The following is a 122,887-nucleotide window of genomic DNA, read 5'->3' on the forward strand; positions in this document are numbered from 1 at the left end:
GATGTAGAAGTATAGGAAAAATAATAACACACCAAGATCAACAAATATATTTATCATAGATGTTTTTCTCTACAATTGAGAAGTGACTTTATCTGATAAGAAACATTTTCTCTAGGTGGGCAACAAGTCAAGTAAAGTGCAGGTATTGATCTTTTTCTCTAAATCAATGGGTGGTTCTTGGAACAATGAAAAGTAGCCAAAGGTCAAGAGCACCATTCAGACTTGCATAGGGGAATGTCAGCAAAATGAAATTCTGTCTACCTCACTATACTTCTGGATCAGAATGACAATTAAACACCAATTTGAGTTGTATAGACCCATTGTCCCACAACCCCACAAGTGCCTTCATTTTCTTTCCAACATTCCATTCTTCTATGAAAAAATTGAAACTTAAATGTGAAATAACAAAACAGTAAACATTCATATGCCTATCACATAGACCAAAGAGATGTTAATGCTTTCCTTACTTGCAAATATCATTTTAATGCTTAGGTTTCTGTGTAAACGTGTTCCATGATAAAAAATGGGTTAGATCTCATGATGCTTAGAAATCATCTGTTAAAATTTTTCTCCAACTAAGAATGATTTCTGATATGATTAAATACAGTATCACACCCAGAAATATTAAAATAATAAAAGACAACCTGACATCACCTAAAACCCATGATATATTTCCCAGGTTGAGCATCAAGTGCTTTTCTGGATAGCTTTTGAAAACTACAATTCAATGCTCTTGGCTTGCATCTTACTTGTCTGTCTGTCTGTTTGTTTAAATAAGTGTAGATATTGTGGCACATACGTACACACACATGCACATACACACACATATACACATGTATGGACACCTGTGTATGTGGATGTAGAAGTCAAAGGTCAGCAATGGGCATTTTCATTAAATATTCACCTTCTTATTCTTTAATGAAAGAATTCAACTCTCATTGAACCTGGAGTTCACTAGGTCATATCAATTAGCTAGAGAGCTTTTCGGATCCATGTATGTCAGATCCACACCCTGAGTGCTAGAGCTTTAGATGTGTGCTGCTGAGCAGTTTTATTTTTGTTTGTTTTGTTGTTGTTGTTTGGCCTTTTGTATTTTGGGTTTTTTTTTAGGGTGTAGTTGTTTTTATTAAAGGGTGAGAAGTGCTGGAGATTTGAGGGCAACTCCTTATGCCTGCACAGCCAGAACTGATGTGCCCAACCTCAACATGCACTGAAGCTTTTCATCCTTTGTTAATTTTAAACTAGAACAGTACAAGCCACATACTGCTCTCCCAGCTCCACAACAGAGGCACTGTAAAGTCTTGCACAGCAGCCTTATAAAATTAACACATTCCTGCTTGTTTTCTTATGGCACTTATTAACACTACTTTTACCTCAGGCTTACATATTTATGAAATGGTCTGATTTAAACACAGTTGAGACATTTCAAATAAAGTGCTTTCAGGACATGTATGAAATTGATTGAAGTGTACTCTGTGAATGCGTATAAATAGTGTATCAATTAAAAAAATCTTAAAGGAATTAAAAACAACGAATTAGTCCTCTGAATCATTCCTTATTGTTCCGTTGTGTTTTCTTTCTTTCTGAGTGTTTGATGGGCGCAACTATAGTCATCGCTTGTTTTTTAACTAACAAACAACTCTAAACCTTATTGTCTTGGGTCAGCAGACATGCCTTGCTCACAGGTTTTTGATTTTGCTCAATCTGCTGGACTCTGGGTGAGGCATCTTGATCTCTCTAGCGTGAACACTGTATACATAAGAAATAGCTCAAGGAAGCCTCTTTAAAAAAAAAAAAAAAAAAAAAAAAACTGAGAATAGGTAAGGCAAGGGAAAAGTGAAAGCTTGAGCTAGCTCAGACTGGGGCCAAGAGTCTTTACCTCCACCCACACAGCATCAGAAAAAGGAAATCACAGAGCAGTATTGGGAAGAAGTAAAGTATGCCTTTGGGGAAGAGCAGAAGAGAAAATTCTGTCTTAAATTTGGGCATGACTATAAAACTCATGTAGACTGACAAAACAAGAACCTTTATATGAATGTTCCCTAGTACTTCCATTTACACTGCCAGAGGGAGCAGCAGCCTTCTAAATTCATCTCTGTCATTTTGGATCCCTAAATGAAGATGGACCAAGCAGCCAGAAGCACAGAGTGCAAGCCATAAATAAATGCTCATCCTCTCTAGCTTTGAGGCTGTTTATTGCAACAGAGGTTACCCAGCAACAAAAATAAAAGATGTTACTGTTTCTATTTAATTACTAATTTTCAAAATATGGACATGCTCACAACTGCCACTGTGTCTAAATTGCTCTCCTGCCATTTTCTTTTTCCCAAGAAAAGAAAATGTCTTCTCCTATCACAGAATAGAGGTGACTATGAAAAGGCCAACCATGTTAGTATCTCTAGACAAATCAAAGAGTACTCTTTCCATCCTAATTCATGAAGCAAACTTAAAGACTAGACCAATATACTATGGGCTGCTGTAGTGGGGCAGGGGTGTGACTGCAAGAACTGTAGAAGAGCCCAGAAAGAGAAGATGAAGGGAGAGAGCAGTTCTAATACTTGACTGGAGTCTGGCTGTGACTGTGGTTAGGGGAATGCTGGCTATGTGCATCAAAGTGTTGTGAAGATGCTCAGAGAAGGCAGGAACCCTCATCAGGACATTAAGTATAAGTAGGTACCCAAAGACATGACCCTTACTCAATGGCTTTGTACTCAGCTGTCCCAGGCTGATGATTTGCTTCTTTGTTTTGAGGATTTCTTCAAGTTAGCCTACAAAGTCCTAGCTTTTATCACACCAATTTTATGCATACTTTCTCCTTAATAAAATTCTCTCCTTACTGCTCTCCTCTTTCCTGCCATTCTCTTCTCTTCTCCTAGTACCTTCCACAATGCAGATATATATCACGCCAAGTGCTATCCTGGTTTCACTCCTGTCTCTTAACAACATCACTTCTTCCCTTCCCATAGTCCCCCTTCTGGTTCTGCGATCTCTCCAGCACTTTCATGTACTTATGCATAAATTAAAAACCAGGATCCACATACAGAGAAAATAATCTGTAGCATCTGTATTTCAGAGTCTAGCTTATTTAGCTTAACATAATGCTTCCCAGTTCAATCCCTCTTCCTGTAAATGCTGTGATTTCAGTTTTTCTTTAGAGTTGAATATAGTCCTGTGTGTGTATTACCTCTTTTTTTTTTAAATCACTTCATCCAGTAATGAACATCTAAGCTGATTTCTTTTTGTAGCTCTCGTAAAATAACTCAGAAATAAATAAGGATGTGAGACTTAGCCACTACAAACATGCAAACTTAAACTGTTTTGAGGCCCCATCTCACTTCAGTCAGAATGACTAACATTAAGCAAACAAACAACCACTGATAGCAAAGATTCAGAAATGGAGGAACCTCTGTTGTTGCTTATGGGCCGGTGCGGACGTTATGCAAATTAGTGTGGTGGGGACTCACCCAACTTAAAACGGAATACTACAAACAGCATTTTCACTCCTGAATGTTCATCATTTCATTTATGGGGCAACCACAAGGACGGTCCCATGGTTAGTCTCATTTTACCAATGCAAAGGTGGAAAGTTTTACTCAAAGCCTTAGATAATAAGTAACAGAGATTCAAGCTCAGAGATATTCCGCCTTGAGTTGGGCTCGTCATCAAAGTCCCATCCTTCAGAAGCCAGGGAATTTGGGCCTAGAGAGTTGGATTATTCTAGGCATTTGAGATTCTGGACTGCCTCTCTAAACGAGCTGGTAACATGCTACAGGGGGAATCTCCCAGTCTTCCAATGCCAGTGGAGCCACATCACCCTAAACAACTGTGGAATACTTTCTTATTTAGAAACTGTAGTCTTTTCCAATACTATATTCAGAGAACATGCAGTGGCAACTCAACTAAGTGCAAACTCTACAGGATCACACAGCGAATGAACTGGGAAAATTCTAACCAAATGGGAAAATGAGAGAACTCAATCAGTGAATTCTTTTGGCTCTTATTTTGTTATTATTTATATTCCTTTATTTACTTGCTTTTTTTTTTATGTGACTTTACAACACCCAACCCTCCCAACACCAAGGCTCTCAGTTTTCTTCCTACCTGAACGTCTAAACCTGGAATCTAGGCAAAGAGCTTGGACTTAGGCAGAAACAACTCTCTGGGTCTCCTGTGCCAAGTTTACAAACCAGGTAATGACTGCAGGGTGCTCTGCTTGCAACTCCCACATCCCAAGGGCACTCTGCCAATGCCAAAGCAAGAAATGAAAAAGAAACCAATTTCGTGGAAGCAAAGTAGCATGAACGCTCTCTTCTTCTTGGCTCTCAATTTAAAACCATGTCATTAAAACTTAGGGTCTCTACAATTATACCTTTTCCACATACAGCCTGGGAACTGCAGCCAACTGCCTCCAAACACCTGCCTTGGACTCCTACCAAAAATGAGCTACTCTCGCGCAGCCAAATTAAGCAGGAAGAATGAATTAATAAAGTATCTACCCTTTCTCTGTTCTCTTAGCTCTCTGCTCATTTTATGATCCACTTAAAGATGTGACTCAAAGGAGAGAGGAAAGAATGCAGGGAGAGAAGGTAAGGATTAGGGCAATAACTCAAAGAAAGGAGCTAGAGGATCATAGATGTACTGAATGGAATCACTCACAAGAAATTCTGCAAGCACCAGACACCTCATAGTATTCCATCCATTCCAGCCTCCCACACCACACACTGAACTTCCAATAGCATTCCTACTGAGTGTTAAGTGGGTTAGGTCTGTTTGCTCCTATCTAAACAGTGACTCTATTTCTTTCACTTGTTTGCTTGTTTTGTCTTCAAGACTCCCTTGTTGAAACTGCCATTGACACCAATAACCAGTCAGCTGACAAACAAACAATCGAACAAAGAAAATAACAGATACAGGGGAAATTATATCTCTTGGTTGCTTAGTAGTGTCCTTGACCTTTCAAAGCCTCTCATCTCCTTGACTCATGCCAGTAACATCTAGTCCCAACCACAGCCCAAGAGACTGAACTAAGTAGGCCTTGGAAGAGGGGTTAACTTGCTGGGGCATCATTAGCTTTCCACCTCAGAATAGTTCTAAGAAATTTGCTCAGGACACTATCTCAAAAAAAATAAAAAAATTAAATCAATCTCCCACAGACTGTCATCTCTCAAAATCTTTAGACCCGTACAGCATATCTCACCCAGAGTCAGAACTGTTAAGCTATGTGCAGGATATTAGTGCATTCACGGTGACCTCCCCATCCATGGGCCCCTATATTTAATGGCTGTTTTTCTTCTTTCCCTCCAAGCTTCCCAGGCAGCCAGCTAGTCAACAGTTGATAGGCCCACTACTGGACTGAGACTTGGTTTCAAGACCATCTGTACCTTTTAAGTCTTTAATTAACCTGAAGACTTTAAGGACTTTAAGCCTCATGAAAATGATTTAATCACAGTGTTAGAGTCTAATTTTGGTAGGAAACTTATACATTGGAAACCTATCCAATCCAGTACCCAGGGGGGCTGTGTGTGCCCAAGCAAAGTCAACCCATCAAGGAAATAAAGTCTGTCATTATTCAACTGTTTGTGGCCCTTTCGAATATCCTCCCAAATAAAATCTCAGCTGTGAAACAGCGCATTGTTCTCATTCTCCTGATGAAAAAAACATGAACTTGAACAAACTAGACATTTCCTCAGTGCCAGAAGACTACAACCTGAAGCCAAGACACTGCTGTTAAAGCAGTGCCCTAACACTTAAGGAAAAATTTAGCCCTTCCTTCTGATGTCTATAATTTTCAAAGATATTTTTTGAAAGCTTCTGGTTTTCAAATATCTTCAAGAAGAAAAAAAAATCTGTCATCTTCATCTGTCTTCCAACCTGGTCTTACATGTGAGATTCATTTCTCTTTCCTCTTGTGAGATTTAGGGTCACTCCGTTCGTCTTCGGGTTCCATTCTCTTTTGACCTCGAATGTTGCTGATGGTCATTTATCTTAGAAGAACACTTGATTTTAATCAAAGCTGCATGACTTGTGTGACTGTGTGTGTGTGTGTGTGTGTCCTGACAGCAGAGATGCTGGCCACAGCTCCTGCTGTTTGCTGCTCTCCTCTCCCCACTTGCCAATTTGCAATGCTGGTTCCTCACTCTTTCCCTTGTCTTTACCTGTGAAATAGTGAAAGCATCCTGCTGCTAGGGATGCAGCTCAGGGCCTGTGGCTTGCATTTCCTGTGTGTAGGAGGTGACTCATGATAAGCCACAGGTTGAAACAATTTTTCTTAAACTTGCAGAACTGGTATGTATGAGCCACTAATTCTGCGTTGGAGTAACTTGACTTGTCTATTTTATTTTTGCCACATTCTATACTTAGTTCAAGACCATTTCTATCCCTTGCTCTCAATATGACAGTTCCTTTCTCAATATGACAGTTAAGGACCTCTGACCTCTCATCTTTTCCTTAGGTCATGTTGTCTTCTAGAGATTTCCTAATTATTGACCCCTTTATAATAATTCTCAAATTCTCAAAACTCGCAAAATTAAATATTTTAAAGATTTTTCTCTATGATACTTTGTTCTTCTAAAAGTGAGAATGAGATTATGGAAATAAGGTTGGCAAACTTTAAGCCAAATCCAGCCTGTGGCCTAGTTCTCCCAGGATTCAGCCTGTGGCCCAACTCTTTAAGGATCCAAGCTGAAAATGGTTTTTATGTCTTTTAAAGAACTGAGAAATCAAAACAAAGAATGTCAGGTTGCAGAGGCAGAGGAGAGCAGAAAACCTTTATGGGGAGAATTTGCCAAAATCTCTCCTAGACTCTTCCTTTAGTCCATCTCTGCTGCTAGAAGCTTCTGTAGTATCCATTCTTTTAAACATTCTCCCAAGTTTGTCAAATTAGACAATCTGCCATTCCTGGGTAATGAGTTGAAAACACAACTGAACCTTAAGGGTTAATAAAATGATGTAACCAGAGAATCTGAGAATTTTCTCATGACCTCATTTGCTTCCCATCTATATTCTCCCCCTCTCTCTTTCTCCCTCTCTCCCTCCCCCATTCTCCCTCCCTTACTCTATCCTCAGCTCTGTGCTATTCATTTGTTTATGTGTGTGCATGTGTGTCGGCACATGTATGTACACGCAGGAGCATGTGTAGTATTTGGGGACACAGAGAACAATTCTTCAGACCACAGCCTTTACATTCCCACTGCATTTGTCCATTTGAAATTCAGGACTTTTTTTTGTCCCAAGTGCACAGGAGGAGAGGGGGAAAAACAGGTAGGGTAAGTGGGAAACTGCAGCAGAAGCCTGCAAGAAAAGGTCTGAAAAAAAATGTCTGCCTGAGAGGCTCTCCCAGGTGGACACAATGGGTCCTCTTAATGCAATTATCCTGACTTATGGCAAGTTATTCTGTTTGTTTGTCTGTCTGTTTGTCTGTTTGCTTGCTTGCTTACTTGTTGACAAAAGGGTTCTCTTGTAGCCCTAGCTGTCCTGTAACTCAGTCTGTAGACGAGGCTGGCCTTGAACTCATGGAGATCAGCCTGATTCTGCCTCCTGAGTACTGGGAATAAAGGTGTATGCCAGCTCCGCTCAGCTGAAAACAGCTATTTTAAAAGAAATCAAATGTGTGTCTGTTTTTTTTGTTTTGTTTTGTTTTTTTGTTATGAGACTATTACAACATTAGATCTCAAGGAATCAAAATTTTTCTAAGAATCTTGGGGTGAGGAAAAGGAAAGGCTAAAGCCCTAACGCTAGCCAGAGGAGGAACTTGCCTCCTAGAAACAGGTTTTTACACACATCTGAAGACTTATGTGAACCCCACTGCAGAACAGATTAGGGATCAGACAACAATGAGTGATAGGCAGAACCACACATTGACTAGGACTGCTTACCTTTTTATACCTCTTGCTCGCTATTTAAACCTAAACCTCCTGTCAGTATGGCAAAAATAACATGAGAGATACTGGACTCCCACTGTTTACTTTCCCAAGATGGTCTTACTGAATAAATCTCTTTACTCTGGTTTCCACTATGACTTGTGTCTTTAATTGCTCTATATAGGAAAGATGGGTGATCCTTGGTTGTTGAGCTTGTCAGAGCCCAGACTTTGATTATGAATTGTAAATCCATATTGTATTAGAAACTGCTTTATTGTTACACACACGCATATGCACACTCACGTGCACACACCCTATTTAAGGAAAGGTCTTTGTGTGCAACCCAGGCTCACCTTGAAATCAAGGTGCTCTTCTTTCTGTAGCCTCCTGAATCCTGGTATCACAGACATGAGGTACCATGCCCGGATGATTCTCTTGCATTTGAACAATGCCTCTTCTCGTTTTGTAAGTCCCCTGTTAGCGGTGTGAAGTGTGACTAGAGAGGTAAGAAGCCCGGGAGGCAGTGACAGCTGCCCCCCAGGGAGCAGGGCATTGTCATGCTGGCTTTGTATTCATGCCTGACTGTTTCTCCCTGAGGAATGGCAAAACCTGAGTATGTTGTGAGCTGGTAACAGCACATCTTGTCAAAGCTTCCACTGAAAAATCCTGACCATGATTGGTGTAAATATGCAGTGTGCCAGCGGAGCCGGATAAAAGGAAAATGACAGATAGACTATACACCTGAGTAAGCTTTATAGCCAATACCTACCCAACTGCAGGCATCTACTGCTTATATAGTAGTGAAACCTGTGCTCAACCAGAGAGAGTAGATTTAGGAGACAAATATAAAAAACAATAACAATCATAGTGTCAAGGGATAGAAAAATCCTTGCAAGCCCACAACATTCTTTCTATCAGAATGAAAGAAATCCATGTCCCAATCTTTATGGCTTAATAAACGTTTGCCATTGCTTCTAATCTGAAGCTCAGATAGAATGAAACACTTGTCCATGGCACCGTGATTACAAATGACAGAAAGAGAATAGACAGTCTGGGAGAGATAGAGGGAACAACCACAGACAGCTCCAGGCGGATCTGCATCCTAGAAGCTCTCTAACTGACATCAACCCAACCTCTGAGCCTCAGTTTGTTCACTGCTGACACGGGGGCCATTTTCCAGGGCTCTTGTGAGGACTGGAGGTTCTCATCTGACGTCTAGAAGGAAGGAGGGGAGATGGAAGATAGAAATACTGGTGTTCCTGCTTTAGCAAGTGGGAGAAAGTCTCTGCCTGAGTGCCAGAACATTAGACAAATAACATGCGCATATCCATCTCTGATCTGAACAGACTACAGAAACAGAGAAAGAAAAAAAAAAAAACAGGTGGTCCTCTCAGCCCCTCCTACCATGGATACAGGACTTTCAGGCTACCAAAGCATCTCGATTCTGGGGCTAGAAATTCTGAGCAAAGGGTTTTCCAAATAGTCCCCTCCCCTTCACTGTTCCAGGAATACCAAAACCCTTTGAGCTTAGGAACATCCCCTTCTTTGCTGTTTCTGAGTTTGAATCCATCAATAGAAATGTTTTAGTCTTTCCTAAAGGTTTTGAACATATTCAAGTGGTAAAGAAGTATTTTTAGTCTGAAAATGTGAGTGAGAGAAAGTGGGGGGGGGAGGTGGCAGGGGATACATGCCAAAATTTCTCCAGCCTGGACGTCTCCGTGCTTTTCCATGCTTTCCCTGCACTGTGGACTGCCGCCATCTCAGCACGAGTTTACCTGATAATAGCAATGCCAAAAGTCTCAATATTATCAGTAATGAAGATAGAGCCTACAGTTGGCAGAGTCACTTTGAAAGGCAATAAAGAACCTACTAACAAGAGTTAGGTGGGAATATGACCTATGACCTATAATCCTATGCTCTGAACTAGACACAAGAATACATACAATTTAAAAATAACATAAATCTTTAAAAGGAATTCATTCACAAATTGTGGCATATTCATAACACAGTGCACTACACACCCATGAACATAAAATGAAGGTCATCTGAGAACATAAAGAACTTAAGTAGATTGCAAAAAAAAAAAAAAAAAAAAAAAAAGTTATAGTGAAAGAAACAACCTTAGAGAAGAATGTGTTTCCTGCACATAAAATTTAAAAGCAAATTGAAGCAGAATGTAAATTGGGAAGAACTGCACAGAGATAAAACTGTAAGGAGTGCTAATGGGTGGTTACCCTGGGGACCAAGGCAGAGATGAAAGTAGAGCCCAAAGACTTCAAAAGAAACTGGAAACATTCTCATTTTAAGCTGACTGGTAGGATCAGAAGTATTTATGTCAGTAATTACACTTTTAAATTGTTCTTATGCCCTAACAAACTTTGGTCTATGTACACACTAATTAATTTTATTATTGTCATGTCTGTGTAATGCATATGAGCACTGAAGCTCAGATACCAAGGAACCTGTGGTGGTTAGAGGACAACTTTTAGGAGTCAGGTCAATCCATCCACCGCAGGTTTCAAGGTTTGAACACAAATCCTCACACTTGACTACCAGTCTTTTGACCCATTAAGCTATCTTGTAAGCCTGTCTCTGAATATTTTGTTCCATAACTTAATATATTTAACTTAAATATATGTGTGGTCCCTTGGGTAGCCCCTGCTCTCCCTCCTCAGTAGGACTCAAGGGATCCGACCAGTATCAGCCTCAGCCACCAGAGTCTGAATGTGCATGTATGTCATCCTATGTTCATTCCCATGTTCAAATCCTAACCCTTTGAGAGGGAAACTTCTTGGTGTTTTTAGTAATGAAAATATAAAAATTGCTCTCTTGCTTTTTTGCTCTTGCTGTTACCCCTTTGTTTCTCCTCTCACCTCCCCTCTTCCCTCCTTCCCCCCTTCCTCCCTTCCCCCTTCCCTCCTTCCCCCCTTCCCATGTGCTCATGGCAGGCCTCTATTTCTCTATTCTCTCTCTCTCTCTCTCTCTCTCTCTCTCTCTCTCTCTCTCTCTCTCTCTCTCTCTCTCTCTCTTCCTCTCTCTCTCCTTCTCCCCCTCCCCTCTCCCCCTCTCCCTCCCCTCTCCCCCTCCCCCTTCCCTCTCCCTCTCCCTCTCCCCCTCCCCTCTCCCTCTCCCCCTCCCTCCCTCCCTCCCTCCCTCTCTCTCTCTCTCTCTCTCTCCCTACTACCCTCTTAACTCCTCTCCCCATGCCCAGAATAAACACCATTCTATATTTTTAAAAAAGAAAATATAAAAATTGATGTAAAAGCTTTAAAGGAACGAGGCTTAATTCTGTGGAGCTGAAGTGGGTAGCCTATAGCACAGCAATTTTGGTTCCTCCAGGATCACTACTGGGATCAGAGTACATAGGAAAGAGGCACAGGGGACTTGCTCACTTTCCACTATCTGAAAACACAGCAATACACCTGAAAGCAAGACCCCACTAGACACTAAATCACTGACTTTGAACTTCTCAGCCTCCAGGACTATAAGAAATAAATCCCTGCTTTCCATAAGCAACTCTTCCCACAGTATTATGTTCCAGTAGCTTGAATAGACCAAGACAATGAGAACCATAAATTTTATGAAATGATTTTGGAACATGGAAATGAGCCCTATACATCAAAATGTGCAACCAAACGTAAGTTTTCCTGGTTCCCACCCTGCCACTTTATAGGTTGCTTTTAAAACCTCCCCTTTCCCTCAAAACCTCTTCAAAGTCTTTCTGTAAACTCCAAATTGGTTTTTGTTACCTTACAGAGTCAACTGTTCTTACCAGTTCTTTGCCCTGAAAGCATTGTATGTATAATTTTGAATCTCATCAAAGAACTATCAACTTCCACAACAAAATACTTTCAGGCAGGAAAAAGTAGCACTGAGTGGAAATCTGTGCAAGCCAAACAGGAGGAGAGATGCAACAGAAACTGAGAGAGAAGACTCAGCTTTCTTGGGAATTAAGTAAACAAGCTCCACTGTCCCCGGAAGAATAGATTAAATTACCTGTACTCTCACTCTAAGCTGGAGACATTCCCCTTCTTCGAGGGGAAAACAGGACACCTCAAGTTGGGGAGCCTACACCTTACTTGTCAGCTAATCTACTGGCAAGGTTTCAGCTTCTGCTGTTCCAAAAGGAAACTCCCATCGGTCTTCAGCTCCCCATTTCTTACATTACCAATGACCTGACACCACACATGCCCCCTCTTTTCTTCCAAGCCTCCCACTTCCTCTCTCAGGGATGAAGCTGTCTCACAGGATCTGACAGCTTTGCTTCCCAGGCTCTGGCAGCAGCCCTTCTAGCTGTCCCAGCATCTCCAGCCAGTGCCGTTTTCTGACTTCCGTTTGAATGGTTTTTAAAATGAGGCATCCCTTGGTCTCCTTCTGAGACATTCTTCCTTTCTCACTGTACATGTTTCTGACCCCTTTTAAAACATCAGTCTGCTCTCACCCAGAAGACTGTTTCTTCCAGGATTTCTGGTTTAGAATTCCTTTTAGAGTCCCAGCCCCATCTATGCAGCTGATTTCTAGGTATATCTGCCTGCACTTATAGACACCCCAGATTTAATACGTCTATGGTGGGAGTGGCCTTCTTCACTGAACACCACGAGGAAGCCCCCTTTTTCATAGTATTCCTTCTCATTCCCTCGAGTCAAGAAGCTAAAACTCTTGCCACATGGGCTTTCCTCCTCCCTCAAGTCTCTCAACCAAGTCTTGGCATATCCATTCCCCATCTAAAATGCCCCTCAGACTCACTTCTCCTATCTCCTGCCCAGCTCCATATCAGATGATGCATATCATTAGAATGATCCTCAAAACCTGTCTTCCCTTCAGCCATTCTCCACAGTTCAGGCTGACTATAAACCTGAAAGCATGGTCACCCTCCCTACTGCATGTGAATGTACATGGTCAGAGAAGCACTAAGACACAGGGACAGGAGGAAGGCAACTATGCACACACACACACACACACACACACACACACACACACACACACACACAGAGAGAGAGAGAGAGAGAGAGAGAGAGAGAGAGAGAGAGAGAGAGAGACCACATACACATGCACATATTTTCAGTGACTAGTATGTGCCCTGAGGTTTACAATGAACTCATTGAGAAAGCTCATTGTTCCTTGTCCCCACCTCCAATCTATCAGCGTTAAGCTTATCTCTTCAGTGCCTGGTCTTTGTTCTAACTTCCTGTCACTTATAGAACATTGTTTCCCACTGCTAGTATAATATATTCCCATCATGCACTGGGGTGAGTAAATGATAACTGTCTTCCACACTACAGCAACTCATTCAGGTCCAGAATTCTGCTTGTCTCATGCCTACCTTACCCTAGAGCCTCTCAGACTCTGACCCAACACACACACCTCACAAACACCAGTTGAGTAAATGAATGGTTTGTAGTTTACCCTTACAGGATGATTCAGGATACTTTATGCTGGCAATACTCTAAACCCTGCATGGATCTGCCTGAATTTGTATATTTACAACGATCATAAGAGCTACTGACTGAACTACAGGAAAGAAAATAATTAGGATATGCTAATAAACGAATGAATGATTTAATGAAAATTAGAACTTGAAAACACTTCAGTTACATGACTTAAAGATGTGAGAAAAAAGGTTTTAACAGTGGACTCAGGTTAAGGCAGATGTTGGCCAGATTATAGGTGGTGGTGTTCAGGTCTTGTTTAGGCAGCCATGTTGGTGAGATAAGCTGTGGGTGTAACATCTGCTACATTTCTAGAAGACACAGCAAACTTTCCGAGGCCTCAAACCTAGATAGAAATAACAGGCAACTAAGGAATTCTGAGAGTGGCAGAAATAGTTCTCCCTGGGAATACCCCTGGTATTTCAATAGCAAGTGATCAACCCTGAAATTATATACATATAAGTATATATATATATATATATATATATATATATATATATATATATATATACATATTTCAATGTGTAATATGCATTAAAGAAGAAGATGCCATAAATTTAAATTTGAGGGTGAGCAAAGGAAGTACTTTCGAGGGTCAGAGGAAGAATCAGAGGGATAAAGGAAAGGAGAAATGATGTAATTCTATTTTAATACCAAAATAAATATATAGAAACCTGAAATAAAATGTATTTAAAATTATATATCAGGTGTAGCATCACGTGCCTATAATCCCAGCAACTAGAAAGCTGAAGGTAGGAGGATTTCCATGAGTTCACAGCAAGACTATTCTACACAGAGAAGCCCTGTTTTAATAAAATAAAATAAAATCATATATAGCAGGTTAGTTTATTGAAGGATCAATTTGGACAAGGTGAATTTTGCATTATCGATGGCCTATCAATGTTTAGTCACCAATATTCTTATACTTTTCAGACATTTTTTCCATTTTATCCTCTCCTTTTACAAAACAAAACAAAAAAAGAGGTTTATAAAGTACCAATGCATTTAGACAAGATACATGATTTGACCAAGATCAAGTCAGAAAAGAACACCTTTAATGCTACTGCTCTGATCCACAAACACAAAAACATAAGAAGACATCTAAAGGAAACCAAAAGTCAGAATTCACAGAAAAAAAGTGCTGTAGGCAGAAACACTGACTTTTTCCAAGAAAATAGATTTTAGATTTTTGTCTGGGAGGGAAAACACTAGCAAAAATTCCAGCAGGTGGCGCTCTGAACCAATGAATGAAGAACTGGGCTCAGCTATATTGTCTTTTAAGGAATAAAATCAGTTTCTTTTTGTGACATGTGTATTGTGATGACAGACTCTTGAAATGTGGAGTCTACACCCTCTGTAAAACACACACACACATCCCTGCAGGAAAAACTCAAGTAACACCACTAAGTTATGAAGAGAAACAGGTTGAACATGACAATATTCATGCACAGGTATGTATATTGAATGTGCTTCTATTAGCCAATCTGTCTTCTAATGGGCCCTTTACAGTGACTAGTAAATATTCTACTATGCGGTTGTATTAATCTCTCACTCCAAATAACAGTCTAAATTCTTGTGCTTTCTTCAAACATTGAACATTTAGAACCTGCTCACTTACTAACCGGAGGCACAGGACCCACCTCACCTCCACACAAACCATTAGGTAAAATTTTCTCATATCCCGTGCAAATCCACATGCCCCTGTCCCCTTCCCAGCCAGAGTGCAAGGAGCTGGCCATTCAGTTACCCAAAGTCATGCTTTTACTTCTCTGATGGATGACCCCCCTGCCTTCTCAGAAACCTGGGCTGACAAGTGCTGTTTAACATCTCATCCTTGAACACTCAAACTGTACTTCTCAGTGATTTTAGTCATGGTGATTATCATATGCAATATATTCACGGCCCCCTCACTAAAATACAAATGAAATAGGTTGGCCTGTATGCAGAACAAGTTTGGCATGAACATAGCATTGCTGAAACTCAGTAGTGATAGGCTGGAGTAGGGGCTCAGGGTCAGAGTGCTTGCCTAGCACAGTGGACCGAAGTTCAAACTCCAGCACAGTCACAGTAAATGAATAAATTCAGGTAAATCAATTCAGGGATAGGGAGAGTGGCATTTTGCAATGCTTTCTAGCTAACTTTCTTTATTAAGGACAATGTTCCACAATATACCATCAAAAACAAGCCTTCTCAGACTTCCTACGTTCTTCCAGCTCAACACTTCTGATTTCTAGCAGTCTGACTTTCAGGAGCTTACTGCATGCTTGCCTGGGCTTAATCTCTTCCCCTCCACTTCCTCACATCTCCCTTCAAATCTCATCTTTACCTGCTGCTCGACAGCACCTTAAGATTGCTCATCATGGACCGCCAAGTCACTTTGATGGACATGCTTTCCTTATCAGTCGGTTGACTTCTCAGCAGCACGCAACACTCAGCCATGTCACACTATAGACATTCCCTCCACTGCTTCAGGAACTGTAATATTCTGGTTCCCTACTGCATCTTTCTCTTTCTAATCTTGCTCTAACTCCCCCTCCATTCTGTCATTCCATGCTGCAGCTTCTCGGTTTCCGCTTAAGTTCTTTCTCCATAGAGAAATTCGATGTGTCTCCCTTAACTATCTCAAAAAGATGCCTCTGAGTTAAACTGGTCATTTTCTCCCTCTGATCTCCTTATTTGCCTGTTTGTTAGATTATAAAGTGGCACACAGATTATAAAACTGAACCCTTCTTGTCAACTCCTACCCCTCTCTACCATTTCTGAAGCATTAACAACTCCTACAAAAATACTCTTGCATCTCTTTGTAGCTGTCATTAGTTAACTGAATCCAGCAGAATGTTGCTTTTGCAGCTTCAGATGGGATCATATACTGCCTTCCAGCATCTCTCGTGATAGCCTTTTACCCTGTTCATTCAGTAACAGCTGAGGAATTTGTTCCAATGCACAAAGCTGTTCCTGCTATTCTCTACCTTCTGTCTCTGCAGTCCTCCTGCCCATCCCCCAACACACTTTATCTTTTTAGCATAAATGGAATAATGTCTTGCATGGATCACAGGACCCTGCAGGGTCTTTCTATTGCTTCACTGCCCAACTTCACATCAAATAAAGCCATTTTTGAGTCCTTTACATGGGACATTTTCCCTCCTACCATAAGACCTCAGTATGTGCTATTTCTCTGTCTAGCAAGTTGGTTTCTTTCTTGTTAGCCATGTTACTTCCTGCTTCTCACTAAGATTCACGTCAAGGGGTCCATTCCAGAAAAAGCTTTTGCATAGTCGCTGAAAAATACCCCACCCCCACCACAATCTCTCCATAGAAACCTACACTGACAGTTCACAGTTCAAATTTTTCTTGTATACCTAGAATAACTTCATTGAGATCATCTTTGTACCTAGCTTGGTGACTTGCACATACTGCATACTAAATTAATATTTGTTCGATGAATAAATGAATTGATATTTGTTTGTGTGGACTTGTGGGTTTCTGGTCACTTAAACTGTATCAAGATTCCTTCCCTTTCATCTCAAAATGGGTGCTCAGGAACCCCAAACTCATTTTAATATTACTATAACTGTGCTTGTATAAGTTGTATATTCCAGGAAGCTGTAGGAAACATGCCAGGTATCACCTCTATGCCAAGATTTGAAATCAAATAGTAGCTGTTATACCTCAAAAAGAGAGATAAAAATCAAGGAGAACTCAAATCTCTACTAAATTATCACAAAAGTATAGGACTTCAGAGAAATGCGCTTGACACATGTCCCTTTAGGACCTGCTACCTGAAAGCTGGGAGTGAGCAATTCTCTTTCCCTTAGACGCACATGCACATTTAAGTAAAAAATTAAAAAGCTCTGTTAGAGGATTGTACATAGCTGGAAAAGGGGGAAAAAAACCTTTCATGTTTGCTCAAAATAAATTTAACTGGTTCTAAATTGTCTGCAATTTTAGGTGGTACATTTCCTGAAAAGTGGTCTGGAGAGACAGCCAAAGGAAGACAAGATTATTAGGGGTTGTTAGCGGCTCCCAGCCGGTATGCTGCCGAGAGTCAGACTGAGCTGAATCCACGGCAGGGAATTCTCCAGAAAGGTCCCTGGCCAGTAATGCAGCAACCAACTCCATGTCTCCTGCTAGTTCCCCCGGGCATTTGCTTTTAGCTTAATTCTATGTCTCAAGGTCCCTACTTACCTCCTGTTCACAGACGTACCTGCCCTCCTCCATCACTTTGAAACCATTCCTGATACCCTGAGAAGGCCTTGTATGGCCTTCATAACCAAGCCTAGGAAACCCAGCCTCCAGAGCCAGCACGAGATTGCTGAACTGTTTGTGGTCCCCATTACCCTACACCGGTGGAGAGAAATACAGGGATTTCACAAGGATTACCAGGGAGAGAAAATGTTCTTGGAATAGAACCACTACTTAAAATATGTGAACATTTCTTTATGTCTACCTGGACCCTACTAAGCAAAAGCATTTTGAAGAACCAGACTCTTGATCCTGGCTAAATCCCACAAATCCTCAATACAAGCAGTCTGATGATGGGTTGAAAGAATCACCCGTAAACAAAAGAAAAATAAATCGGTGCGGGCTTTTACAGTGTAATCAAGTGTCTAGAAACACAATGTACTTAATTCTGTCTTTTGTGTGGGTCATTTTTAGGTGATCAAAATGGAAGCTCAGAGAGATCTAATAGGTGTCCCCAGCAAAAAAGCAAACCTTCAGATTCAGACCCGGGTCTGGACTGCTTTTACTGGACTCGTGGTTTTACTCTCTTCAAAGATTCGTCCCAGAAAAATGTCTTCACTGCAGGAAGAAACTTTTTGTTTTGCTTTGTTTTATAGCCTAAGCAACTCTAAAGATGGCATAGAGGAGTTAAAAGTATCCTTTCCCTCTGTATTTTCAGGACTACTGGTGTGGGTGGGGTACAAACACAAGACTGTTTTAGGAAGAAGCGTCTCTTTACAAATACAAGCAAAGTGAACGTTTTTTTCTCCTTGTAGGTGGCATCTATTGGGAGCCACAATGCCTTTGCAGGACTGGGCCCAGCAGCTCTGTAGACCTGCCTGCATATCTGTCTAAGTTTCTCCTCTTTCAACAGCCACAATCAACCTTTCAAACTGTCACTCTGTGCCTTGGCAGAGGCTTACCAGTGTTTCCTGCACACTGTCACTAGCCCACAGGAAAGTCTAACCAACGAAGTTATTTGTCACTATTTAGACTCCAGAATTGCTCCTCAAAAGTGGTTTGAACACTTGGTAGAGTTCATTCCGTTGTTTAAAAAAGGGGAGGAGGATCACTACTAGCCAGAGAGACAAAGGATACCTGGGACTTTTGCTTCATGCCGTGGTCAGGAGCGTCTCCCACAAAGCCTTCCCCTTATCATGGACTTCTCTTGAGTGACCTATTCAAAGCTTTTCGGTTCGTATCTGAGCCTAGAGCCTGACATTTTTATACATAAAAACCTTATTTTCTCTGATTTTGGGTGTGTCTAACACACTGCCCATGTAGCAGAAGTAACCCAGGATAGCTATGAATAGAGCTTAGTGCAAAAACATAAACTTACTTAAATTATTAAGAAAGTTTTTTTGGTGGTTTTTTTTTTTTTTTTTTTTTTTTTTTTGCAATTTTATTTTTGTTCTGGAACTCAGACACATATTTCTAAAGATGACCTTTGTAGAGACAACATCGTGTTATATTGACAAAAGGTTGAGCGTGCCTAGAAACTTACGTTTTCTAAGAACTCACATAGTTGTGTGCTATTAATTTTTGGGGGGGATGTTTTGTTTTGGTAAAAAGCAGTAAGAGAAGATGTTTCTCGGCTTGGGAAATAACAACAGTGCTGAAGACTATGTCTCCCTCTAAGTCAGCCATCGATTTGGCAGAGTTGCTGTGGCTCTGTGCCTGTTGCATTCTCAGGGAAGCTGCAGGGGAGGGGCTACAGTTGTGGTTGACACTTACAGAAACAATGTTATAGATGGATTTTCTACTCATTTCTTGTGCAACAATTATTAGGTCATCCCGTGTGTTTGTTTCAGCTGCCTGAGCAGGAAGTTTATTTTACCACTAAATTGTATTTTGGTTACAGATATGGGAAGGCCATGTTACCTGTGAAGTGTAGTTCAGGATAAAAAGGGGGACATGGGTGACACCAGATTTATCTAAGTAGAGTCCATTCGGCATCATTCAGTTACAGCCCCACTCTTTTTTTTCCCTTACAACGTTATTTAAAAAAAAAAAAAAAAAGAGGGAAACATATACAGATTTTAAAAGGCATTTTGGCATAACATTATATGAATATTTTTGTTAGTACATAATTCTTTTAGAGGTTTGATAGCATGCATTGAAATCCCACTAGTTACCATAAGCATGAAGTACATGTAGGACAGAACGTAACATGGAAACAGTTTTCTTGTTGGGTATAGATTAAGCATAATGATTTGTGAATACAAAAAATTGCCACAAGGCTATTATCTTAGCTCTTGGATTATTAATGATTTAAGGTTCAGGTGTACCCCACTCTGAGAGGGTGCTATACATTTATTTTTTTCCTAATAAGGACTGAGGCTTTCATTTTTTTTTGACCTTTGTTTTTCTTGGGATTCATATACTCTGTGAGTTTCTTCTGGGGTGTTCAGAGCTTTCTGGGGTTAGTATCCAATTATAAGTCACTGCATATTATGTCTGTTCTTTTGTGACTAAGTTATCTCACTCAGGATGATATTCTCTAGATGCATCCATTTTCTTAAGAATTTCATAAAGTCATTGTTTCTGATAGCTTAGTAGTACTCCATTGTGTAAATATACCACAATTTTTGTATCCATTCACCTACTGAAGGACATCTGGGTTCTTTCCAGCTTCTGGCTATTATAAATAGGGCTGCTGGGCTGGAGAGATTGTTCAGTGGTTAAGAGCACTGACTGCTCTTCCAGAGGTCCTGAGTTCAAATCCAAGCAACCACATGGTGGCTCACAACCATCTGCAATGAGATCTGATGCCCTCTTCTGGTGTGTATGAAGACAGCGACAGTGTACTCATATATAATAAATAAATCTTTAAAAAATAAATAAACAAATAAATAGGGCTGCTATGAACATTGTGGTGCATATGTCTTTGTTGTATGTTGGAGCGTCTCCGGGGTATATGCCCAGAAGTAGAATAACTGGGTCTTCATGTAATATTATGTCCAATTTTCTGAGAAATCACCAGACTGATTTCCAGAGTGGTTGTACCAGTTTACAACCCCACCAACAGTCGAGAAGTGTTCCTCTTTCTTCGTATCTTCGTCAGCATCTGCTGTCATCTGAGTTTTTGATCTTAGCCATTCTGACTGGTGTAAGGTGGAATCTCAGGACAACCCCACTCTTAAACTCTGAATTCATCATTCCATCCCACCATACTGACCTTCAGAGTTAATGCTCAAGCTGGACCCTACCTAGGGTGTCTGGGTCCTGAAATCTGACTCTGTCTAATCCATTGTCATTCAGACACTCACTCAGACATCACCTTCTTCAAGAGGTCACCAGAAACAGCGCTCTGTATGTCATTCTCTTCCCATCTCATCCCTAAAACTCCTTCCTTCATAGCACCTGTTTATGCCTCAGATTCCCTGGTAGTGTTTGCCCGTAATTTGTCACATCATAGTAATATGCATCCTATAAGAGAGATGGGGCTGCTATGTTAGATGCAATTGCCAAGAACGATAGGCAATGCCACAAAGTGAGTATTTGATAAATATTGTAAAGAGAATGAATTAATGCATGAATATATTGCCCATGTTCTCGCTCCCTGGGAGCTAAGAGGAATCACTTTCTTGTTCCTGTCTTCATAATTCATAGCCAGTCTAAATCAGCACTAATTCTTTCAAATATATCCATCAAATGCCCAACATATTTCAGGCACTGAGAATACAGTAATAAATAAGACAGATCTATCCACATACTTTGCTATTAATAATCAGCTCCGGCAACTCTAAAACATTTGAGTCCTACAGTGTAGTGACTTTATAAAAAAAAAAAAAAATCTGAAGTAGAAGCCTCTAGGTTCTTTGGAAAGTCTGTTATATCGCATAGTATTTTTCTGGGGCACATAGATAAAAGGATGCTTTGCTTGGCAGACATGGGAAAGATTGTTTTCTTGAAGCAGACATAGGTCAAAGGATGTTTTGATATAGCAAACATGTGGAAGGACCTATGATGAAGGAGAATAAATATGACCCCACAGACAGTAGGGGATAAACATTGGTTTGGTTTGCTCTGCCTCATTATTCTTCCTGAATGACACACATGTATTGGCTCATCTGACATAGCAGTGTTGATCTCCATTAGTGGTAATGCTGCCATTGAGAGAAACTCTCCAAATAACTATTCATGAGGTTCTTGGGTCAGCTTGTCATTTCCTTAGCCTCACCTCAGGCCAGTTGGTGAACCTTGCAGTCTCTTCAGAATTGAGCTTTAGCTGCTGCTATGCACGTGTGTTTTCTGCCTGTGGAGAGAACTGGACTGTCCCTGCTGGTTCCTATGTGGTGTCTGCCTTCCTAGAAGACTGGTCTGCAGCTGCTGAGTTGTAGTTAGTGTTTGCTACAGAACTGAGTGGCTGGCAATGAAGATCAAGCTTGTCACAAAGAACCATTGCTGAGCAGGTCCATTTCTCTTATATACTAATAACTTTTCCACTATCTTTGGTGGCTGGTGGGATAGATGAGAGACCAAATGTTTATTAAAAGTTGCAAAAATCATATGCCTACAAAACCATTACTATTACTGTCACTATTTTGCTTGTGAGTAATATTATTTCACTATTACTGTTATTATTTTTGAAGTGAAATACTTTCAATATTTATAAATTAGGAACCATTCCTCATATAATAAGATGAAAATTGTTACCACATATGGATGAATTTTTAATCAATATATAAAATCTTAATATCCTTCAAGTTCTCAAACCATCACATCCCAGGATGGACACATAACATCAAAGGCTAAATGAGTTTTAAATGCGTGGAAACATCTAGATCCTTTCAACCAAATGGGTAGGAAATGTCTTCATCTAGCTAGCTGAGAAGAAAAGTCCTCTTACTTGAGGCACAGAAAGACCATTGTCTTCAGAAGGACATTCCCAGCTAGGAACATCCTGCAGGCTCTCTTTCATAGGTATTCCAAGTTAGCACCAGTGTTGGGTGAGAGCATGCAGAAGTGATGGATTAGAATCTCACACAGGATCACTCAATGGCAAGACACCTCTTCCACAAGGAATGAGGCGGGGGTGACTTGGAATCAAAACCTTCACAGTTGTACAGAGACACACAGTAGACATTCTCACTAATTTTCATAGTTCTAGGGAATATCACACAACCATTTCTATAAGTAATCAAAATAAAGTTCAGAAGGTAGCTACGCCTTACACCAAGGAGCTCTAATTCCACGGTAGCCATCATCAAGGAAGGCTTAAGTGAGTCTTGGGGCACAGAACTTCACATAAAAAGCTCACCACATCACATCATGACTAAATGTGAACAGACACGAAAGAAGAGCCTACTTGTGTGCACACACCTCCCTGCCTTCCTTCTTAGCTTTGGTCCTGATTACTGCATGACATCCAATTATTAATCTTGTGAAATTTTCACACATGAGAAGCTTAGAGTGAACCCATTTCCTTCTTCTGACATTTGCCAGTGTACATAGAGACAACCTCCTTCCAATGTTTATTGTTACGAACCATTGGTGTGAGATGAGACCAAGAAAGGCAAACGTGATGCTGAGATTGTGGTTGGAAAATGTGACTCATCCCTTGCTTACAGTCTGTCCACTTCCTCAGACTACTTCTATCACACAGGCTAATATTTTCTCATGTCTTTGAGTTCAAAGCCAATGAGAAAGAATATATCAATTTAACAACACATAAATGCTCCATGAAAGACTTTTTTTTTTTTTTTTTTTTTTTTTTTTTTTTTTTTTTTTTTTTGGAGAGGGCTGAATTTCTGCTCTTAACTTTAGACTCTAAAGACCTAATAAGTTACACGTGACTGGCATCCTCTACAATAACTCAGAAAGGTGGGAGTTTGGTTTTGGTTTTGTTTTGATTCTGTGTATTTTGGCTCTGACTACAAAAATCTTCAGTCCCTTTAAAACTCTTCTCCTTTTAAGGATGGTCAGAAGTCTCATTTTCTTGCAAATAAACACATTTCAGAGGGGAAAATCACCTGCCTCTGCCCAGAGTATAAGTCTGTGTTATCAATTCCCCAAGTCTTAATATGGTTTGATTATGTCCAAATATGTGTCCTGCCTCTTCCTGTCCCAACTTTCTCAGAGTACAAGTGAGTGGCTGTGTCCTCTGTTCTCCTTCCCAAAAAGTGCCAGTGGGAGAGATGCTGACTGTCTCCAGCAGACAAAAGAAGGTGTCTTCTCAGATTTCTCAGGATCACCTGAGGTGGAGGTCAGTTCCTGCCAAGGGCAGCTTCATCCGGATGATCACAGATAGCAGCAGCGATGTGCAAGGGGGGGAACCAGGCCAGCCCCAAATAGAAACCCCAGTTACTGGCCAGTCTGGCAAGGTACCCAAGCTGGTTGGATGTAGCCTGTCAGATGAGACCCCAGAAGGTGGCAATAATTAATTAAGGTTGCAAGGGGGGTGAGAAATCAGCTAGTTGGACATTATATAAATGACATTCATATATATATATATATATATATATATATATATATATATATATATATATATATATATGAATCATAGCAAACTTCATCCTGAAGAGCATTTAGTGGATGCCTTTAACCTTCTGGGGATAAGCTCAGCTAACTTGCTTCTGGCAATTAGTGGGTTGTTTTGTAGTTTATTCTGCTGAGCCGAGCATGGTCGCACATCACCTTACTGATGGGTACATGTGTGTGATGAGCCATAGCATCTAAAGTGCTAGGAATGCAAGACAATAGCTGACAAAGACTGTGAGAAATTATCCTCTGTATGAACCCCAGCTGTGCCCTGACCCCAAAAGGTATGCATCATCTTAGAGAACAGCTGTCCATTTCCCCTTTTCATGTGGGTCAGTCTGCCCCTAAGTTTTCTCAGAGAGAAAAAGGTAGGAACCAGAGTAGTAAAAATAACCTGGGGCTAGGCATCTTAATTATTTTGTTTCTATTATCCCATCACAAAAAGAAGAAAGATGTAGCAGACATCTAATCCTCCACCAGAAAGTCATATTCAGCAGGGGAGGAAGAAAGAATGAAGATGGATGGCAGCAAAGGGGAGAAAATGTGCAGGATTCCTGAGGAAACAGCTTCTCTTTCTCTTCGCAGAGCCTCTAGAGATGAATAAATATAATTACCAACCTAGCAGGATAACATTCAAAACAAAAGAGGCACATGCCAGGTGACCATCTCTGCCGGGACTCGAACCCGGAACCTCTGGATTAGAAGTCCAGCGCGCTCGTCCATTGCGCCACAGAGACCTCACCACACACACAGCATCAGCACCAGAACTGAAAAAGCACATACCTTCTGCATCACCGAGCCATCTCAGCATCCTGCTCTCTGAGCGGTGGGGGGGACAGGGACAGCTGGAAAATCTGGAGTGGAGATCCACCAGCCGGCTCTATCAAAGGTTTTTGCAATATTGTGGGTCTTAGGTTCCTCAGAGGATTGGAAGAACGTGACAGTAGTCATTTCCCAAGTCCCAGAATCCCTTAAAGAGCAGGATAGAGCAGGAGCCTTTGCTCTCTATTGCTCTCTGTCCCTAAGGGAGGATAACGGGAAAGTCTCTCTATTCTTATGCTAATGAATCAGGGTACACCCAGCCTGGCGAGAAGGCAGAAGCCATCTCTACCTCCACCCCTATTTCCTCACTATGGTTTCATCCTGGTCCAGATATTCTCAGGCAAAAGGCTAGGGAAAGCTGAGGGATTCAGGAAAAACCCCCGATTCCAGAAACAAAGAATCTGCTGCTATATAAAAACACAAAAAAGCAAAACCTGCGATGAGCAGCATTAGAGAATGTCTGGGGATCCAGGCAGGAGACTGGTTCCTTCCTTGCCCTCAGCTTTCAGAACTGTGTCTGTCAAACCCTTCGGGGAGGTTCGGGAGTCTGACATGATGTTACTTCAGTACCTTCATTAGAACTGAGGATGAATGGAGTCAGAAAAGTATGTGCCTGCAAGAGTGTGCATCCTATGTGGGTCTCTCTCTCTCTCTCTCTCTCTCTCTCTCTCTCTCTCTCTCTCTCTCTCTCTCTCTCTCTCTCTCTCCCCATATCCCCTTGTGTGTGTGCATGTCTATGTGTGTCGGTCAGCATGTCTGTGTGTGTGTGTCTGTGTGTGTGTGTGTGTGTGTATGTATGTCTGTGAATGCACAAACAGGGTAGGAAGAGGAGGAAAAGTGGCAGTTATCTAATGAAATACAGGTGGCCTCCACACAGCCCTCTCTGAATACATTAATCCCTTCCCTGTACCTTCTCTGTTTCCAAGTCTTTCCAGTCTTTTCTCTCTAATTTAAGCAGAGAGGATTTCTCAGCTGCCTGGGCTTGTTTGATGCTTCCTTGTATAATTAAATTGACCAGCCCTGGGTAACCATATGTAAAGACCCAGCTCAGATCCAAGAAAATGTTTTCTATTTTAAAAAGCCTCCTGGAGATGACAATTCCATCACCAGTGCTATTTATGATTCCTACTGGGCCAGTTCCTTTGGATGTCTAATCCAAGCCCTTTCTAGATCATCGTCTGCTTACTTCCCCATATCCAGTGTTCAGGCACATTGACGTGATTAGCCTCTGACTCCCAGTGGCAATGCATTGACTGGAGACTTGACTCTACATTTATCATCCCACTTAACAATCAAAATGTTACACTAAAATCAGAGCCAACTTAGAGCCTCCTGTTCTCCTGTGCCGTGTGTTTCCATAACCCTGGCTCTGAGGCACTGCCTACAGATTCCAGACACAACTAACTATAGGTAACCCCAGCTTGTGAAACCAGAGGATAAGGGCAAGTAAAGGATGCCCATTTTGAGAAAACTCAGGGCCTTCTAATGCTCACCTGCCTTGGTTCTACTGTTCTAGCCCATCCCTGTAGTCTAAACTGGAGAAGAACACAGACAGGAAACTCAGCTGAGCATCAGGTTAAATAAGTCACCCTTCTTCTACCCAAAATTAGTTGTTCCTCCAGCCACACCTGTTTTCCCTGTTGTACCTGGAGAAAGACACTGCAGAGAAGCAAGAATAGGTCTTTCCTCTCATAGGATCCTAAGTAATTTCAAGGATCTTGTCCATAGAGCTGGATACTAGCCAGAGAGTATTTGCTATGTGACCATTAAGGAGTAGTTCAAAAAGCCCATGTATCAGTCAAGGGAAGCCCAAACCTACAGGCCAGTGCCAGACAATGAAGAAAAGGTGAGGCAGGGCAGCTCTCAGGATGCTGCCAGTATAGGTGTCACACACACACACACACACACACACACACACACACACACACACACACATATACACACACACACGCACACACACACACACACACACACCATATACCTACAAGTCTGTTATGCCCCAGTTTTACTCAATCCTTTGCTGAGGTCTTTGATTACATATTTTCTAGGCTCAGTGGTACATCTCTCTCTAGTAACCTTATCTATCATCTGCAATGTTCTCACCTGGTTCTGGGGATGCAGAGAAAAGGTTCTTCTGGCAAATCCCAAAAGAGAAATGACTCTGAAAGATGTACAGGAGGGAAGGAGGAAGCAATCCATTACCCACCAAATAAGGCACCGAGTTCAAATGGAGAAGAACATAACCCTAGAAGTACCAAGATTCAGCTTCAGTAGCAAGCTGTAATGCTTGCTGAGAAAAATCAATGTCTCACAAGGAAACAACTCATGCTGTTGAGAAAGGGAAACTGAGGTCTCACACTGCTGATCCTTCTGCTTTTCTGCACACCACTTGGGTCAGTCTGTTCCCTTTGCAATCTTCCCTTTCTACTTCCCCATGCTGCCGATAGATCTCATTTCAGGAAAAGTAGACACCCCCTGCCCATAAGTCTTTGCAGCACCCCTGGTCTGTATCAACATAAACGTTCTGGACTTGGTTTTTTTGACATCTCTAATTTTGTCTTATCATCCATAAATCAACGTTGCTTGGAGGTCTGAGTAATGTCTCATAACTAGGTTTCAATTTTAAAATAAGAAGAGTCAAATAAAGCTGTAACTTTACAGAGAGCAGAAAGATGAGGTTAAGCCACTCAAGATGATTGACTGCAATGCATATCTTTCTTCTATCAGAACTGATATATATCATCCGTGTTTATGTAAACCCTTAAGAAGATAAGTGCATTCCCTTTCCAATTAAAACAAAAGTGCACTGATTTAATTCTCCAAAGATCTGTGACTCAAACGTTACTCATGCTTCTAATTAGGTGCCTCTCTGTGACCCTACAGATAAACTAGGAATGCTCATACATTACTTCATTCATAAAGTGTTGCTTGGATACACAGAATAAATGCCCCAAAAAATCATTTTCCCTTTGATCCAGAAGTAAATCCCACATCCCATTGTGGTCATACAGCGTTGCTAAAGGTCCCTATCCCAACCAGTCTTGGTTTATATGCTAAGGACTATTAGTGGTATAAGGCAGTGGAATAGGTAGCTATCTAGCTAGCAGAACCCTTGGCTGGTGCTGTAATTTCATCTCAGTTGCTATAACTACCCCATGCTGTACTGTTCATACCATTGTGAGAGCATCTTATAGAAGTGGCTTCTGCCTGCTGTCTTCTCTTGCCTCTAACCACTGACAACCCTGTTTTTCTATCTTACCCAAAGGAGTCAGTCTACTTCATTTCCTCTGTGAACATCTCCCTGGAAAGCTAAAAAAAACAAAACAACAGCAACAACAAAAGCCCACAAACCATAAAAGATATTTTGCAGCATCCAGGCATTGGTATAAGTCCTGCCCTGTGGAACTTAGAACACATGTATGTTCAATTTCTAATTTCCAGATACTTAAAAAGAAAGGCAGACCTGTAATATAACAGCCCCTTCTTTTCCAGACATTTCACACTTGTAGAATTGTCTCATACTTATCTATCTACTCTCTTATGTATCCCTAATGCATTACAACAAAGTGCCTGTGTCCCCAGGCTTTTCCCCGTTCCTCTTAGCCTGTGAACTTGACTGCCAATATCACCTGTGCCTTCTCCATTCACCTATTCTTATCCTCTGGGAATAAATACAAAATCCAGGTAAGAATTAAACCAAAGAAAGAGAAATACAAAGCAAAAACCTCCTTTAGTTGCTGTGTCCGGCTTTCAGAAACCACTCCAGACCAAACTCTGCCCAACTGACTTACAGAGGAGACATTTTTAGAACTTCTTCAGTGTAGCCCAAGAGCCTGTCTATCTTGAAACTGCACTGGATCTCACAAGCCAATGAAACTTGGAAGTGAATGCATGCAACATAGCACATTCTCCAAATGTGGCTGCGGAAGCTAGATAGAGAATCTTCCTCTCTTGGGAGCCTTTCCTCCACTCTGCCAGCCGTCCCCCAGAAGAACATCTGAAGACCATTCTCCATTATATCCCTAAGCATATGAAGTTCGAGGAAACTGCCCATTCTTTAAAATTAGGAAGGCGATGGCTGTAAAATCCACCAGACTTTTCCAGAAATTTAGAAGGAAACTTTCTTCTTCTCCCAGCTCCTCCAAGAAATTAACTAATCCCAGATGTTCATTCTCCAGTTCAACCTCTTTTATAAAGTAGTTGGCCAATAAGGCAAGTACTTCAAACAGGCACACCCCCACCATCCCTAAAGTCTGTCCCTAACAATATTTGCTCTTGGATTGAAGATGAGGACAGAGGCCAGCATTATACTCAAACAATCAACTAGTTCCCAGGGGCTCAGGTTCTTTTGTCATCTTTAAAGTATGAAAGCTCAACACTTAAGTCTCTTCTTCTTAACATCTGCCTTACAACTCTAAGATAGCATTAATGGCAGCAATACCATTATATACCAATACAATAATAAAATTATTCCAAATGACTTGTCTTCTTTTGACATCACAGCAGTTTATGAGAATATTGTCATGGTCCTTTTACAAAAGAAGCGGACTGACACAAGACAACAGCTAGTGTGCCACAGTAGCTCAGAAATTGGTAGCATTATATGTAGCCATGGTAGTAGCTCGACCCATATCCACTCCGAAAGACTCCACAGAAGTCTGGGGAGGCACTTGGCCTGGCCTCGTGCTATTTTGCTCTGGACTAGGACAGAAGAGCAAAGATCTAGAATGGGCTGCAGATGAAATCAACATGTATAGCATTCAGAAGTCAAAAGGTATATCCTTGGGTAAATGAGCTTGGAGTAGTCACTGCTTCAGTGGCTGACTCCCTTCCCAATCACCTTAAGTTAAAACATAGGAAGCAGATGGCTTGGCGAATAGAGCCTCTTACATAAAACATTAAGCTGTTTACATGCTTGCCCCCTGTTTTAGGCTATCGGACTCCTTTAACCTGGACTCATCTTATCAACAAACCTCTCCTGAAACTCCAAGATTGTTTCTACACGAAGAATGTGGGCAATGAGAGAGAAGAACAAATGCACCCAGACTCAGCTGATAAGGGAGGCGGGAAGTAGTGGGACTTTCCCCTGAGATCACATAGGGCACAAATATAGAGAATGACTTTAAGATGATCGAGTCTCTTTCAACCGTATGTAGTTTGTGCCTAGCTTTTGCCATGTGTTATTACTTCTAGACATTTTAGGAAAACCATATCCTTTGAAGAGTAAATTGAAAGTGCTAAGTGGGTGAATATTTGTTCTTTATCTGCTGTGTCTCTGTGGTCTATAATATTTGACACTCTTGCTCCGTGTATAATTACACCGATTGGTAAACTTGGGGCCACAGAAATCACATCACTTATCTGATACTAGAAAAATAAAGTAACCATTGCAGCGGGACTGGGAAAGGACAGACTCAGGGAGGCCAATGTGAATCAGTAGCTTCCTGGATAATGATGGGTTCCTTTGTCTACACAAACAGCCTTCTCTGACACTCAGATCACCTGCTTCCTCTTAAAGAGCCACACAATTAATAATGCCTGCCTTATGGGATCATTATGAAGGACAGGAAAATTCTCAGCAGACTGATGCCTGACAGCCCTGGTTTTTGCAATGAGGTTTCTAAGATAGTGTGTGCTGTCCACTGTCTTTCTCTCATGACTCAACTGACTCCAAGCCAGCTCCAGATAAAGCATCCTTGACAGAGTTACTAATGGCTTCCTAATTGTCAAATTCAATAGTCTTAGTTCACCTGCTTGTAGCACTTCACACTTGTGACCATGGCTTCATTCTTAAAAGTACCCCTCTGGCTTCAGTGATATAAGGTCTCCTTACTGGTGCCTCAATTCTCAGTCCTTTCTCTTCACCCTCCTTCACAGGCCCCTCCCCTTTCTTCTTAACTGTTGCTTTTCCAAAGAGTGCTTTCCTCAGACTGCAAGTGGGAACATTGGTAACATTTTTATAACATTAAAGAGAAGAATAGGTAATAGTGTAAGATAAGCCATGCCAGGATAAGTAAAAAAAAACTAACAGAAGCCATTAAAAATTGTCTAATAAAATGGTTTGCATCAGGTATATAGACCCATGTACACACACATGTCAGCCTTTTATCACTGTAATAAAATATCTGGAACTGTTAACTCCAATATAGAAACAAGGTTTATGTAGGGTCACACTTTTAGATGTTCTGGTCCAAGATCTGGAGAATCTGCTGTTCCAGCCTCTGACTGGGGTGCTGGATTTACTGGTGAGACGCACATTGCAAATCAAAGTTGCTAACATGATGAGTCAAGAGAAAAATTGGGAAAGTGGGAGAAACACTCCACATACTCCTTCAGGCCCACTGCACACCCCAACTGACCCAGAGCTTTCCTTTTTAGGCATCACCCCCTACAACCGTGGTTCTCAACCTCTCTAATGCTGCGATCCTTTAATAGATTTTCTCATGTTGTGGTGACCCTCTAATGTAAAACTTTTGTGCTACTACTCCATAAATGTCATTCCACTACTGTTGAACATCATCATGTAACTATCTAATATGCAGGATATCAGATATGCAACCTCTGTGGGAGTCAGAACCCACAGGTTGACAATCACTGTTCTAATCTTTTCCAATCCCAAAGGAGCAAACCTTTGGCTCATGTTTTTCTAGGAAAACCTTATATTTTGGCTTCTTTCTGATCCTAAGCTATAACAAAAATGAGTTGGCATTCAAGTAGCATGTGTATTTGAGATATAATACAAATGATTACCAAAAATTACCACCTTAAAGTGTCTTGGTTCTCATCTTTCATATTTTCTCCCTGGATGACCTCAAATAGCATGACAGCACACACTATTGACTAAGAACTAGAAACCTCTACATCGATCTGAAAGCCAGACACCTCTCACAAAATTCAGCCTCGTGAAAACAAGCTGCCTTTGACTCATAGATATCTCAACTGCAAAATATGTGAACCTGAATTCTGTGAATCTGCTCCTCACAATCTATCTAGTTAATGGTAGCATCATTCCATTCATTAATTACCACCTAATAATTTATTTATTTATTCTACAAATCCATAAATAATTCTGTCTACCAGGAAATGTGCTTGATTTTGAAGATAGAAGGGTAATGGTGATATTACATATAGTTATTTTATTAAAATTATTCTCATACTATTTTGATCATGCTTCCCTGACCCCAAACTCCTTTTAGATTCTTCTCACAACGTTACCTACCCTTACCCATTTTCTTTCTCTCTCTCTCTCTTCCAAAGGAATGGGGGAATCACAAAACTAAAATTTAAACAGGAAAACAAAAAACTTTTTATGAAGACTTGGGAACAGAAATCTACCAGAATCATAAAAACATTTTCTCACTCTGCAGCTACATCCAATGATCAACAGAACCAAAATGGGCCAAGTAATCATCAAGTCTGATGAGTCTGTGAGTTTTCTAGAGCTGCAGACCTAAGCTGATGTTTAAAATGAGAACAGTTTTTAACCCATGCACAAAAAGAAATTGGAGTTTTGAAAGAGGGGTGGGGAGGGAGAGAGAAAGAGTGTGTGTGTACCTGTGCCTGAGTGTGTGTATGTATGTGTATGATCATGTGCATGTGTATGAGCATGTGTACATGTTTGTGTGTGTACCTGTGTCTGAGTGTATGTACATATGTTTGATTATTTTCATGTTCTTCTGTGATTGTGTGTGTGTGTGTGTGTGTGTGTGTGTGTGTGTGTGTGTGTGTGTGTCCCTTGGGTGCAAGCTAAGGGGGGAAGGGCACTCAGCAATGACAGCAACACCAATTTTCAACCCAGTACCATCTACAACAAATGAGATATTGCAAAGTCCAGAGACAGGAAGTGACAGTGGTTGCCTGCAAAGACCAGATTCTTCCAGCGTCATGTTTCAAGATTCTAATCTCTCACCAGATGCAGGAGCAGTAAAGGATTTTCAATACAGGAGAGCTGTGATAAAGTCTGCATTTCAGATATTTGGCTGCTGAGCAGACATCGTATCCAGAGGGCACAGTCGTGGTGTTTCTGTAGTAATCAGGGTAAGTTATAATAGAGAGCAAAACCCTATTAGCAGTGGGACTGCAGGCTAATTGTGATTGGTCTTGAAGGTAAACTTAGTGCATCTCATTTCATAATTGCCTAGAGAAGAGCTAATGGTGAACTGATGTTTGCTCGTTCTTTCACCCCCTCCCCTTTGAACTATGTAATATTAAAATACTCAGGATTCAATAAAGAAGAAAAAGTAAAAAAAAAAAAAAAAATTCAAAGGTTTCAGTTCCATACTAGCATGTCTTGGTATATGGTGATATTTCCTTTCTAAAATGCCCTTCTCTTCTCCCCACCCTACATCTGCCTGCAAAACTGCTCATCTTCCTTGACTCATCTGAGTCACCTCACTTTCTGTAATATCTTCTCTGACACCCACCACAACCCAAAGCAGATTGGATAACACCCATTTTCACACCATCCCTGCACCCTGTGCATATGGCTATTGGAACCCTGAGTGCAGTAGATTGCAATTAATTTGTACATGTCTTTCTTCCACCAGATGATGAACAACCTGAGTTCTTTCTACCCTTGACAGTCTGAGCAGTGCCTTGCACATGGTGTTGCTTAATATATGTTATTAAGTGGGAAAGTAGGAACAGGCAAATGGTTGGAGTCGTTTTCTTCCCCCTGTAGACAATCCCTGAGTTATCCACTTTTTATAACGGAAGTATTATGTGGACACTCTTGAGAAGAGAACTGAGAATTCTATACACATATAACTAAGAAAATTATATCAAGTGATATTGAGTGAATATTTGTGTCCCTACCCAAATCATATGCTGATGCCGGATATATGTCTGTATCCTTATGAAAAGATAAGGAAGAGCTCTTTTTCTTTCTCTTTGCCCTGAAAGGTACAATGAGATGGTGGCCATCCTCCTAAAAGGCAGAAGACCAGTCTCAGGCCAGTACTGGAATTTCAGGCTTTCAGCTTCCAAACCCATGAGAAATAAGTGTCTAATGTTTTGGCTACTCATTCTCTGGTGCTCTGCTACAGCAGCCGGAACCAAGACACATCTTCCTTCCCAAAATATTACACCCCACAAAAAGCTTCTCCTGACTCTAGTACTTCTTCCCATGGTTCAGCATTTTTCAAGCCACTCAAATACCAGGGCAGACAACTGTATCTCATCTCTTCTCTTTTCTGGCTTCTCAAACCCCCACCCAGTATAGTGTCTCAGGGTCAAGTGCTGGGCTCTATTAACTCATCCCAGATTCTAGTAATCATCACTTAATTGAACTCAAATATGTTTTCAAATTTAAGAACTTTGGTCTTTCAGCATGCAAACACACAGTCACTGTACAAATAGTAAGCATGAGATATGCACAATCGCTTTGTGCGTTTTCTCTCTCTCGCACTAGCAAGTGGTATAACAGATATTAGATTTTCAAGTTTAAAATATGAAGCTGAATAGAAATACTAATTAAGTGCCTACTGTGTGTCAGGTACTAGCATAAAAAGAACAATATACTAATACGTCATAAAATTCTTAAACATATGTACAATGACTTTTTATTTTCTATATATAAAAACTGAAATGCTAAAAGAGTTATGTACCTTGCTTGATTGACATCATACAACCAACAAGCAGCTCTTCATTTACTTAAATACGCATCTACACATACATGAAATTTGCACATTTATGCATTTTTAATATTTTGGTCTATTTTGAGCGAAAGATAATAATGTGTGTATTTCTTTACATTTTAACTGAACAGTACATTTTGAGCATTTTTCTGTAATGGTTCACATAAATTTGCCTCATTCTTGTTAACTGCTATGTGTTATTACAAAGAATGACATTGGCTTATTTATTTTACAGATTCACTATTGATGGGTTTGGGGTTGTTTTCCATTTCTCACTGCTAGAAAATATGATGAGATGCACACCTTTGTACATGAATCATGGCATTCGTGTGTGAATAAATCTATACACAATTTGTGGAAACAGCACCTCTGGTATTTCCATTTTTAATTTTGATGCATCCTGCCAAAATACCTTTCAGAAAGCTTTTCAGATTTACATTTACACTCATAATATATGAAGGTGCCTCTTTCCCTCAACACTTTCCAACACTGTGTGTTATCCATCATTTTAATTTTTAACAGTCTGATGGGGTTCTTCGTTGTTCCTTAACAGCCTATGGTCCCTTTGGTGCTCTCACTTATATTTTTCAAAATCCAAATGCAGTTGGTCATCTTTTCATATGATTATTGGACAACTGCCTTTTTTCCCTAATAATTTCTATTTATACCTTTTGCCCAATTTTCCACTGCTCACTTGCCTCCCTATGTTTACAGGCTGAATATTTTACTTATTGTCAAGTTGAACACTTTGGTCTAAGCATCCAATCTTTTTCTCATTCTGCAAATTACTTTTGAATTTTGGAGACAGCATCTAAAAAGGCAAATCACATCAAAAACGAAGCTCGATCCTGTCAGTTCTTTCCTTTGGAGAGTTTATAGTATTATGTCTTAAGAGGGCTTCTCGGTTCCCAATAGTAAATATATTTTTCCACAGTTTAAAAAAAAAAAGAATGTATGCCAGGGGTGATGGCACACACCTTTATTCCCAGCACTCTGGAGGCAGAAGCACGCAGGTCTCTCAGTTCCAGGTAAGTCAGCCTGGTCCAAAGAGTGACTTCCAGGGCAACCAGGGCCTAACAGAGAGGCTTTGTCTGTTAAAAAAAAAAAAAAAAAAAAAAAAAAAAAAAAAAAAAAAAAAAAAAAAAAAAAAACTTAAAACACAAAAACCAACAACAACAACAAAAAAAAAAAACAAAATTAATGTAATTTATTTTTATATAATTTACCAACATATTCATTTACTCTGCATACAGTATGAACAAAATGGTCTGCTGCCCACCCTAACTAACAGATGACCATTTATTCTAATGGTTCTCTACACCCTGGGCTTCAGTCACTAAACGTGCATTTCATAAAGAAGAGAACGCTTATCTTCAAGCACTAAATGCTCATGTTAATTTGGAGCTACCGTGAGTCTTCTCCACATTTTAATAATTATAATTATTTAAGTAGCTTAAGATAGGGCAACAACCAGCTTCCCCTGTGATTTGATGTGTTCACCATGATTGTTCTTGGGTTTCTTTGTCATGGGAATGCTAGAAATCTACCTGTCAAGTTCCAGGAAACATCTTACTGAGATTTTGCATAGCACTGTACTGAATTTACAAATTAAGGTTTTACACATCTTTACCAGCCTAAATACAGGATTAATATGATTAATATTTAAATAATAATTTAGCCACGTGACATCCTGCTATAAAAATTATTTCAATCCATGTTGGACTAAAGATGAAACCCTTTGAGGGCTATGGAGACAGCTCAGTGGTATAGCACTTGCTTAACATGTGTGATGCTCTGGGTTCATTCCCCAGCATGATATAAAAATGAAAGGCTCTTTGGTGTCTGGTTCTCAAATTTCACCTGCCTAGCTTCGCTTCAAAGCCACCTCTTTAAACTGATTTTCCTACATTCTCATTCGAAAATTTTCTCAAACAAACTAGGATGCATATTCTTCTCTAAATAATTCTTCAGTCCCTGGGCTAAAAATAGAACACAATTAGAGAGAGAGAGAGAAAAAAAAAACAGATATAGCCTTTTTCCATATAACTCAGTTTGAAGCACCAACATTTTGTGTCTACACAAGCTCAGAATTATTAACCCTTACTAAGGCAGGAATGAATATGGTTTCTTTACTAATTTGAGGTGGGAGAAGCAGGTCACCCTATGATTAAATAACTTATGGTAATGAACTGTAATTTCAGGGTTCCGAGGAGAAAGAATCCTGTGTAGGATGTGAAACACAAAGAAACCTTGCTGTGTCCAAACTCAGCATGCATTTATACTGCATATACCTCTGGTAGGTGAGGGGTATTGTAGAAAAGGGACAAAGAATGATGGAGTGACTGAGTTAATAATATCATCCTAAGAGAAGACAAACTTAAAGGGACTTCACGTCCCATAAAGGTTGACAACTCAGAGGATTTGAGGTAAGATCTCCTATAGGCAAGTAATGTACTGCATTACAGCAGAGTCGCCACACCGAGGGGGCAGAGGATCAGGAATAACCAGGGGTCAGTGTGGCCACATGAGGGTAGCAGAGAGCAGGTTACATTGCAAACAGGAAAGCAGCCTGGGTGAAAGTGGAGACATTGGAACTGCGAATCTAGAGCCATGAGATGCTTTATGTTAAGACAGCAAGGACAAGACAAGTGTCTGTGCAAGAAAACACAAAGAAATGTCCCTCGGGCATCCGCTCCAAGGTGAAGGAGTCAGAGAGGGAAACAGCGGTACATGAATGCTCTCACATGGTAATCTTCACAGTGGAACTGTAAGACTGACTGTGACAGAGCCCACTGTTCAGCAAATAGAAAGTTCTGGTGACAAACAACAGTAACACAACTGGTACTTTAGTCTTGGACAACTTTACCCGCAAAGCTATAGTTCCCCCACCCCCACTCCCTAAGTGCTGCATTCTTGTCAGTTCTCATCACCTTGAGGCTGGAGAACTCTTGGGAGAGAAGCATGTTCTATTCTAGGACTGTATAACACACACAAACTATGCCATGACTTCACATGGCTTTAGCAGGAACACTTTAAATGCAACTCCCACCATCTCTGACTTCCCATGGGAGCCTCAAGGAAACCCTGAAACTAGGAAGTCTGGTGGGAAACCTCAACTGGTTTCAGCTAGCAAAGGGATACTAGTCTACTGGTGGCAAGGTCTTGAATTTTGGGGCTTAAAAAGATCTTAATACCGAAATGGCCCACTAGCTGGCCATTAGGAGAGGGGACATGATTTAAAAATAAGGAATAGCAAAAGCTGTGCCAAAACCAAAACAAAACAAAAGAAAAAAAGCCTGGAAGAGCATCGCATGTGTAACTCATCATCAGCTATGTTCTTACTAACCTACAGTGGCCTACTGAACCCAGCTATCAAAGAGAAAGGGATTAGACAAGAGGTTCTAACGTGCTAAAGGAACTGACAGAGGTTATGAATTGGGGCACTTCACCTGATGTATAAGTGGCTATGGGGCAATTTAATAACAGTTTAAACCCTCTAGAGAGACATTACATAGTGGTCAGAAAAAAAGTGAGATGTCTTCTCTCAGGAAGCATAGGGAAGAACTACAAAAGGCAGGGGGTTGCTTTGGACCCAAGACAGAGATTCTTGAGCATAAAATCAAATGCTTCTTCTAATATGATTCATCTGCTCCACCAGCATGTACAAATAGCATGTGGCAGTCATCGGTGTTATACAAAGCACCTTCTAACTTTTTAGCAACACAACACTAAGCAAAATTGGCAGGATTTCTTTTCCTTTAGAGCTTATTCTTAACGTGAGAAAGAAGCTAGGTGGTAAATAAAGAGAGAAAGATTCATTAAAATAACGGGTGATTGCGAAAAATTAAGGCATCTCCAGTGAGGCGGTAGCTAGAGCTGAGAAGCAAATGCAAGAATAACAACTCAGCACAGAGCAAAGGAGATGAACTCCATTTGAAAAGAAGGATTTGGGGTGGACATCAGCTGTTAGGAACAAAACAATGTGGAAAGCACAGCCAGAGAGGAAGGCATGGGACATACTGTGCAGTTTTTACAAGGTTTACGGTCAGCAGAGAGGAAACACTGAGAAACTCAGTTGTCGAAAGGCAGTAGCGTTTCTTACTGTGAAATGCTCACACAACTGTTTTAATGAGGTATTTACATGGTTACCTTGGGAATCAGTGAACTTTGTCAAGGGAGGCAGCATGTACGGAATAGTTTCTTTAGGTTGTCAGGGACTAGGAATCACCCACCAACAGTTGACACTAGAGATTGGAATTTTCATTATTAACTCATAGAGCCAGAGTGTACCCAGGGTATCCATGTTATCTGAGCAAGTAGTTCCAAGTCCTATTTCTGATAAGGGTGATCGGAGGTTTTAAAGATACTTAACATTCCAGGGGATGAAGAGATGGCTTAGCAGATAAGTAATTGCGACAGTATCATATGGACTGCACTTTAGGTCCCTAGAACCCATGTATAAACCAGGAGGATGTGATGGCCCTCGCCAGCGCCAGTGTGGGACAGGAAGCAGTGGGATTCCTGGAACGAGTTCACTAGCTAGACCAGTCAAAGTGGTGAGTGGTTCTAGTAAGAGATCCTGTCTCAACATATATGGTGGAGAGTAACTGAAAAATAAACCAGCCTCCACATCTGGCCTCCACATGCATGTGCAACCACACACATATAGGTGTGAGCGTATATATAAATATACACATATACACAGATACTTAATATATGATTTATACGAAATTACCAAATTGCTTGAATCACAACCTCCTCATTCATAAAAGGGGAACAATACTGCTTACGTGCCATAAGGTTGTACATAAAGAACACATAATGTAGAATATTCAAAGTGCTGAACCAACACTGTATGTCTGAATATATTACAGTTACACATGAGTGAGAAATGCATGCATCAACTTCCTGCTGGGCTTGTCGTTTTGAGCCTGTAGCACCCATGGCTGCCACAGAGTGCCCACAATCTCAGAGAATGAAGGTGGCATCCAGGACTAGGGACTAACATCTCTCTCTGTCTCCTACTTGGGTTTTCAACAGTCCTTTCATTCAATCAGTTAAGCTATCACTGTCACTGTCCCTGAAACAAAAAATAATGCACTCCCGTTTCTCTTGCCTCCCCAGTTTGCCCTTGACTCGACCTATGTTCTGGGTTACCAGAGGACAGACAAATTCCTTCAGGAACCAAAGTAGTGGCCAGAGTTGCCAGTTTTCACAGCAAATATTCTGTCCATGACAAATTACAATGGTCATAAGGCCAACCCTACTCCACAAAATACGAGTTGTCGTGGACACACATACATGCACAGAAGTCTTTCTCCGCCACGCATTGAGCCTAAGTCCTATCGTGGTGCCCTGTTGTTTCTCTATCATACCCATAGGATCCAAGACAAGACCACACTGAGCAGGTCTTATTTAGTGTCATGGCACTGGCTTTGTAGTACCCGGTGGGCAGAGGTCAGGCTTTTGCAGCTTGTACCCATCCATCCTGCACTGCCAGTTTTGTCGTTCTAAAATGCAAATCCGGCGCTGACATTTCTCTGCTTAAGCCCTTCAATGACTGCTTGTCTGCAGAAGAAAGAACAATCTAGCATAAATTCCCTCGCAGTCTAGCCACAACTTTGGAGTTGCCTGCATCTCCATTTATGCATACACTAGTCCCTCCCCCATCTTTCTCATCCCCTTGACACCTGGCCAATTCCTTGTCTCGACAGGTTTCTTTCTTTCTTTCTTTTCTTTTCTTTTCTTTTTTTCTTTTTTTTTTTTTCTTTTTTCTTTTTTTTTTTTGGTAAGTTTAATTTCTCTCTTCTCTGCTCCTGCTGTGCCTCATATATACCATTTTCCCCATACCACCTTGTGAACGTGTGTTTGCAAGCCTGTTTTCTCTACTGGACTATGAATTCCTCTAATGTGGCTTTCATGACTTCCTCATCTTTCTGTTTTGCTTTGACCAAATGGTGAGAATATGTAACAGCATTTGAAAATCCACCCTCACTTAAGGATTTTGAAAAGCAGCCTGTTTCTCTTAGCATTGTCTTTGCTTTCAGTTATTGCTGTTTCCAAATGGTAACCCATCCTTGACTCACGTTAGTCTTCACAGTTCAAACCTGCAGTGGGACTTAGAAATGGGGTGAGAAAAATCGATCTTCTGAGCATTTCATTTTTTAATTAAAAAAAGATGAAGCTACCATTGCCTGCCTATAATTCTGGAACCTGGGAAGTAGAGGCAGGAGAGTCCAGAGTCCAAAGTTTTTTACAGAGGCGGGGTGTGGGTAGGGTTAGAGACCAGTCTGGGCTGCTTGAGGTACAGTTTCAAAAACAAACAATTGTTTATATAATTTCTTAATAGGCTACCACAAAATGCTGAACCACTTTCAACCAGTATTGTTTATCACAAAGAAACTCCTCAACAAGCTATGGACAAAAGAAGAAATAATCAGAGAGCAGAGTTCAGATCTGGAGAGAGCACGTTATGTTCTCTCAGTCTGGGCATGTTTGCTCACCAGGTGTGCTTATAAAGACTCTTGTTTTACTTAGTCTATATTTATAAATGCAAAGGGATGTAATTGTTCAGAAATATCTTAGGACTTGTCTTTGGGAAGTCCCTAAAGAAGCAACCCATAAATCAGTCAATAAGCCTCTATTATTTTACGCCCAGTTCTTAGTTCTTGCTGTTCTCAGAATGAACCACCAATTTGTATACAGAGTGTGGATCCTTGACAGTATTTGTCCAAATTACAAATGATGGCTGTTTAAATGATGAGTGTTTTCTACAACTACAGCAATACTAAAGAAAGTAGCATGCAGATAGAGATGTAGCTGAGTGGTAGTATGTCAGAGAAGCAAACTCTAGACTCTGGGTTAGACCACCAACAAAGAGAGATGATAGACAGAGGGACAAATAATAGACAATTATAATTTTATTATTAAAAGTATTTTACATACATTTGTGTACATACATTACAATCATCCACATCAGCTCCTACATGGAATACCCATATAACTTTATGCATATGTACCTGTGTGAAATAAGCCAGTGAATTATGGTTATATGCGTTTTGGGCTTATGTGGGAAAACCTCTTATTGAGCCTATGATTGTCATTTGGCGTAATACGTACTTAAGTGAAATTGCGATTCTTTTAGTTTTTACCCTGGCAATAATGAGATTCTTGAAATACCATTCCTGCCCTCAAAGAGTGCACAGTTAGAGAATAAAATCACTGCAAAATCATTGCAACACAGTGAGGGGACTGAAAGAGTTGAGGTATACATGTTATACAGTGGTAGCACCCAGAAAGACAAGGTTACCCTTAGGTGGAAGGCTTTACACAGGTGGGACGGATAAACACGATTTTCATCAGGCTTGATGAGATGGGCAATCCAGGTAAAGAAAAACAATGTGTGCAAAGACACTGAGGCATGAAACAAGAAAGAATCTTGGGGAAATTACAAGCAGCTTGATATTGCTAGAACTCAGAATCAAGGTGAACAATGTGGCAACATTTCAATGGAGAAGGCTACCGATTCCCATGTAACTGAAAGTGTGCATTTTTGTTGGAAGATGATTATATATGTCTACTGTCTTTCCGTAATCCATCAATCAGCCTGTAGCTGGAGCAGTGGTGACACACGTATTTATTATATGATTTTGTTTTTGCCTGAATTTATCACAAAACAATTTCCCTAGTCTCTGTATATTTGTGCACTTCCCTTCTGTTCCCTTACCTTTTACTCCCCTCCCTCTGTAACGTCGTTATCCACATCCCTTCTTGCTCACAGTGTCTCCTACATCAATCCGAGTCCATCGACAGCCTCATAGGTCATCCTCTTGTCTAATGTCAGGCAACTCCACTTCTCTGACATTAAGAACTAAGCCCACATGACCTTCAGAGCCAAGCCCTGGGCATCTTTTCTGGCTAAGCACAAAGTTAAGAATGTAGACTTTCAGGCCTGAATGTGTCATTCCACATCATTGGGCAAGCTGGCTTCTTCAGGCCCCATTGTCCTCCTCTGTAATTGAGAGGTGATGGATGTTGCACAGAAGACATGGGAGTATAAAAATGTGTGATAAATGTAAAGAATTGAGCCCAAAGTCTGACCCTTAATTGCTATTGCTAATTATAAAACTTGAAGTGTCTAGTGATTGTCATGCTTAAGCCATACACATACTCAGGGCGATTTAATTTAGTATATATTTACCTTGACTTTATCTGCTTGCCTGGAAAGCTGTGGGAGGCAGTGCTGCCGAGTTACACAACTCCAATTAGAATGATGCCCCCTGGGGTTGTGCAATATGGCTATGCCAAGAAGGAAAAGGCTGGAGGCTTTTCTCTGCAGTTTGTTCCTTTCTATAGTCTGAGGATTTTGACTTCATCAATAAATTACTTTAATGTTTCAAAGTGCCAATAGGTTCTGTGGGCAGGGACATAGGGATTTTTGTAATTTGCTCCATCTCTAATTTGTACTGTTAGTTATTTAAAAATAAAACAAAACCCAGTAATGATATACAGAAGTCAAGCCAGTGTGGATTTATTAGGATTTTTAGGGGACGGTTGGTCAGAAGTACTTGTTGGCGAGAACACAGTCACATGTCAAGCAGGCCTGGCTTGGATCCGCTGATTACAAACATAATCATGTTACAGCATGTTTTGCACTGGTAAGGAACTAATAAATTTAACTACATTAGGTAGCTTCTGGTACTCACTCAAGATACTGTGTATATAAAGCACTCAGCATGAAGGCTGGCAAATGAAAGCTTCTCAGTTCATGGGACCTGTGACCATGTTTTAGTCACAGGTAAGTTGCTTTCCTAGTTACCAGCTCAAACCTGGTTAGAATGAAGATACTGGTTAAATCTGATAATTAAGTTGGGGCTGCTATTAGGACTGGTGGTTAGAATCCTTAATAGATTAGGGTTAGGATTAAAATTAGAATTCAATTAAGGTTAGAATTAAAACTCATACTGAGGTTATTATTAAGGGTGCTGTTAATTAAAACTGGATAATAGAAGCAAGGGGTGGCATTGCCAAGTACTGGTTTAGTTGGGTAGAAAATTGAAGAGGAAAGCAGTGTAGGAACCTGCATAGGGTCTACTAAGTCACCGAGAGGAGAAGGGTCAGAGTGTGAGGAAGGAGCTGAGTAGGGGCTAAGTCACATCTTCTCGTGGGTCTTCCCTATAGGTGCCACTGATCTCTACCAGATGAATATATAAAACTCACCCTCTACAAACTGAGTTCCTTCTCTCTCCCTTCTGAGCAGAAGCCGCGTGGGGAAAGAATGCCCAGGGCCCACACAGCTGTGTCTAGCCCAGCACCAGTGCCAGTATCACATTCCACACCCCCAGATACCCAGGCTGCTGCTGAGTTGACAGGACCATGCAGGAGACCAAGCTGTCCCTCTCTTAACTCTCCCCGGATCCCCACAAATCTCACTGTAACTGCCATCCCTGCAATCCCACAGACAACCCACCTCAGACCGTGTGCAAGTCTCTGGAAGACGCACATTGTTGTATGTCACAGCATTTTCGAGTGCAGAGTAACCATAGAGATCACAGTCCAACATAGCTACTTACATTCTACCTATTTTTATGATGCGCGGATCCTTGCAGGTCATTCTTTCTTTGTAAAGCCCCTTTCCTAAGCAAATGGCATGCATGCTTGTAAAGTGGGGGTGGGGATTCAGCGCAGATAGGGTGGTAGTAAAAAATTATAGAGGATGGGTTTTTCCAAACAGAATGTACACCCCGTGGGAGAAATTACCATTCCAAGATAAACAGAGGAGGACTTTTCAAATTAAACATTGCTCTCAATTATTGGATCTACTTCTCCTCAGTCTTCCTACCTCCAAGAGGTCCGCCCTCTCTGTCCTTCACCCAGTCCTGTTAGCCTTTACTAGCTAGCCACTGAGCACAGGATGCTAGCCTCTTGGCTTCTGAGCTCCATTTTCCTGATCTTTTCAACAAAGACCCAATTTAAGAGGATGATCTTGAAGGTCCTTTGCTACCAAAATATGTTTTTATTCCATAATTCTAAAAAGCAAGTGGCAACTTCATATTACCAAGAACTAAAATACTGCCAAACTCATGCTGATGATGCAGGGAAGGAAAGAGGAGCCAGTCAGAAAAGAGCATTCCAGAGTCTCATTTGCTAGCCTTAATAAAATCTCTCCAAAACAGCTCCACTTCTCCCCCCCCCCATCCTTGGTACCCATCCATCCCTTGCAGTTACAGTAGAGGGCGGGGCCAGTGCAGCAGTCCTCAGAGAATTAAGGACAGGCAGAAGGGGCTGTGATGCAGCAGATGGAAAAGATGGTTAATTAAAGGACTTTGGGACTTAATCCTATACCCAGCCTACCCCCACCTAATTCACCTCCACACACCCCTTACCCCTTTCTATCTAAATCCCACTTACACAATGGCTTAGGTTAAGGTTTCTCCTAGTTTAAATATAATACTCTTTATCCATCAAGAGCCTTTAACTGAAGAAGCCTAATTTTTCTCACCATGGCTGGTAGTTTGTTTTGCTTTGTAGTTGGGTTCTGTATTATTTTACCACACCCCTTCCTTTTCATACCGACCTGGTCCACCTCCATCAAAAAGTCATATCTTCCTGCACTTGCCACCTGCCCGATCCAGGTTCCTCCTTGTTTACACCCACATCTCCACATTCCTGCAACATACAACATTCTATCGCCACGGCTTGGGTTTCAAGACAGTAGTGATCTCAGAGAGGTAAAGTGATTTGGCATCACCAAGACAGGTCAAATCAGATCTTGTTTAATATTGTCTAGGAAGAAATAATAACCTCCTAGACAGCCAGGATATGTCCAAGGGGCAAGCAAATTTCTTCTCTAGAAACTTTAGACTCCAGAAACAGTGCGTGAAAAATATCTGAGCCGCCTGCAGGGGCACCCTGAACTACTCTCTCAGCCCCAGATCACTGCCTGTCACTTAGACAAGGCTTTACTGGTCACAAAATATGTTCTGCAAGCTGTCCTCGGGTTCATAGATGACAGAGGCATTAGCTACATCACCATAAAGAGTTAAGAAGCCTTGACACAAAAAAGGAAAGATTACCCAAACATTAAAGACTAGGACAGGAAGGTAGCAGAGAAAATGGGCTGGAGATGTTAGCAGAGCCACCCACCTCCCACTTGTAGAATAAAGCACTATGTACCTTTCTCTACCATTCCTAATGCTGGGTCTTCTATTTCTAAGTGGATATAAAACCTGGATTAGATCTGTTAACTTCCTTTGGGTTAGATCAGGTATTTTTTTCTAAGAATTCTTAACCTACCTAAAATTCCCTGATTTCTGCAATTCTAAAATTTAGAAATGTAAGCTAGATTTCAGCTGAATGAACCATGAAAAATCCTCTTTTTAAACACAGGAAAACTCTTTCAGAGATAACCTGTAAGAACGGCAAACACTAGGAACTTGGGACTCTTGAGTGTGAGCAAGTGCAAACAGTCTCATCCATCTTCTCTATAGCTTCAGAGAACAAGAGCTGCATTACTCACTGTTTCTGGGTCTGTAAGAGGGTCTGTGGGTCTGGCTTTCACCCTGGGATCTTGCTAGCTAAAAGTTGAGAAGACTGAGCAGAAAGGATATTGAGGGCTAGTTTGGGGAAGGAGGGTCTAAGACAGAGCATGGAAGAGGGAAATACCAAGTAACTTTACAGGATACTTCCTTGTCTAGTGTCTAGAATAATGTCTTTAAAGGGTGCTTGAAGGAGATTGGGTCCGGTGGCCTCCTGGGGTCGGCTTTGCAAAGGATGTTGCCTGGAGACACAAATTGTTGCAGGACAGTTAAGTAGAGGTCTTGAGTAAGAGGAACTAAGGAGGCTTATGCCTAGGAGAATGCCTTGAGTAATTAGGTACCCTGGGGAGGCATCCTTGGTCACACAGCCGATAGGGGTGTCCTAGCTTTGGGGATCCCGGTTGCCTAAGGAGAAGGCGGGGCCGGAGGATCTCAGGCTAGTGGGCACGCCCTTGCCCAGGCCTGCAGTGGACTCTTTCGCCAGCTGGCCCACCGCCCTGTCCACCTCTCCTCTCTCCACCCCAAGCATAAGAGGGGTGCGCATGGGGTCCCACTTCTGAGTCAGCTCCCTCCCTTTGCTCCACACCCGAGTGATGCTGGAGGAGCTCCCGGGGGAGAAGATGGAAGGCACCACAAAAGAGCGGAGGGGGTGTGGGAGGAGGGGGGGAGTAGGGAATGCGGCATCCAGGCCCCCCCGCCACCAGCCCAGCCCCCCGTCACCCCCCCTCCACCTCCAACAGAATGGTTTGCTCCGAGCGCCCTATTTAATCCCGGCGACTGCAGCAGCGCTGGCTCCCTCCCGGTACCCGCCTCGGCCCCGGGCTTGGAAGCCGCTCTGGGGGCGCCCCTTTGGACAGCGACGCCGGCTATCTAGAGCCCCCAGCCCCAGTCCCTGGAGATCCAGGCTCGCCAGCGCCCAGCCAGGGAGGTGGCCAGGAAGCGCGATGGGGGCCCCTTCCGCCCTGCCCCTGCTCCTGCTCCTCGCCTGCTCCTGGGCGCCCGGCGGGGCCAATCTTTCCCAGGACGGTGAGTGAGGGAGGGGGCGGCGCCAGGGGAGGTGGCTAGTGCCCTGAGATTGGGGTTCGGATTGGGAGCCGGGCGCAGGGAGCCTGTTGGCTTTGTTTGGAAGCGAGGGTTCAAGTCGCCAGCCTCTTGGAATACCCTTGTGTCTGTCTCTGAGCATCGCTGTCTCTGAGGACCGTGGGGTGTGCCGGCGTGTGCACCCTCTTGTGTACACGACCGACTGTGTATTTCTGCGTGTGCAGCAGGAAGGACCTGGATCTCGGGGGTTGCTGTCTATTTTGAGCAACCGGGGTCTGGATGTGTTGATGTCCGTGTGTGTCTGGGTGTGCGCGTCTATGTTGGTGTCTGGTGCTGCGTTTCTGTGTCAGAGTCTGTGTGTATGTCTGTGTCAGTGTGTGTTGGGGGCGGAGTGAGATTTGTCGCTGTTTCAGTCAGGGCGTGTGTTGGGGTGTTTGTGTATGTCTGTCTGTAGGGGTTGGGTGGCCAGAACGATCCCCAAAACTGCTGTGTGCAAACATTTCTGCTCCCCCGCGCGTCCCCCACCCGCCGCGAAGCTCTGAGTGGGCAGAGAAGGGGGCCTGGGTGAGGCTGTCGAGGGGGGCGTGGGCAAAGGAGAGGGGGCTTCTCCTTGAAGCAAAACAACAACACAGGGCGGAGGGGACCCCAGTTTGGCTCTAGTCCTGGTGGTGGTAAAATCTGGGAAAGAAAACCTATACTTGGGTGCGGGGCAGAGAGAGCAAGATATTTGGGAAGAAGGATCTACGAGGAAAACCAAAGCTTTCCTGAGCTGAACATTAATTTCTCCAAATTTAGGGTGGGGTAGCAGACTAGCATCTTTGCCCTGGTCTGAAACTCAACCCTTCTTGGGGCTGTAAAGGTAAAGAGGTGAAGGAAGGGAGTGGGGGGGTGAAGAAAAGAGGCGGGGCCAGGGGAGAGGGGACTTGGGGAAGAGCCCCTCCCGCCCCAGGCCAGACTATGTAGGTCAGCGCTGTGGGGGCACCTCAGCCTTCTTAAAGGCTGCTGGTGGTTAATAGGGTGGCTTTAAGAACTGTGTAGGGATAGGAAGAAGGGCGCCCCAGCTCAGAGCCTCAGGTTCCCGGAGGAGGGAGGACTGACAGTGGAGGGACTAAAGGAATGCATCCTCCTCACTCCCGCGGCCTGTCAGAGGTGGGCTGGGTGGGGGAGGGGAAAGGGAACAAGACCCGTGCAGAGCAAGGGGAAGTGGAAAGAGTAGAGGGGAGGGTGGTGGCTATGCCCGGCCAGATGCCCACAGGGGGGAACAAAACAGAAAGGACCGCAGGGGAGGAGAAAGGGGAGGCGGTTCCTGGGCGCTGGACCCAGTGACCAGCAGGGATGGGCACAGGGCGGGGCGGGGTGGAGAGAGGAGGGGTTGGAACTGGGGAGGATGATGTAGAGAATTTCATCTGAGGAAAGCTGGCTGAGAGCCAGGGTGCTGGCAAAATAATAGCTCCACCTTGCCTGACCTCTTCCCCTTACCCTGTCTCCATCCTGGTAAAGAAGCTTCCCCTGGTATGGGGACCCTGGGGATCCCCTCTCTACAGTTGGTTGGCTGACTCTTTCCACTCTCTACTCCCTACACTCTCCAAAGGGAGTTCCTACTATCACCACAGAGATGGCAGTCCCTTTTCTTGTACATGGAATCCCCTGTCCCCAGAGGACTGAACCAAGGGGAGATGAGCAGCCCTGGGGGAAAGAGTGGGCTCAGTGCAAGGCAAAGACTGGATACCTGTGCCTCAGTAATGACACTCCTGTAAGGCCTCGACTTTCAGTGCAGACCCTGGCTTCCCCACACTCATAGCTGAACTAAAGAAAGCTAATGCCCAAACTACAGTCTTTTGGCAATGGGAGCTACGAGTGCCAACCTCAGACCTGAAAAGGGCAAAAGAGATGTCAAGAAGCTGCAGGGTCCTTACCTTTAGGCAGAGCCTAGAATAAACCTGTTCAGTGACCACATCTTTGTGTGTCCTGTGCCTGGCTCTCTCTTGTTTTTCTGACTTGGGAGTCCAGCCCCTATTTAAGCTTCAAGTACAAAGAATGAGAACATTTTATCTTAGCTTAGAAGAACAGTTAGGGCAGAAACTTACAGGAAAGAACAGAAAGCAGTAACTTTAGCGTGAAGAACTGAAAAGGATGGGTCAGGGAGAGGGAACGTGAGTAAGGATATTCCTTTCAAAGAAAATCTAACTAAGCTTCCAGAACATCCGTGTAGGGTACAAAACCCCAGGATGCACTGATGTTTGAGATGTAACCACCAGATATCCTGTACTAAATTGATTTTGTACCTTGATTTATGAGCTAAGAAGGTGAGCTCCAATGGTGGAAAAATACATAGACTCATGGATAGCAGCAACCTGGAAGGCCATTCTGACTAGCATCAATCAGGTGATCTGGTACCCCTGAGTTCAACTGGGGTTCCTGAGCAGGGTTCTAGATAATATAAAACTCACCCTGCAATGTTGGACCAGGCCCAAACTAGGAGATATGTAGTGTGAAGACTTAAGGACCAAGTAACCCAGCAAGCTGATGCTTAGATCATCAGGGGTGAGATGATTGGGAAGCTAACTCCACTGAGAAGAAGAAAAACAGACTTCATGTACCTCAGAGGTGTAAATCCCCCTAGGGCACAGCATACATATTTTAAGCTCATAAAGATGAGCAGGGATTGAGAATCCGGAACAAGACAGGGCCAGCTAGTTCTATCTGAACCTGGCCATTAGTGCTGTGGCCACATGCTTAGGAATTCACCACCTGCCCTCCCTTCTGGTCTTTCTCCACTAGTACTAGCAGAAGTTGGCCGCTTCCATTTGAGAAACACAAGGCCTGTGAACTTAATGCACCCTGTGGTCATGTCTCTGGTGAGCAGCTCGACGTGACATTCGGCACGGTGGCCAGCAGCCTTCTTACGGTTCCTCATTCCCCAGTTATTTTCAGTACAGTGATTTAAGCCAGCAGAAGGACAACCTTGCTTTGCTCTACCCAGGTTATAGCAACTAAACCTTGTATTTTAACTAGCCCACACAGGCATATCTTTTTCTTCCCAATGACCTTCTGTCCACTGCCATGCATTCTGCAGCCCCCTGGCCAGGTGCCCAGTGTAGAGATCATGCCCAATGTGCTTGAGAAGCCCAGCATTCTCTGTGGCACTGCCCACGGGTCTGCTTGGCAGATCTACTCCACTGAGTTTCTTTTCCTTGTTATTACTGTAAGGGTTCTGTCTGTTTTTATTTGTTCTCTTCTTAGTTCTAGCTATCACTCTTGGGAAGGACATACTCTCCCTTAAGATTTGCACATCATCTGACACACAGAAGTTGAGTCTACAAAAGAGACACTGGAATATAGGGTCTAGTAAATTTAATGAACATCCAGACTGTCTATTGTAGGATATCTAATGGCCTCAAAAATCATGCCCAGGTTTTTTGTCCTAAGTTCTGCGTAGGCTTAGGTGGCACTGTTGATTTTCATATTTTCTTCCCGGGACCCTGGTCTCTCATTCATTTAGGAAAATTGATGAAATTAAGACCTGTAGTCTTTGCAGTATGGCTGGCTTCTCTATATTTTGTAAGCTACACCTAGAGTTTGCTATAGTCCAAAGTTCTCTGCCCTCCACTGAGGGCCAGTAGACTGCACTTAGGCTTTCTCCCTGCCCTCTTCCAACTGAAGAAAGGAGAAATACCTAGTCTAACTTCAGGAATGACATGTTGGAGATATTCAGCATCAACTTGAAGAGGGTGACTCATAGTTCTGCAGCCATAAAATTCCACAGATGGCTTGCTTCTTTTTGGTGTTCTGGTCATTTTCAAATAGCAGACAGGACATGATGCCACTGCTCTGTGAATCCTGAGATTGGACTGAGGCAATTTTTTCCGCTCTTGCTTACTCTACTTTCTCTATCTAATATGTAGAATGGTGTTTAAAGCAGCTTTTTCTCAAGTCATGTGCTGGGGGAAAATCTTCACAGTTGTCAGAGAAAGAAAACCCTTGGGGCTGTGCCTAGTCACATTCTTCACTGCTTCCTACTCCAGCGGAGCTGCCGGAGCTGCCGACTGGCTCCACAATCCCCTATCTGTCATCTGAGCCTCAGTAAGGGAACGAACGTCATCTAAGGATGGCAGTCTAGATTCCTCATTCTCCTTGAAGCAGTCAGCTTTTTGCTGAATGAATAATCTAGAATATTAGAAAAGTAGAGTAATTATATTTTTATTTCATTTTTCTGTAGTTCTTGTGATTTACCCAGTAGAGTCTTAAATGATACATAGGCTTTCTACTACTAATCTTTACCCTAGTCCAAGATCTTCTTTTCTTTTTAATGTCAGAGGCTAGTGCTTCCTGTTTAACTATTGGCTACAAGCCAATATACTGGAACAGTTTGCTTCCTGTATGGGGTCATGTTCTAGAGGTACACTCATAGTCTGTGAGAAATGAAATCTCCACAGAAATGCTTGTGAGACAGAAGAAGATGGAAGTGAGGGAAGAATAGAAGAGAAAGGAAGGGAGGGAGGAAGGGTAGAGGATAAATCAAAGTTAAGAAGGAAAAGAGGGAGAGGGAGAAGGTGGGAGAAGGAGGGAGAGAGGGAAAGAGATCGAGAGTCAGAATCATAAAAGAGTCTGACATGCCGCTAAGAAAAGATTCAAGTCTCTAAAAACACACTCAAATTAAGGATAAACACTCTATATCATTATAAAATGGAGAAGAATATGTCTCCAGAGTAAAGATCCACCACTTCTGCCAAGATTAGAAATAGTGATGGTTCTTTATAAGGTCGGACTCAGCTCATGTTAGAGTTCTTAAAACTATGCAAGTAAAACCCTAATCCAGTAGTTGTATGTGACAAGGCAGTCCATTCTGTTCCTGAAAAACTAACCTTTCAGGAGTAGAACACATAAATGTTAGTTTCTTTCCACACATAGTGGCTCATTAAAGCTGCATATTCATCATCAAACTATCAAGTATTAAAGACTTTTATTAATTTACCAAAATTCCCTTAAATGTAAAAGCCAGGAACTAAATGTGTCCTGTAAAATAAAGGATTTTAAGCCCTGATGACAACACTCTTTTTGAATGTTCATGGTCCCATTTTTCCTCTCCTTGTATCATCAAATGTTAACTTCTTATAGAAAATTGGTATCATCAGAACATAGAAACTATCAGATGGCTATAACATTTTGGCTTTCCTGTATCCTAGGGTTTCTATGAGTATCACAGGAACTGGATATTATTTCCTTTATTGGACCATAATCCTAAGTATAATTTTAGTAACATATAGCAAATAAAATCTGGTGGTGGTCCTTGAAATATTTTGGGTGTATACAACAGACTCAAATGAAATCCTTTAAAAATGGATTTAGAATAATGGTCCTAACGAAAGTTCAATATTAAGTTCTGTGGGCACTAGAGCTTTCTTCTTAACTTGTGATGACAGGTTCCAAGTCCTCTTTCAAATAAGATACCTGTGCTTTGAGCTCTCCATGGTGCTGGCCTCTCATGGTGACACTCCAGGCTCTTCTTGTTGCTCTCCATGGTCCTGCTCTACCTTTTGCTTTATAATCTCTGCTCTCACAGGGCAGTCCTCAGAATTTGGCTAAACAACCACCCCCCACCCCCACACACACCTTTCACTCAGTCAGAAATGCATGCAGATCTTCCTTTTAAAAGGGAGGCCAAACCCTGATACAGGAACATTGTGAGTTCCCCTGACCAATTCACTGTAAGAAGGAGACAGAAAAGTAATTCTCAGATTATAGATGTTCAGGAAACTGGGGTCCAGAGTGTCCTTAGATGGCCTAAAAATAACTGCATGTGATTTGGTACCTTGAATCATAGTATAAACAAGACCTGCATGTGCTGTAGTTTAGATTAAGATGGCATTGCTCCTGTGTTAGGTGGAGAGTAGAAGGAATCTTCTTCTGTCATAAGCCTACAGCCCCTAATAATACCCTAAATCTTATGCCAGCTTTACCAGTCCTGCTATAACACTTGATTTCCTTCTTCCCTCTACATCAGCAATGCAAACATGATATGTAATAAAGTGTTTTAAAACTAGGTAATAGAGGGCCCCACCATATAAGAGGAATAAAAACTAAATATCAGAGCCCTGATTCATTTCTTCCACTTTTATGGAGAGAATGGCCTTAATCATAAATTTCTCATCCTAGGTTAATGTCTGTAGCCAAATCTCAGTAAACGTATCCTTAAGTGGACTCTGTTACACATCTGCCAATAATCCGATGGCATCAAGTGTGACATGTAAATTTCAACACAAGAGTATGTCTACATGTATGAATGACCTAGAGAGGAGTCTAGCTGGAGAAGTACAATGTCAGAATGAATCTTCAGGGCTCCTCCTTTATTTCCTCACTTGAAACAAGAAGAAGCTTCATTACCTGTCAAGGGCAAGTAATGGAAGTGATTTATCTCTGTGAGTGGGCCTTCTGGAGGATAGGATTGGGGTTACAGCAACAGCTGGAGCATCTTGCATCCACTAATTTCCCTGAGCCCCACACTGCAGTGAAGAACAGGACCTATTTCAAGAAGGATTCAAATGCAGAGATTCTAACTTTGTTCAATATGTCCTTCATCCCTCACTGTGAAATCTCGCATCTGGGAAGGTATCCAGGAGCATAACAAAGCTATATATATTTTTTTTAAGAACTAAAAGTCTGCATTTGCTAAAGACTTATTTTTCCCTTCCCCAGCTAGACTTGTCCTAATTATATATTGATTGCTAATTATAAGCACCTTTAGCTCATTTACTTCTAGTTCAGGGTCAAGAAGGTCAAGAGTATCACCTTGGCCTGAGGAAAAGAAAATGTGATAGAAGTCTGTGACCTGGCTATCCATCTATAAGGAGGCTACAACCTCTCTCTTTGCTTTCATGATTGTCTTAGGCATTAGCAAAGCAGGATGGAGTTCTTGTTCTTTAAATATCAGGTGATACTGAAAATAGACAGGACCCTGTCTGGAGTGTCTATTCATTTACTTTACCTACTGTTTCTTGGCACTTGCTTTCCAGCCTAAGAGTCACCCAGGTTAAAAACAAAAACAAAACAAACAAACAAACAAAACACTTCTAAATGAGAGTTTGTTTATGGAGTTTATTTATGATTTAAATACTCGATACCCTTTAGCAATACATAAAAACTCTGATGAGTACATCAGTAACAGGTATCATGGAACATGGCATCATGTCCATCTTTTAAAGAGCCTGAGGCCAAGTTCTTTCATTATAAAATGAAGGGACAGTCTTGCCATCTGCTCCTAAGCATTTGTCATTTTTTCAAATGCAAAATTACAGTGGGCCCATGGTGCTTGCTAGTTCTTACACTTCCTAATAATGGAATCTTCCCAAGGACACAAGATATGTTGTTCCCCCTCCAACTTGCAACCTATAATCTCACACAGATATAAAACACACCATCACTAAGCCCGTGAGCCTTCCATGTTTTTATTTATCCTCAACTGCTGCTAATGCCAAGTCTTTTCTGGTTTCCAAGCCCTGGAGTCTAATGTCAGTGACAGATGGACTGGGCCTTAGCCCTGGGGAGGAGAGGATTCTGGCCCTTTCCTGGGGAGTTTGAGCAGAAGAAAGATACTAAATTCTGCTTTGGGGGAAGCTCTGAGGTTAAGCCATATGGTTTTCTGGAAGTAAAGGGGTTCTGATTAATATGAGCATGTGAAGCAGGCCCTGTATCTGGGTCATAATAAAAGCTGTGTGTCTGTGACAGAAAAAAACAAAAGCAGACATATGAATAATGAGAATCCCAGTGATTCTGAAGGACACATGTTGGAGAGAAAAAGGATGACCACCTTGGAAACTGCAAACATCTTAGGGAGCAAAGAGGAGAAATAACCACACCAAAGCTGAGACAGTCAATGGAGGCTTAAAAAGAGGAGAAGAGGGATCTTTCTGTCAAAACAACATTATTTATCATTCTGGAGACTGTGAGATTTGTAGGCTTGGAAGAATGTGTCTGTCTCATAGAAGAGTTAAACTCCCAGAAAAGCATGAAGTAGGGATGGCATGTACAATGAAGCATTCTTTAAAATACAGATCTTCTTTTTTTAAGTGATAAGAATTAGAGAGAGAGAGAGAGAGAGAGAGAGAGAGAGAGAGAGAGAGAGAGAGAGAGAGAGAGAGAGAGAGAGAGAATGAGAATAAATCTCAGTTAGGCTTAGGGGAATCCAGGAAACTAGAGTAGTGTGGGTGGGTGTGTAGAGTGGAACACATTTTTCTTCATGTAACTCTCCTAACCACTGCCCTGAACCTGTCATTCACACCCTGCCTCTGATCATCCAGTGAAGGGAAACAGTAAAAACAAGTCAGGAATATTAGAGCCAGCAGAGATAAATGCCTTCCCGTATGCCTTGTAGGAAATTAGACTTTTCCAAACCATTGTTATCACACCACACCAAGCCATCACTCTAGAAGATCTAAAACACTGCCCAAACAGTAATGTCCAGGAAGGAATGCAGTAAGATGGAAATTTGCACATGCATGCAGACAGGTCAGGTACCCAGGCACCAGGTAGTTTTGGCAGGATGTGAGAAACATGCTGGAAGCTCTATTTGAGATCTTGAGCCTGCCAGTAATTTGTGTGTGGGGGGGGGGTTGTTTTGGTTTTTTGTTTGTTTTTGCATGTCCCCCCATGATTTTCTGAGCTTTCCGGCTCAGTCTCAGTTTCCTATCTTACCATAACCTTTCAGTATACTAAATGAATTCCATGTTCACTTCTGTTATGTTTCTTTTCCAAGATGCTTTCCTGAAGTATGGGGGATGCATATTTTTCTCAGTGTATCATGTGCATGTGCATTTGTGCATGAGTTTCTCTGTCTCTGTCTTCTCTTTCTCTGTCTCCCCCCCCCTTTGTCTAAAAATAACAAATTTGTGGGAAAGGTATACTTTCCTACTCAGTTTAAGTGGACATGCAAAACTTCACATAAAACCAGCCTTTAGGTTATTGCACTAGAATACCAGCCCATATCAAACCTTCCATAATTTCTGAAGAATTCAAACACTGTGGGAAGGCATGGGGAGACAGATCCTGCAAAAGGCTGTCACCATCCCAGGTACCATCATATACCTGCATAGTTTGTTCTCCAGAAGTTAGTGATGTGCTTCCGTGCTCTGCCTTCTCTCTCCCTCCTAGGCTGCTGGTGCAGAATTCTAGAGGCTTGTGAAAGGGCTAAGTTGAACAAGGAGCTGTTTGGGATCAGATGCCCCTCCTCTTTGTCTCCCAACTGCGTGTGTCCTTGTTACAACTCAATATTGGCTGCAGAGGGGCTTGTTTTGGTTGGGGGCCAGCCCAGGGCTCCCTCTCAGCGCTAATGCACCAAGAACACTGACTCAGTAGCAAATCAAAGCAACAGCTGTCCCCACCTCCTTCTCTGCCACCCACTTCCCAGTCTCTCTGCTCCTCAGAATCTTAACTAAGTCTGTGAGCATCCCCCAAGCCTACTGCAAGCCCACTTCTGCCTCCAGATATTTTTTTTCCTTCTAGCTTAAGAATAGGACACGTTCTTCTGCTTTTTTCTCCACCCATCTAGTCTAACCCCTTTCTCTTCCACTTCACACTCAAGTGCATGTTCCCATGACTGTGAACAGTGCATGCTCCATCAAGGTAGAGTCAGGAGCATATTTGAATTCATACATAAGAGCATTTGTGCCTGAGTGCGCACCACACACACACACACACACACACAGACACAGACACACACACACACACACACACACACACACACACACACACACACACACACAAAACAATCTTATTCTCATGGCCACTGCTTTTAGCTCCTAAGGACACAGCAATGGCCTCTGCCCTTCAATTTCCTCTTCTGAGGAAACTGAAGTCTATAGGCAAGACGTGGCATTTGTGACACTGTTCCATCTGACACAGCTTCGGAGATCATTTCTTCATCTCCAACTTCTCCAACCTGTCTGACAGTAAACTCACTTCCCTTGAGGTTTGAGGTCCTTCCCAAGTGTAAGATTAGAAGGAGGATAGATATCACCAGATAGAAAAGTCACACTCAGTGGCAACTTTGCAGTCTGAGTTAGCTAGCTTTCAAGACTCTATGATGCTGTGATAAGAACGAAAGACTACAGTTATCACCTGCCAGCCTGTGGGACTTGTTCGAAGTCTTACACTTTGGGGCTTTCTGTTTTTCATGGTAACTAGAAATGGCTGCACTTGGGCTGCGGTTCAGCGGTTTGCAGACACGCATGCTCACAGACACATACACAACAGTATGGACTGACTGCTACTTAGGGCTGTGTCAGTTCTGAAAATCGATATTTATGAGAGTCGTCGTGGAGAAACTATTTGGGGCAAATTAATTTTAACAGAAAGAGGAGAAAAATTGAACTTTGGTGCCAAAGTCAGAACAAGCATTCCTCTCATCCTAATAGTCAATGATCTTAAGAGAAATCAGCTCTGGCCATTAGGGGTCAGTAGAAAATACTGATAGAATATGGAACCTAACGGTAGAGCTTAAGAAACACACAAACACACACACACAAACATACACAGACCTTCATGACAAGGTAAATCTTTATAGTTTTTTCCCTAACATTTGCATATTGGAAATGTTTCCAAATGACTGGATTTTTATTTACTTTTAATTTTATCGAGAAAAGAGTATTACACCAAGATAAGGTCTTCATTTTACCTCCTTCCTCACACCGTCCTACAGGAGCTAGCCACCTAGTCTCCTCTTTACTGAGCTTGGAAAACCTTTTGTTTTCAACCTGCTGAGGAAGGAACCAAAAGATGTCTCTGAAATGCATCATAAAACCTGTTGGAACCCAGATTTAGTCTCTCCTAACCTGATGCTCAGACACTGTTAATAGTGTGAAAATGACACAGTCCAAAACTCCTGAGCCTCTGACCCAGGCCTTGGACCAAACTGAAGGGTTAATTACCATAATAAAAGTTCCTTCTGGGAGGAGTGGAAATCTACCCTTCCCCCATCTGTTTCCACTTACATCTTATGTGCCTCTTAGGAAAGTAAAATCAAGCCAGGAGAGAATAATGACTCTGGGCCCAAGAGGCTTCTTGACAAACAAGGCTCCAGGAGGGGAAAACTAGACAGTGACAGAAATCATATAGGGAGGAAGGAGAAGGAGTAAAACCTCCTCTCAGCAAGCCACTGACAGGGGAGCAGGAGAACACGGGGAGCAGCAGCCAAGGCATGACTGAGCTCCTGGGTTCTGAAGTGCGCCTGAGGGATGGAAAGGAGGGTGTGTGTGAGGACTTTGTGATCTCACTGTGGTACAGACTCCCATCCCAATGGAAAAAGAAGGAAACACACCTGGAATACAGAGGGGGCCCAGAATCAATTAACTCTCCTCCTAAGGCCAGGCCTCCCTCTAACTGTTCCTTGAGGTCTCAGGCATGAACAAACAGTGATCTAAGAAAAAACTAGGCAACCTGAGACAGGAATGCAGGTAAGACAAGAATACACCAGTAGCTGTCAAAAGATGTCAACAGAGAGGATTTTGGTAAATGTGGCACACTTGTGGCTGCCAAAGACCAGCTGTAGGAAGTTGAGTGTAAAGAGAGTCCTTTGTGATCTAAGTGTTTTTGCTCTGAAGTCAAAGTGACTCCTCCAAATCTTGGAGTTATCTTCTAAATCAGGATTCGGATGGAACTGGTCCAGTTTCCTCCAAATGCACATTCAAACATTTACTCTTAAAGAAAAAAAATGTGGCTCTGAGAATAAGAAAACCTCCAGGGGCCAAATTCCAATTCTAATTTTGCTATGGCTATTCTCTGCTGCCTGTGACCCACATGTGCCCAGAAATTCACCAAGGGGCCGAAGCTGGGTGAGACTGTCAGGTCTGGGAGCACTGCACTGAGACTTCTAAGAGTAGATATTCCATTTTAAAAGAGATTCCGTATTCTAGGCCACAGCCCCCAGTATGTTTTTCCCTTGGAGATAACACTTCTCCACCCACCTGTCATGGTAGTCGTGAGGAATAACAAGTAGGCTGGGCTGAGCATTATTTTTAACTCTGGAGTTAGAGAAATGCTGAGTCATCACCAGCGGCAGCAACAGCAGCAGCAGCATCACCATCATCACCATCACCAACATCATTATCATCACCAGCACTACCACTGTTACCATCATAATCACCATCATAATCATCACCATCATAATCACCATCACCTTCACCATCACCAGAATCACCCTCATCATTACCATCAATACCATCATCCTCACCATCACCACCACCATTACCCTCTCCATGATAGTCAACTCTTACTCAGGGAGTCAGGGAAGTAGGGTTCTGGATACAAATACTCATAAGTCCAGCTGACATCATGCAGACCAGAGTTGGTTCCTTTCTGCCACCATCCCAAATGTGCACCCATTACACTGCTAATAGTTTTGCCCATACATTCTAGATCCCCAGAGAAAACAAGACAGGGAAGATACATAAACCAATCAGTCAAGGGTGATGGTGACATGCTCTTAGAGAGTTTCCTCCCAGTCACTTAAACTGCAGCACAGTACATTTTTATTCATTTGAGTAATTCACTTATTTATTCAATAAATATTTATTGAGCCCTTACTATGTGTGAGGTCTTGTGTTTACAGTAAAAACCTGAGTCATTGGTGCCAATGCATATGCTTTGTAGAGGCACATTATTAAGTCTGAAATCCCTGCCTGTGCTACTCCCAATAAGAACAATCGATCAGAAGGAAACCAGGGTAAGGGAAAGGATTATTTTGTCCTTTAAAATAATAGGGATTCTAGGGATAATAGAACCCACAGGTAAATAAAAACTAGAATTCAAAAATGCCTCCAAATAACTGAGGGCCAACAAGACAACCTTTTTGCTTTTAGCCTAGATGCTAGAATGTGATGGGAACATAAAGAAGTTTTGTCAAAAGCTTTAAATAAACGTATCTGTTGTTTGATTAACCAAAGAATACCATGTTATAGAAAAATTAGGGATAGATAAAAATATTTCCCAAAGTATGCAGTGAGGACAAATTATAAAATCCAGTTAAAACCAAACTCACTGGACGCCAATCACAACACCATGACACAAGCCACTAGCCTGCTACTCTGTGATTTTTATCGTCTTGCAGTAGATCTCTAGCACCATCATGTCCAGGCAGTCCATGCTTTTCTTAGCCTACTTTTGTGCTTTTGGATTTGCTATTTTCTCTGCACTAACAGATTCTGAGCTCTGTTCTCACAACAGAAGATGCTCAGCATCTGATTCACTTAATAAATAAATATTTATTAAGCACCTTCTATGTGCAATATGCTGTATTAGGGCTAGTATTGATACTAAGATGAATCAGATATCAACTGTTCTTGTAGGATCTTTATGATTTAGGAATGAATCCAAGTTGCAATTCAGGGAAGAAGGCACTGCACCGTGTAAGGAAGGAAGAAAATGCAGTGCAACTCAGAAATATGGGGACAGTTCCCCTCTCGGACCACTAAGGTGGTAGGTCTTGAAAAAAGAGCTTCATAAAGTAGACTTAAAGGTTAGAGATAAGACCCATAGAGATGAGTAAACAGCATTAGAATCATAGAAAAGGAAATGAACCCAGGATGGCAAATACTTTAAAAGAAATTCTAAATAACTGCTGTGTCTAGAATGGGTAATCAGTAAATGGTACAAATTTGACAAGTGGGTTGATATCAAACTGCATATGGCCTTAAAAATCTGATGGGGTTATGCCTCAGTAAAGTATTTGCTATGAACCTAAACACAGATTTCCGGAACTCATGTAAAAAGCATGGTAAAGTGGCATGCATCTGAACACCAAGCACCAGGACTGGGGAAAGGCAGGTGGATGCCTTTCTATAAAAAGTAGGTAAAGAACAGATATGATGGTAAAGGAGCTTACTAACTTGCCAAAGCTGAGAAATTGAGTTCAATCATCCAGACCATTATGGTGAAAGAAGGTAATTAACTTCTGCAAGTTTCTGCAGGTTGTCCCATAACTTCCACATGGACACTATGACACATACAGACACACACATTTAATTTTAAAAAACAAGTAAAATATAAGCTGGAGAATGAGTGAGAAAGACCCACTGTTAGCTTCTGACACACACACACACACACACACACACACACACATACACACACATACACACACATACATATACACACATATACACACACATACATACACATACACACATACACACACATACACACACACACAGAGAGAAAGAGAGAGAGAGAGAATAGAATAGAAAGTCACAAAAGGTTTGTGAACAGATAACCATGTGACTAGTAAGTATGACATTCCTCAACTTGCATTGCCTATAAAAGCAGGAGCTCTCCTTCATGGCTCTTCCCATGTATGGAGCCAGCAGCTACTTCCAAAGATCCTGAGTAGAATCCTTACTAACTCCACTTCAAAGTCCATATGTCCCTTTTAGAATACGCCTCAGCTTCTTCCTTTTCCTGTCCAAACATTTTGAGGGAAATCATGGTGATGTCATAAATGACTGGCACAATTTTAATCCAAAGATAGTTCAAGCTTTTCATAAAGCAGCTTATAATTTGTGCTACTTATCCGTGGTCCTGATGCTAGCTAGCATTACAATCACTCATCTGCTCCCATAGGAATGGCCATTCAGAGCGTATCGCTAGCAGCCTACTATTTCATAAAATTGGGTAACTTGCAGACATATTAACAGAGTTCCCAAGAGTAGAGATACAAGATCACAAGCACATTTCAGAATTAGCGGACACGTCACCCATACTCCACAGAAGGGAGAGTGATGCCCCAGACACATCTCAAATAGTTCCCCAAAATGCTGCAGTCCAAAGCGAATTTTCTGCAAATGTACAGAAGCAATAAATCATGCACATCTCAAACATGTCATTTATGGAAGGTTATTTGCTGTTCTCTGCTTCTGAACAGTTCAGCTGGGCTCAAGTGATGTACGTCACCATTTTACTTATTTATCTTATGCAGGGAACAAAACCCCTAATGGACAGGTCTGAGCAGGAAAAGAAGCCACTGAGGAAGATGCAGACGAAAGGACAGAGAGTGGAGAGCAGGAACGGGCTCTGCCTGAAGAACAGTATGTGCAGTCTAATGTGGAGGCAGCAAAATACCAGGCTAGTTCCATGCAGCAAGAGCACACAAGAATGGAAGTGTTAAGGAAATGTAGATTTAAATGGTAGTGTGTCTGCTCTTAACTAGCTCAGGTTTACATGAGGAGCCTGGTAATGGAACAAACGCACAACAGTGCAGTGTGTGGAAATGCTCCAGAAAGCAGGGGCTGTTGAAATCTGAGGAGCCCCCAAGGGAGCAGGAAGGGATCTTGAGAAGTGTGTTGGGTTCCTTCAGGTGAACCAAGGAGCCTCTTTGGATGTCAGCTTTGAAGGGGTTTATATCTGGCTGCCTATCCCTTGCAATTGTTTTGAGACAAAATGACGTCATGGGTGAAAATCCACTCTGCAAACTTAAAGTCCCACACTGAAGTATGGCAAGGCTATTTCATTGGCCCGTGTGAATGAACGTCTGTATAGTAGTTCTTATACTGTCTTCCTGGTACCTGTGTTGTATGAGGGAGCAGAAACCCCTTACCTGGCTTCTCCCTGTTTCTCCAGTATACCATGCTCCAGTAAAACCAATCCTGTTTCTTACTTAATACTGACACAGCACACTTCAAAACATGTAACCTGGAAAATAATATGAAACACTCACCCCTGTCCAGAAATCCTCATCCTTGGTGTCAACACAAAGCATTCCCAGAATGAGGGCTCTTCATCTCCCGACTGCCTCTCTGCTGGAATTGAGAACCTCGCTCTCCTTCATTCTCTCCTCGTCTCTCTTCTGTCTTCATCAAGTCTTCTTTTTCCCCAACCCCCAACTCCTCTTTATCTGTTAGAGTTGTACCTTGTCTCTCAACTTTGCTCAGAGCAAAGTAAAATCACAAGTCTTCAGGGAGATCCCGGCAGAAGCAGTGGGGGGGGGGGGGGTGTTAGGGGGTGTGTTTACAAGGCTGCCAGCCCCGCCCATGAGCTCTCTAGATCTTTATCTGATGTGAGCACTATCTCGCTTTCCCCTCTCCGTTCCCCCTCTCTTTCTCCCTTTAGTCACCCTCTTCCAAAGCTACCTTTTCTTCTCTATTCCCTCCGGACCAGCTTACTTTCCCTTTTCATTTTTACCCCTCTCTCCCTAGTCCTGTCCCCTTTCTTCTTTTTGTTTTGACCCACCTACCTACCCTCTTTTAGCCCCGCCTCCACCTTCTTACTTCTTATCCCTCGGTCCCGCTACGCCCCCCCCCCCCCTTACTGTTGTGCTTGCTGGCACCACTGGCAAACTTCTCCCTGCCCTGCTGTCCCAGGAAAAGAAGCAATTCCAGTCTCCTCAGCAGCTGATGATCTCACTGAAATGTTGCGATGTGATTGGCTATTCTAGGACTCTGTGGCGGGAGATCTTGTGAAGGTGCTTGGCTGGGTTCTTTGTCCCTCTGCTCTTTTTGTGTGGGTTGGAACTGTAAACCCCAGACACCGCTGTATTTCACAATAGAGTATAAAAGCCATCTAGTTCTAAGAGAAGTGGTGACCATTGCCTGGGTGACAGAATTGGTGACATCTGAGGAAGGCACAGACTCAGAGAGACAGAAGCCTGGGAGTCTAGCATGAAAACTGAAGAGAATCTGAGCATTTCATAGAAGCTTACACTCAGGGAAGCTGTAGTGTGATTCCCAGTCCCAGATTTGATCTTTCTTCACTGAGGAGGGTCTCACCTTGGAACAAAGAGCAATGAATTTGAAATCATGCATTTCATTTCGAGCCTCTACTTAATTTGTATGACGTTGGGCAAGTCATTTCATTCTGCTTCAGCATGGCAAAACAGGAGCGATGACATCGCCACCTTTTTATAGGTTTAGTGAAAGAGGTAAACGTGAAAATACATTCTAATGTTTACACCTGCTGTTGTGTTAAAAGATAATATGGTATAACAAAAAAGAATCCCGAATAAGGAGTTTGTAATGTATTTTGGTTTTCATCCCCCCCCTTTTCTTTATCTCTTTGTGGTTTCCCATTTTTTTTCAGTAGTGAACCCCTCACAATCTTTTGTGGGATTCTTTGTCCTTATCTGTGAGGTGGGAAAACTGGACTGAATGTTCTCCGAGATCTTTTTTTGGCTCTAACACTATGTGACTGACAGATAAAGCTTAGCCTACCAGAGACTTCGTTTTCTTTTTCAGACCTCTTGCTAATGTCTCACTTTCCCTTAGGTTTGCTGAGGAAGCTCCTTTCCATAGGGGCCTACCCCTTCCACACCCCCACCATGACAGTGTAGACACAAGCTATAGCAGTTTGCACAGGGCTCATCCTTGATGGAGATTCTCTCCCCAGGCTACTGGCAGGAACAGGATTTGGAGCTGGGAACTCGGGCTCCACTGGAGGAGGCCCTCAGCTCCACAGTCTGGAGCACCCCTGACCTGCTGGCCAGTCAAGGTGAGAAACCAGGCCCTTCATCTCAACGTTCCACGGATGTCTCTCTCATCCTCACACCATCTCCCACTCATGGTACCCCACTCCATGTTCTCACGCCACTCCTCTCCACACAGCTTTCTCCTTCTCATTTGACGTCTAGATCTTAGCTCTGCACCACCACCACTTTTCCATGCACCCACTCTCTCCCTCACTCTGGTACAGAGACCTCTGTAATTCTATACCTCTTTCCAAAAATAAAAAGGCCTCCAGAGGAGTGGATTTCTCAAAACAAAGAGGTACTGGAGAGGTGAGGCGCTGCCAAAGAAGAATTCTTCAAGGGAGACAAGGGCACAGGAATTAGAGGTTGGAAAGTGACATACTTTTATTGCAAATGAACAGCCTCAGACACCTCCCATTGAGAAATTTTGAGAAAAATTTCACTTCCAAATTTGCTCAGTGACTACACAGAAATCTCAAAATCCATCACAGGTTTTAATTCTCCATTCAGAGGATTACTTTAGGAAAAACTCAAAGAGAACAGTTCTGTGTGAAGGGCAGAACCTAATTCCGGGGTTCAGAAATAACGATCTGATCTTAGGGGTCTCTTCACCTCGGCTGCCTTCTTGCCTGTGCCTATAAAACTGGGGGGGGGGCTCCCTCAGTTCCCGATTTTACAATTCTAGGCAGTCAGAATGACCAGGCTTCACATTCCAATTGGGAAACGGCTGCCTTTAAAGGCACGTCTCGCTTGGCAAAATTTCCAGTTCTCAGTATGCCTTCCCTCGGTTAAGATCGAGGAGGATGTGTTTCCTGGAAATGCAGGACTAGGAAAGTAAGATGTGATCAGGCTGGGGAGGGGTCCAGTCTGTGACAAAGAAAGCATTGGGCTGACTGTAGTCTCTCCAGTGCTCTGTAGAGAATGAGTAAGTGTGTGCAGGGCTGGTTGTGGAATTCTGTGACATAGAAAAGACTTTCAACATTCCCGAATCAGAGCATGGAGATGATTATTTTAGATCTGCTATGAGGAGGTCACTGCTGTGGGGTTACTGTGAGTGATTCTGAAGACAAGGGGATCAATAGCAGAAATCAGAACCCTTGCTGTGAGGGCTTCAGCGCAGTACCTGGGGGCAGAAACTGATGTCCTTATTGGAGAGGTTCTCAGCTAGACCTTAAGAGAAGGTTCATTTGGCATTCAATTGATTTATCAAAAACAACAACAAAAGAAAAAGAAAAAGAAGAAACACACCTGGATTTCTCCCTCTCCCTCTCTTCCTCCTCTCTCTTTCCCTCCCTCCTGTCCTCCCTCCCCTGCCTTCCATGACCCACCTCTCTCTTCCTCTCCCTCTCCTACTTTTGACACAGGGTGTACGCAGTTCAAGTTGGCCTCAAATTCAGCACATAGCCAAGAATAACCTCTAACTTTTGCTCCACTTGTCTCTACTTCCTGAGTGATGGGATAACGTGTGCTCCTGTACGAGTAGCTATTGTTGTGCTGGGGGGTCCAGTCCAGGGCTTCATGCATGTTATGCAAAGATTCTATCAGTTGAGCTGGTGTTTTCTTGGGTTTCTCTAATGAGCAAGAAGTTAGAAATTATGCATCTGGCAGACTAAGAAGAAAACTTTAGCCTTTTACTATTTAAATGATATCAGGGTGGAGACTTGGGTTTGTAGTTGGGGAGACAGGTAGACCTACCAGGAAACAGCAAACAGTTGCATTCTATTTTGCATGTCTATAATCCCAGCACTTAGAAAGGCAAGGCAGACAAACTTTGATGAATTTAAGGCCATCTTGAATACGCAGTAAGTACCAGGCCAGGTAGTACTGCATAGTAAAACCTTGTCTAAACAGCAGTCATAACAACTAATGACAATGTAAAGCCCGGTGAGAGATTTGATGATTGGATTGAAGTAAATGCTAGAGAAATTGTAAAATATGCTAAAATGGTTCCATTTTTAAAAAATTTCTATTTTGTTTGCTTTGCTTTCTTTGTATAGATGAATGTATACACCAAGGGCTGGTTTAAGATTTACCCCATTACAGTTTTGGTTACTAGTCATAATTGCTTCTACTAGCTTTGCTCTTATAATAGATGGTAATAAGAAGGCAAAAAAAAGAGGATGGGAGAGATGTGTGTGTGTTCTTAATGATGAATGGCCAAACCATATCTAGAGACCCATGTGGAGTAGTATGGTCAAATATGGGTGCCTTTATCCTTTCAGTGTTTGTGACCATGTTTGTTCATCCAACATTTGACAAGAGATGAAGCTTTCTGTATATTCAAAGCAAGAGAAGATCAGGTCTGCCTCCCCTCTCCACTGCCACCACCTCTGTTTGTTCACCCATGAAGCCTCAAGAGCATACAGAGACCAGGGCCTTGGTTGGCCTGAATTAGATGAGGTGGTCTGTGGCCCAGTAATGGGTAGACATTCTCAGGGCTCCTCGGGAAACTAACTCTACTCTACCTCTGCAGATAGCCAGCCCTGGACAACTGATGAAACAGTGGTGGCTGGGGGCACAGTGGTGCTCAAGTGCCAAGTGAAAGACCATGAAGACTCATCTCTTCAGTGGTCTAACCCTGCCCAGCAGACTCTATACTTTGGGGAGAAGAGAGGTAATATCTCATGACTTAACTTTCTTCATTGGAACCATGGGCTAGGGGAAAAGGGACAGCAGAAGCTGGCCGATGGGGATTTTCTGTATAGTCCAGGGGCTATGAAACATGAGGTATGTTATTGGAAAAAGCAGTAAGCTGTGGGTTTTTTAGTTGTTCACTAACCGCTCTGGTCTCAGCCATGCATAATCTTATAGAATCCTGGAGTAGTATCTCTCCCCCTCAAAGAAGCCCTTATGAGAACTGACATCAGGCAACTCCAGTCCTCTCTCTCAAGTAATTACACAAGACACAGACTATAATACTAGCCTCTTAAGCTACTATACCACAGTGGCTCATGAAAGTCACTGAATGCTTCGTGTTGGGTTTTTTTTTTTTTTTTTTTTTTTTTTTTTTTTTTTTTTTTTTTTTTTTTTTGTCCTTCTCCCCCACCACTCTGCTCATCCCTTCTCCTCAATGATATTGGCCCAGTAGTGGAAAATAAACATGCAAGGTACTGATAGAATCCTGACTCTCATTTCTCCTGATTTCCCCAGCCCTTCGAGATAATCGGATTCAGCTGGTTAGCTCCACTCCCCATGAGCTCAGCATCAGCATCAGCAACGTAGCGCTGGCAGACGAGGGCGAGTACACATGCTCTATCTTCACTATGCCTGTGCGAACCGCCAAGTCCCTTGTCACTGTGCTCGGTGAGGTTCCCAAACCCCTGTGTCTCCACAGCATGCTGCTTTGCAAACAAACCTCCCTCACTTGGTCCCCAAAGCTTCCCAGAACCAGGCAAGCCTCCAGTAATATCAGGAAAGTCCTTTAAATATGAGGGAAACAGAGTTCTGATCTGTCTCACTTACTGTATGATCTGGAACAAATCTCATTCTTTAAGCATAGAGTCTGTAGTTTATAGCAAAGAATAATTGTTCCACTTCACTCCAAAAATTATATGGGGAAACATAAGAACTATATGCAATGTCTAAGTCTAGTTTCCAAGATTTCTTTAGTTGTTTCAAAATACAGTTCTCTTCGTTCTGTATTCTATTTTCCAACCCTACTCTCTCGAGCCTCTCATTATCTGCAGGGCCACCTAGCTGTGCTCTGAGCTACCCAGTCACTACCATCCTGCAGGTGTGGCCCTCTTCACCCCTCCTACACTACCACACTTCCTCACTTGTCCCTAGGAAGTAAATAGATCAACAAGAATGTTGACTCTTTATGCTTCTAACCATCCTGCTAAACAAAAGAGCTCAGATGTCCTAATGAATGTAGGCGACATATCAACAGGGAGAATTCAAACTATGACTTCATGATGCCTTTCCTTTCTATCCTGGCCATTCCTATGCCTGGCAGGAATCCCACAGAAACCCATAATCACTGGTTATAAGTCATCCTTGCGGGAAAAGGAGACAGCCACTCTAAATTGTCAGTCTTCTGGGAGCAAACCTGCAGCCCAGCTCACCTGGAGGAAAGGTGACCAAGAACTCCATGGTAAGTAATTCCTTCTCTGGAGTTACAGGGGTGAGGTGGTGCCAGTCAGGAATGGCTGAGGTATAGTGTGTGTGTGTGTGTGTGTGTGTGTGTGTGTGTGTGTGTGTGTGATATAAGAAAGAGTGGAGATGAAGAAAATGAATGGCAGACACACTGTGGACATGCGTTTGTGAGGCTCTATCTTTTCTTTATACACTGTTATCGATTTCAAACATTTTCTAAGTTGGTCCTAGAAAGACTTGGAATATGAAGGGCATAGACAGTATCTATATGTGAAGATACAGTCTATGTGTGTATACTTACAGTACATTGTGTGTGTGTGTGTGTGTGTGTGTGTGTGTGTGTGTGTGTGTGTGCTTCTATCTGTCTCATTCTGCATTCTAGGGGATCAAACTCGAATCCAGGAAGATCCCAACGGGAAAACCTTCACTGTGAGCAGCTCAGTGTCATTCCAGGTTACTCGGGAGGATGATGGAGCAGACATCGTGTGCTCTGTGAACCACGAATCTCTGAAGGGAGCTGACAGATCCACCTCTCAGCGCATTGAAGTGTTATGTATGTCATGGGCTTTGGGCTGAGAAGGACCAGGTGTGAGGTAGGCAGTGAGGAAAAGAAAAGCACTGTTGGCTGCACATGAAGCCACATACACAGATGAGGCAGCATGCAAGGCTTCAGAAGAGAAGCCCTTTAGTAAACACTGCCAGCTTGGAGAGCTAAGGTCTTTGTCTCCATGTCTGCTAGTGCTGCAGGGGAGCAGCCTCAGACAAAGAGGGTAAACAAATGAATTGGGCTACATTCCAATAAAACTTTATTTACAAAAGCTTGCAGCTGGCAAGATCTGGCTCATGGGCTAAGTTTACCAGTCCTTAGGCTGACCGTGGCAGGAGACTGTAAACTACCGTGTTAAATATAGCAAACCCAGAGTCTTGGGATATAGTTACAGAATCCTGGGCTATAGTCACTAGTCTGTGGTCCAGTATATGCTGGTTGTGTGTGCATGAAGACAGCTCTCCCTGACTGATCGTGGTTGTTTGTTACAAGAGAGAGGTGGGCATGGCCATCATTATGGCCTTTCACAGTGTAATAGTCCTTGATGTCGAAGGTACTGAAACATTTGGAGTACTTTTACCTCCTAGTCATTTCTTTATGTGCCCCAGTTCTAAGCTTTGACTTGGGATTCTGACTGAACATGGCCAGTTGTCAGGATTACAGCTACATCCTTCCTCCACACTCCTTTGGTCTCTGCTTTTGGGACTAGTAGAGGATATCTGAAGAAGTTGGAATACTGGAGAATTTCTCATCCAAGGAAATCTGGAGACTTTTTCAAAGGAACTTTCATGTACGGAGAGGCAAGGGTATAAATGAAGCATGGAAGTTGGGCATGGGGGCATAGTCAACAATGCTTTCTTTTCCTAGTTTACCAAAAGGTTGGGGGATTAAAAACGTAGCTAGAGCTTTTAATCTCCTTATGGAAGACACAAGCTGATTAATTTCCTAACTCCAGTGCCATTTAATCAGTAGCTAGACCCTTTATTCAAACTTTAACATGAGTCAATTTTGAGCACTACCATAGTCCAGTTAAATGGCAATCAATTGGCAAGTTGACGAGGAGCCTTTTAGCCAGGACTGGCACATATTAACAGTACCTTGACCAGGCATTTGATTTCTCTATGAATCTGGCTTAGCACCCTGAATTACACTGAGAATCAATGGAATAATATGAAAGAACTTTACAAACTTTTAAGGTCTAAATTGTTGTAAAGTGTTTCTGTCTTTATTGGTTCCAAGTATGAGAGGCACTGGACCTTGGGTAGTTCTTTCCAGTCCTGGCACTCTGGCTATAACTGAGGAATAGTTTATGCTATTGGAGTTTCAGTAGTCCCCTCTTAGATACCAGGCCACCTGGCTGTTACTCTCCAGGGTCCCTTTTGGTCAGTGATCGACAATCAGTCAACAAATGCTACATTCCAGGTCCTATGCTAGACCTCTCTTTAGCTGTAAAGTCTGGGAAAACCAATTTTCTCACCTGGCCTGGCATTCTTTGTCCTGTATGGTTTAACTGAAGCATGTTCATTAACTGCTTGTTAAGGTTGGCTCTGTCCTTAGGGAAAGTACAGCCTGTTTATCTGTGGTTACAAACCAGCATCTGGTCACATTGTTCTAAGTCACCATCTGGACCCAGTCTCCAAAGCAGCCTTTTGGCATCAGTGACAGATGTCATTATTCCCACACAGACCCATCTATATTGTCTCAGGCTTTATTTTTTTCCCTTTGTCAAAATACGACCCCCACTCCTCACTGTTTCTGTGCTCCCGTTCCATGTTTGGACTGACCATTCAAAGGGACGTTTTGTGTCCAAGTGTTGCTTTCACTCCAAAGCTCCCACACAGAGTAGACGGAATAGAGACGTTGTGAACTCAGTCAGTGTCAGATTTATGTTCTTTGTTCACTTAAAATCACATATTAGGTTTTGTCTATGTGCCAGGCAGTTTTGCTCATCATGAATAAACCATGGCTTCTCCTCAGCTCTGCTAAGACATCCTACAGGTTCCACCAAGGGCAGCCAGCATTCAGAGGTTGAGTTGTAGAGGGTTGCTCTCACAGTCAGTGGTGGTCACAATCTGTGTTCTAAAGATCCAGGAGCAAGAAGGTCTTGTTCATAGCCCTTCAGGCATCTGAGACTTTGGGGACAGGAGGTAGAGTGCAGCTAGGCCAGTCCAAGGTTTTAACGTTCTCCTATGCAGAGTGGGAAGTTTTGTGCTGACATCATGTACTTCTCCACAGACACACCAACAGCCATGATTAGGCCAGAACCTGCTCATCCTCGTGAAGGCCAGAAGCTGTTGTTACATTGTGAGGGGCGTGGCAATCCAGTGTAAGAAGAGCAGTCTTCGGTCTCCCATACCCCTCCACCTTTTCAAATAACCATCCTCACCACACATCTTCTCCCCATGGTCCCTGTTGCCCTCCTACTCCTGAGGCATACCTCCTACTTGCCTAACAGTAGACCCACACTTATTCTTTATTTCTACTGCAAAACAACAGAAGTCAGGTTGGGACACTTCCTAGCTCAGTCCCTTTGGTTTCCCCTAAGGAACAACGTTACAATAAGATAGGAATCAAAATCTCTCTACCTTCTCCAAATTGCACCTAAGACTGACACCCCATACTATCACCAATGCCCACTCTCTGGACCATACAGCATCTTCAATGCAGTTTAGCATCATTGTGCAGCTTCTGATTTCCCTGATACTAGTTTATTTTTAACTCCTTTAACCCTCCGGTCAAGGCCAGGCTGATCGTATCTCATGTTTCTATCTCAATAGCCCCCAGCAGTACATGTGGGTAAAGGAAGGCAGTGAGCCACCTCTCAAGATGACCCAAGAGAGCGCTCTGATCTTTCCCTTTTTGAACAAGAGTGACAGTGGCACCTATGGCTGTACAGCCACAAGCAACATGGGCAGCTATACTGCCTACTTCACCCTCAATGTCAATGGTGAGTGTTCTAGTCATCTCTTCCCCCCACATCTTCTTTCTCTGGTCATCTCTTGTTCTCCTGATGGCAAACCTCAACTCTGCATGGTTAGTTGGGTGGATGGAAAATACCCACTATTGGAAAGGATGGCACTTAGGCCCGAGGAGTGTGTAGCAATGCTCAATCAATAGAAAGATGAGCTCCCAAATCGAAAGATGGGCCTCCGCCCTCTCTCTCTTTAAGCAGTAGCTACTTTTCTCTGGAACCATCTTTATCATCTGATGGGGGGAGAATATCAACTTCATTTAGAGGTTCCTCTTGAGAGTATGTGTGATTGTTGATGAGTTCCTCCTGCTAGAACTAGATATGGTACAGAAGCTGCTACCTCCATTCTCTTTCTTAAGGACCTGTGTACATTATAGAAAAGAAGAAAAAGAAACAAGTATGTACTATGCTGAGAGGTGATCAGAATCACTTCCCTAATGCTACTCCTCTTAAAGGGACAGGGAATTGCTTTTTACTGAAATTCCCCTCAAAAACCTGGAGCCACCAGACATCTAGAATGTTAGGTTAGTCAGTGTTTGCCAGTTGCAGTAAAACAGAACTAGGCGTGGTAACTCACATTTGTAATCTCAGTGTTAGGGAGACAGAGACCACCTATTCTGTTCGGTGGTCTCTCGGCCAATGAGAGATTATTCTGTTCACTAAATTGGGTAGATGGTGCTTCTGTGGCCCATACAGTTAGTGCAGGAACATGCATGGACATTCGGGCACACGTGCACACTCATATACACGACCATACCATGCAAATACAAAGGAGACATTCAAACCTGACTATTTGCAGACCCTGAAGAAAATTCAGGGTCTCTACTCATTTGAAATGTCCAGTAAGACAGGGAGTGTGGTGCCTGACACCCAGAATCTCAGGGATGAGAAAGAGGCCTGAAGTCTGAGTGCTTGGGACCAGAATATGTGCACTGATGATTACAACTTCAGAGACAACCACTCAGCTTGTGGGAATTCCTCAACACAACAGGAATAGGGCAAGATTTTGATTACTATGACAAGGCACTGGGATCTAGGCTCAGCCCCTCAGATATCTCCAGATCATTTCTGATGGCAAACGGCAGTGTGTGAACATTTACATGTCCTGCAATTAGTATCTTTCTTTTTCTTTTTTTTTTAAATTAAATTTACTTATGTATTCACCTTATATCCCAATATCAGCCCTTGCTTTCTTCCCAGTACTCCCTCATGCAAGTCCTATGGACAGCCTTGTGGGCCTCAGTATCTTCTTGATCCTGCCCCGGGCTAAAAAGCTAAGGGTGAATAGGTTGACAGTTTGCTGCCAGTGCTGACTCCTGGTGGTGGAAGGCGTTACTGCAGCCTCATCAGGAATCTTCTGTGTAAAAATTTGCAAGGGGCTGGTTATTGACAATCCCAGAGGTCGTTTGACATTGGAAGACTGTGTTTTTCCAAGAAATGTTTACTTCTGTAGCTTCTGGAGTAAATTTCCAAGGTTGATTTTCACAGTGGACCACGTTTCATGTTCCTTCGCTCATCTTCCCCTAAATTATGCTGTCGTACCTGCCTTGCCACGGAACCCCTGGGCCACACGTGGCCACTCTCCCAAGCAGAACATAAAACAAACAAAGTACAAATGTTTTCTTTTCAAATAAGGCATAGAAAGGCAGAGGCCTAAAAGTCTGGTCCAGTCAAGCTTGAGGAAACATAAGGTAGGGAAGAAAAAAAAAGTATAGGAGTCAATGAGGCTGAAAGAACCAAGCTGGGTCCGTAGAAAGACAAGAGTTTCTCCCTTGAGTGGGTGAGATTTGGCTGTGACTAATATAACTATAGAGACATCACAGCTGTTCTGAGTGCATTTGTCCTCAGATATTCAGGCCTCTGACAAAGGTTGGGGCTTTTATTGACGCCTTTGGTTTGCATTATCCTATGAGATAAGTTCGCACTATTATGGATATCGACTTCTGTAAATCTAATGAAAGGAACATCAGCAAGCAATGGGGGAAATCCAATCACACCCAGTACACAAACCTTTAAATGATGTCAAAGTGGAGAGGAAATCCTAGGTCTCCTTCCTTGGAAGCATGAGAAGATACTAGATCACCAACCTTCCTTGCCAAGAAGGAATTACTGAAGAATAAAACAAGATATGTTCAGGAGAGCGTAGGCTGGGAAGCTAAAGGCATCGAGGATAAAAGACCTGAAAGTAGTGATGTCAAATGCTGCATGGTAAGGCAGTTGTTTAGGTCACAGCCCAGGGTGGGAAAGGGATGTTGGCATGGTGATTGAAGTTCTGGTCTCATCCTAGGAAGGGAGATGCTTGCCTAATTCATATCAGATTATAGCATTGCTCTCTAGGGCAACTTACAAGTCTTATACAGGTCAACACAGTAGCATTTTGTTTGCAAGGTGCTTTCCAACTGCTTAATTCTTGGATCCATCAACTTTCACTGTTTCCTCCCCAAATCCCCTGAAGGGACTAGCGCACAATACTAAGACAGGATGTAAGAAGACATGGGGATAGTCCTGAAACAGGAAAACACAGGTGTGTGTGTGTGTGTGTGTGTGTGTGTGTGTGTGTGTGTTAGAAAAGAAGGAAGAAAAAAATAATCTTAATATTGGTCACAGGTATTAAAGTAATGATCTCTGATTAAGGTCAATCTTTGCTGCCAAGAAAGTAACTTGGATGGTCCAGTGAGAACTGGTTTGCTTGTTGGCTGGTGAACAAACTAATTTTCTTTAACAATTACTATGCTACCCACATGATGATACCCACTTAGACACTAACTTGGACAAGTCCCTTGTGCTTGCATACAGCTAGCTCCTAGTTTCTCCTGGTGTTAGTGTCTTTTTCCTTCTGTGAGACTATCGCAGGCCAAATGAGCATTTGAGTTAAACGTCCTCCCCAGTACTAACTGGATGCCTGTCACCCCTGCAGACCCTAGTCCGGTGCCCTCATCCTCCAGTACCTACCACGCCATCATTGGAGGGATCGTGGCTTTCATCGTCTTCCTGCTGCTCATTCTGCTCATTTTCCTCGGACACTATTTGATCCGGCACAAAGGTCAGAGGTGTCAGGAGGACTTGGGTGGGTGGGGAAATCAGTTAGGGAAGGACAGACAGGAAGAGCGATTCAGAAATGGTCCTATCCACTCATTTAGCCCCTTGGGGTGTCTGAGAAAAAAATACAACGAACCCCTGCAAGGCCAATGCTGTGATCATTGAGTGACAGCAACCCCACAGTCAAAGCCTGATCACTTGGTAATCATCCAAGTACAATCAAACCTACCCACTCAACCAGCTGCTCCTTGCTGCTCTGCCTTCAGGTCTCTGCAAATCAGTCTCTAGTCCCTTCCTTCTTGCCCTTGTCTTTTTTCCCCTCTGTTTAGCTTCTTTACCCTTATTTGGTCTCTTTACTCTTCATCCTCTTCCCATCTCTGTGTCTCTGTGTCTCTGCCTCTCTCTGTCTCTGTCTGTCTCTCCCCACCCTTTACTTTTCCTCTTATTCTGTTACTACTTCAAACCTAGCTGTGTCATGCCTAAGACATATCTCTGCATGCATGCATGCGTGCACGCACTCACACATGCACTCTCGTGTGGGCACACTTCTTTTATCCCTTGTCAACATTATAGATGAGATTTTAGTTAAGAGCAGGATTCATTATTCATGGGGGTGGGGGGGTGGTCAGCTGAAGGATGTTGGCAACAAAATGCAAATTAGAGAAGGTGGGGTGGAAGCAGGCTCCAGGCAAAAGAGAGATGAGCAATGTATGAGTGGGTGGGTAGGAAAGTGGGCAGGGTGGACTTCAGAAGCTGAGAAGCTTCTGAAAAGAGAAGCTTCTGTCTCCACACAGGAACCTACCTGACACACGAAGCGAAGGGCTCCGACGACGCCCCAGATGCAGATACAGCCATCATCAATGCAGAAGGCGGACAGTCAGGCGGGGACGACAAGAAGGAATATTTCATCTAGGGGCACCCACACACCTCCTGTGCCCCCCAGGGGCCCCATGGGGACTGCTGGGCTGTCACCAACCTGGACTTGTACAGAGCGACCCCAGGGCCACCCCTCCCGCTTGCTCCCCAGCCCACCCAGCCCCCTGTACAGAATGTCTGCTTTGGGTGCGGTTTTGTACTCGGTTTGGAATGGGGGGGAGGAGGGTGGGTGGGAGGGGTGGGTCGCCCTCAGCCCCTTTTGTGGCTTCTCTGCGTTTGGGTTATTATTATTTTTGTAACAATCCCAAATCAAATCTGTCTCCAAGGCTGGAGAGGCAGGGGCCATGCGGGTAAGGAGAACGATGAACCTGCAATGTTGAGAGGAGAAAGTTGGAGGGACGAGAAAATGAATGAGGAGCAGGGCTGGTTTTCGCGTGGGGGCTTAACACATCCCTCCTTCCATTTTCACAGCCGATGTGGCCCCAAGGAACCTGGGAATGGAAGCGGGCGATAGTGGCGTCTCGTCCTCTGCCAGCCCTGCAGGACAGAGAGAGGTGTCATACTGACACCTCCCTTCCATTACATAAGAAAGAAATGAGGAGTAGAGTGTTCAAGATATGATCTGGAGATAGCATGCAGCCACACAGGGATCCAAGCTTTCAACATGTTTCTCCCAGAGAAAGTAGCTATCCAGAGAGGGTGGCGGAAACGGCCCTGTTCGCCCATTGCCCCCACACGATGAATGAAGCTAAGCTCTTTTTAAGAGTCTGTCCTTGGGGCACAGTAGAGTTCAGCTTTCTCTCCCAGCTCCAGCAGCTCTGGAAGAGGCAGCTTTGGACCTGAACAACGTCTGCTGCCCCCACCTTGGAGGGGCCCCTGACTCTTACCCAAGACCCTGGTCTGTTGCACGGCAACCGCTCCTCTTCTGGCATTGCTCAGCAACTACTCCCCCACCATGCGTCACCCCGTACCCTCTCCTGTTCCCTGTGCCAGCCCTCAGTCCCTCCTCCCTCAGCAGCCAGGCAGACATGACAACAAAATTACTAAAAGGAGCTTCACTGCAGTGAGCTGTTTCCTGCCCAAACCAAGGGAATAATGTGAACTCTGTACATGTGTTTGTTTGTGTGTGTGTGTGGTGTACGTGTTTGTGTGTGTAAGTGCGTGTAAGTATGCATGGATGTGTGTACATGTGTGTTTGTGTGAAAAAGAAGAAAGGGGGTTGAGAAGAAGACCAGGGGTCTTGGGTGGGTGCACAGGGCATGGGACACCTGAGGCGGGCTTTGGGAGTGGATGGTTTCTAGTCAGGGTTTGTACCTCATCTAAGGGGCTACTCCATCATTTCTAGACCATTCTCCATGCCCATCTGAGAGAGTGGAGTCCCAGGATGTAGTTTACCTGGCTGTGCACTTTGTCCCTCTCTGAAATACCGTGCATTCACATTTCCCTGGACCTCCCATCTCTGAGCCATGGAGCCAGGGCCACAGCCTCTGCTATGCACCCCTCTCCCTGGCACTGACCCTGGATTCCCATCGTCTGTACCCAGTGACTAGAGGACTGGGTATCCATATCAGCTTTGAGTTTACCGTCTTCCTTCTTGTGGCCGAGCTGGCTGCCGTGGAGAGGAGTTTACTCACACTCTCCATCCTGGCTGGCCTGTCCCTTAGACCCAGGATGCTCTTGGCATCCTACTCCCCCTCCTCTGGCATGTTCTCCCTGCTCTGACAACAGGTGTGCAAACTGGGGCAGCTGCAATCCAGCAGGCCTGCCCACTCCTTCAGTTCAGGTAATAACTTTGTGAATCTTCCAGCCCCTGGTTAGGAACCTGGGCACCCCAGGTAGCCCCTCACTTAAGCCAGGGCTTCTCCTCTTATAGCAGCAAGGGAGTCCTGGGTCCCAGGGCTGGGCTCCTGTCTGGGATCCTTGTCTCCCAGCACCCGCTTTCGGGAAAGTGACTTTTCCTCTTCGAGCTGAAGCAGTCGGTCCATATTACACAGAAGCCATATTTGTACCAGGCGGGCGGGGGGAGAGGGGCTGTTGTGCTGTGTGTGTCTGTCTGTGGGTATGGGTGGGGGTGGGAAATGGGAGCAGGGAGGGGACCGTGTATCTTTATAATCTTTCTAACTCTCCTGTGCTAATCTCAGAGGGACCACCCTCAATATATCTGGATTATCCATGTGGTCAGGTTGCCTCCTTTTTGCTACTTTCACTGATGGCTGGGCTGCATGTAACAAGGGCTTACTTCATGTCCCCGGCACCTGGCACTCAAAGGGTACTGCATCCTTGCCATGCCACTCTGTGGAGCATTTGTCTGTGGAATCAAGGGACAGAGTGTCTGAGTCATTTGCTTTCCCGAGAGTATTTGCATTTAAAGCATGCCATCCGTGTGCTCCGTACTACCCTGTATGCTCCTTCCAGCAGTGCTAGCCATGATAGAGGTGAAGACCCAGGAAACACCATCCAGGAAGGAGAACTTCAGCAGTTTTTGTCAAACTCTCTTTTTAGCTCCCCCTGATGTACCTAAACTTTGACCTGGGTACTCATTCTTCTACACTCTAATCTGAGAGAGTTAATGGGAATCCAGTTATTGAACAAGAATCCTGTATTTCTCCTGGCCAGAGAAATAACTATTCTACCTCCCACCAGGAACTTATTGCCGAGATGTCAAGCCAATGAAGCATTCTCACAGTCTGTATGTCTCACAACAGAATATGAATAGAGATTACCCAGTGGGCTATAGTCTCACATTAAAGTATGCCATCCAGTGGTCCCACGGAGCCTATTTTGATGTGTCAGACCATGTGTTCTGCTTGGTGCGAGAGATGCATTCATTGAGTCCATAGGTGGTAAGGCAAACGCCCAATTGCTCCCTGAAGAAGAGTCTTTACAGAGCCTTGACAGGCCTCCAGTCTTCTGTTCCTCTTACACTGAAGTACCCATACCTCGAAGATAGCAGTGCCCACACCCAGGCACCACCCAGCACCTAGCATTCAGATGGGGCCACACTGATACGCAACACAGACACACAGATAAATATGTGCATTCCCCCACTCGTGCTGCTGCACACAAAAGGCCTCCAACTAAATGCCTACTCTCTGTCTGGGCAGAGCCAACACCACATACCATTAGCATGCCTTCTCCCAAACGGGGGAACTTCTGAACTCTTTCCTTGGATCTCATTCAAAGGAATAGAGGACAGAGAGAGAGTCATCAAATGCCTGGTCACTCCAACTTCCCAGCAACTCTCTTATCTCTGCTTCACAAGTCACCCCTGGCCCCTCATCCTTCCCTTGCTGGAAAGATCCTTGGCTCCTTCTCTGCCACCTTGGGAAAATTCCCTCTTTGTGGAGCTCACCCTGTTCTTTTCCTGAGGTAATTCTGACCAGCCAAATCCAACTTCAAAACAGGAAGCTCCAGGACAGTGCCCTATGCTAGCCCAAGGTTTAAGAAGGCAGTGGGTGTGAGGTTGAGCTTCCTGAGTGTGACCCCAGACACACACACCCTGGCTCTGCCTAGAACCTGAGCGGCTTCATTAGTCCTGGGCACTTATCTTGGAGCCACAGCTGCTGACAGAGTCCAGACCCTGTGCTCTGCTGCCCTGAGCCTGCGGTGCCATGGGAAACTGTCTGAACCCGGTGAGTGTGAGGACCATGGTCCATAACCCTTGCCTCTGTCCCACTGCTCCTTCTCAGGATCTTAGACTTCTCTTCTCATAATCCCTCATGCCCATGTTTCTTTGTTCTCAGTTTAGAAATCTGTTCCCGTTCTTTCCTGTTTCCCATTCCCAGACTGCTTCTTCCCTTCCCATCTTCCAGGCAGTCCCAGAGGGTTTGTCCCCACCTTCCCTCCATCCATCTGCTCCTTTAAATCTCTACACAACTCTGACCAGGGTTCTCTGTGGCTCTGATCATCCAGGCTCCTCCTCAGCTTCCTTGTTCACCATGCTCACTGACCCTTGCCCTGCAGGCAGAGCCCCTGTTCTCCAAGCCCAAATGCCCCTTCTGTCTAGAACCTGCACATACCCCAGTCTCTTTATTGAGGTGCGAGGTGCCCTGACTGTTCCTTCTGGGTATACCTTGTAGGCGGAAACCATTTCACTAGACAAGAATGAGATTCAGTTTACTTGGGAAAGCTGGAATTATTCGTACGAAGATAACGCCTCCTATGGATCCCCAGAGGACTACAACCTGATGCCGGCTGCTCCCTGCTACTCCTGTAACCTGCTTGACAGTTCTTCCCTGCCTTTCTTCATTCTCACCAGTGTCCTGGGTGTGCTGGCAAGTGGCGGCATCCTCTTCACAATTCTCAGACCTCTCTTCCACTGGCAGATTTGCCCCAGCTGGCCCATTCTGGCACAGTTAGCAGTGGGCAGTGCCCTGTTCAGCATGGCAGTGCCCATCCTGGCACCAGGCTTATACAGTGCCCAGAGTACAGCCCTGTGCAACCTGGGCTACTGGGTCTGGTATACTTCTGCTTTTGCCCAGGCTCTGTTGATAGGATGCTATGTCTGCATGAACCCCACACAGAATAGTGGTCAATACCCTGGCCTCACCTTGAGACTCACAGTGGGCCTTTGGGGAGCAGCTGCCGTCTTAGGGCTGCCAGTCACCCTGGCCAGTGATGTTTACAATGGCCTCTGCACCCTTCCATCCTACAGGGAACTGGAAGCTTTGAAGTACACACATTCTGCCATCTGTTTTACCACCTTCACTGTATTGCCACTGGTTCTTTTGGCAGCCAAGGGGATGAGGACAGCATTAAGCATGGGGCCAGGCCCCTGGGTTAGTGTCCTGTGGGTCTGGTTCATTTTCTGGTGGCCTCATGGCATGGTTCTCATGTTTGATGCCTTGGTGAGGTCCAAAATTCTGCTTTTACATACATGTCAATCCCAGAAGATTCTTGATGCGATGCTGGGCATGGCAGAAGCCCTGGCCATGCTGCACTGTGTGGCTACACCACTGCTCCTGGCACTGTTCTGCCACCAGACCACCCGTAGATCCTTGGCCTCTCTTTCTCTCCCTGCAAGACAGGCTTCTCAAATAGATGCCCTTGCAGGCAAGTCCTGATTTTTCCCCCACGTGTCAACTTAAATTAAAGTCTATACTGCTTTTATGAAGCGGGTGCTTTCTTGTTTTGTCTGGAGTTAAGAGAAGAAGAAAGACCAGGGAGCAAAAGGAGGGCAATGCATGCTCTGCTTTCCAGTCCCTAGAGCTGTCCTGGAAGAGAGAGAATGGTGGATCAACATCCTCAGGGAATGCAGATGTTCTCTGGAGGTGAGTGGTTACTGTCTTCTAGAGCAAGAGAAGAGAAACAATAGGATGAGAGGAGAAGATGAGCTCCCTAAACTAGATCGCAAGGCTGGACAAGTACACCGAAGGGATCCCACAGCAGGAAACAAGTGGAATGGGTAGAGAAACCAAAGCAGACAAAAAGCAACGAGTGACAGCATAGCCCACAGCAATAGACCCACTCCCCTGTCTGACCCTTCAGGGGGCTCCTTCTCATCTTTATCTTCTCTGGCTTTTTTGGAAGTCAGAATGGTGGTAGAAAATGAAAGAAGGAAGCCCCAGGATACTGGAGATTAGCTCTACTAGTGCTGCCAGTCACCTTGGCCGGTGCTGTTTGCTATGGCCCAGTCTAGGGCAGATATTAAAAGAGTATACAATGCTGCTTCCTAGGGGCAAGCTTTTGAAAGTTAATTCTTCATCATGACATGGACAACCTCCTAATTTCTTACCCCCACTCTCTCATTCTGTCTCTCTGTCTCTCCTTATCTCCCTCCCTCTCTCCTTCCCTCCTCTCCCTCCCCTTCACATCTCTGTATTATCTCTGCATGCACATATGCTCTTTTGAAGGTTTTTATCACCATGACCTTAATTCCTCAGTATGCTTCTCTCTCTCTCTCTCTCTCTCTCTCTCTCTCTCTCTCTCTCTCTCTCTCTACCCCCCTTTCTCTCTCTCTGTGTGTGTGTGAACTCATGTGTCCTTGAGTGAATATGAGTTTGTGTATGTGCATGCATCACACATATGTGTATGTGTGTTCTTGCAGGTTTATTCTTTATCACGACCCCTATTCTCCCACGCTGTATGTGCGTGTGCCTCTGTACATCTGTCTCTCAATCTGTTAGGACCCATTTCTGTGTTATAATAGATGCATGCACGCAGTGAAACGTGTCTATGCATGAGCTTACATTGCAGTCAGTTTCTGCAGTACACATACCCGTGTGTGTGTGTGTGTGTGTGTGTGTGTGTGTGTGTGTGTGCACAAAACTCTTGCAGAGGTTCCTTCCTAACTTCATTCTGTGCTGCACCTATTCAGAGTGTGAGGACAGAAATCCTTATTCAGTAAGCTCATTCATGGTGGTGTTCATGTACAGCCTTTCTGAAGAGATCATGATGTAACTAATAGTGAAGCATCTGAATGGAAGACACCCTGATCCAATTCATCTTCATACTGGAATTGTCCAAGTTTCCTTTTCAAAACCTAGCTCTCAAAAGAAGCCTTTATCCCATGCCAGTCTCTTTTCTCCTTCTCTTATACATTCTAGTATCCTAGGAAACTTGTCCCCTGCACATGCCTGGTTCTTTCTCTGCTTGTTGTGACTTTAGAGGGCTTTCTTCATGCCTTACTCAGAAAAGCTTGGGTGGTCACTAAGAGGTTAGCAAATGACACCCTCTTCATATGTAGCACTCTCACCACCAAAAAATTAATCTCCCTAGAAAGACCACAAAAGAGCTTGTCCCTGCAACCCACCTCAAGCCCACCCAGGAAAACTTGAGCAGGTACTTCTCATTGGTCTGAATCTACTTAGTGATCTGTCCACACTTTTGAAGATGCTTTCTACCATCTTCTTCTCTGACACATTTATGCATGACTTTCCGGTTTAAGGACTGAGAGGAAAGTGCAAGATAGGGGCAGGGATAACTTAAAGCATTCTAGTCTGGAAAGTGCAAAAGGATCAGGAAATTTTCCTGGGTGGGTACCTTGACAAAGCCTCTAAATCTTCCTCCTCTGGTCTCTTAGCAACCACCAGGTTTAGTTCCTGATTGGTGTAACATAAATTGAAAGGCGGGATTGTGGGACCGATTGAGACGCAGGAGACATTCTGAAACATAAAGAGAAAGAAAACAAGGAAAAAGGAAATAATTTACAAGCGTAAATTATGTTCAGGTCTCCAACCACAGAGATGGTGAATGTGTCCTAGTGTTTTCGTTTTCTTCGTATTTCCTTTCTAGTTGACATTTACACAAACACACACACACACACACACACACACACACACACACACACACAGAGAGAGAGAGAGAGAGAGAGAGAGAGAGAGAGAGAGAGAGAGTATCCAACTGCTTTCTCAATCTTTCCATTGTTTTTTTTTCTTTCCTACAAGGGAGTAGACTTAGAGGCTGACCTAATTGAAGAAGTGTTAAGGCTGTTATGACTTCCCAGTCCTTCCAGTTCAGGGGATACTTGGTGCAACACTTGGGCCATCTATTTTGTCTCGATTTCATACTCCCAGAAGGGTCTCCTTCCTCACTCAGTCCAGGTTAAGAGCCTCTTGGTGATAGCTAACAGCTATCACATCTCTTGCAAAAGGAAGGCAGAAACAGAAGCCAGCAGCAGATAAGTGGTCACAGTGGGTTGGAAACAAGAATGCTGAAAGTTATCTCATCCTCACCCCCTCCCCCATCCTTGCTGCCTTGCCCAAGACCCTTTGGGAGTGCTCTTTCCCTACCATTAAGTATGCTGCAGCCGGGAAGTTCATCCTTATGTCTGATTCTGACTTCAGCCAACTCCTGAAGTCTTCCACAGGGACCTGCTATCCAGACCCACTTAACCCAATGGGTGCCACTAACCACTCTAAATTGGGTTGAAACTTGGCATCTTTTGTTCAACCCTTCAGGAATACAAATCCTGTTTCCTTGGAATTTAATTTAAGAGTTGGCAGGGATTTTAGCTGTGTATGAGTTATTGGGCATCCTGGCTAAGGGGAAAAAAAAACAACCCAAACTCCTGTCAGAAAGATGAGGGTCTGTAACAAGCTCTTGGGAATACATAAAGTCCCCTGGGGACGGTCAATTTACATTAAGGGGAGAGTTTTTGTTGTTGTTGTTTTGTTTTTGAGGAAAGTTTGAACACCACATTGATGCTTATAATTCATTTATTTCTGGCTTAGCCCCATAGCCTCTCCAGGATTTAGGAAACAAATGCCCCTTTCCTAAACCCTTTCATCCACACACCTATACCCCTCTTCTCTGTCTCCCAACACCTTTCTTCTGTAGCCTCTGAGGAATTCTCACTGAGAACTTCATTGGGATTTCAAACCCAATTCATTGCCAACTCTAATTGCCAGGAATTTGCATGAAAACCATCCTATGCTATCTAATTATTCTGACAACAGCAGTCGGCCGCCTGGGCATGGAGAATCTCGGTTTTAATTAACAATAATGCACCTTGCAGATGAATGTGACTGTTTAGGTTAATTAACAAATCCAAGTGTCTCCAAATCATCTTCTAGACATCTAGGTGATATAGGAGGGAGAGGTATGGAACACACAGAGGGTAGCAGGCATTTTAAGACATCAGTTCAGAAAAACATTCATGTTGGGTTACATCTCTTCTATAACTATTGGATGAAGGGGAAGAGAAAAATCTCAAAAAAGAGCTCCTAGATATTTGGGTTGGAGGATTTGAAACCAACAAACTGTTGTGGGAGTTTAGGCATCTTTTGTGTCACTTTTGCATTTAGAATATGCTTTCCATATTTTTTTTTTTTTTTTTAGTCTATGACAAGATTAAGTCCTTCTAATTTTTGGGTATCTCTAATTACCTTCCTTCCTTCCTTCCTCCCTCCCTCCTTCCCTCCCTCTCTCTACTTTTCTAATGTGACTTCTAACATGTTTTTCTCTGCACATCCTTAACATATGGGTTCCTAAAGTTGCTTACACCCAAAGACATCCCTCACAGTGTCTCAATTCACCCTCTTGGCTCTCCCATCCAAGAAAATTATTTGCATAAATTTCTTCAGTAATTTTCTGGGTTCTGGGAAAACAAAAGAAAACAAGCAAACAAACAAACAAACAAAAATCATTTCACATAGCTCCAAGCTACACCCTTTGCATCTCACTCTGCCTGCTAATAGCATGTAACTGTGTTCTCTCTGAAATCGAGTAACATGTGGCAAGGAAGGAGCACACCTCTTAGTAAGTCTTGCCTTAAAGAATTTTTCTATCACGCCTCAGAGTTGAGTTTCCCATACTGCTCCTGTACTTTACAGCTAGCCTTGTTCTGAAGAGTCTCAGCACTTTGGTTGTTAGCAGGAGACTTGGCTTTCTCTTATTCTTTAAGTTCTATTCCCAATTGCAGCTTTTAAATTCTCTGGGTGCCCAAGTCCCTTCTGTGTGCAAGTCTTCACAGTGAATATTTTTCTGCCAAAATTCTCTTTCCTGTATTCTTTGGTGAGTGACATCCCCTCATCCTTGGGGTCTTAGTACAAATAGCAATTCCTTCAAATATGACTGACCTAGCATCCAAAGGGGTATAACTCCAGCTCCCTCATACATTTATGTTCTCTCTCTCTCTCTCTCTCTCTCTCTCTCTCTCTCTCTCTCTCTCTCATTTTATTTTTATTTTATGCATCTGTGCACGTGTGTATGTGTGTGTGTGTGTGTGTGTGTGTGTGTGTGTGTGTGTGTGTGTATTTCTAGCTGTGTGCTCTGAAAGAAGACAGAAAAGGATGAAAGATCCCCTGGATACAGAGTTAGAGTTGGTTGTGAGCAGTGAAATAAACTTGAGTACTCTACAAGATCAACTGGAACTCATGGAAATACCACTGTCTGAGCCTCCCAAGTATTTAGTCATTCTGTGTTCTCAGCCTTGCTTCTTCTTCACAGACAGTCACAAATCCCTAGTCAATGAGTGTGCCTCTCACCGCAAATTAAGAAAAAAAATGTTGAGATTTCAGGCATGAGCTACCACACCCAGCTGATGTTGTTTTCATAGCAGCAAGAATCCCACTCTTGGTTATTCACTTACTGTCTAACCAGTTCAGTTCCTCTCCAACCCTTTCATCTACTATTATATACTGGGCTTCAGGAGTACAGGGCCTGGGTTACCCACTCAGAGCACAGTAGACATTTGATAATCACATAAGCAAACGAGTTAATTTCTTATGAATAAAGCATAGCTTTCCAGATTGGAGGGTTCATAGTGTGGTAATAAGAGGAACAGAAACAAACGTACAAATAACTGGGGAAGAAATCTGTTAAGCCAAACCAAGAACATCTTCAACAGCAAACACTAACTTTCTCTCTGTTTATTCTCTCGTGTTATTATTTCAGAATCTAAGAATCCCTTTTCTGTGCCAGTTCATGGCTGGCAGAGCAACTGGACCTCACCACAATTCTTGAGTCATACAATGAAGGAATAGTACTTGGGTTCTTTTGGGACAATACTAGGCTTGGGACAGCCAGGAAGAGGAGGGAAGGGCCATCATATTTCATTTTTACTTGAAGAAAAGTGAATCATGGGACACTCCCTGAAGTTCTTGGACGTGAAGTCTTCCACTGACTCCAAATCATATTCAGAATCCATCTACCTCCTTAATTTTCATCACGGTTCCGGGAAAGGCCCCATTTTCCGGGGCTAATTTATCTTTCTGATGTTCTAGGTACTTGGTCAGGTTAATGTTTCTAGGCACATAATGGGTATAATTAACTTCCTTTCTAGAATGTGTTTATCAAACATCCATAAGAGATATTAAGGGATACAGAAAGAAAATTTATAATTATAGACATCATTTTATCTGACAGAATCCCTTCTTTCTTTCTTTCCTTTCTTTATTTCTTCCTTTCTTCCTTTCTTCCTTTCTTCCTATCTTCCTCCCTCCCTCCCTCCCTCCCTCCTTTCCTTCCTTCCTTTTTTCCTTTCTTCCTAATTGGGGTTGCTCAGGCTTTCATTGAACCACACTGGGCTTATTTGTATGTAGGGTCACACATCTCCAGTGTCTTTAGTCACCAGATCTTCTTGGCTTGGCTTCTTCATAGCCAGTCCAAGAGCTCTGGTCGGTACCTGTCTCACTGGCCTAAATTCTCCTCAAGCAAACCAGCGGTGCATAGTTGCTGCCATAAGGAGGTTGTGGTAGATTCTGCAAGCCAACCCACTAAAATCCAATTACCCAGAGCATAAGGAATGGGTGTGGAGCTTGGAGCAAAAGCTTGGTGCAAATGAGTTGGCTCACTTTGTAACCTGAGGAAGAGGTGGAGCAGAATAATTATTTTTTTATCCACCTAGAAGCTTTCAAAAAACACAACAATATTTCCCTCGTTCTGACCATTCCCATCAGTCCTTTCAAACTTTGGTGAGGAGTGCTTTCTTCCTTCCGAGATTTAATTGATCGATAGATTTCATAGAAAGAACTGGGGAATGTAAAAGGAGCAGATGGAAGAAAGGACACTGTATTAGCAAAACTTACAAGAACTAAATAAAACTTAGCAGAGACAAATAGAAAACTTGCATTTAAAATACTAACTGCACAGAATAAAAGAGGTCCGGATCAACAGTAGTCTTCATGTTAAAACCAACCACCCCACCCCCAAATAAAACCCTTAAACATTTCACTTGGCTACAATCTAAGGATGATCGAATCCTGTGTGTGGCAGCCAAAACGCTAATGCAGTCTAGAAATACATTAGGAGATGCAGCATCCAGGACAAGGGAGGCATGGTGCCACTCCTGCCCAGATAGAATATGCACGGAATCCAGGGCTCACCTCCAGGTTTCATGTGTTGAAAGTACTACTAGTAAATTAAAGCTCTTAAAGGTTCTTGACCAAAATGATGATGACATAAGAGACCACGCTTTGGCTGCAACTGGGGAGTGTCTTAGAGGGAGTGGGACAACAATACGGGAAAATTGAAGAAAACATATATGTGTGTTGAAGTAAATGAGTTGGGCTATAGGAAAAATAAATATACCTGTGTAGCTTCAGAAGTGGAAATAGCACGTGAGATGAAGAAGGATGAAGACTAATGAGGGACAAACTTTAAGAAATGCAGTCTAAGGTGGAATGAATCTATGCCACAGGGAACGACCGTCAGACTGTTACTAATAGAAGAAGGAGGAGGGGTGAGAAGAGAGTAGACCAGAAGAGAGGAGCCTCCCTCTAGTCACACACACATACGAGCAGATATGCACTCCATATTGCTTCATGTTCTTGCTTTTTAGTGGTTAACTTACCAGACAGGAGGAATGACTTTGTGGAGCCTGGATATTGACAGGAAAGGTGGAGATAAAATGCATAAACACACAAATAAATTACAAATGTTTCAAGATGAAAGGCTTTGTAAGAATGTGAAAACGAAGAAAATAAAGGGGAAGAAATTATTAGTGCTATACTTTTTTTTAATGCCCAGAAAGAACTCAAGCTGAGGTTGGGCAAGAGAACATTCAGAAGGCAGTACAGACTGTTCAGTCCTTGGGGTGCAGCTGAGAGTGATCTAACAGCGACCTCACCAAACCAAGGATCAGTCACCCGAAGAGAGATTTTTTTCAATTATGGAGTCCTTGGCTCACCAAAGATATTCTAATTCAGTTTATTATTTTATTTTTGGCATGAAAGAACCCTGGATCACTCTGATAATATGATGATTTGGTATGGCGAGATGAACGTGAATATTTTTTTATTCAGATTCCCAAGTCTCACATTGATTTTAATCTGTTTGGGTTCTGGAATCATACACCTGACTCAAAGCTGGAACGGTTTTGCTGCCTCTGTACCTGGCTTGTAGAACAATGAAAAGATCCTTAGCCAGATGTGGACCTGACCTGAATTTTCCAAAGGTGGATACCATTCCTGGCACAAATTACTGCAGAAAGTGTTGCTGATGCCTGTGCGCCCTCTAGTGTTCAGAAGCTGTCACTTCAACTCCCACTTCTTCCAGGCCCAGGGTGGGTCTTAAAGTTTGCTCCAAAACATAAGCTTTATTAAGAAACAAAGAACCAAATGAACAAAAAAGTAAAAAAAAAAAAAAAAAAAAAAAATCTGAATACATGCTTTAAAAAGTTCTTTTCTGTAACTCAGTAATGGAAGGAAGAGACAGCAAGACTTGCTTTCCAAATTCACCTTGCCTCCTTTTCCCTTATGCTGGTTATCTCAGTTTAGGTAAGGAAACGAAGAGATACACTAGCTTTAAGGACTAACACATAACTCTCTAAGGATGCAAGGCACTCAAAGGGTCCGTTTTGTTCTATGAGAAGTGATGTAATGTACTAGTGTTAGGTGGCTGAACTGAAACACTTGGGTAGAGATGAAGTGTGTGGGTCCTGTATTCTCTGCTGTATCACTTACCTACTTTCTGAATCCTCATTCTTTTATCTGCTAAAATAATGACACTTGCCCTAGTTAGCTCAAAGGTCTGATGTAAAAATGACAGACTATGAAGACATAAAATCAGTCAGTGCTTGGATGAAATATACTGTAACTAGTAATTTTTTTTTAAGTTTGCCCTGCAGATGATTGAGGAAATGCCCATTGTCTTTTGGGATCATTCTATTTAATACACATTTTTATAAATTCATGAGCATATAGGAGGAGACGCCTTTTGAAAGTTACTTCTCTGCTCCTGTCCTTGAGTATCCACTCATGACTATAGGGCTATAAGTCTTTCTGAGATAGCATTTAAGAGCAAACTAGAAGGAGGAGTTCATTTTAACTGGGGATGGATGAATGCAGAAAGGATGTGGGGGACTAGTTTGAGCTACGTATGTTGCTGCCTTTGGGCTGACTTGGGCTACATTATATAGCATTATTTAGAGCCGATCATAAAATGGTCTGGTTCCACCAAATGTCAATGGTCCCTCTGCAATACTGAACATCACACCAAACCATATTTAAAGATCTTAAAATGATCTTATTCTGATTTGCCTCAAAGTCCTCTGGCTCCCATTCCTTATGGGCTATTTCTTGTAGGAAGGCTAGGCCACTTGAAGAATTTTCCTGCTCAGCCTCTGAACTTGACCCAACTCAGCAAAGAGAATGTCAATGCCTCATGATCTACTAATTCTACTTAAAGTGTGGGCTGTGGCTCATGACAGGGCTATCACCTAGGAGCTTACAGGGAATGCAGACTCTTGGACTCCACTTCAAATCTGGAGCTGAATCAGAGCCTGCCTCTTGGTAAGATCCTTTGTGATGTCTTTACACAACAGAGTTTAAGGAGGACTCCCACCATTGCGTGAACTCTGGGAGCAGAGAGGAGGAGCATCATCAGTCTTCTGAAAGCCTTCCTGGTTCCAGCTTAACCCACTCTAAAACAATTTTATATGCAGATGATGAGACTCTTAGAACAGGTTAGTTCATTCATAACATTCCTGAGTATCACTGGCTTATAATTTTCCTAGAGTATGACCAAATTTAGCATAGGGTCCGAGGTCCCCACTCACCCTTGAACCCACCCCTTTCACCTTGCCATCCACAACAATGTTCAGAAAATAATGGATGGAAACGATCTCTTGAAAGCAAGCCAACCTTCTTTGGAACCCATGTCTCTATGAAGGGTGGTGCCACTGTCTCAGAAGGTTCTCAACAGCTCCTTTTATCTGAACAAGGCATAATTATTCCTCAGTACTTAGTTCAGGTTATACCTTTGGCCTGTAGCCATCATCTGTGCCCTGCTGGCTGGATTGGTGAGTTAGGTGTGCTTGACACACGCTCCCAGAGCCACATAAGCATTCACATGTAACCCTTCTCCTTATGGGACTGCTCCCATAATTCTAAGTTTCTTAGGCAGAGTCTGTGGCTATCCTGTCCTTGTAAATGAAGATCCTAGCCCAGTGCTGGATACATAGCACACATTTTGAATGTTCTATATATTAATATTGTGAACATATTAATATAGTAGGCTCTATTGCGAAGAAAATGGACCACTGGAATCAGAAGCAAAGCAACCCCTCCCCCACAAAGAATAAACTGTTAGGAATCTAACATCTGAACCCACGTCTGTGTTCCCAAAAGACTTCCAATGTCTTGCTCTTTCTTTTTCTTGCTTTCAGGCGGCAGTGAGTCATAACAGCACCCAGCCTTAATGCTGTAGCTCACATTATAAATTCAGATACGGCCTTCTGGGAGAGAGCTTTGAGTGAATCGGGTTCATTCTTGTACAGAAGGTGGCTGAGACCCAGAAACATGTAAGATTTTCTCTCAGTTCTGTTCCTCAAAGTAAAAAAATACTGTCTTTATCATGCTGTGCACTGGGCAGGGAGAGACCTCAGCCAGTTGCGGTGAGGTAGGGGGAGTCTGCCTTCTCCACACCAGAGCAAACTGAGTCCATTTCATCAGTACGTGTTGGTCATGAACCTACTTAGGTGCCCCAGCTGCTTCCCTGCTGGGAATAAAAAATGGACAGAACAACTCAGCTATCCCTCTGGGCAGAATTCCTCACTTAGAGCCCACTGGCTTCTGGTCTCACCACAAGAGGCCACATCCAGATGGAAAAAAAATGGTTAAGAGGGTCTAACATTTACATACATTTGCATATGTTTACATACTCACAGTAAGAACAAGTAGTTCTTTCTCCTGAGCTTTTCAAGTAAATGTCATTATTGCCACCTTCAGGTTGTCATGGATAGATTATGTTCTCCTCAATTGCCTTCTTGCTCTCCCAGAGTTCCTGAGCCCTGTTTCTGGACATGCTGCATGTGTGTTGGTGCCCGAGGAAAAGGCACTGTTTAAAAGAATGCAGGGGCACAGGGCACAAGCAAAGAGGTTACAGGGACAGCCTGTAGTCAGGGCAGCTCTGGCAAGCACACTTGCACTCCGTCTCTACAGAGCACCGTTGGGGGATGTTCGTGCCCATCTGTCCTGTGCTAGGTTACCTGTGCTCGAATAACAGCTGTTCTGATTGGACGTTCTCTGCAGGCGGCACACGGCTTCACTGTGAAAGGGGCAGTGCAACAGCGAATGCCTTTTCCACTCAAAGATGGCGAGCAGATGAAGAGCTCTACATGAACATAAGCTGAAAAGTTAAGCCACGGGTTCCTGGGCCCTTTAGAATAATTTTCTCATCACCATTATACTAACTCCACTCACCTTTTTTTTTTTTTCTCATAGAATCAGCTTTTCCTACTATTTAACTCCTGCTGGATTCTTTCCAATAGACTTTTAATGGTGTTTGGGCTGAAGACCCAAAGGGAAAACCTTTCCGTCTTTTAGAATGTCAGATAGTCCACAGGCACTGTTGTGTGCTTAGAGAACTTGGGAAACAAAGGACAAGGGGGTTCCTCTCATCTTTCCTTGGCTCTGAGAGGAGCTCTGGGGAAGTTCATCAGGCTCTTCCCCACAGTGATCCCTGAGTGTTTGAATGGTTTAAATGAGGGCTATCTTACCAACTTCACGGTTTCAAGATTTTTCTATTTGAATTTATAAAACTACAAGTGGGCAGATACCTTTTGTGTACATCAGTTAACCCCAAGCCTGTTATGTGCATGACCAAAGTTACCATGGGAATTCGGGTGACACTCAGTAATTGTCATATTGGAATAGAGATACTATGCTGCTGTTGAAAGCCTCAGAAATTTAAAAATATCGAACAGATCCACCATCTAGGAATGCAGAGCCTATAAAGAAAACTGAAGTGCTTATTAATATTTAATAGCAGAAGACATGTACACAGTGGTTGTCTTAGTTTGGTCTGATTGCAATAATAAAACACTGTACCCTTAATGGTTTATAGACAGCAACGGGGAAATCTCTGGTGTCTCTTCTATGTGAAACTAATCCCAGACCTTTAGATTCTAGTTACTTCCCGAAATCCTCATTTGCTCAACCTTTATTTTAGAGGTGTTCTTATTCTATATGTGTGCAAATGGAAGGAAGCAGGCAGGACATAGGCACCTAGTCAAGTACAGTCATTGAGAACAAAGATGTCATTAGAGATGAAGTTCAGTTCTCTTACGATGAGCCACAGAACTTCTCTGAGTCTCTGCTGTCATCGAAAGTAGACTCAGAAGCATCTATTACATGGAGTTACACATAGGCTTAAATGAACTAACATGAAAAAAAAAACTTAGATTATCTGGCACTAGGCAATTCTAAGATGTTAAGTTGAACTATAAGAAGGGCATAATTAAGTACTGAAATACACAATCCAGAGTTGTACAATTGTCAAAATTAGAATTAAAGAAAAAGCCCTACCTTTAAAATTCTCTAATCCAATGTTTCTCAAACAATTGTGCATGGATTGTTGCCAGTTTATTTTTTACTTTTAATTTTAACCTGTCCACAACAAAATGTAAAAGCAGAAAGGCAATGTTGCAGTAAACTAATTTTTTTTCCTGGCATGGAAAACCAGGTAGTATGATCACTAACCCATTTATAATCATTACCATGTTAATAAAATTAAAAAAAGAAACCTTAATATTGCTTCCACTGGCTGAGCAATCTTACATGTCATCATCTTTGCTCCATCTGAACCATCTTTCTTGAAATATCTACATGCTCCAGAGCTCAGACATAGACAAGCACATGCATCTCACCCTTATTTTACAGGATTGTTCTTCAGATCCTTGCAGATAGCAACCAGAAGGGAGCTTGATACCAAGGGCAGAGCCTTTTGTTTAAAGCAGTTGCACCTCTGCTAGGGTGTTTGTTTCCACTTCTAAATTTTTATCAAGTGGGTTGTAAGGATCAAAGAAGACAAGTGATGTAAGAAGATTCAAAAACGAACTGCTAAACACAGCATATGGGTCTCCTCATAAGACTCAACCACATATCTATTGAGAAATTGTTTTCACTTCGTAATATCCATTGTACATCATCAATTTTGACTCTTCGTTCAATGTGATTATTCAATACTATATACAAAACATTCTACCCAGAATTAAGCACAATCTTCTTATCAAGCAGACTATATGGATACAATGAACTAGGTTGGGTGGTCTTTGGGGAACATAAATTCTATTGCTGCTTGTCCTATGTGACTTTTAGATTGGGTGCTCTGGTTTGATACAGCAATCTGAGCACAAATGAATCTTGTTTTCTTTCTTATCAGCAGATATTCCTAAGATCCCAGAGAAGCTATGATTTTGAAGAAAGTAGATTGATTCTTTAATATTTTAGCTTCAAGATTTCAGCAATTTTGAAGCTATCCTTCTCAAGTTAAAAGGCCTTCTCTTTGGAGAAAATGACAAGAACATAAGAATTTAATAGAGCTGCCTTCCTATTTTTGACATCTGTTTCCATTTTGCCATCTATATAAACTTCTCATTATTTCTTCTTTATTTTGCATGGGATGTCCCTTTAAGAGCTATTTGAAACTATTGCTTCCCACCCCACCCCAGATCTGTGCATTCCACCCTACTCTGCAACACAGCATCAGAAGGAAAAAATAAAGGAAGCAGAGCACAGGGATCAAGATTATTCACTTCTAGACCAGCTTATTTAGATTCAAGTTTTAAATGGGCTACATTTTAGTTTTGTTGACATTGATAGAGTCACTACTTTATTTCGTAGAACTGTCATCTAAAAAAAATAAAGATTAAACGTGATATCTGCTTCCCATGTCTCTGAGGAATCAGTGGGCTAATTAATATTTGTAATGGTGCTAAGAGAAGCCCTCCACACACAGTAACTACTCCATACATACTGAGTGTTAACACTGCATCGACATTCCAGAACCTTGTAGACGTTTGGGTTTTTTCTGAGTTCTGCTCGATCCTTATATCTTTTGTACAGGTCTTTATTCAATCTGAATCCATCAAAGAGAGTTTCATGGATCCCCATGGGGTTTGTTAGCTGCCTTCTTCTTTCTTTATCAGAATAACTCATGATTATTTTATTTGAACCTCAGCTCTTAGAAGTGTCCATCTCATTAAATTATTCCATTGTTTCAAATCACAGGTTACAAGGTTCTAATTCTTTGTTCAGAAATTCCAGAAAGCTGTTTTTCTAATGTCTGGGTGGTATACCAAAGGAATTAGATTCATTCAGTATCCACACCACATCCATTAACAGAAAAGAAATTGAGATGATAGTCATGCTCTGCTTTAATAAGGTTTGTCCTGTCACTTAGTGTTACCATTGGGAAAGAACATATCCACTGCCCCTCTGGTAGAATATTATACATACATCCTTGTCTGGGTCTTCCTGACTGGTTATAATTAAATCCAATCTTTGCTCAGTGCTTTTTCCATCTACGGAGAGATGAAGATATCAGGCAAGAATCATCAGCTGTTCCGCATGAGCCTCCTAGCAGTTGCCAAGCTAGTTCAAGTTCCTTGTCCCCAGTAGATCTTACCTTTCTGCCAATTTTTGAAAATTATAGAAAAGCAATTAAAAAGATATCTACATACCAATCTGCACAAGAGCCTGTCTTATATCCTCTGTGACAATGAATGCTACTAAAAATGCCCTGTTCTAAATAGCTTTAATAAAGGCCTAACATTCTACTATTAGTTTAGCCAACTGTTATCTAGCCTGGTAGGGACATATTTTTAAAGACATAAAGCATGAAAGAAGCATATGTTTAAGGCTCCTTGGGCATCTCGCTGTGTGCATCGTGAGTCAGCATTTTTGCCACAACTCCAGAAAAATCTACTAGCTACCCAGAATGCCTGAGGAAACTAAAAAGTGCTTGAGTTCCTGGTGAACTTCACATGCCTCTGACGGATGCTGGACCCTTGTGTCCCTGGTTGATCATTCAGCCTATCTGAGCTTCTGGCTGTTAGTTTGTTAAAAGCATTTCTACACAGCTTCAAACTGCAGAGCACATTTTGGTACCTCAATTAGCCCCCATGTCAGTTAAATATGGTTGTTTGAAGTTATAATAATCATGGTCAAATTAAGTATAACTTCCAAGAGGGCATGGGGTGGAAATCTGAATTATTTCAGGCATCAATGCAAGTTAGTAAGACAAGCAAAGCACAAATGTATTGAATATCTACTATGCCTGAGGCTCTGTTGTTGGGGCAGAGAATACAAAGATGAGTGGAACAATGGAAGTTCATTAAAATGTCTTACAGATGGTGAACACAGATATAAAAACAGATCACAGCAGCATGGTGTGGTGAACATAAGGGCCCCAGCTCAGCCATGGAGCAGGAAGTACAGAAATACTTTATGCCAAGGTTGCTTCCACTTAGCCACAGGGTAGAGTTTCACTCTCAAACAGAGTAGAAGCAGCATGAGATGACTTGTCATTTACTAGAGAAATCTTCGCCATGTAAAACAAAGCCTAGCTTCCCCTTAACTTTCATTAGTCTTTGGGTTCAAAGCTGAACAGATTCAGTCACCTGTCTGCAATCTGTGGATGCCACAGACAAGAGAATGTAAGAAGAAGAAATCTGTCATTGTCAGGGAAAGGTCTAAAAGAAAAAAAAAAAAAAAAACGAGGGAACTTGAAAGACAGATAAGGAAAGGGCTTCATAATTCTGCCTGAGTTCTTGAGGCAGCCATGTACAAAGCCAAGCAAGAGGCTAGCACTGAGAAGACTTGGATTGATTAGCAGGAGAGAGGACGTCTTGAAGTGATGGCTTCTGGAAAGTCCATTCTATCAGGTCTTCTGGAATACTGTAGATGCTTCTAGTAATGTCTTCTTTAGCTGACCAATCCACAGTTGAATCAATGATAGTTCTTATTTCTTAGCAACTTGGAGTCAGTGCAAACATCCTGGTTTCTATCTTGAATTCTAAAAATAGTTCTTGTTATTATATTTTTAAATTTTTATGTTGCCTATTTGTTTTAGTCAAGGCTTCCATAATGTGAAAAGGCATTCTTAGTGATTCAGAGTGCAAGTTTCATGGAGTTTGGCTCAGGATATGACATTCCTTACCCAGATGCCTTAGATTGCTCATCACAAGGTCCTCTTTATCCTTTCTTACTTAATATACATTTTTAATTAAATCATAGTGACAACGTTTTCCCTTTTCCCTGTTCTCTCCCCCATCCCTTTCATTGCTTTGATCTAGTCGTTGTTAATGTTTTGTGTTCGAGTGCTCATGCACTTATGGACACATGTGTTCGTGTGTGTGTGTGTGTGTGTGTGTGTGTGTGTGTGTGTGATTGTGTTTTGTTAAGTCTCTAGGATTTGATAGGTTGTATTATAGACTGTTTTGATTCACCTTGGCAACAACCGTGGTCCCACCAAGACTAGGAAATTTCAGATTTCATAATAAAGTAATAGAAAGATTCTGTTGAATTTTTCCTTTCATCATATGGTGGACAAAGAAATTCATGATCCTATATTCAGAGGGTGAAGTGAGCAATCTAGAGACAGATGGAAGTGGATAAATCTGTAACCAAAGATCAGGACCTATACTGGTAAGCAGAATGGAGTTAAGACCTCTAGGAAAAGCAAGCAAATTAGCCTGCACATGGAGGTATAGCATCATGGTCAAGACAGAGAATGGCAAGCAGGCTTATACCTAGAATTAAAGGCAGCAAGTGGCAAAAATGGCAGGAGGCTATTATACCATTGAGAACTGTATGGAATGAATAAGAGAGCATAGATTTTACCTGGTCTCCAGTGTGGACTCATAGACTGTTTTTAATCAGGGAAATAAGATGAGCAAGGTTCCATTTAATTTCATTAAAAAGAAATCACAGGCAAATCACTTTGGAGATTGTTGAGGCAAAAGGCCCAAGGGAGCAAATTATGACGCATCGGTAATTGACCAGATAAGAGGTGAAATGACCTGAAGTAGGAAAGCCATGGGTTGTCTAGGGAGACGTTGTTGGAGGAATATCTGAGCCACAAAATCAGCAGGGTGAGACAGGGAGGGAGCAGAAGAAGGAGAAGTCAGCAGAGATAACAGTGTCTGCCATGTGGTAGACATTTGACAAATATTTATGCAAACATGGGTCATTCTTGGGATGGTTGATTTTTCTGTGGTTAGTCCCAAGTGCCACTGAAAAGAGAATACTGGTTCCAGTTCACTCACTGTGATCTCAAGAAAGCCACACAGTTTCTTCTATTAAATGGGAATTTGACTTTGTTCTGGAAAAGTCCAGCAGAGCAATGCTAGAAACAGGACAGAAATGGAATGCAATGCTTCCACAAGAAGATATACTTCAAACTTCAAATAAGCAGCTTAAGTAAATTTTCAGAAAAGCATTCTAATTTGAGGATTGCCACCAAGATCTCCTATCATCTCCTGCACCCTCCCACCACATACAAGTTTTATGAGCACAAATCTTACATGTCCAACATTTCAGATGAGACTATGGTATATGTTTCAGATTACCTATAATAGTTGGTACAATGTTACCATTAAAAGTTTACTTGGGCTGTGTTATCTCTTGTTTCAGGGCCTTAGTTTTGATTCTAAACACTTCAAGGATGGATTCCTTCACTCTTAATTCTTCCATCCAGCTAACAGACGGTTACAGGGTGCATAGTCAGATGCAAAAATGAGTAAGACACCGACAGTTTATACATAGAGTGAACCGGGAACCAAAGCAGATCAGTATGCAGGATGCCATAATGTAAGCTGGGAAGTGAATAAAGCTATGAGAGAGATGTAGATAAAGTAATGTGGCTGTCAAGGAAGAGAGTAATTACTTCCAGTGAAAAGACAGTAGTAAAGGCAGATGTCTTTGGGAGATAATATACCAGTTTATGCCCACACAGAATATGATGTAGCTGTTAGTCTTGCCTGCACATTCCCAACTAGAATATCTGAAGATGGCTGGCTTGGCACTGGGGTATGTGCCAACTTACAAGGCAGACAGAGTTCTGATGGACTGAAGCCTGTTAGACCAGTCCATGGTCAAATTCCACTGCCCTGGGCTTAACAGGGGTAACTCTGTGGGCAGGTCTATAACTTTGAAATTAGAATTCCTAGGGTCCTTTCTCAGCACAGGGTTGATAATGTAGTGACCTTTGATAACAGGCGTGACTAATCTTATCCTCCAGGTGCCTCATCTGAAGGGTCAATTCAAAGGCCTGTTTAGCTTTTGAAAATCAATGGGCATGATGATTGTCATTAATGTTATAGCTAATCAGCTCTGAGTGCTTGCTACGGGCTGTGCAACTGTCTAAATGCATGATGCATTTATCCACAGTACCCCCGTGCAGTAGGTCCTCCTGCACATCCTTTTACTAATGGGCAACACCAGAGTTCCGATAATCATCCATGGTTATGCAGCTGGGAAGTAATGGATCGTCCACTAAATACTTATACTATGGTCGGTCTCTGAACCTATGCTAACAGACGATGATACCAACTTCTATAACATCATCACTTTCAAACTGCCACAGTGCTTTACAGTAAATGATAATACCGCTCTTAGGAAGCACCTCACTGATCCAGAGGGAAGATCACCAGAGGCAGCAACAAGGAAAAAGAAAGGCACACAACGATTGTGCCTTCAATATTTGTACCAGTTTTTTTTTTTTTTTTTTTTTTTTTCTTGGTTGGTTGCTCAGGACATAAAACTCTGAATGACACCACATACAAAACTTCCAGCACTTATAAAAACCCTTGACTCTTTTTTCTTAATTAAACAACTTTATTTTTTAAAAAACAGGGATAAATGTACAGATTTTAAATGCATTTTGTATAAAAACATATGAATATCTTTTGTCAATACTTAATTTTTAAAGGTTTGATTGCATGCATTGAAATCTTACTAATTACAATGAGCATAAAGTACATATGAAGCTCAAAAAAATGGCCAAAAAGTGGAAACCTCAGTCCTTTTAGAAATTAAAAAAAAAGTGTATAGCAGCCTCACAGAGTGTGGTACACCTAGACCTTACTTAGATCATTAACAAACCCTTAACTCTTGAGTTTAGACTTTTCACCTTGCTGTTAAAGATGTGTCCCAGAAGTTGAAGTGACTTGAGTAAGGCCACAGGATTTGCAAAGGAGAGAATTTGAAAACTGTTTTGTGTTTGCAGGACTTCGATGTGTTAGCTCAGGTTTTATCTAAATGCCAATGTCATGTAATTTTTCTGGTGATCACCCGGTTTCCCTGTGCCTGGGTGAGGCAGGAGAGCAGGAGAACCTCACTGCTCTGCGTCCTCTCACTTGTCTCGGAGCACAGGATATCCCTGGACACGCCTTTTACCTCCTCAGCATCTAGTAGCCACTTCCTCTGAGAGCAGAACACATTTCACTGTGCAGGGGTTTGGTTTTTTCTGTTCCTTTAATGGACCTATCTGTTTTTAGTTTAGCACACTTAAGGGTGTTAAAAATACCCCTTCGTGTGAGCTTCACTTTCGGGTCCAGAGAAACCTCAACTTATGGTAACATTCTAAGGCTCTGTTACTTTGGTTTTTGTAAGTGGTGGCTGAAACCAATCTGATAAAATTATTTAAACTGTTCTTCTGGACAACAGTGGCTTTCTGCGTGATTTAGATAAGATGTGTGCTTTGATGGGAATGTAGGCTGCTGGCACAGAGCCCCTAAAATGGTAGAACCTTGGACAAAGGGTTATGAAATAGGCTGATGCGAAATTCAAAATAATATCAAAGCATGAGCAACAGTAGTGTCTCTTGGAAGCTGAATCAGAGCCAGGAATGCTTTGGATTTTTATGAACATTTCTTAAATGTACTTTAGGAAAACAATAAAGATCATATATACTGCAATTATTTTCTCCTGCTGTTCAGCTCCAAGAATTGTGAAAATTGTGTTCTAGTTTCCCAAGGCCTTTTGAATTCAAGAGAAGGGAGAATTTTTCTTTGGATAGGCTAGACTAGGCCTTGGCTATAATCTTTTATACAGAAACCACAATTAATTTGAGGAGTGACCTTTTCATTAATTAAGTAATCAATAAATCAGCTCTTTAAACAAATCTTCATTATGCCCTTTCATGATTACAAGTCACAGAGAAGGATTTATTTGGAAGGAAAGCTAGACTTTTGTTTAGACTGGAAGCCACCTTGGATATGGCAGAGAAGGTAGGAGTGGTGCTCACTCATGAGTACCTGGTTGATGGTCTGTTTCACACCAAGAGAGAAGAATCAAGGACATGCTGAGATGTGTGTTTCTCAGTGACAGGGCTCAGGCCCACAGTGGCAGCTCAGGACATAGCTTTTGGCTCCTGTTCCACACCCTCTAGTCTAGGATGTTGGCACAGGAACAGATGGTGTCCATCTGGGCTGGTAAAACTACCTGATTTCCATACACATGTGATGTTGCAGCTGCCCAGGGCAGCTTCAGGACAGAAGGCTCTATGGCCACTTTTGCCACTGAACACATTTCCACGGCTGTTTCATAAGGTGAGGGGAGTCACTCTTCTAAAGACAATATCCTGGGACTTGCTTTCTGCCCCTTCACGTTTTTGGTTTTCCCCTTCTCCCTACAGCTGCTGCCGAGGACAAAGTCACTTTACTGCAATGGACAAGGCTCTCTGGATGCAAATGTTATCTGGGTGAATAATTTTAAGTACAGTTTTATTTCAGCTTGGCATTTGCTGGTACAAAAAGTAAATCTGTATGATTATCCCCATTCTGCCTCCTACTTTTAACTTTTATTCTCTGCCCATTCATCTCCAATTCCAGAGCTATTTTCTTTACTGTCCTGGGTCATTGAGGAGGCAATGTCCTTTCTGTTTGCCCTCAGGTCTGTACTTCATTTTGAAGCCAAAGCTAGCATTTGCTTGATTCCAACCTAGTGAGTTTCCACTGTAAACCCCCATGATTTCCCTAATGAGTTGGTAAGGTGTTCAAGAGAGCACAAAGGTTCCAGTAGGCACAATCAATACAGTATTACTGGACTCTTAAGTGAGATCACTATACAAATCCATGCGAAGGGTACAGGTACAGCATTGCTTGTCTCCTAAGTAAGAATGGTATCCTTAAAAAAAGGAGGTGGCTTTGTGTGAATTACAAGCATGCACACACACACACACACACACACACACACACACACACACACACATGTATATGTATATGACTTGTCAAGGACAAAAATAAGAAAGGTATGTAATCTATAACCAATTCATTTAAAAGTATTTAGTGAGGAACTCATGTATATGGCAAGAACAGCTGGTTTTGTTCAATTCATGTGCACAGGTCAGCATTCTAAACACACTTTATAGTCTGTACAATTTAACTTCTACAGTGACCATCTGACTGAGAAGTGAAAAGTTGTTCATATTTTAAAAAACCTGAAATATGGAATTGTGTGGCTTGCAAAGATCATAAAGGTTACATGTGGCTAATCTAGAATCCGACCCTAAGCAGACTGACCTGAAAGCCTATGTACATAATCAGTTTGTGAACTTGTGTGTCTTGTGCTTGATTTCAAAAAAAAAAAATTAATGAGTAAGACAAATGGAGTATCTTGTCTTGTGGGGATTACAGTCTAATAGACAAGATAAGCAAATGAGTAATTGCCATACAGTGATCAGGGCTATGATAAACTTACATCTTTTTCCTCTAGCAGAACATCATTGGCTTGTCTGCTATCTCCTTCTTCTACCATTCTGCAAGTAGATATCACATTAATCTATGTAGGCAGGCAGAAATTCAGATGTGTAAAGATGACAGAAAGATAAACACTTCAACTGAAACATGTTTGGCCAGAAGAACCAAAGGAATTAAGGAAGTTGCCTCGTGAAAAAAAAAAACTCAAGGCAAATACAATTGTCATTTTTACACAGTGATCCAAAGAGCAAATAAATGATGGCTCAAAATAATCCTCACCACGTGAGTGCATATCTGTAACCCATCCTGTATCCTCAGCAATGACAATTTTAAAGTAGACAAACCTCAGAAACTGTAAGATCCCTGGAAAATTCTGTTCATGTTGGGCTCCAGTTCCAATTCTGAACTAATATTTATTTCTAGGCAAAGACAGCTCTAGAAAGGCACCATGTCAATGTGCTCAGCATAGTACTGGGACTCCATTTCTGTCAGGAGTAGATGGAGTAAAGAGAATTCCATTGCCCTGAGTAAGAGGGGGCCAGCGACATTTTGAGTCACGTGGTGTCTCAATTGGGGAAATCTTAAAAAGATAAGCTTTTATTATTTTTTAATATTTACTATAACAGCTTTACAGTTATTAAGGGAGGCTTTTAAAAACCAAGGCCCACCAAAAAATGGAAAGGAATAAAGAGAAAAATATTACCCACTAAAGTCCATACCCATTAAGAAGAATGAAATTCAAGATACCTGACAAAGATATTAATAAATGTTTGCTGAGGTAAAACCAGAAAAGGTTCTATGCTAGGTAACCTTGACTGTCAATTGGCCCCATCACGAAGTAGTTTTCAGAGTAGTAAAAGCACCCTTCTAGGTATGGTACATTTGGTGGGGAGGGATTTCAGAGATAATTAAATCCAGGGAGCTTTGACATAATGGTTTCTTTGATCCATTGACGGATCCAGAACATGATGGTATTAGTAGGAGGTAATAAAGATAAAGTGAGAAATGGAGCATGTAAAGGAAGTAGGTCACTGGGCATGTGTTATCGAGGTGTATGTATTATCTCAGCACCTTAGCATACGCCTTCCTGTCAACCATGGTTTGAATTCCTCCAGTCTACCGCACCCTCCTCAGTATGAGAGACTCAACCTTCAAAGACTATGAACAAACAAATCTTTCCCCAATTTAAGTTATATTTTTTTTGTTAGCAGTGACCAGAGAAGAAGCTAATATATCTAACCAACACATATGCATCTGCTATAACAAGCTTAGCTTCTCGGATCATTATCACCCAAACATCAAAAATAACTGCTAGTGCCAGGGACATGTTTTAAGTTGTGCAAAGCAATCTTCTCGTAAGTCCCACACTTTAGAAGGATCTGCACAATACAAACAGTGAAAATGGAATTTTGTAAAGCACATATACTATGCCTCTGCCCTAAGGATGCGGTGTCTATTAATGCTGGCCTAAGGAGGCAAACCCCTAACATCTGTTCTAATAACACCTTTCACTCCTCTAGACACAGGCTTCTTTATATTCCCTCTTCTTGTTCTCAAAATAAAAGGCAATTGTGTACAAATATAATGGAGTTGGTGGATTATGGGGCTGTGAGATGGATATTCCTCAGCATGAGGAGAATTCTGAATGGCAGAATCTCTGAAGAGCAAAAAACAAATTAATTAACTTGTCAAATTTGTCTTCACAGATAATGCAACTGCACTGAATTCCTGTATAGAAGATTATCATTTTCCAGCAGTGTCAACTGTCCATTCCCTTGCCTCTCCTTGCATTCCAATTAGAGATTCCACAGAGACTCACACAGGTTGCACTTGGCAGATGAGAATGTTTCACAACCATAAGCAACTCATATTAATTTTAAGTATTTGTAGCCAATATAATATACATTGTTTCTTTACAAACACATACACATTGAATGTTCTAGTTATGAGTAATTTAGTGCTTTTGTTTATTTTAAAATTTATCTATCTATCTATGCGTGTGATTGTTTGGCCCACATGGAAATCTATCAACCACATGCATGCACATTTGTGTATTACATTAGTATCTGGTACTTAAGGTCAGAAAGGACCTCAGATTCCATGGAGCTGGAGTTACAGACAGTTGTGCACCTACATCTAGGTGTTCTTGGTTGAATCTGGATGCTTCAGAAGAGCAACAGTGCTCTTACTGTTGAGCCATTGCTACACTCTCCCAATAAAACAGCTTTTAACCTTCTCCTCCTCGTCCTCCTTCTTTTTCTACCTTGTATGTGTTTAGACATGTTTGTAACAGAAATTTGGGGGAGGACGGAGGAGTGAGTTTTCCCTTTCATGTAGGTTCTGGATGTTAACTCGGGTTCTTGGGCTTGGTGGTAAGTGACTGAACCTGTAGCACCATCTCAATGGTCCAAGTAATTAAACTTTAAAAATAGTTGATGTGATAGTAGTAAGGCTTTAAAACAGGAAAAGTAAAATTTTAGCTTCACATAATTTTCACTTCACTGTTTGACATTTATTAAAGGTGACTTTTGTTTGCTCTGTAATTGGAATATAAATAGTTAAGTATTTTGGAGTAAAAATAGTTTTTTCTTAAGTATACAAAAGAAATTCTGCTCACCAAATATTTTAAGTTTCTTTTAATTTGTATTTTAATGAATTTTTTTTTCAAATTTTGTACTTTGAAAGAAAAAGAACACCTTAATTAGTGAGGTTGAATTCAAGATTAGTAAAAATAAAAATTCTGAGGTTGGGAATGGAGAGATATCTTAGTCCTAAGAGTGTTTGCTATTCTTCCAGAGGACCTGGGTTTCATTCCCCGCACCCCACATGGCAGCTCACTGCTGTCTATTCCCCCAGTTCCAGGGGATCTGATGCCCTCCCTTTAGCCTCCACTGGCACTGCTTTATATGTTGTACAGATACACATGCACTAGAAATGCTCGCTTTAAAAACTACAGAAAGAGAGGATACATTGTATTTAAACCTGTAAATAATGCAAACAAGCCTGCTATGAAAACAGGACCCACAACAAATGGTGATGAAGAGATTATGTAGACTTAATTTTAAAAGATTAGGTTGTTTGTGAAAATAATACACATAAACAAGAAAAATATTCTTACTAAATCTATAGCTTGATCAGATTAACTAAATCTCTGTTACTCCCCATGCTTTGCTAAAATAAGAATTTAATTGCTAAACAAAAGGGTAAGAATGTAATGGGGAATGATTTAACTCAAATTTTCAATTTGAAAATACCAAATTAATTTTTTTTTCTGCTTCAAAAAGTTACTTTAACAGAGTCAAAAAAAATTTATGGCTAAGGAAAACTAAATCTCTCAAGTGTTACTGAATGAATACATTAAAATAGCTCTCATATCCTTTCTGACATGATACAAATATTTTTAGCAACAGAGGATTTCAGTTCAAACAATGTACCAGTGTAGGAATTTTAGGCCTGAATTCAGCAGATTCACAATCTAAATGAAGTTGTCAGTGGGATTTATACCTCCAGTTGTACAAATGCTTATGACAGTCTGTGGAACAAACCAAAGTTATGTTCAACATTTTTTGAGGCCTACCAAAAACAGAATATTTTGATGAGAGGCTTATCAAATTTAGTCATAAAACCACCGCTAGAAGCGTGTTGGAAATACTAAGCAGATCTTACTCCTAACCACCAAACAAATAGCCACTGCCATGAGAAACATTAACAATAATAATGGTGAAAAACATTAAAACAATAGCAACATGTTAATTCAATTCAGTCTAAACAAAAAAAAAGTTAGATTGGTAAATAAATGGTGAGCCATGATACTTAAAAAATAGATTGATATGTCATTTATAGATTAATGTATCATCTATACTGCCTCCATCATCTAAGAAGAAATGGTGCTTACTGTGACTCATGCTAGCCAAAGTTTAGAAATGATACTCGCTAACATCACCATTCTCTAAGAGGATAAGAAAAAATGCTTAATGTTTTAGAAAAAAATGTTCCTCTTATAAAAAAGTTGCATGTGAAGTTTGTCGTAAGTGGTATTTCATTAATAAAAGAAATTCTAGAAAGAAAGATATTCAAAGAGTGTTGCCATAACCTCGGAAGATAAGAACTCATATATAAAAATTTTAGCATTGAATTCTGTAAAGATTACTAATTCCTTTAGACATACCGAAACTGTCTCAGAGAGATACCTAGTAATTTCACTTGTATGTATTTTTTTATAATATTCCAGCATTAAAAAATTTAGAGAGGTTTAGCAACAGTAAATCTAGATAATTCCTTCTGAAGATAGCAAAGAATTATGTCATGTTATTACAATCTATATCATAAAATTAAAATATTTTGTAACACTCCATGATAAAGATAATTTATGGTACTAACCTCATGACAATGTTTGTACATGACACCAAAAATTGTATTTTATTTTCAACATTAAATATTACACTAAACATTTTCCTGTCAGTTGTAATTGCTATTGATCAAGAAAAGCAAATTTTCTGCAAATTGAAATTAACAAAAATTATATAAAAACTGCAGTAACTCAAGCAAAATTGTCATTTGGCATTTTTCCCCATAAGATAAATATTGTATGAGAATATTGATTAAAAAACATAATTATTGATTCTTCTAAATAAGAGAAAGAAAACATAATTTCTTTTGGAATAAACACATATTTTAAGAAATACATATCTATTTAAATTTTACCCAAACATAGGTACCCATAAAAAGAATCTAGATGTATAAAATAATAACTTTATTCATTCATTATATCCTAAAAACTTGAAGCCAAATTAAAATGATAACTATATGCAGAATTATAGCTTGACTTCTGTGAAGATACAGCTAACTAGGTAAAGACTGAATACGGTTTCTTTGCCATTTTCCTTTCATGCATAATGTTTATGCATTTGTCCAAATATATTTCATTAATATATTTTAATATTTCACATTTGTTAAAGGAAACCAATCATTGTTAGGGTAACTGAGTCTTTAGTTGTGGTAATCTTCCTTTCAATGAATTCAATCTCATTTCAAAGGAAAATGGAAAACTCAATCCTCCACTGCGATCTCTTTGAGTTCTCAGGGATCTGAGCTTTCACACTTTCCTCTGGTCCCTGCTGCATTTATAGATGCTTCTATGCCAAGTATATTTCCCTGCTTATGATTTTTTGTTGTTGTTGTGCAGTTTTCATTTCTTCTGCTTAAAATTTCTCTCATATGGCACATATGAGACTTGACTAAAAGAGTCCATGTTTTAAAGAAGTAGGCTGTATAATCACCTCCGAATATATACTGGTCTTGCCTTCAGCTGCTGTTACCACATTCTTTTTTCATTATTATTAATAATTTTATTCATTTACATTTCAAATGATGTTCCCCTTCCCAGTTACCCCTCCACAATGCCCTCATTCCATCCCCCTGCCTCTCCCCTTTGCCTCTATGAGGATGTGTCTCCACCCACTCTCCCACCTCCATGGTTCAGAGTTCTGGCTGCTGTATGTATGTCATAGATTTCTCACTTTCATTGTCTCCTTTGTTTCCCATCTTCTCCTTCCGTTCTTCCTCATCCATTTCTTTCCCACACCCACTTCACCTTCTCTGCAAACTCTTAATTTCTTTCTTCCTCAGCATAAAACAAAATTGTCTCTAGTCTTCAGCCCAACACTGAGATACAAGCCCCGTTTTATGGAACCAAAACCCACTATTGTGCTTAGAAAAGGGATCAGCAATATTAGGGACACAAAAAGCTGTAGAGTCCTCAATTGTTTTAAATAAAGTTTATCCAGTTCCACCCCTTTGATGGCAGCTAATCTTTTTAATAATAATATTCTTTTTTGAGTCCCCCAGTTTCATTATAAACAATTTCATAATCCTGTAAGCTGGACCAAGCATAACAACATTACTGTTGGTGGTGGCTAATTCATTCATTCATTCATTCATTCATTCATTCATTCATTCATTCATAAGTAGCACAGCATTAGACGAGTAGCAAATTTTTAGAAGAAAATTTTCTTTTGCCAAAGAATGGACACAAAATAAAAGAATTGTCCTGGATCCAAACCTCAGCCTTCTAGGCCCAGTAATGGGAAATAACCAATAAGAGGAAGGGCGTTTACTTAAGAATTAGGATGCTTTTGTCTGTGAGAGCAGTGCTATTCCTCATTCTTCCTAGGGTATTGTTAGAGATTAAAAGTTGAGCTGTGAAGAAATAAACTGCTTCTATTGATTGCCTTGTTCAAAGACACAGTTGTCTTGCAGAACATCAGTTCTCCCCAGAGTACCCACACCCACTGCAGCAGAAGCCAATGCTAAGTAGGGACTGTCCCTTCATTCTGTTCCTCTTCCATCCTCAATAAGACTTGTATTTGTGTGTGTAGAACCCTCTTTAGTGCAAAGAATCCTCTGCAGGTATGTATTCTGCACTTGTTTGGTTACTTCTTACATTGGGATGCTCTTCAGATCTCTATGCAAGGCTTAAGAATGCTCAGCTCAAGTTCTCATTTGAGAAAGGCCTTCCTCCTTCCTGCTGCTGTATTTGAGGTCCCAAATACAGTCACCCCAAGCTATTTTGATCAAATCAGGGAAGGGCTGCTGATGTCACCAAAATGTTACTTAGTCCTCTCACTCCTTATCCACAGTCCTGAGACCTAGCAATTTCACTTCCTAAATGTTTTTTCTCCTTTCTCCTTTCTTTTTCCTTATCACTCCATCATCTCTTACTTGGATTACTGGAACAGCTCAATAACTAGTCACTTCAAGTCAGGGGTTAAGCTTCTTCTTCCAACTGTTACCAGAGTGATATTTACGAAATGCCAGCCACATCGTGTCATTTCCACAGTTGAAAGCTTCCAGTGTCTTTTCTCACAGGCAAGTAGGATAAAGTTCACACTTATTGACATGACTAATATGTCTTAATAAACTGGACTCTGCACCCTGGGAGGCATTGGCCTTTTACATTCATATTGACCCTTTTCCCTGCCCATCATCCTATGCACGACAGTCTGTATTTCTCCTTAAGACAAAACACAGATTACATTGTTTCCCAAACATTGCTATATACTTCCGGGATTCCATTCAAGTTAGCCTTTTGTCATGGAACATTGACCCGCTGCAACAACCCTTCTGATATATTTTTCACTTTTATATGCTTCCAGTTGGAGTACTATGTCCCACAAGAACCTTTCTTGGCTCCTCTAGACTGGACTAAATATTAAGTGGTACTTCTCTCTATAATGTCTTTGAAATGAAGCTGTTTCATTTTGTGTATTTGACCTCAAATCACTGGTAAATTCTGATAATATATGTAGTAGCCATTGCTCAGTTTCATTTTTATTGGATTTTGGTATGGTACAATTGTATCTACTGACAGGATAGAAAATGATGATATAATTAATATATATAATATGAATTAAATGAGCTCATTGAGCTCATTGAAATGTCCACCATTTCAAATATTTTCTGCTGTATTTTCTTTCCAACTAAAGTATTATTCTGTCTGACCAACACCTTATCATGGCTCCATTTCCCAGGCTCTGAGACCTACTGCTCTGTTCTCTGCTTCTATTTATATTTTTCAATTCAACACACAAGTGAAAACTTATAGTAGTTGTGTTTGTGTTGATCAAGTTCCTTAGATGCTGTCTATAAAGTCATGCAATATACTGTTTCATCTACTTAATTATTTAAATAATACAAAATGCTGGTAGTCTTATAAAGAGCCCAAATTCATATCCCACCACACACCAGAAAGCTTACAAGTGTCTGTAAGAACAGTTCTAGGAGATGTGATTCCCTCTGACATCTGTGGGTACTTGAACACATATAGTGCACATAAAGTTATGAGGGTAAACATACATACACTAAATACATAAATCAATGTTTTTGTAAGATAACATTTAGTTGAATATGGTGGTAAAGAAGGGGAATGTATTTGGGAAGAGTTAGGTGAATATGCTCAAAATAGCTTGTATAAAATTTTCAAAGGTTAAAATATTGCATTAAAAAGAAAAGTATGTAAATTGAGTGTTTTAAAGGAAGGCTAGAAAAGAATAAGTTTCCTTATGACTTTCCAAACTTTTAGAGTGCTATTTAGTCCTCATCTCCTCTCTCTCTATTTTACCCTCTCGCCTTCCTCCGCAGGCAAAGCTCCTGCCCCTGTTTCCCCTTTCCCCATTCATAGTATCTGTCTTCTATTCTCCCCATTCCTAGAATTCTTTCATTCATTACTCTAGCTTACATACTCTATATACGAATATCATATTCAACAAAAATGAAGATCATGGAAACAATCACATTTCAAATTGGCTGAAAAAAAGATTAGATAAAACATTTAGGAATAAATATTACCAAGTATGTAAAAGAACCAAGCAGTGAAAGCTTTGAATCTCCAAGGAAAGAAATCAAGGAAATGTTAGAATATGGAAAAAGCTCCAATGCTCAATCGTTGGTAGACTTAATATTGTGAAAGTGACCATTCTATCCAAAGCAATTTATAGACTCAGTGAGACCCCAATCAACATTCCTCATGACATTGTTTAGAAAAATAGAAAAGAAATAAATGTACAATTTACATGGAAGTGTAAAATACACAGACAACTACACTATCCTGAACAGAAGCCTTCAGGAAAGACATTAGAAAGAGTGTTAGAGCCAGGGGGAGTGGAGGAAACCAAGAAAATCAAATCGTCTAAATTCATATATGCAGATTTCCTAGGAGTTCACAGAGTCTGGGACAACATTCTCTGAGACTGGGCAGCATGCATAGGGCCTGCACAAGTCTGTATCAGGTCCTCTATGTATATAGTATGGCTTCCAGGTTAGTGATTTTTGACTAGATATGAATATAAGCTGAATATAAGTTTATATTCAGAATATAAACTCTGAATGCTTATTGGTCTCATTGGTTAGGCTGTATGTGGCTAGAAAAAGCAGCAGGAGACTAGCAACCACATGGAAGTACAAAGAGGAAAAACCCAAAAGAAAGTAAGAAAGAAAGCAGAGCATTTGAGAACTGTGGGCCAATTTCCAAAGGTGTAACATATGTATAATTGGAAGACCAGAAGGAGAAGAAAGAAATCAAAATGGAAATTTGAGGAAATAAAATTAAATTTTCCAAGGTTCATTGCAAACTACATAATTCACTAACCTCAGGGAACAGCAAGCATGGTAACTGCTGACATGTTTGCAACTAGCAAGCATTTAATTCAACCTGTAAAACCTCAAAGGCAGGGAGAAGTCTTGAGGGAGAGCAAGGGAACATACCTTGCCTGTATAAGAAGATGACATTAAAGCAGACCTTATCAGCAACCATATAAGGAAGAGAATCAGACAAATTAAAGTTCTGAAACCACCACCACCACCATCATCACCACCAAAAAACTCTGAACCCCAAAACAAAACAATACAAAAACCCCCAACATTTTAAAGGTGAGGGTTAGGGTTAGGGTTAGAACCAATGTGTAAGGCTGGCTCTGAGAGGTGACTCAGTGAGAACGTTTGCTCTGCAAGCAGGGAAGTCTGAGGTCCTGGGGTTGATTCTAATACCTATAGAAAAGCTGGCTATGACCGCATCATACATGTGACCAAAGCAATGGGGAGATCTGGGCTTTCAGGCCAGCCAGTATGTGAAAACCCCTTTCACCTCCAGATTCAGTGAGAGATATAGTCTCAAGGAGATAAGGTGGAGAAAGATAGAAACTCCTAAAAAGCTTGTGTGTCTGGGGACACTCCATTCTTTTTTTTTTTTTTTTTGACCTATAAGAAAAGACTTTTATTCATGAAAACAGCATTAAAGTTAATCCATACCAACTCCAGAATTTTAGTACAATGATTCAGTTTACATAAAACAATGATGGAAATATACATTGCAATTTTTAGTAGGGAGAACAGAGCTTAATGTGATTCTGAAACGTTGCCATAATTAATATCCATTGCACAACAGGGCTTCCTCGGATTTTTTTTTTTTTTAAAGAATGGATAATAATTTTTTTGTAATTATATATATATATATATATATATATATATATATATATATATATATATGTTTTCTTTATTTCTTGGACTTCATACAGTCTGTGAGTTGTTTCTGGGGGAGTGCAAGCCTCTGGGGTTAGCATCCCACTATCAGTGACTGCATATTATGTCTGTTCTTTTGTGACTGGGTTATCTCACTCAGGATGATATTCTCTAGATGCAGCCATTTTCTTAAGAATTTGGTTAAGTCATTGTTTCTGGTGGCTGAGTAGTATTCCATTATTTATATGTACCACAATTTTTGTATCCATTCATCTTCTGAAGGACATCTGGGTTCCTTCCAGCTTCTGGCTATTATAAATAGAGCCGCTATGAACATTGTGGTGCATATATCTTTGTTGTGTATTAAAGTGTCTCTGGGGTATATGCCCAGAAGTGGAATAGCTGGGTCTTCAGGTAGTACTGTATCCAATTTTCTGAGGTATCGCCAGAGAGATTTCCCGAGTGGTTGTATTAGCTTGCAACCCCACCAACAGTGGAGAAGTGTTCCTCTTTCTCCGCAGCCTCGCAAGCATCTGCTGTCATCTGAGTTTTGAATCTTGGCCAATCTGACTGGTGTGAGGTGGAATCTCAGGGTTGTTTTGATTTGCATTTCCCTGATGGCTAAGGATGTCGAACACTTCCTCAGATGTTTCTCGGCCATTCGGTGTTCCTCAACTCAAAACGTTTTGTTTACTTCTGTACCCCATTTTTTAATAGGGTTATTTTATTCTCTGGTGTCTAGCGTTTTGAGTTCCTTGTACACCTTGGATATTAGGCCTCTATCTGATGTGGTGTTGGTAAAAATCTTTTCCCATTCTGTTGGTTGCCGTTTTGTTTTCTTGAAGATGTCTTTAGCCTTACAGAAACTTTGCAATCTCATTAAGTCCCATTTGTTAATCTTTGACCTTAGAGCTTGAGCCATTGGTGTTTTGTTCAGGAAATTTTCTCCTGTGCCTATGTGTTCTAATGTTTTCCCTACTTTCTCATCTAATAGTTTCAGTGTATCTGGTTTAATGTGGAGATCTTTGATCCACTTACACTTGAGCTTTGTACAAGGAGATAAGACTGGTACTATTTTCATTCTTTTGCATGCTGAGTGCCAGTTGGACCAGCACCATTTGTAGAATAGGCTGTCCTTTTTCCATTGAATGTTTACTTACTGCTCCTTTGTCAAAAATCAGGTGACCATATACATGAGGGCTCATTTCTGGATCTTCTATTCTATTCCATTGACCCACATGCCTATTTCTGTACCAGTACCATGCAGTTTTCAGCACAATTGCCTTGTAATATAGCTTGAGGTCAGGGATAGTGATTCCCGCAGATGTTTTTTGTTGTTGAGGATGGATTTCGCTATTCTAGGTCTTTTGTTATTCCATATGAAATTGCACATTGATCTTTCCAATTCCATGAAGAACTGGGTTGGGATTTTGATGGAGATTGCATTGAATCTGTAGATTGCTTTTGGTAGGATGGCCATTTTTAAGATATTGATCTTTCCAATCCATGAGCATGGGAGATCTTTCCATTTTCTGAGATCTTCCTCAATTTCTTTCTTTAGAGGTTTGAAGTTCTTGTCATACAGGTCCTTCACTTGCTTAGTTAGAGTCACACCAAGGTATTTCATAGTTTTTGTAAGGATTGTGAAGGGTACCTTTTCTCTAATTTCTTTCTCCACATGTTTGTTCTTTGAGTACAGGAAGGCTACTGATTTGTCTGAGTTAATTTTGTATCCAGCCACTTTGATGAACTTGTTTATCAGCTGTAGGAGTTCTCTGGTGGAATTTTTGGGGTCACTCAAGTACACTATCATGTCATCGGCAAAGAGTGATGTTTTTATCTCTTCCTTTCCGATTTGTATCTCCTTGATCTCCTTTTGCTGTCTAATTGCTCCAGCCAGGACTTCCAGTACTATGTTGAATAGGTAGGGGGAGAGTGGGCAGCCTTGTCGAGTCCCTGATTTTAATGGGATTGCTTCAAGTTTCTTGCCATTAAGATTGATGTTGGCTGTTGGTTTGCTGTGTATTGCTTTTATTATGTTTAAGTATGGGCCTTGGATTCCTGTTCTTTCCAGGACTTTTAACATGAAGGGGTGTTGGATTTTGTCAAATGCTTTCTCAGCGTCTAGTGAGATGACCATGTGATTTTGGTCTTTGAGTTTGTTTATATGGTGGATTACATTGATGGATTTCCTTATGTTAAACCATCCCTGCATCCCAGGGATGAAGCCTACTTGGTCATGATGAATGATCATTTTCATGTGTTCTTGGATTCGGTTTGCAAGGATTTTGTTGAGTATTTTTGCATCAATGTTCATAAGTGAGATTGGTCTGAAGTTCTCTTTCCTTGTAGGGTCTTTGTGTGGTTTAGGTACGAGAGTTATTGTAGCCTCAAAAAATGAGTTGGGTAATATTCCATCTGATTCTATCTTTTGGAATAGTTTGGCGAGTATTGGTGTTATATCCTCAATAAAAGTCTGATAAAATTCTGCACTGAACCCGTCTGGACCTGGGCTTTTTTTTGGTTGGGAGGCTTTTGATGACTTCTTCTATTTCTTTAGGTGTTATAGGGTTATTTAGATGGTTTACTTGGTTTTGGTTTAACTTTGGGACCTTGTATCTGTCTAGGAATTCGTCCATTTCCTCCAGATTTTCCAATTTTGTGGAGTATAAGTTTTTGTAGTAGGATCTGATGATTTCTTGAATTTCCTCAGTTTCAGTTGTTTTGTCGCCACTGTCGTTTCTGATTTTGTTAATTTGGATACTCTCTCTTTGCCCTCTAGTTAGTCTGGCTAGGGGTTTATCAATCTTGTTGATTTTCTCAAAGAACCAACTCTTGGTTTTGTTGATTTTTTCAATGGTTCTTTTTGTTTCTATTTGGTCTATTTCTGCCCTAATTTTGATTATTTCTTGCCGTCTACTCTTTTTGGGTATATCTGCTTTCTTTTGTTCTAGGGCTTTTAGCTGTGCTGTGAGGTTGCTGATGTGAGCTCTCTCCAGTTTCTTTTTGGAAGCACTTAGGGCTATGAGTTTTCCTCTCAATACTGCTTTCATTGCATCCCATATGTTTGGGTATGTTGTGTTTTCATTTTCGTTGAATTCTAGAAAGTCTTTAATTTCTTTCTTTATTTCTTCTTTGACCCTGCTATCCTTTAACAAAGCGTTGTTTAGTTTCCATGTGTATGTGGGCTTTTTGTTGTCTTTGTTGTTGTTAAAGACCAGCCGTAGACCATGGTGATCTGAGAGGATGCATGGGAGTATTTCAATCTTCTTATATCGATGGAGGCTTGTTCTGTGTCCAATTATGTGGTCAATTTTCGAGGAGGTGCCATGGGGTGGTGAGAAGAAGGTGTATTCTTTTACTTTGGGATAGTATGTTCTGTATATATCTATTAATGCTAGTTGGTTCAAAGTCTCTGCTAGTTTTGCAGTGTCCTTGTTCAGTTTCTCTTTCCCTGATCTGTCCATTGGTGAGAGTGGGGTATTAAAGTCTCCCACTATTATTGTGTGGGGTGAAATGTATTTTTTGAGCTTTAGTAGGGTTTCTTTTATGAATGTGGGTGATTTTTTATTTGGAGGATATATGTTAAGGATTGAGAGTTCCTCCTGAAAGATTTCCCCAGTAATGAGTAAAAAGTGTTTTTCCTTATCTTTTTTGATAACTTTTGGTTGGAAATTTACTTTTTTCGATATTAGAATAGCCACTCCAGCTTGCTTCTTGGAGCTGTTTGCTTGGAAGTTTTTTTCCCACCCTTTTACTCTGAGATAGTGTCTGTCTTTGTCTCTGAGATGAGTTTCCTATATGCAGCAAAAGGCTGGATTTTGTTTATGTATCCAGTCTGATAGTCTATGTCTCTTTATTGGGGAGTTGAGACCATTTATGTTAATAGATATCAAGGAATAGTTGTTTCTGTTTCCTGCCATTATTGCTTTTTTGGGTTGAGTTGTGTCTGTGTTATTTTCTTCTTTTAGTTTTCTTGTTTAGGAGTTTTCTTGTTTTTACTAGGCTGTATTTTCCCTCATTGTATTGGGTTTTCCACCTATAATTCGTTGTAGTGCTGGGTTTGTGGTCAGATATTGTGTGAATTTTGATTTGTCTTGAAATATCTTCGTCTCTCCATTGATAGTGATTGATAGTTTTGCTGGGTATAGCAGCTTGGGCTGGCACTTGTGCTCTCTTAAGGAGTGCATGATTTCTTTCCAGGCTCTTCTAGCTTTCATAGTCTCTGTTGAGAAATCGGGTGTGAGTCTTTATATGTTACCGGACCTTTTTCCCTTACTGCTTTTAGTATTCTTTCTTTACTTTGGGCACTTGATGTTTTTACTATTATGTGTCGGGAGGTATTTCTTTTCTGGTCCAACCTATTTGGAGTTCTGAAGGCTTCTTTTATGCTCGTGGTCATCTCATTCTTGAGGGTAGGGAAGTTTTCTTCTATGATTTTGTTGAAGATATTTATTGAGCCTCTTAGTTGATACTCTTCTCCCTCTTCTATTCCTATTATCCTTAGGTTCGGTCTTCTCATTGTGTCTTGGATTTCCTGGACATTTTGGGTTAGGAGCTTTTCGTTTTTTGCATCTTCTCTGGCTGTTTTGTCTATGTTTGCCATGTTGTCTTCTGCCCCCGAGATTCTCTCTTCGATCTCTTGTAATCTATTTGAAATGCTTGCTTCTGTGACTCCTGATTTCTTTTTTTGGTATTCTGACTCTAGGGTTATCTCTTTTAGTGTTTTCTTTATTGTGTCAATCTCTGTTTCATTTTCCCTCTTCCATTCCTTTATTTCTTTGGTTCTGTTTTCCTCTAGTTCTTTGAGTTCTTTGAGTGTTTTTCTTGTTTCTTCTTTAAAAGCTTCTGAATCTTTTTGCTTTTCCTCCCTTTCTTGTTTAAGTATCTCTATCAGCATCTTGAGGTTTGATTTCAGGTCTGTGTCTTCTTTTTCTGGAGTGTTTGGAATTCTGATGTTTGCTGTTATGGGAGAGCTGGGCTCTGTTGTTGCTAAATTGTCTTGGTTTCCTTGGGATATACTCTTTCTCTTTCCTCTTGCCATTTTGTTGTCAGTGATATGTTGTCAGTGATATGCCTTTCCTTGTATCTGGTCTGTGTCTCTGGTTCTCCACTGGTTCAGGTGTCAGATGGGTCGAGCCCTGTTTTATGCCTCAGAGGAGTTGGGTGTGAGCAGAAGTTCCAAAGTTCTGTTTCTGTTTGCTGGATCAGGCATGGCAGGGCAGGGCAAGGCAGGGGGTGCACTTTCCCTGTGTACTCCACAGAAATCTCTGCTCCCCTGCAGCCCAGGTCTCCCACCCACCAGTTGCTCAGCCTCTTCGAGCCTCCTTTCCAGGTGGCAGATGGGCCAGGCTCCGCTCTGCGTCCGGAAGTCGCCTCCGGGTGGAAACAGAAGTTCTAATTTTCTGTTCCCAATCGATGGGTCGGGCAAGGCGGGGCAGGGCAAGTTAGGGTGTGCACTTTCGGTGTGCTCTCCGCAGAGATCTCTCTGCTCCCCTGCAGTTTAGGTCTCCCACTCACCATTTGCTCAGCCTCTATGAGCCGCCGTTCCACGTGGCAGGTAGGCCAGGCTCCGCTCTGAGTCCAGAAGTCGCCTCCGGGTGGAAACAGAAGTTCTAATTTTCTGTTTGCAATAGCAGTTGCTCAGACTCTATGAGCCACCGTTCCTCGTGGCATGTAGGCCAGGCTCTGCTCTGCGTCCGGAATGGGACATTCCATTCTAACCCCAACTGAGCAATGAATTTCTAGACCCTTTAGTCAGGTTTATTCAATTCCTTCACATATAAAATTATTGGTAGAGTATCCTAGAAAGGAAAATCAACTCATTTTCTAAATGAATCGTAACAAGTTAACACACCTTGATTGCTTGAAATGTATTCTCTTATGTCTCTGTGAGGGAGAAGCTAAAGTCTGTGTGCATGGATGGTCCTACTTCCACAGAAAGACCCGATGTCCCATCTGGGTGGAGAATACATTAATCTCTATTCTTAACTTCCCAAGCTTTTCTCAGTGTATTTACTTACTCTCATTTCTGTCTTGTTAGAGGCCCCACATTGTTAGGGTTAGTCCCCACCTTAATAGAGTATAAATCTGTTTGTTACATCTTTCTCTAAATTATGCCTGAAAAGATTCCAAGTCTAAATGACACATTCTGAGGTTCTGGGTAGCAGACACAGCAAAGCACCATTTGACCCTCAGAAGTAATTATTCTAATTTTTGGCTCTGACCCCAGTGCCCAGAGGTTTTGCCTGGTGAAAACAACTAAATCTTTTCCTATACTTCAAATGCCCTAAGATATATATTTAAGGTCAACTAAATAGGTACCACTTTGCTTTTGTTTAGAACAACTTCACTTAAGTTTGGTACCATTTGTTTAGAAGTTTTCCTTAGGCGGGGAGTTACATAATAAACCACAATTCATACCTCTAATCCTAGCACTGAGGAGGCAGAGGCAGACAGCTCTCTAGTTCAAGGCCAGAGTAGTCTATGGCATGTAGGGCGAATTCCAGAACGCCCAGGTACTCACAGAGAAATCTTATCTTGGGAGAGAGAGAGAGAGAGAGAGGGAGAGAGAGAGAGAGAGAGAGAGAGAGAGAGAGAGAGAGAGAGAGAGGGAGGGAGGGAGGGAAGGAGGGAGGGAGGGAGGGAGGGAGAGAGAGAGAGAGAGAGGATTTGGAAAAAATATCAAACATAAAAACATGCAGAATATCAAAGAATAATAACACAGAGAACTCTTTTCTAATGCTATTAAAGTTAAGATTCCCATCTGTGAAGCTTGTAATCTATTTTTTACTACTGGTGTGTAACAATGGCCTCCTCTTATCAGTATAAATAAACAGAAGAAAATTTCCAGTAAAATAAAACCAGCTCTCTCAAACAATGGGAGCCACTGTATCTTAATTGTAAAGTTGAGTGGGACATGGGCTGTTTAATCAGCAGTTCCAGGAAAACACCTCCATTGTTCCCTGTAGCTTACATCAACTTTGTTTTGCATGTTCTCAGATGCTTGATGCTTACCCACTTCCCCATTCCCACTTCCACTGGTGCGAAGGAAAGAAAGAACTGGGTAGTTAAGAGAAACCGATCTTCCCTCAAAGTGCAGTGCACTGATAGATTGGTGGGAGCAGGTATTTCTACTTAAGCCTGAATTAGGATGAAAAACAAACCAGGAGAATGAAAAAGGTAGAGGACAAACATCACACCAAGGAAACTTTTGGGGAATAAGAAAAGATACGTTGAGCAGTGCTGGAAGTGGGGCATTAAATACAGTAAGGCATACATCCAATAAAAAGGACCCGCTGAAGACTGAGAGCTAACAGTCCACCTATTTAAGCCTGAATAAAGCCAAGAAAAATGGTGTCCTGTACAAAAAAGAAACTGAAGGGCCCATTCCTAAGAGGCTGGCAAACATTATGAGGCAGTGTTCGGAATATTTGTGGAATAAGAATTTAAAATGAATTGCTTCCCGGGGTCACTTAAAATTCTTTTAGATCTGGTATCTGAATGCAAGACACCCTGCTTGTTGGCATGGGCTACTTTCTTTGCCCCTCTGTCTCTGCTTTCTGTGGATTACTATCTTTCTTTTCCAAGAAGGTTAATGTAAACACATGGCAACAGTGTGGGGTGTGGAGGATTGAGGGTGTGGGGTATGGGGTGTGGGGGGTGGACTACAAAATGTCTCCTGCTATTAGTCACTGATACATCCTCTAGTATTCTAGGGAAGGGTATCCCATTTGCCAAACACTATCCTGGTTGTGCAGTGTCCAAGGATTCGTTCACAGTTTTATTCCAGATGTCAGGACAAGACTTTGCTTCAACACACACATAATTTCTTAAAACAGACTGAACTCTGCTATTCTTTGACTGATGGTGTGGTCTAAAGCTCTTTTCTAAGTTTTGCAAATTCACTACAATTTTGTTGCTTTTATGGCTGCTTTTTGTCTCAATTTTGTGATTGTTTTTCCTCTCCTTTGCCCCTGCTTCCTGGATGCTTGTTTTTACTTGATCTTGAATCAACACAAAAGACCAGAAGAGCCCAGCTCATTTCCCTCCATTGCTGCCAGGAAGTGTCAGCAGGATAGCTTCTGCTCTTGCAAATTTTTTTCTTATTTATTTTTATTAGAGTGCATTCACAGTACAAACTAAAAAGTGCCATTAAATTCACACTTCCAAGTACATCCTTGTTTTAAAAGCAGAGCATATAGGAAGGATGGAGGAATCTTATATGGAAGCCCCATCCTGCAAAATTTGCCCAAATGAACATTTGTCAACTCTTCACCAAATTATGAAACCACTGCCACACACCTATAGAGGCTGATATTCTCCCTTAGTTATCTTGGTACCATCTCTGTTCTCTGTTTCCAGAGGGGCATCATAATATAAGTCAATTTTTTTTCATGCATAGTAATTTGTCATACTTATCTCTCTCCAAAGAATGACCCAGGCTTCATTCAACAACACAAAATGGCTTAAAAGGGCATTTTATTATGGGAAAGGCCATTTCTTTGAGAGTGAGAGGACAAGAGGTGTCAGTAGTTGCTCTAATGTTGTTGTCTTTATTCCGGACCATTTTATTTGTTGTATGTCATATCAAAGATGTCTGAGACAAAGGCCTGAGATGAGATTCCAAACACAGAGCATTTTTCTCAAGTAAAATGGGCCAAAGAGTATTTGACTTTGGTTCTTGTACAGGCAGCTGACAAGGAGTGGATTTGGGTTTTGAATACAATAAAATGAAAGTTTAGCTGGAATGAGAAATGATGGCTTCTTACAAAAGGCCTGAGCAAATGAGAAAGAAGCTTAAGTTTCATTAGCTGCTCAGCAAATCCACTCTGAGTCTAACCAGACCCTTAATGCCATAAGCTCTTCCCAGTTCATCTGAGGCTCAGCCAGGTACACAGACATAATTATAGTAGAAAGAAGCATCCTTTGCAGCTGGCCTAACCCAGAACACCCAGATGTCTTGTTATGCTCAGAGAAAATCATTCTTTATTCCAGTTTGATGATCATTAGTTCTTAAAGCAAAGTAACGATTGAAACATTGTAGAAGATGCAGTGCTTCTATTAGTACAAGGGCCTTTGCATTCTCAGCCTCTCTTTTCCCTTTTCTTCTTTTTCTTTGTGATGCTGATGTTTGGACACAGAGTCTCAGTTAATTTGACAGGTGCTCCATCACATTTAACAAATGATATTTTAAAAGCAACTATCATTTTATTAAAGATAATATTAACATATTTGTAAACACTAGGCTCTAGGCAGAGAGTTCTCATGCATCACGCATTAGTTTTCATGGTAACTCCTGAATACACATTCTATGCTTATCCTTGATTTTATAGATGAGATTATTGAGAGTCAATGGTTTTTATTTTCCCAACAGCATAACATTCTTAAGCAAGGTGATCTAATGTAACGTATCCAATGCTCAAATTAACTACACATATCTGTCCTCACGAAAGTTTTTGGCTATTTTTCAGTGCCTAGAATAGTGCTTCCCACTTAGAATGGAAATAGAGAATATACACTTCCCAAATCAGAATTTCTGCCAAAGATCTTGATTTTCTTCATGAGACACATTTGAAGAATTTGAGCTGAGGAGCATTTTGTGGAAAAAAAAAAAACTGGCCAATAGATGCTTGTCAAAATATCAGTGTGGCAAGATAAAGGGAAAGACTAAAGAAATGTTCCAGATGAAGAATATTGCGAGAGAGCCATGGCAATGGCATGCAAAACAAGAGATAGGGGTTTTATTTTGTATTTCATTCAATAACAATGGAATAATTGGTGAAGTGTAAAAACAAATTTGCATTATATTAGGCCATTTCAACAACACTAATTTCCTCATTTGGGTTATTATTGTATAATTATATGTATTTCTCAACTCTTTATCCACTATTGTTTCTCCAAGGAGATAAGTTAAATTAATCAAATAATATTTAGATGAAATTAATTTCTCTGTATATGAGAAGTTAAGCAGTAAAGTGAGATTTTATTGGGTAGTATTGAACTTTAGAGGGCTACAGTCATTGCAATAACCGAGTTTTCATTTGTGTAACCAATTTCTGTCCCCTTAGGAGTGACTCCTATTGAAATGCAAAGTGTAAGAGACTATGTCTGCTTTTTATGAAATGGATACTGAAATATTCAGGGGTATAGATCTATCATGTCTGCATTTTTCTCTAGTAGCTCAACCATGGGCAGAAATGTGGGCAGCATAGGACAGATGGTTAGAGAGAAGAAAACAAAAAGAGAAGCATATAGAACAAATGTGGTCAAATCGTAACGTTCAGGGATTTTATGTAAAAAGCCTATGATGCACAAAGACAAATATATAGCATGAAAGACAAGAATAAAAAACATAGATGGCTAATTGATTCCCAACCAGAGTTCTACCTGCCACATGATGCTCTCTCCAAGCCCTGACTCCCAGAGGCCAGCTCTGTGCTCTTGGGCTTCTTGCCTTCAGAACTGAGTTAAATAAACTTCTCTTCCTACAGATCATTCAGTCTGTGATTAGCAA

The 122,887-nt window shown here is 41.8% G+C and overlaps 2 protein-coding genes across 3 annotated transcripts; both read left to right on the plus strand.

Moving 5' to 3' along the window:
- The first annotated feature begins 46,799 nt into the window (after nt 1-46,799).
- Nucleotides 46,800-76,189, plus strand: CADM3 (cell adhesion molecule 3). Of its 2 annotated transcripts, XM_080922931.1 has the most exons (10): nt 46,800-47,012; nt 64,389-64,490; nt 66,941-67,081; nt 67,618-67,770; nt 68,423-68,560; nt 68,945-69,115; nt 71,345-71,435; nt 71,887-72,056; nt 74,998-75,123; nt 75,914-76,189. In XM_080922931.1, the coding sequence occupies exons 1-10, from the start codon at nt 46,931-46,933 to the stop codon at nt 76,030-76,032; spliced, it is 1,293 nt and encodes a 430-aa protein (XP_080779057.1). In that variant the 5' UTR covers nt 46,800-46,930; the 3' UTR covers nt 76,033-76,189. The 2 variants fall into 2 exon arrangements, with proteins under 2 accessions (XP_080779057.1, XP_080779058.1); XM_080922932.1 differs by lacking the exon at nt 64,389-64,490.
- Nucleotides 76,190-79,184: 2,995 nt separating this feature from the next.
- On the plus strand, nt 79,185-81,086 carry ACKR1 (atypical chemokine receptor 1 (Duffy blood group)). The gene is made up of 2 exons (XM_080908792.1): nt 79,185-79,627; nt 80,075-81,086. The coding sequence occupies exons 1-2, from the start codon at nt 79,607-79,609 to the stop codon at nt 81,056-81,058; spliced, it is 1,005 nt and encodes a 334-aa protein (XP_080764918.1). The 5' UTR covers nt 79,185-79,606; the 3' UTR covers nt 81,059-81,086.
- The last annotated feature ends 41,801 nt before the right edge of the window (nt 81,087-122,887 follow it).

Source organism: Micromys minutus, assembly GCF_963924665.1.
Source record: "Micromys minutus genome assembly, chromosome: 1".
In the NCBI taxonomy this organism is placed as follows: Eukaryota; Metazoa; Chordata; class Mammalia; order Rodentia; family Muridae; genus Micromys; species Micromys minutus.

Coding starts and splice junctions, on each gene's coding strand:
- CADM3 (XM_080922931.1), top strand. CDS start 46,931: ATGGGGGCCCCTTCCGCCCTGCCCCTGCTCCTGCTCCTCGCCTGCTCC. Junction 69,116..71,344: donor TCAGCGCATTGAAGTGTTAT/GTATGTCATGGG, acceptor ACTTCTCCACAG/ACACACCAACAGCCATGATT. Junction 75,124..75,913: donor CTATTTGATCCGGCACAAAG/GTCAGAGGTGTC, acceptor GTCTCCACACAG/GAACCTACCTGACACACGAA.
- ACKR1 (XM_080908792.1), top strand. CDS start 79,607: ATGGGAAACTGTCTGAACCCG. Junction 79,628..80,074: donor TGGGAAACTGTCTGAACCCG/GTGAGTGTGAGG, acceptor TATACCTTGTAG/GCGGAAACCATTTCACTAGA.